At 47.2% G+C, this 143742-nt stretch overlaps 3 protein-coding genes across 5 annotated transcripts in view; 1 reads left to right on the top strand and 2 right to left on the bottom strand.

Annotated features, from left to right (window-relative positions):
* The window catches only part of C13H20orf204 (chromosome 13 C20orf204 homolog), a 9646-nt gene extending 8098 nt beyond the window's left edge, over window positions 1-1548 (bottom strand). Inside the window, exon 1 of the mRNA XM_074969604.1 lies at window positions 1429-1548. Within this exon, the coding sequence (XP_074825705.1) occupies window positions 1429-1431 (3 nt within the window). The 5' untranslated portion in view covers window positions 1432-1548. The remainder of the gene's footprint in view (window positions 1-1428) is intronic.
* Window positions 1549-3784: 2236 nt separating this feature from the next.
* On the bottom strand, window positions 3785-38861 carry PRPF6 (pre-mRNA processing factor 6). Of its 2 annotated transcripts, XR_012641686.1 has the most exons (22): window positions 38660-38861; window positions 36568-36733; window positions 35789-35907; window positions 34999-35077; window positions 33825-34001; window positions 32082-32237; window positions 29925-30019; window positions 29434-29590; window positions 29022-29184; window positions 25029-25147; window positions 24126-24344; window positions 22326-22448; window positions 21296-21417; window positions 19900-20038; window positions 18719-18838; window positions 17202-17378; window positions 15850-15983; window positions 15113-15204; window positions 10883-10997; window positions 8526-8652; window positions 4525-6712; window positions 3785-4456 (listed from the first exon to the last, which is right to left on the bottom strand). XR_012641686.1 is itself a non-coding variant. In XM_074969373.1 (21 exons), exons 1-21 carry the CDS (start codon window positions 38839-38841, stop codon window positions 6560-6562), a joined length of 2934 nt encoding a protein of 977 aa, XP_074825474.1. In that variant the 5' UTR covers window positions 38842-38861; the 3' UTR covers window positions 3785-6559. The 2 variants fall into 2 exon arrangements, 1 of the variants encoding a protein (XP_074825474.1); XM_074969373.1 differs by having other exon boundaries at window positions 3785-6712.
* A 43852-nt stretch (window positions 38862-82713) lies between these two features.
* SAMD10 (sterile alpha motif domain containing 10) lies at window positions 82714-124177 on the top strand. 2 transcript variants are annotated; one of them, XM_074969530.1, is made up of 6 exons: window positions 82714-84055; window positions 88310-88417; window positions 99576-99760; window positions 113398-113566; window positions 119423-119563; window positions 120685-124177. In XM_074969530.1, the coding sequence occupies exons 1-6, from the start codon at window positions 83965-83967 to the stop codon at window positions 120705-120707; spliced, it is 717 nt and encodes a 238-aa protein (XP_074825631.1). In that variant the 5' UTR covers window positions 82714-83964; the 3' UTR covers window positions 120708-124177. The 2 variants fall into 2 exon arrangements, with proteins under 2 accessions (XP_074825631.1, XP_074825632.1); XM_074969531.1 differs by lacking the exon at window positions 88310-88417 and having other exon boundaries at window positions 82716-84055; window positions 120685-124176.
* The last annotated feature ends 19565 nt before the right edge of the window (window positions 124178-143742 follow it).

Below are 143742 nucleotides of genomic sequence, written 5' to 3'. Positions count from 1 at the left end.
AATGCTCAAAGCCATTCATCAAAATACCAGCTTCGCTGCAAACGGACTATCCCTTTCCACACAGACACCGGCCAAAGTCTAAGGGTTGCTAGTCTGGAAGGCTTCCCCACAGAGGAAAGAAGGCCATGCCACTTCACTTGAACTATTAAGTAAAGGACTCTTTCCATAAATATCAAATTCCGGAACAGAGCAACACTTGCACCATTTCCAAGCAGCTGGGACGGGTACTACATTTTCAGTATTTAATATGTGAAGAAACACAATCTGCCATTAAAAAGACAGGCTGGCTACACTCTCAAAGGCCATGACCTGCGATTCTCACAACTCATGTGACCAGAGGGGCGCCCGTAAGAGATACGCCCTTGTGGAAGGAAGACTCTAATGAACAAATCATGAGAACTGTTTTCTCTTAGTAACTGGCACTCTTCAGAGGTGGGAAAAGTTGTTACAGTTAATTCACATGCCTGGGGATTACTAATTCTCTCTCCATGACCGTGTGAAGGCTTTGTCCCTGGCCCCCCTTACATACACCCCCCCCCCCCCAACATTTCAAAATCGGCCTCACTTAATGTTTGTCAGTAGCATCCAGGAAAAGTTCATGCTGTGTTTAGAAGTCACCTGGTTCCATGGACGGACCAGGGGTTATCTGTAAGGTTAAGAACAGGTCTGTGAAGGTCACAGGCAGCTAGGTAGAAAAATTCAGCCTGTTAAATTGTGCTCTGCATACGCCTGAAGGGGCTAGTTTCTTCTTTCCCGGCTTTAATCCTCTAGCAAACACTGACAGATAAGGGAAATCACCAGTATGGACAGCAGTTCCTGGTGGCTCATGCGCTAACCTCAGCGGCACAGAACCTGCTCCGGCAGAAATCACTTTGCCCCCCGCAGTGTCCTGACTTGCACCGCCCTGATCAGTCTGCCCGGGGGTGTGGGCCCTGTAGCTTTGGGTAGCTTGGAGGGCAGAAGGGGTCTGGTTGGCTCTGCCTGAAACCTCGCAGAGAAGCCCAAAGGAAATCGGTTTCAACCCAGGGCTCCCCGCAGTGTCTACGCCCGCCCACGCTCTCCGAGCCAGCCGGCTCCAGCCAGGAGCCAGCACCAGGACTGCAGGGAGGGGGGGATCCTGCCCTTTCCAGAAACAAGCAGCCGCTGCTGAAAAGAGGGAACATTTACAGGAAAGTCTGGCCCGCGGGACGCGGGGTTTCTCACTTGGACAGGGACCGTCCCCGGGGGCCGGTGCTGAGTGGGAATTTCCAGTTCCTTCTCCTGGATCTAGCTGGAATCGGTGCTTCTCCTATGCGGGGGCGGGGGGGACCCCCACATGGTCCCAAACGACCCTCTCAGCCCCCTCCCCCCAGCAAACTTCCAGGTATAAGCTACCGCGGGCTGGGATGAAGTCGCCCCCCTCCCTCTCCCCCCGACGGGGACACTCACCATTTATCGCTCGCGGTGCCGATCCCCACTTCTGCAAATGCCCGGGGAGGGAGGCGAGGCGCCCAGCTGCATGGTCCCTTCCCGTCCCTCCAAGCTCCAGGATGCCCGGCGCGGGGGGCCCGTCTCAACCTGTGCCCCTGCCTCCCCTCCGAGCCCCGGCCGCTCCCTCCCCTGCTCCAGCTGGGTCCCAGCATTTGAACTTGGCTCCAGGATCTAGGAGGAGGAGTGGGAGGGGATAAAGCACTGGCGGCTTTAGTCCCACCCTCCCCATCCCCAGATCCTGCCTGACCGAGTTATCCCAGGGGGAGACCGGCACCTGCCCTCCCAGAGCTGGAGGAAGGGAAAAGGGGGCGGGGAGGGGGGGGGAGGTGAATCAGCCTCTTAAAGCTTCGACAGGGGGGTAGGATCATGGCAGGAGATTATAACTTGTCTAGAGAGGAGATGGAGAAGCAAGCCTGGGCCTGGGAGTGGAGGGTCAGGTCAGATCGCTCTGTTTTACAGTGCAAACTGCTGGGAATCAAGTCCCAGTGGGTGGAGGGTCCGATTTTCAGTGTGCCCCAGAAGAAGAAAAAAGAAAAGGAGTACTTGTGGCACCTTAGAGACTAACCAGTTTATTTGAGCATGAGCTTTCGTGAGCTACAGCTCACTTCATCGGATGCATAGCATATCGTGGAAACTGCAGAAGATTATATAATGTCTTCTGCAGTTTCCACGATATGCTATGCATCCGATGAAGTGAGCTGTAGCTCACGAAAGCTCATGCTCAAATAAACTGGTTAGTCTCTAAGGTGCCACAAGTACTCCTTTTCTTTTTTCTTTTTACGAATACAGACTAACACGGCTGTTACTCTGGTTGAAGAAGGTGCTTCTTGACCTGTATATGGAGCAACCAGGGCAAGTCCCTTCTGGCTTTCAACTGAAATTTCAAACCTTGATTGTGAACTCTTTGGGGCAGGGACCTTGTTCCAGGTATGTACATTGCAGAGACTCTGAGTCCAGGACAGGGCTACCATACTACAGGTAATAAATAACTATCTCCCTTCCTAAATGCTTCAAACACCACAACCACCTCCAGAAAGGCTCCTGAAAGCCAATCTCAACCTGAAGTCCTTGGTGCCGGTTTCACCAAGCATGCACAGGCCAGGTAAGGCTTCCAAAACACTATGGAACTACTACTGCTGAAGACAGCCATGCCTAGGCCAAGCTGCCAGAGATCTGAAGATCCTGAAACAAAAGCAAGAGGAAACACTGGCGAGTTCTGCTTTAAAAACAAGGCGTTGGCTCCATCCTTGCTCCCCGAGAACCACCTTTCAGGGCTGAGAATTTTTGCTGTGGGGCTAACTGTGGTCAAAGACCCCGGATCATGGCAAGGCAGACCTTTCCCTTTCAGTTTCTACTAGCAACATGTTTTAATCATTAGCAATTTCTGAAAGTGGATCTAAAATGGAATTAATCTACTTTAGTGCTCATAACTGCACTTTGTCCTATAAAATCTTGCTACACGTTATCAATTTATAGACCTTAGTGGGAGTAGCCAGTGTGAAATGGTTAAGACACTTTAGAACTGTTTACACACAAATAGAGGTTAAAAAGGTACCTTTGTTGGCCTCAGACGAATGAGCCCAGAATCATATTTGGAGTGTGAAGTCAGCTAAACCTAATTTAAATTCTTTTCACCGTGATTTTTACAGAACAAATTGTGGATAACTAACCTAAAGATTTGACAGCAACCAAAAGCATGCTTGGCCCTTGGGTATTAATAAGACATGGCCCATGCCCCAACAAGTTTACAATCTAAGTTCACACATGATGCAACGAAGATTAATGGACCAACAAAGGAGAACTGGGTTAACAGCAATAAAGAGAGTTACTTGGCAAAGGAGAGGGCACAGAACCATGAAGCAAAAATGTGTGGCTTTTCGTAGGATACCTGAATAACCCAACTAAATTCTTATAGACGTCTTGGCAGAACTGAGCCTCCCAGAGGGGAATGGTCTACTGGATCATTGCTTGAAGCAGGAGGAACTATGTATACTCAAGGACACACCACTGAAGGCTGGATCCAGACATGTTTATTGTGCTCTATGTGCCCATAAATCAAATTTACAGGTTCAAAAATCCATTTTCAAAATTTTAAGACATCTAAAAACATTAAGCTGGTAAAGGGAAGGGTCCATTTTAAAAAAAATAAGCATCAACAATTAAGGGCCTTTTGAAAGATAAGGTGAAAGGTAGAAACACTGGGTGGCAAGAGGAATTTCATGCTCTCAAGGAAACAAATCCACGTGCTGGTACATCGCCCTCACATCGTGATGCTTTCAATACCCCATTCTGTGCCTCAGCACTGGGAGAGAGAGTACATTTACCCTGAACGGTGAATTTTTGCATTAGTATGTTGCTACATTTTATGCTCTTTAAATTAGGGAAAGTTCACTCCAATCTCACACAAAGCCTTAACGAATGGACTTTGTGTTGGGAACAAAGCAAGGGTAGGGGAGGATGGAATTCAGCCCTCAACCAATGGGCAGGGATGCACTGTGGAGGTCAGAGTCCCAACCCTACAACCGTATTTGGGAGTTTCCCAGACATTGGAGCCAACAGCCCTTCCCCAGCCCATTCCAAAGCAGAGTGTAAAAACCTCACTGTGTTCCCTCCAACACAGCCTCACTGCAGGACTTAAGTGCCATATAGGGCTTCACAGGTCCTCGGTACCTGGGTGACCGTGAAGCCCAAGCTTGCTGCCCTGATTACTATTGTATGTAGATTGTCTAGCACATTTCCAGTACTATGGCACTTTCCAACCAAGAGGAACAGTCCCCTCCCCTTATCACCTAAGATCTTACCACCTAAAGAGACAAAGGACAGATGAAAAGACAGGGAAGGGATACCACCAATAAGCAGAGGGGTCAGGATAGGCCCCACAGGTACTCAATATGTAAATGCCATTTGTTAATATATGCAGTAGCCATATTGGTCCCAGGATATTAGAGAGACAAGGTGGTCGAGGTAGTATCTTTTATTGGACCAACTTCTATTGCTTTAAGCTTGTCTCTCTCACCAACAGAAGTTGGTCCAATAAAGTATTACCTCTCCCACCTAGTCTAATTTGTTAAAAAAAATTTTCAAGCTGACCCCCTGCAGAACATTAGTTTGACCCAACTCTGGGAAATCCTACTTAAACTATCCCCTTATCTATACCCTCCCCATCCCAACCAACAAACGCTCCTGTCCTCTCTCAGTACGGTTAACCCAGACTCAGCCCCTGCATCCCCCATGCAGAGAACCTTCACTCTCCCTCTGCATCAGTCCCCATTCTCCAGCGACGGAAGGAAAGTCACTGTTGGTGTTGGAGAATCTCTTGGGATACTGGAGGTCTTCCCTCTCCATGCTGCTTGCCCTAACAGCTGCAGGCCTGAGCCTTTGAAAGCTTACAAGCCCACAGCACACCAATGCGGTATACTTTTCTTAATGAAGGTGCAATTGCACATGTTCTCACCAGATACCTGAGAGAGAACACATGGGTTTCATTTCGCATTTATAAATCTGGAAGAAAAACTTTCATCAAGAGTGGCCACTTCTTAAACAATGTGGCACTTAAAGCAAAAGAACATGAGAAAGCTTGGCAGACAGATACATTCCTCACATGGGCACCGTTGTAAGGAGTAGCTGGCCTTTTATAGGATACCCACCCACTAGTCAGATCCAACCACCCTGCATTTAGTCTTTGACACGCAACAGTCACTGCAATGGAGGAAATGGTGGTCAAATAGAATTCAAAGCGAAACACAAGACAGTTGTATTTTATAGCATCCCATTACATCTGTACAGTTTTCCAGGCAAGTGGTTTTCTTCAAGCAACATTCTATGATGATACATACTTAAAAAAAAAATCACTATATCCTAATATACAAATGCTATTAAATGAAGTTGGAGACATTTGTATCTTTCAGTTGGTGAAGAAAATAGACACAATCTCTCTGGAGGACATTTCTTTTCACTCAAAGGAGGATCAAGAGAACGAAAGTCACCCCTTTGGGTCAAAAAATGGCACTGCTCATAGGTTTAGAAAACCTTACTCATGAACATAAGACAACTTACAGGGGCTACAGACACAGAGATAATCTATGTGCTCCAAGATCATCCCAGCAACAGGCTAGTTTCTCCATTTGAGTTTGGAGAAGTTTTTCATATCCATCCATCCTGGAGGTCAGCTTCAGTTGCTAAAGCACATGGCTTCTTAATGGTTTTAAGAATAAGGATTTTTTCTTGAGAGAGCCTCAAGTTGTTTTAACACTACTGCTGTAGTATTACAGTGAAATTATTCTATTAAAATAATATGCGTACATTATACATTTAAAAATTAGAGAAAATATCACTAAAAATAGGTTCTGGTTACTGAATTTCACAAAATGCTCAATTATGAATAGTTTTCCACAAAAATCTGACCAGGATTCTACCCCAAAAGTTGAGGAGGCAGTTCCAGTCTAGCTTTGTCACACCAAACACACATTTTTTCCTTCCATTTCTGCCACCATGCCCTTCTTTCCACCCCAAAATTCCAGGCATGTCTTCCACCGATTATTGTTCTTTGGTTCCTCTATTTACTTTAAGCCTCAGTATGTTTAAATATCAAGGAGACAGCTTTGTTGACAATGAGTCATCATTAAATGGGCCAAACACCAAGAAACTGAAGGCCTGGTTGACAGGAAGAGAACTCGTGCCAGGGAAGACACCAGAGGAGTTGCAAGTCATCAGAAAGTGATCAAGTAATAATTAAGGTTTGAATTTACAGAATGGGTTCACACATCCGAATGAGAATGCCCATCAAACCTATGCAAAATTACTCAGCACCACCACCTGCCAGCAAATGTTCACAGAAGACACCATAACACAAATGCATCTGATTATGCCACGCCAACGACGTCAATGTGCAGTCTCAAGGGCTACCGCAGAAGTGGAAGGGACTGTCTCCTCATCTTAATATTTTTTTTGGAAAACCAGGGGTCCTCCTTTGTTCCACCAACTTCCTTTGTTTACTCTACGCAATTGTGTTGCTGGCAGGGTTGGAAACATGTATAGCAAAGGGGCCGTGTCCTCCAGGGGTGATTGACGCAGCTGAACACAGCATACTCTAGAAGGCATTTTTAATTTTGGCTGCCACAACGACTAGGATCTCTCCAATTTTCTTCTGCCAGTTCTCTATGTCCTTGGACACTTCACACCACAGCTCTCCATGGCGGGGCTCAGCATTCTCACAGCGCTTTTTCACCTCTTCCTGCTGCTCCTATGGAGGAAGGAAAACAACAGGCTGGGACTACCTTAATCCCCCAATTCTTTCCCCTAGCTGAGCAAGAAGGTCTTCAGATCCTACCATTCCTCCTAACGCACTGGTACATTGTGCTGGAAGTTAAGGGCCTATACAAACCATTAAAAAAAGAAAAAGCGGTGGAAATCAGGGTTAGGAATAACTGAAGGTTAAAGATTGGCAGCAATGGCAACTGTTCTGCTTTGCAAAGCGGCCCAATGGCTGCCAAACTATTTTTGGTTTTCCACTGTCTACCTTTCCCCACATTCTTTACATAGTTGCTCTTCACAGAATCTAAGATTTGTGGTGAGAGAACACACAAAAACGGATATTTTGCAGAGTTATGAATCTAATACGGTGCTCTATAGCCTAGTCTTAGTACATTCTAGGCTGCCAGACAATGAAACCGTTTCCCTATTCACAGTTCAGGCAGAATCAAAGCAATTGTGGTGGACGCTTTCCTTGTGTTGCCTAGACACATCACGCATATCGAGGGGGACTCATCTCCCTGAAGCTGAGAAGTCTCACATCAGCTCAGTACCACGTTTCTCATGACCATTACATAGGAACTGCCATACTGGATTAGAACAATGGTCCATCAGATCTGATATGCTACTTCCAACCGCAACCCATATAGATATTTCAGGGGATGGGATAAAAACCCTCATAAGGGGCAATTATCCAGCAACACCTATAGGGAAGCTTCTTACTAACCCCAAGCAGCTAGCGGATGGCTTACGCCTTGAAGAATGAAGGTTGATCTCATACATTTTTGTATCTGCTAATGTAACTGTGGATGGCCAAGACAGGCTGCCAACTGTGTCGCGTTCTTTGTGGTGGTGTTTTTTGTGATATTCACTCCTGGTGGACTGAGTGGAAATACTATCTTTGGAGGACCACACAGAAAAATTAGTGTGCGTGGGGTCAGTGCTCAACAATGCATATTTTACTGCAGCTATTATTGGGGTAGCAGTTTCTAATTTTTAAAATCTACATTCTTTTTCCATGCTGTGATATCTAGTGAAATTGGTAAAGGAACACCAGAGCGCGCATGTAGAGAGAAGTGCATATTTGGCCTAAACGTACAAGAGCTGTGGCATTGCTAACTGATCGTGAAGAATCCCCCATCCTCTGCTTCAAAAGCAGAAACTACACACTTCAGTTTAAGAGTAGATGTGCAATGGCAGTGAGCATTCAAGATGGCATTTGGCTTGACAATTACCATTTCCTGCAGAACCACACAGAGAACACAGATGGGGTACACTAGACTTACAGTTGCTCTGATCTATAATCAAACACTAGGCTTGCACACAATTGTTTCCCAGCCACATAAAGCTGTCTGTAAAGGTACATAACCTTTTTTGTTTAGAGCTTTGAGATAGCTGTTCTGGATTCATAAAATGATTAAGTCGTTTGTAGGTTTACATTTTTCTTTTGTAAAGGCAGTCAGTTGGCAATTTCTGAAGGTGAAATCTAAAAAGTAATTCCATCTATTAACAATGCTGGTTTTAAAAACCATCGTGTTTTAAGTCACACTGCTCATAATTGTCTAGTTAGCAAAAGCAGTCTCAGCCTCTCACTCCTCAGGCCAAGTGTAATGCAGAGCAACGCACTCTCTGCTAGGAACAGGGTGCCCTTAACGGCTGAGCAGTAATTCCTGTTGCTGATTAATCTGTAGTGACGATGGGCTGCAAAAACAGTCCTGTTAGCCAGCGGAAGATGGGATGGGCACGCCACACCACTCCCCAGGAGGTCACGGCTTCTATCTAGAGAGAGAGACACACTCTCTTACCTCAGTGCCATGCTGGAGCTCGAATTTGTAAAAGAAAGCCCAGGCATCCCCCAGGTCTGAATCTATCTTCACTGTCCGATGGAACCATTCTCGGGCCTTGGTTATTTTACGCTCGCTCCAGAACAACCTGTTGTGGGAAGGAAAGGGAGAAAAGCAGAAGTGGGCAGTTGGCAGGTCACTCTCTACTTGCAGAGACAACTGGTCATCTGACACGGTTTAAAAAGTTCAGCTCTTGGCTCTCCCAGAACAAAGGGGGCAGCTATGCAAAAGAGATCCTTCTGCTTGGGAAGATGGAAGAGGGACTACAGAGGTGAAATGGAACACCCACTGTTTCCTTGCTGATTGGTGAGTCTAAGGGTAAATTAGCCCCCAACCGAAAAAGGAAGCAGGTGGGAGAGTCAGATGTTCTGAAGAAAGAATATTACTTTCTTGAAACCCAGACAGAATCTTCCTCCCTCATTTGCTTATTGTCAGTCAATCATGCTGCACCAAAGTCAGAAAATGACAGGATTAGGCAGGCAATCTTATCTCCCACCCCCACGTTCTTAATGTTTTGAGATGATCTTGTAGCTATCTAACAAGCTATGTACAATCTTTAGATATTTGGAGCTTATTTAAGTCCTGTACCTACAGAAGTGTGTCCAGATTTACGAAGGCCAAGCTCTGAAGCAGAACCCATCGTACCGTGCATGTATATAGTGAAATACTAAAATCTACTGAAACAGATGTACACTGAAAATCTATTTCAATGCAAAAGGGTAGGAGTGGGATTTAGATGTTTAAACCCAACTTTTGCACTCACATTGCCTGTCACCATTTCTAAAATTTTCTCATGAATTTCAAAACTTCTCCCCCCAAGAACTACTCAACTGTGTCAATATTTTATGGGTTTGGTTTCTGTACATCAAATAGAGTTCAATTAAAACTAGCGAGGTCTTTATGAATAGGAGACTGTGTGATTGGCTAAGCTGCTAAGTTGTATAATTTTATGGTTTGATAACATGATTGATTTTTAAGCCTTATGATACTCTTGATTGTTCGGTGTTAGATAAACTGTGATTTAAAGAGCATGAACACTGATAGGAAACAGACAAAACACCTGCAAAGTAACAATTTGCAGTAACTTATTTACTTTTAACAAAAGCTCTTCACAATCATGTTACAGCCCTAGGTATCAGAGATACATACATAAGACTCATTATGGGAGGTGGAAGCAAGTTGTGCTGGGTTTAGTTTAGCTACTAAATAGTCTGAGGCTGTACCAGAAAGGGCCTGGAACCAGTTTCCCTAAAGCGAAAGTTAAAATTCTTCTCCTTTGCCGACAAATCTGAACAAGTCAGCTGTCATTGTCTGGCAGACCCCAGTGCCACAGTAACTGGAGTGAATCCTGTATGATTTGCTTTGGCTTACAAGAAAAGTTGTGAAAGAGTTGGGCACTGTTTTACACACTTCCTCTATTAAACTCTTCTGGTATTTACAAAAGAAAAAACAGCTGGTTTCAATCACAATTGCATTAAAATCAGCCCTGCACTTGAATGGAGGCCCTTAACATAAAAGAACAGGAAAAAAGCCATGAAGCACAGTGGATTAAAGTACTAGCCCTTCAACATTCGATAACTCAAAATTTGGTCTAGGCAACAAGAGAAAAATGATATTTTAGTCTTGTTTCAATTCCTAAATGGACATTTGCCTGCTTCACAGAAACAAATTCAGTACAATTGGCAGCTTATACTCAGGAAATGCCCAAAATGAAACAGCATGGGATGACGGAAGCAGAGCTGGAAAAGCAGAATACAGCAGGTCAAGATTATGGGCCACTGGCAGAATTTGGGGACTAAGAGGGCAGGCGGGGAAGAGATGGAGTTTAAATAACCTGTCCACATTAAACTGGCACAGTGCCAGCACAAACAGCCCATGCTTCCATGGGCATGAACAACATATCCTAAAAAGTAAAAGCAATGACAGCTTGTCTTCAAGTCTTTGTCAAAGTTATGTACCAAGGTATCTCCTGCTAGTGATGTTTTCAGTGTACATAAACCTAACACTAGAACAGATCTCAGCATGAATCCACTGTGTTCCCCACTGCACTCCTACACTTCCTAGCTGTCATTAGTACTCTGAGAAAAGGCAGACAGCTTGTGTTCAACCAAGCGAAAGAAGCTGATTTGCACTGATGCTCAGAGGCAGCTATACAGATGCATCAGTTGCTCCTGGATTTGAGGCATATCAATACTGTATTGAAGCAAGACCACGTGATACCGATCTGCAGCAGTGTTTTTGTTGTGTATGTGACCTCAACTTGTGTCCAGAGACAAAATGTCTATTTTTACTTAATTAAAATAGGAATAGCTACTCACTTGGCTACAGCCAACAGGACGTGAGGGTCGTGCTCACACTTCTTCAGGGCATCCACACTTTTGGTCTTTCGCTGTGGTCTTGCCTCAAGGAAAATTGCTTCTGACCACAGGATTCCTAAAAACCAAATAGGAAGATTCCAATTTTTGTTAAATCAGAGATTAAAAGGCCACATTACCAAGAATAACGAGTATGATAGATGCTTAAATCCAGAATGGAGTGTCTTTACTGTCTCAGACTTTCAGGCCAGAAGGGACCATCATGATGATCTAGTCTGACCTCCCGCATATGGCAGGCCACAGAACCTCACCCACCCACTCCTGTAGTAGGCCCATAACTTCTGGCTGAGTTACTGAAGTCCTCAAATCTTGATTTAAAGACTTCAAGATACAGAGAATCCACCACTTACTCTAGTTCAAAACAGCCAATGACCCATGCGCCTCACTCTGAAGAGGAAGGCAAACTCCCTCAGGGTCTCTGCTAATCTGACCTGGGGAAAAATTATTTCCCAACCCACATATGGCAATCAATGAAACACTGAGCATGTGGGCAAGAACCACCTGCCAGACACCTGGGAAAGAATTCTTTTAACTCGGAGCCCTCCCCCTCTAGTGTCCCATCTCTGGCCAGTGGAGATATTTGCTAATAGCAGTCAGGGATGGGCCATAGGCCATTGTAGGCAATCACACCATCCCCTCCATAAATTTAGCAAGCTCAGTCTTAAAATAAGTTAGTTTTTTTACCCCCACTACTCCCCTTGGAAGACTATTCCAAAACTTCACTCTTCTGATGGTTAGAAACCTTCATCTAATTTCAAGCCTAAACTTATTGATGGCCAGTTTATATTCATTTGTTCTAGTGCCAACGTTGTCCCTTAACTTAAATAATTCCTCTCCTTTCCTGGTGTTTATCCCTCTGATGTATTTATAGAGATCAATCATATCTCCCCCTCTACTTCGTTTTGTTAGGCTAAACAAGCCAAGCTCCTTAAGTCTCCTCTTGTAAGATAGGTTATCCATTCCTCTGATCATTTTAGTAGCCCTTCTCTGCACCTGTTCCAGTTTGAATTTGTCTTTCTTAAAGACAGGAGACCAGAACTGCACACAGTATTCCAGATGAGATCTCACCAGTGCCTTGTATAATGGTAACAACACTTCCCCATCTCTCCTAGAAATACCTTGCCGGATGCATCCTAGGATTGCATTAGCCTCTTTCACAGCCGCATCATATTGGTGCTTCATAGTCATCCTGTGATGAACCAACCTAATGCTCAAATAGCTATTACCAAAACTCACTAACTTTGTACTGAATGTTTCTTTATTTTGTGCTCTGCAGTATCAGCTGCTATTACCTGAGTACTGAGACTCCAGCTTTGAAGAGTTTCTACAATACACACTCTTAGCTTTCCATTTTTTTTGGTACTTCATACACTAGGTATGTGCCGGCCCCAAAGACTTTCAGCTGAGACCACCATGGGAACAGTGCAATATAGAACTATCCTCAAACCTCTTCTGGAGACCCTGCATCATGCAACACACATGACTGGTGTTATGCGGTGGCCATCGGCCATTTATGAATGCATCTGTAAGCAATGTTTGAACACGGTTATCCCACAAGTGCAGGTAAATGTTTTAATTGTACAGACAAATCACACGCATTTGCCTACATACTAATTCAGTTAATACATGAGTGCCAAAAGGTGGGATACACTCATCAGCTTTCCAGTGGTTAGCATGAAGGGATAAACGGTCTGGTGAAACTTTCCACAGCTCTCTTCATGCACCCAGTATATTTCCCAACAACACTGCCAACAAATTATTAGAAGCAAAGCTAAAATGCCTTGAAAATATATACATTTCTAGTAGTCTGCTATGAAGGGGGCACTTAGTATGAAAATAATAGACCACACAAGGTCATTATTGGCAGATTGGCAGTAGCTAAACTTGAGCCTGGTCTACACTACAAAGTTTTGCCAGCAGAGTTGTTGGCTAGGAGTCCGGGGGAGGGTGGAAATCACACCCCATAGCCAACACAGTTATGCCACCAAAACCCTGGTGTAGATGCAACGATGCTGACAGAAGAATGAGCTGGAGCAGCTATGCCTGCAGAAGAAGAACTTCTGCCAGCTTATACTGCATCTGCCCTAGAGAGCTCTGCATCTGCACTACAGAGACAAGCCCATAGTGAACAACCCGGACCAAAAAGGTAACCAAATCTCTCAAATAGGCAGGAGTGAAATTGTTGAGGGTATGTAATTTTAATTGTACGGGACACACTACATCTATCTCTTCAAAGCGAATATGACAGGTAATTACCCTCAGGAGGAAACACATTAAGAAGCTATAAAACATACCACCTGGAAGTAGTTGGAAGAGTTTGATGAAGAACGCTGAAGTCCTCCCAATGATCCTTACTGTACACTTCTGCCAAACAGGCCAGTCACAGGAGGCCCAGAAAAACTGCTCTAAATGCCCACAGAAGTTTAAGGTTACACATCCCCAGAGAATTTTTCTTTCATTGCCAAAAGCTGAAAAGGAAATCTGCTCAAAGGAGCATGAAATCTTCTGGTTCACATGTCAGCCAGCCACACTTGTGGAACACTCTCGATCTGTGAAAATCTTTAGAAGTCTTACATCTGTCAGGATTCCATCAGGTGGTTCAGAGCAGTAGCTTCCTGTAAGTGGTAGCCATGTATGCACCATAGGTAAGGATACGATTCTGTCACGGATATTTTTAGTAAAAGTCAGGGACAGGTCACGGGCAACAAACAAAAATTCATGGAAGCACTGACCTGTCCCTGACTTTTACTCAAAACATCCCTGACGAAATGGGGAGGGAGGAGGGTCCAGCACTCTGCCCCCCAGCCTGGGAGCTGCAGGGCTGTTGGGGGTTGGGGGGAGGGTTCAAGCGGTGGCAGTTGGGGAGCTGGGGGGGGGGGGCCGTCAGCAGTAGTGGCCAGGGAGCTTTGGGGTCCCCGTGGTGGCTGGGAGCTGCGGGGGGACCCACCGCCATCCACAGACGCTCGGCTGCTGAGGCAGTCCCCTGCTGCTTGCAGCGATTGGTCAACTGCAGGGCCCCCAATGTCACGGAGACTCTGGAAGTCATGGATTCTGTGTCTTCCACGACCGCTGTGACATAATCGTAGCCTTAACCATGGGGGGTGTGTGTACACGTACACGTACACGTTCTCTCTCTCTCTCCCTCCCTCCCTCCTGATTTCACTGATCGTTTAGAGCAAGAATTTTCCCTTTGTCTCTTTCAGGGCTTCCCTTTACTTGCAGGGTATATTTGTACCAGTGTAGAAAAGTCCATGACCTGACCATGTGTTTTATGACTATTGTGGTATTCCACAACAGGGGGAAAAAAAATATCCTTAAAATAAAAAGCTTTTCTTTCTCAAGATTATTTACCTATGTAGTTGCTACAGGGCTGTTATACAATTGTGACTAGGAAGAGAACTCAGCAATCATGAATGGCAGGGAAGGAGGTTCAGGACGAAATACTTCTATGTGGTTCATGCTACAAAAATGTTCAGAAACTCTTGACCTAGTGGGAGGATGGGAGTCAGAACACTTGCATTCTAGTCCTGGCTCCAACATCGATCTGCTGTGTTATCCTTAGCAAGTGCACACAATTAGTTTTCCCCATCTATAAAATGGGGATAGTATTTATCTATCCCATGGAAGTGTTGTGAAGGTGCCGACAAGCTACGATATAAGGAATTCTTATGAGTGCACATCTCGTAATGGAAGATGCAAAGAAATCTCATAATTTTTCCACTAAATCATACCCTGCTGAACAGTTCTACTGCACAAATGATCTCTGTTAACCCAGCGTGCTTTCATTCAATCCCAGAACTCATCACCTCTTTTAAACAGGAGCCATCAGTTTAGTTCTCAGAGGAAAACAAAGTTACCCATGTCCAAGATACTCTCTCAGGAAACCAAGAACCATAAACTGGACACAGGCCTGATATCACAATCCAAGCAACACTGCAGAAAAACTGAACCACCTGTGAACAATCCATGCCCTTTTCTTCAGGCAAGAGTCAAGACCTCTAACAGATCTGCAACACTTCTTCTGAAGAAGGAAATTACCACCTCCTACAGCATATCATAATCTGACCGGTACATAAGACGACATGGCTAGTAGAAACATCTTAGAGAGATGAGGAACCCTCTTATCCACCAAGCAAAAATAACTGCATTTCAGAAAAATCAGCTCCTCCTTACCCGAGTTGGGACATTCCTGCAATGCCTTGGCCATCAGCGTATTAGCAATGTTCTTTAGTCCAGCTCTGTATTCTAATCGCACGGACTCTAACCTGGTGTGGAAAAGATACCATTGTCAACATCTCAATTCAGTATCTAAGAAAGCAGGAGCCCACCAGTGAGACATTTCATTTGAAGGACATGGGACTTGTTAAGAACACATCTACCAGTGCTCTCTCCACAGCTCCCAGGAGACTAATTTTGCTCACTCTCATAAGCTCATTGGGCTAAATGTGTTCAGCAGGAAATCATGGAAGAATCAATGGCTATTATAATTTTTCCATCCCCTGGGTTAAGAGACAATTGTGACCTTTATTTTGTAACTGTCATCTTAGATAAAAGCATTTAGAGGAGACTGAATTAACATGGAAAAGGAAAGACCTGGTTTCAGAACGTTAGTTTAAATTAATCTACAGTTTCCATTAAAACAGCTGGCAACCAACTGCATTCCCCAAACAAGTAACATGATGGCAGCTGTGTCCTAGAAGAGCCCCCCAGAGGACTGCAGGTATTCAGAAGGGAATTGTTGTCCCCAAAGCAAAAGAGTGAAATACCCAGGATTTCCTTCTGGCTATATGCGATAATAGAGAATCCATGCTTGGATGGCAGGAAGTTGGGGAAGGGTGAAAGGTGGTCAGCATAAAAAATACATTGCCCTTATTGTTCATGTGTACTCAGTTCAGCTCTACACTACTCACCAGAGGTCTGGATTCTTTGGATTCTTCAAGCGAGACTTCTCCAAGATGGCTCTTGCTCTGGTCAGTTGCCCAACTTTCTCCTCCAGCCTGGACAGCAAGAGCCACAGGGGCGTGGAATGGGGGCACTTCTTCAACTGTTTAAAAGAAAGCAAACAAACCATGGTTTGGGGCAACAGGGAGAGATGACAATGGGGAGTTTATAGAATTGACTACATTTTATGCCAAAGCTGCAGAGCAACTTCCAGAGAAGTGAATCCCCAGTGAAACTCTGTGACGTATGGGGAGAAGGGGGAAATGGGAGTCACTGGTGTCACCTGATATTTTTCACACCCTTTCTGGTGAGTTTTATGATAGGAATCCCTGTGAAAAATAATTTTTTGTGTTGTCTCTTGAAGTTCCAGGGGAAAAAAAGGGCAATGCATTGTATATTACTGAGCTGCCTCAGTGTTATGAGGAAACACACCTTGACTAATGGGTGTATTTAAAATCTGTGCCGCCTTGAGAGGGAACATAAAGTGCTGCATCAGCAGAGGAGAACATGGTATCCAAATTTAGGTTTCCTTTGACTTTAAGGGACTTTAGGCCACTTTTAGCCTCCAATTACTAACACGTCTCCAAGTCAGTTTCATGGCTAATTTTAAGAGCATTCACTCTTATTCCACATCACTCCCAAGACGTGCCCCAAATATATTTGGGGTATATGGCAGCATGCACCTTTTTGGTGGCTAATGAATCTCTTTGGACTACATAAGCTCTCTCCTTGCACTTTGTTCCTCATAAAACCTACCAATGGGTACTTTTTTTGCTTTGGTAGCCATTAGAATATTAAATAGAAAAAGTAAATATTTTAAAGGGGAGCTTGAATTCCCCCTCCCCTCAATCAAGAACAAGCATATGGCCAGCTTCCTCTTAACATTGTCAATACAACTGAAAGAATAGGTAACTCGGTTATAGCATAACCATAGTCAATCTACTTGGATGTGTGGTTTGATGTTTATACTACAGAGCATGAATGTGTGGCGAAGAAGAGAATAGCCTCTCATTTTACACAGACAAATCTGAATGCACCAAATACATGTAACTTGGAAGGATCTTGGAATGAATATTACTCTAGTGGAGGACAAATTCTATCCAGAGACTCTGGTTTAGATGTTCATACTTTGCTCAACCTCTTCACCTAGCTATTCCTATGTGATCATTCTACCCTTTTAGCAAGATGTCAGCATCCAGCCTACCAGTTTGCCAGGGACAGATTCCTACAAGTTATGGCTTTTGCTTTGAGGAAGACAGTCAATACACAATTTCCTCATACTGGAGGCATGAAGCAGAGATGGAATCATATCCATTCTTACCCCTTGATTATAGGCTTCCCGAGCTTTTTCTATTAGCTCGTCTTGCTCCTCGATCTGCCCTTTCATCATCCACAGCTTGGGGAAGTCTTCATAGTGCTTAAGGGCTTCCTCACAGAGCTCCTGGGCAGCAGCAATGTTCCCAAGCACCCATTCCAATTTCACTGATTTCATAAAGACCTAACACCAGACAAGAAGGTGCTTTATCATTAGCAGTTATTGATCCAGTAACATATCAATGCAGTGGATTCCTTGTTCCACAAACATACAGCTATTACATTAGCAGACTAGGAACAGACTTCTGAAAACAGGAAAATTAAAGCTAAAAAAATTCTGGAAGTCAGCAACAGCTAGAGATCAACACAAAAGTTATCCAGGAGCTGGAACAACATGATCAAACTTAACCTTTGCCCCAACTATAAGCAGAGTGCATATAAGTGATATTAAAGAAGTATTCCAGACACAAATATTTAGGCAGTAGAAGAGCATATGAACATGAGTTTGCTCACCGGCTTTCCTACCACACCTCACTTTCCTTTACCAGGTCTCTACCACAGTTGTAAATGTGGCTCCCAGGACCTCTTTCCCTCCTTCCCCACACTCCAAAGCTCTGAACTAGAAGGCTAAGGACTGCCACATACTGCTTGCAATTCTTCGCTTTACCATTTAGAAGGGCCATTGTTGAGAGGTAATGTGCTTCTTGCTGGTCCAGATTGTGAAAGACTAAAACCAAAAATCAAATACAGACTGCAAGACATTTAGATACTATTAGCTTCCCACATCTTTGAACACCCCCAATAGCCCATGCAAGGAGCAACAGCATCGAATCTGACATACGAAAGTTTCACAACCCTGACTGCCAGGTAGAGAGGAATATTGAAAAGATCAAGGATGAGGGGTAAATTTTTTAAATTAAATTTTGCTTTATTTTCCCTATTACAAAGACTCAATCTATTTTGTTTGAGGGGTGGGGTGGGAGGCTGTTTTAAAATGGCCCAGTTGAAAATTGGCAAAATAACTTCTGCCTACACATAATATTGCTAGCTACATCCTACAGATTGACAACCAGTGTAGTTTTATATCACAAACCAGAAGAGTCTGGCCTTTTAGATAACATGCCTGTACTAGGAACTCAAAAAAATATGCATTAGAAAGTCTTCCCTACAAATAGGATAGTTTCATTTTTAAACGTGAGAAATGAAATGCAAGACATGCTTTATGTAACATGTCTATTACATAAACTGTCCGTTGTAACTGGGAATTTCTTGACCTTTGCCATCTGTGTAACATTCTAAAGTTTTATTTGATCGTAGTCTTTTTTCTCCATAATACGTTTACTTCATGTTGCAATGCGCTGGGGAAGCACTTTAACAAATCACTCATGTCCCTGCAAAGCACAAATAGCAGGATGCCATCTGCCAAGTCTCTGGGGCCAGGAAAGTGAAGGAACTTCCTCTTCTTCCCGCCCCTCTCCCCCACATCAGAAGAAGACTGTCGTTCCACCCATCACATGTTCTTACTCTGGCTGTGGGGGCACTGCTACGCGCTTTTGCCAGTAATCTCCTCGCTCTTTCATATTCGTTGTTTTCAGACTCCAGCTTCACAGCAGCCAGCCAGATCTCTTCACTGTTGGGGTTGGCCTACGAGAACAGAGTGAAATATATACTCTGATTCATCAGAAGATTTAATCCTTTGTTTGGTTCAGATTAAAACTGTAATCAGGCCCTTGTCAATCTGCACCAGAATTCTTTCAGCTCAAGCTCTTCCCAATCATCTATGGCCTTTTAAGGTTACGAAAAGTTCTCCCAAACAGACCCACAATCCAAGGATCTACGCCAGTTTAGGAATTGGACATTTAATTTCTACACTGCACAGAAGAGTTGGTCCTTGAACCTTCTTCTGAACCATCAATTACAGTGAAAAGATTATAACGCTGACGCAGGGACTTTTTTTATTACCCCTGAACACAGTGCCTGGCAAAATGAACCCTTGATCCCTGACTGGGGTCTGTAAGTACTCCTGCAATACAAATAACTTCAGGGCATCAATGTTGGGAAAGGTTCAGAGCTCTAAGAACAATTAAAAATTCCAAGAACCTAGCTGTGGAATCAAAAATCAGTCACCTCCAGTAAGAACAAGTCTCTGCTGTCATTCAGTTTTACTACCACTCTGCTCTGGAGGCCCCACTCTCCTCAGCATCAGCACTATGGAGCTCCTCACTCCTTTCAGTGTCTAGAAGATAACTTCCTTCATTATGCAGTAGGCTGATTATACTGGTCCAGGCTACAGACAATTACAGGGGGCAAATAGGAGGGCACTGCACTATCTGTGGGTGTGATCCTGGTTCTGGAACGCAAACCTGTACATTTCAATGAATGGAGGAAGTAGACTAATTCATCCAGAGGAACCTGCTGATAGTGGGGAGACTGCTAATCAGAGAAACTGGGCTGGGAGTGGCAATTTTGAAAGGGCTGCAGTCTATAGGGTTGCTTCCAGCCTGCTTCTCTTTTCTATCTGGGAAATACAGAAACAAAAAGGAATGTGAGTTTTGCCATTTTGAAAGGCTAACTTTGCTGCTGTGGGAGCTCAGAGCCCTCTCTGGAAAGGACCTACTCACTTGCTTTGCTCTGTCCCACCCTGGCAGTAATTAATTTATGCATCTGCCAAGTGCTCAAGTCTGTTAAATGAAGGCTACACCCACCTGGAAAGCCAGGGCCAAAATGCTTCTGGCTGCAGGCACATCTCCAGCCAGCCACTTTGATTTGGCTCCCATGAGCCACAGCACTTCTGCTTTAGGACAGTGAGCCACCGCTCTCTGCAAGAGAGCCTCCAGCGATTCCCTGAAACGAGAAAATGTGAGCTACGATAACTCGAAGGCACAGCTATAAAGCTGAAGTGCCAGACCCTACTTCAATTATTACTCGATGTTATAAATAGTTATTGTTGCAAAGTCCAATGCTGTAAACTCTGATAAATGATGTCATAAGGAGAAGGGGATGGGTTCTTTTTCCATGAAGTTTCTAAAATCAACTTCCGAAAAGGGCTCGACAAAAAGTAAATCGTTCTTAAGACACCATCATTTGAAGCAAGGGTTTATGGAGAGACCTCATATACAGCTTGTGTGTCTTGGAAAGTGCTGTTCAGCCCAACAGTAAACCGTACTACATATGGGGGCAACTGAGGAAGAAGTCTTTTCCAGCAGTATCAGCTGAAGTAGCCTGGATCACACTGATAAGAGGTTATGTTTTCAGTAGAGTAAAAGTTTATATTACAAGTGAAATGTGGGGGTAAAAGTCAGTCACCACCAGGAAACTTGAAAGGCAATTGACAGCAGTGGAGGAAAAAACAAACAAATGTGTTGAGAAAGCACTCAAACATTACAAGTTAAGTCTCAGATCCCGCAATCAGTTACATCTGAGTAGTCTCATTGGCTTTAATGGGATTACTTGCGAGTGTGTATGTGTTTGTAGGATTGTGGCCATAGGCCCTTACAAGTTTAGCCCCTCTTCCAAGCTTTCTAAGGAGAAAATATTAGATGCATGTGACACAGCACAAGCTTTACACTATCTGCAGTGGCTTTTCTTTTCTTTTTAAATTTAAGTTCAAGAGTGATCTTAATCAGAACAGTTATCTGATACAAATTAGCAAAATTTGTAATTAAAACCTGACTGAGGGCCTCCCTGCACATACACTGGCTCACTGACCACCCAGTGTACCTGGAGAAGTTTAAATGAAACACATGCTAGATTTCTAAGTGACTTACCATCCTACATTCCCACCATTTCTCAGATGTCCCATTCCCAAGCAGTTTAACACCACGTCCATATCATTCCCACATACCAGGTAGCCCCAATCACCAAGAGGATTTTTAATGACTTCACACCAGTATTAGGTGCTGTCTACCACCATAAGAAATTAAACTCATCTCTGCATACAATTCCAATGGGTTTTCATCAGCTCAGAGACTTTCTAAATCCTGTTATTCAATAGTTTGTGGTCAATTTATTAGCTTCTTTGCCTACAATAACCCCAACCCACACACTTTAGAACTGTAAGAACACCCTTTTGTTAGCGTGAGAAACATGCAGCATACGTACCTGGTTCCATGGTTCTTTTCAAAGTAGGCTGCTCGCAACCAAACACTTTTCTTGCTTGGGAAAACTTGTAAGGCATAAGCATAAATCGCCCGAGCACACTCTAGGGCATTGTGAGCAACACACTAGAGAAAAACGAAGGGAGGGGAGTAAAACAAAAGAGAGTCAGTAGAGGGCCTAGAGATATAAAGTGCAGGATAGAATGACGAACATATCAATGGTGACACAGAGCTCAAGGTTTTACAAGAATTCCGGTGACTGGTATTTACCAAGTCCATATATTAGCAACAGGACAAACATCTGAACAACAATCACTTAGTGGAAATTAAATATATACTGGATTCGGAATAATGTTTTATTCTAAATAAGGTGCAATGGTGGGATTCTCACAAGCACCTAGGAGTCTCAGGAACATGAATGCCATTGATTTTCAATTGGGCTTGTGCTCTTAAATCACTTAGGTGATTTTTAAAATCCAATGTTTTTAAAATTGGTCCTATATGCTTGCATATGCATTGCTTACCTACAGAACTCACTGGTGAGCATGATTACATGTGCACACATGGCTTTGTAGGCTCAATTCCAGGTTAACATATTGAAAATGTAGCTTTGGAAGTTTTATAAAAGTAATACTGGTAATTTAGTTGTCAGTGCATATTCAGTCTGTCCAGACTGACAAAGAAATCCAGTTAAATTATGTAAACATTTGAGCTAGAATTTTCAGAGGAGCCTAAGGAAGTCTGCCACCTAATTTCCTTAGGTTCCTTTGAAAATTGCCGCCTTGGCCTACAATATCTACTCCTATTACTGCAAAATTTCTGCGCAACTAGCAGTCTCTAGAACAGGAAGGTTGCTACAACTAAAATTGAGAAGTGCTGACAGAACTCAGAGACAAGCTTGCACAGAGTCTGTTCGCATCTGGCCAGTAATATCAGCCCTTCGGTTTCATAAAAAACAGATCTACCTTCCCAGTTGTCAGTCCCTTTCCCCTACTATAATTCAAAGAGAACAGAAAGGCCATAATCGGACATACACTATCTGCATCTTCCATCCAGGTATGTTTCCGATCTTCTTCTTCAATCCCAATCCCAATCACAGCTCGCATAATAGCCTGACACGTGGCCACACTCCCAGCTTTATCACACTCCTCAGCATCCTAGAGACAATGAGAGCAACACTAAGACAATCTGTTATTTCAGTCTGAAAAGCCAGCAAAGGAGACAGCACATTCTGTAGCATCCTTTGAGCAGGAGAAGACTGACAAAGCATGACCTCTCCAGCCTGGAAGGGTGCTCTCTCTATTTCACAGATTCCCTTTGGACTGACCCAACTGTGGATTTTTCCAAAATAAAATGCTGAAAACTATGAAGGGAAGTGAGGGGAGAGAGCATGAGAAGATAAGAAACGCTCCAAGACAGACTGAGCCGTGAAACCTAACAAAAATCCGGTGTGTGAAAACAAATACACAAATTGAGGATGGTGGCATCAGTGCTCATAACCTCAAAATTACTGAACTTCCTTTATATTTGGCTTGATTCTCAGATCTCAATGTTTAAATAAAACGCTGTCGGCCACCACCAAGTTAAGAAACATTTGGCACATTTATCAGAATACACAGGAGAAAAGGTTTGTTTTAATATACACAACTCAAAAAAGGCTAAGCAGATTTTCTTGAAACCTCAAAAATAAATTCTGCTTCTCACAGGACATCCAGCATGGAAAATTCCAGCACTACAGAAATCTGAGGAGGACGACAGCAGGTTTATAATGGAATTTTAATTTCAACCCTCATTAGATTGGTTCCTATTGCTATAAATGAAGTTGTATCTGGTTTAAATGATAATGGGAATGGTAGTTTTATAATTCAAAAATATAGTTTCCTTACTGAAATTCTTTTGAGTGGTGTGCCAATTGTGCAATGCACAGGTGAAGAAAAGCTCTGTGTAGCTCAAAAGCTTGTCTCTTTCACCAACAGAAGTTGATCCAATAAAATAGATTACCTCACCCACCTGGTCTTAGTGCATATATGAGATTAAAGTTAACAGGGTAGGCTCAGACACTGCCTTACTTGAATTTTAGTTTGCATTCAGAACAAGAGCGTAGCATATGAAAACACTTTGCTGCCTTCATGCACTCCACCAAGTGCTTTAGGCCAATAAAATAAGTTATTTTAAAATAATTTTCTGCCTTTCAAGTGCAATTTTTTAAACTGAAGGATTAGAACATTAGGCCAATTGAGAGGTACATTACAGAGGCTATTGCCAATCCAGGGGCTTTGCAGGCATCATTGTTACCCACAACATTCAGATATGGACACTGCACAAAATCGCTCCCCTACTTTTTGCTGTCCACATGCAATCAATTACACCCATTTCTTGTAATGTGTTGTTGGAAAAGGTCTCCTTTTGGTGAGTAGATGGCTCTTAAACCAATAAATCCAGGTGTAGGTAATACACAAAAGCACAGCTGGAGGCTTGTGCCCCCAACATCCCCATACAGCAGCTGCCTGAAGTAGCACAGTTTAAAAAATAAAAAATAAAAAAAAAAGATGTAAATCTGACTACAGTAAAGTACATTCTCCAGCTTGATTGCATGTTACTCCCAGACATACCACTTAATCATGGCACTAGCCTGGTTCCTTCCAGCTCAGATAGTTATTGATCAGAAGTGGCTCAGACATGGACACTGGTTTATATCAGAAATGTTAAGTTCCATGTTATTTAGCATCAGTAGACTTCAGAGCCGGAAGAGAATGAATAATCTGAAATGTGACTGTAGTTCAATACTAGGATGCACAGAAGGGTTTTTTAAAAAAGGGAACACACACAAGTACCTGGATCCACTGCTCCCTGTTGATTTCTACCCCATTTGCCCTGAGGGACGTGATAGCTCTGTCAATGATTTTCTCCACCATCTGAGTGTTTCCATTGGCTTCCTCCAGTTTGGCAGCAGTTATCCAAATGTGACGGTCTGTTGGAATGTTCTCACGGGCTTTGTTTAAGACTTTGCGAGCATTCTCGTATGTCTCCAGCCTTGCCAGAGCAAGCCAGAGCTGGACAGCAACAACAAATTATATATTAAAACAAGGAGACGACAACACTTTATACAGCAGTATCTGCCCAGTCAACAGGAGAGAGAGAGAGAAGGCTTTGGTAGATTCTCCCCATCCCACATTGTAGCTAGGCTGCAAGATACCAATATATAAGTAATAAAATAATCAGAGTTTACCACTGGCCTTGAAAATTCAATACCTCTTATTCCAAACGTGTGAATATGTTGTCTCTGTTGGACTTCTGCAGTAATATCTTCTGTTGTGCTGTCAGTTGGATTTATAGCTCAATATATGGTTCAATGTTTTTAAAGTGAATAAAACAGTGGCCTAAGTAATGTGTGTGTGTTTGTGCAATTATCATAAATGCATGTGCAAATTAGGTAACTGTGCAAGCAAATATGCCTAACTAGCCACTTATGGGTACAATTACCCAATTTACATGTACAATTACAGTAACAAGTACCCAACAAAATGCGGTGTAAAAACATGCTGAAAACCACCACCTGAGGCGTGCAAATTAACCCAGAAAGATACTGCCAGACCTGTCTTGCTGGTCAGTTAAAATGCCTGGTAAATCCGCACATTGCACTTTACTGTCAACTTTGTTTTTCAAACCTTGTAAACATCAGATCCTTTCTATACGAATATCCTTAACCTGTAGCAGAGAGAGATTTGTTGACTTACTTCCACACTGGTTGGGCAGCATTCCACTGCTCGGCTCAGCATTATCCTAGCATCTTCAGGTTCTTCTAACTCCACTGCTGCCTTCCACAAGCGTACTGAGTTCGGAACATGCTCAAGGGCTAGTAAGGTGAAATAATAATATGAATCTTGGTAAAGAAGACTTTTACAAGAGAGAGAATGCTGTACTGGCAATAATCACTTCTGCAAATATAGCTATCCCTTTTCTTTCATAGAAGAAGTCTTAAAAAAAAAAATCATTAAAAGTTTTGCTCACTGAAAAATAAAAGTGGAGTTGGAGAGGAAGAAAAAGTACTGTTTGTCCAAACCAGAAGGTCCTCTTGTTTCTTTTCAGCCAGTACAAGAGATGGAATTGGAGCAAAATCTAGCCTGAAATTCCACAGGCTGCAGAAGTCTTAACTGGTAACATCTGTGTTAATTCTTTCAGAAACTGCTTCAACAGTTGTCAGAACACAAAATCAGGAAAGCAAGGAAGCCATAAAGCACTGTTTCCCCAATTCAAGCCAAACAAAAGTGATTTTCAGACAACTGTTGTGCAAGTTAAAGGCTTTTCCACTTAATCTTGACTGTGCCCAGTTTGAGATTTTAGAGCTGTTAGATATTACAGGTCTAAACAGGGTTCAAATCAATTTTAGAACATTATGACAAATGTTTTAGCTCCTTAGGACAGGCATTTTGTTACTGCGTCTTTCACTCAGGTATAAAAAGAAGCACGCAGGGATTAATTCTGAGAAAGACAGATATGACAGAGGGTGTTCTATATTTTATTTACAATCTCTCGCTGCTGAAGTTGGATTAATGTACCAGACATATATTACTCCTCCTCCTCCTCCCAAACAAATCTTATCCACTACAGCATGAAACCCACAGCATCCTAAACCCTCCTTGTCTCTGCCATATAGACATCTTGGTGTGTGAACATATGCAAAACACCTTAACATTGAAAGTTCCTATAAAAGAGTCATGCATCCCAGAGAGTATAGATTTTATTCAATAGTAAATTTGTTCACCAGTACATCATGCATTAGACACCATCGTGTAGTAGGAAGAGAGCCTGAGATACAAGTCCTCGTATTAGAGGCCTGGTATGAGACTTGAGCGAAAGTAGTGGGCACCTAAACCTGGCCGGGCATCTTTGCACCTTCACGGATCTTGCGGTCATTGGGTGGTTTGCTCGAGGTCTGCTGCGCCGGCTGTCTGCGCAGAGCTGGGACAGCACACAGGGAGATCACACACACGCAGCCAAACATCTAACAATACATCCTAATTGTCAAAACCATCCCTCAACAATTAAGCTCTCTTTTAAGCATTTGCTGACAGTTTAATGGACAGTGGTTTAACTTCCCCCAAAGCGATCTATCAACATATTACCCAAAAATATATAAATTATGGTTTTGGAAAAGCTTTGAAAAAAATGTTCCAGGCCAACACTAAAAATATACAAGCCACTGAATTCTAAGTGTCCTTTCAGTAAAGATTCCATTTAACCAAGAGCTTTTCAGCTTATTTTAGTCTTGTCCAAGCGGTTTTTATCCTTGATAGAAATGCATTCCCAGCAGATTTTCCTGGATGTGCTGTCTGAAACATTAAACTTCAAAACAAAACTTTTCTCAGCTCACCTTTTGATACCTTGGAATTTAAAGTGACACCGTGAACTTAAGGAAAAAAAAATCAAACTTTTTTAAAAAATCTTTTCTTACTACAAGCAACACCAAAAGATTACAACAACAGAATATTTCTCTACTTTTCAGGTGTTTATTTGATGCACTTCGTGTACATTCAGTTTCATTGTTTTGCCTCTCTGGTTAGTCTTCTCCATGCTTATATGGGAATGTTATAGCAACGGGGAAGAGAAACAGTTTTAAAAACAGGAAAACGTGATTGTAAAACCACAAAAAAACTGAAAGCTGATTCCAAGGCAAGTGTAACATCTGAAATTACTTTTAAACTCAGTTTTTGAAGTTGAGCAGGTTTCAAGTTAATGGTGTCCCTTTAATTGTTCCAACAAAGGTCCAGAGAAGACAAAGATTGTTATCCCGAGCTTCTCTCAGACTCAAAACCAGTAGGAAATACATATAGAAAATTATTATGGTATTCTGACTAGCTGGACGTTAACTGTTCTTCATCAAGTTTATAGTGGCAGGAGCTTTTCTTAAAGCATTCTAAATGAGTAATGTCAGCCTCTGATAGCTTTAAGTGCTACTTGGCAGGAAAGAGCATGTCTTTACAGACAGAGCATTAATTTCTACACCTCAAAATGGATTCTAGCACTCAGCTTGCTGCCTCACTAGAGAGGATAAAAGCATTAGAAGCTCTAGAGTGTTTGCTGGGTGATAGGATCATACAACCCACAGAAACAAAAGAGAAGCACATTACAGGATCATATTTCAGTGCTGTTACTTGGCACTTAGCCCTGATTATTTTCTGGTAAATACTGGTTAAAATCACCAGTCCTCACATGATTCCTGATCCAAATACCTCCAGGCATCAATTTTGTGCTGCACCATAGGAAGCAGTAGCCTAGGAACACCATGAAGCTGATAGTAACGTGTGGAAATTAGAAGCAGCATGATAAACTTGTATTCTTTTCCACCTACATAAACAGCTATACACCAAACTTTTTACCAGATAATATTCTGAACTGAAAACTAAAAGCTTCTCAGAGAATATACAAACTCTAATAATTTAAACATCAGACGGAAAAAAATAACTTGTGTACTTAACATGCTGTAAATCATCGTTATAATCCAGCTCACAAGTCAGATCCAGAAATCTATCACTTTCTCATATGACTAACATCTGTTTTTCTATTTAATACTTATTGCAACTCTTATAGGCACACACACACAGTTTAATAGCAGCAGCTGTGCTTAGCAGCACATTGCAGAACAAATTCTTTTGCAGCATCTAACCCGTAATTAAAAAGGCACACACAAAATAAATATCTGAACTCTTGCAAGTTCCAGAACAACAGCTGCAACCCTGAAGTGCAAATCTTTTATTCAAATGTTGGCAAGTACAACACAAGTGTCATTTCATCACAGATAACTAACTAAGTTGCAACAGTTAGGAGGTAATTTACTTCCCTTGGTCCTAATCCTTGCAGCAATCATACTAGATGCTATGCAGTCATTTAATACTGTGGATTGATGCATATTGAAGATCTACAAAAACATTAAATCCTTAACCTTCTCCCTGGACACTTAGAACACTGCAGTAACTCTGAGTGTTTGTTACAGAATTTAAATGCTAGGATTCAGCAACTTGACAGGGAGGTAGTTTTAGTCTCTTCTGAAATGGGATTAGCAGATTGACTTCAAGCAGCCAAAGAATTAATGCTGTGGTGCCATGGGCAAGACCTCTAATTTCAGCACACCAGGATGAATCGGTCATGAGAGAGAAGTGCCAGCCATGCTGTTGTGTGCTAGTTAAGAAACAGGCATTATGAGTTTGAAGGAGGCAGTACACTTCAGATGGACAAGAGCTGTGATGGCAACAGCATAAAAGATGCAAGCGTTTGAGTAAATAATGTAGAGAAAAGCTATCTGTCATAGGAACATAGGAATGTCCATACTACAGATCTATCCAATCCAATCTCCTGGATCCTCTGACCAGATGCTTCAGAGAAAAGTATAATACCTCACCCCTTGTAAGCCTCTAATAGTTAGAGGCTGGCTTAAGTCCTGAAGCACAAGGTTTAATATCCCTTCCAAAGTTTTTTTTGTCAAAACTATAACTCTATATCCAATCCCATTTTGATCCTGTTAAGTTCTTAGCCTCAACAACTTCCTGTAGCAATGATTTCCACAGTTTAATCACACATAGTGTGAAAGAATATGTTCTTGCTGACGACAAGAACAACAACATTTAAACCCCCAGGCCATGCCCTAAAGAGTTTATGTTTTATTATATTTTTAGAAGAACGCTTGCAGGAAATTGAAGGGTTAGTTGTTATAACCCTGTAGAAGGTCTCACCTTTCCTAAGGACACGTTTCTTTGCTCGTATATCTGTCTCCAGTTCTGCTGCTCTGATATAAATCCGGACAGACTGTGGGAGGTGGCGGACTGCTTGGGCCACCACAGCCTTAGCCGTATCTCCAGGCTGCAGCCGGGCAGCTTCTAACCAAACATCTTCACTCTGTGGGTCAGCAAACAGTGAAACTGACACCCTTTCCATCAGCGCAAACAGTGGCAAAAGTTCCATAACAAGTTTAAACCACAGCTTTTGGATAAACACTGTTCCAGCTCCTCTGATAAGTTACAGGAGAGGTTATATTAATCTATACCAAGAAGCTTAATGGATGAAAATATGCTTTTAGTAAAGAGCTAGCCACACTCTTTTCACAATTTTTTGGAATAATCAACAGGGAGGCAAAACAACTCTTACCTTGGGGCACATTTCTGTCCCCTTCATGATGAGGTTTCGAGCTACTTGCAGTTTGCCAGTGACTTCTTCCAGGCGGGCTGAAGCTATCCAAGCTGGTGGATGATGAGGGTTGGTCTCCCGCACAGATTTCAGAAGTAAACGAGCTTTCTTGATGTCACTGGTAAAGGAGAAAATACAAACAAAGCTTTTAGTAAGCTAAGGAACAGCTTTCCTTCACCAATAAGCTCCCCACACCCAGTTCCTCACAATCACACTCAGATGCACATTAACTCAGACCTCAGACATTTTTGCACACAGATAACACATTGTATACTACCACTATACCTTTGTGGAGAATATATTTCAATGTAACTGAGGTCAATGTGAAGGTTGTGTATATTTAAGTGAGATTTAACCCATTTTGGCCAGATACATTAGAAATATAAACTTCCATTTACATGCAGAAGAGTCAACCATTAATAAATGCCAAACCAATTCACAACTAGACTTACTTGATATCTCCTCCATGTGTAGGTATCATAGAATTCAAGTCTGTCAGATATCCTTTTGGGTCTACCACAGTTTGGCCACTCACAGAGTCAGACACCTGGGAAAGTAAATCCAAAGCTGATGAAATTACCAGTCAGAGCACTACAGTTTGGGCAATGAAAAATACAGTAAGAGTGAAAACACACAAAAACTGTTCTCTTAATTTACATAGTCATCTGATATGAAAACCAAAATGGAGTAAACTGGAAAACTTTGCTTATACTCATGGTTTTTTGTTTTTCTAAAACAAATGACAATGCAGCTTTATCTTGCAGAGCATCTTTCCTACACAATGTATCTTTACACAATTAAGCCATATTATCAGAGTTTAAGCAAACAGAGAGGGGAATTAAGAGGCTTAATCAAAAGCAGAAAAATGTATGCAAATGAGATTAGAAATTAAAGGGAAAGTTACTGAGGTAAAAAGATCCAGAAAGGGTGTTCCAAATGGCAGCTGCAGAGAAGACTGCTCCTTTACAAAGTTACTAGTTTTGGTACAGAAGCTGAGACGGGAGGACTGAGTAGAGAAGAAAAACATCTGTGAAGCAGGATGGAGCCGTGCTTTTTAGCTAGACCCTGTTACAATCAGAAAATAGGAACTGAAACCAAGGCAATGCAATCAAACCTCTCTATATGTGAGAAATTAGGCAGAAATAGCCTGCACATGCTGTGTAGATACGTGTAACTATGACAGACTGAATTTCCATGTTCCCGCTGAATTCCGATCTTGAAATCTGGTGCACTTACTATGCAATGCCAATTACAGAAAAATATTTACATTTAATATTTGACACACATCACCAAAAGTTCAATGGTGTAGACTTACAAAAAAATCCCATTAATTTCTTCAGTGAGCTGATCACATTAGACATTAAGACCTTCAGTTTTGAGAAGTTAAGGGAATCTGATATCACCTGTCCTATTGACTGGGTTTCATTCAAGAGAATTGTCAAAGGCACGAGAACTTGCTGCAGGCACCAAAGCTGATAGTCACCCTAGCCATGAACTGTTATTTGTTATTATTACATACACTCTAGTTTTATGTTTTAAAAAGTTGGCAAACGCATGAGAACTGTTGATTTTACAAGAAATGGCACTGGTACCAGCTTGCAATTAAAGATAACATGAAGCTGGCTTGCTTAGTTAATCCTTTCCTGGGATTTCCTTAAGGAATTTAGCTGAAGAGTACAGTAACAATTAAATATTTGATTTTACTGGGGAGAAGGGACAATTAGAGAAAAAGTTTTTGTAATGTTGTCTACAGAAACATCCCCATGATTATGTCTCTAATAGGCATTTGCGTTTCATGCAGCTATTCATTCAACATTCTATGACTATGTAAAAACAAACATACTCTGTATATATATTCAATCATATCTGATGTTAATGATATGGTGCATTTTTTACTTCTGTGACAGCACTGCAGAACTAGCACAGATACAGGAAAGGAAGACCGATTCTGTTCTCTCACCTGAATCAACAGGACTGTTAGTTAAGTTCCAAACATCTGGCCAAATTTTGCCTTCAGTTATACTGCACAATCCCTCTCAGATAATAGGTTGGCCAAGCAGAACAAAAGGTGCAATTTAGCCTGACAAATCTTTAATATTTGCAAATATACACCACAGAGTCAAAAAGCACACAGCTTGACTCAGATCCCATGGGAGAGTGTAGTGCTGATAGTTAGAAATGCCATCTTTTCACTTCTGAACCAGAGGGAAATTTGCTCTTGAAATCACTGAAATAAATATAGAACTCCATGATACCATTTCAGAATAAGTGTTGTGTACTGAATGGTTCACTAATTAAGATAAGAGGAACAACCATCGCATCAAACTAAAAACTGACTCTGTAGGTCTGATGTTCATTTCTGCCATGACTGGCACGCTCAACTCCTCTGAGATGGTCCAGAATGCACTGACCCATCTCCCAGAGAATTCCTCTAGAACAGGCCTGTAGCTAAGGGCTGTAGGGTATTCTTTTAATTATTATTGTCCTGCTTTTCAATGGTTTTTTCACTATTTCATATCCCAAAGAGAATAAAACAATAGTTTTTCAAAACCAGGCTTCATTACAAAACAGGTACACCTTTCAGGGTTATGGTGTTCCTGTGCCCTTACCTGGCTCAGTCTCATATCCATCAAGGTATTCCTGGCCTGCCCAATCTTCCTCATATCTAGTTCACCTGTCCCAGGTGTCATTAGCCCAGGTGTCATTCCTCCTGGATATGGAGTGTTCAAACCCCCTGGATACGGAGTGTTCAGACCACCAAATTGCTGCCAAAAAATGAGACATCATGTTAAGGTTTGTGCTGGGATTTACAACAGAACTCAAGGGAGTTAGATGCTCAGCTCCTATGGAGTTTCAACAGGTGATAAATCAGGGGTGGGCAAACTACGGCCCATCAGACGTTTTAATCCGGCCCTCGAGCTCCCACCAGTGAGTGGGGTTGGGGACTTGCCTCGCTCCACCCACCTGGAACTCCCCAGCCCCTGAGTCCCAATTCCCCTGATGAGCACCATCTTCTGGCACGCAGAGCCACACTGTGCAGGCGTGACTTCACCGCGCTGTTTCCAGGATTGGAATCCTGCCCCTACGCGGCGACAGCCCTCCCCCCGACCCTGCATGCAGCAGCGTGCCCAATCCCCGCCCAATCCCCTCCCAGTTTCCTATGGCCCCACCCTCGAGACCCTCGAAACTACCCAAGGGCCGCACCCGTCCCAGCTAGGGTGCCTCTGCCCGTGACAGTGACTGGTACGACAGCCTTGGTGTCACTGCCGGCAGGGCCCCTAGGAGTCCCCGGTACCACCCTGTAGAGCCCCCCTCCCCAGTAACATCCCTTTTAGATCCCCCATGCTAGACCCCCATCGAGTTCCCCTCCCCCACAGGGCATTCATGGCCCGCTATACAATTTCCATACCCAGATGCGGCCCTCAGGCCAGAAAGTTTGACCACCCCATGCTAGATGTTTATGAGTTTGAAAATCTTGCCCATAGTATTGCCAGTACAAGTTGAACGATTGCCGCCAAGTCACAGTATGAACTGTGGTTCTTATACTGGGAGTTGAATAACTTCCTATAGACTATCAAGTGGTACTATTCAACAATAAAACATGAGAATAGGTATGTTCTCAGATTTTTTTCATTAAGTGTCAAAAGATGATCATGACAATATTAACTGAAAGAATATTAGCAATAAAGTCATGTAATCATTTGGTGTCAATTTAAGTCCAATAAGTTTTCTCTTCTATCAGCCGATCACAGTACTCTGCATCCATTTAAACAATTAATTATGATCCAAAAACTTCAACCACTGACCTGTCAACTGAAAGTGAAATGTCTTAATTCTAGAAGAAATTGAATACAGCAGCCACTAAGGGAAGTTTAGATTCCACTACGTGTTACGTATTTGGAAAAGTTTCGGTCAATAAGAAATACAATGTTGGTTTACTGACCAAAATTAATTCTGGACACCCCTTAGCCAAACGGAGCTAAAACAAAAGGATTTTTAGAAGCTTCCGATGTTAAAACAAAAGGCTGTCTGATTATTCTTGCTCAGATTCTGCTCAGCTCCAGAGTTTGCTGACTAAAATAGAAGTTTCCAATAAGCCTGGGACTGCAACACACAGCAACCTCTTCTAAAGGCTCTCATACTAAAGAGGTCTTTCCATATGCTATTCACTTAAGAAAGGGTTATAAACCTAGTGCCTTTGTCTTTATTTTAAATGGAACTGCAGGATCTGTTCTAGGCAAAGAATAAGGCACATTTCACAGCCAAGTACTTGTCTCTAGCTACTATTAATCATTTTCTCCAATTTACCATGAGTAAAGCAGTAACTTCTCCATGTTTGTTTTCATGCTCACCGTTTGCCGGGGGTCCACAGAAGTATGATTCTCCCCAGTCTGTAAGTGTTTAGCAAAGAAACTATCAGGAACAGGAGTCAGTTTCTCATAACGTGGGTTCCTCTGACGTTTGTTCCTAGCATCACCAACTTCTGGAATACTCAGCCACTCTTCCTCTGTGACTTCCGCTAGCTTCCTCTACGCAAACAAAAGCTGTCATTACTAATTTTAGAAAATTCTGCTTTTAAAATTTACAATTTTTCTATTGTTTAGTGGACTCTCAATCCATTGGTTTCAGAGAATTCAGGGTCAACTGAGTCCCATTTTGAAATAAAAAGTCAACACTAAAGAATTTCAGTGCACAGGGGAGTTGTATACTTTTAATAGGAACCCTCTTTGTACAGACTGGGCTCTTGACCTGATATTTTTATACTTTTGCCTTGTTAATTGGTAGAAATTGTTTTTAAATTTTAACAGGGTGTTATAAATATGTAGTTTAATCTGACTAACTGCAATGTCCATCTTGAAAGCGTTGAGAGTCAGGACTGAAATTTTTCTTCCTCCACATCAGTTATGTCAATCCTGGACATTTTAATAAAGCAGAATTGCAACATAGCTTCTCAGCTGGGTGACCGGACCAACCAACTCTCAGGGTGCAGGGCTTGTTTATACTTGTGGAGCCAAAAAGATTGGATACCAAAATTTGTGTATATTTTAAAACCCTAATATGCCCATTTGGAATGGCAATGATCACATACACCTACAACTAAATGGCTGGTAAGTATTTAATCCTACCAGTCTTGAGAGTACATACACACACAAACTACCAATAATACTGATTTACTGTTAACGGCATATACCAGCAGTACTCCGGTTTAAATCAATACTGACCAGTTAAAAAAAAAAAAACAACCTGTGTCCCCAATCCAAAACCATTTGCTGAAAATCATACAAGACTTAAGACATTATCGGCCCCAAATTGGTTTCTGCATCACTAGCTACTACCTTCATACCCATTCTTGTCTATTATTCAATGAAAATCAGTTCTAGTCTTAAGGCAGGGGACATGCATAACATTCTTAACAAAATACTATAGAATAGGAACTGTGCAAATAAATGCCCAAAGTCACGTCCATCTCTTCACTCTTAAAATGGGCTATTTTCTTCATAATGTGTAGGACAGTTATCTCCTTACTTTTAAATCTGAGAACTGCTGCTGAATTTTGGGACGTTCCATACGGTACTTTTCAATCTCCTCTTTCTCCCGTTGTTCTCTAGAAAATAAAGAGTGCTGAAGTCAAGCTCACAGAAACTCTAAATCTAGTACCATTATTATAGAAGAAACCTGTTTGGTCAGAGCTCTTAAGGCATAAGCCTGTATCAGAGAACTGTTAACATACTGCATATAGCAAGTTGAAGTTATTTATCTATTTACAGAAGAATATTAAATATCTAGTCAAATAAGGCATATTTCAGGATCCTCAAGCAATAATACTATAGAATAAAAACTGAACTTTGGATCCAGGTTTAGTCTTAATCCCCAGCTCCCTATGGATCTGATAAAATACTCTGTTTTTAGTAATGTTTGTTAATAAACATACAAAATATCCAGATTAGAAGACTTTTCTAACAATATCTCACTTGTTGTGCGATGCATTTAAGTTCAATTATATTAGTTTTGGATTAGCATATCTCTAAATCACCAAACCTCAGCCACTTCAACCATATGCAAGAAAAGCTAGTCAGTATTAACATCTGTTCAAGGTGTCATGCAAAAAGCCAAGCACTTCTGAAAATCAGACCCACCATCTCTCACATTGGCTACCCAAAATCAGTGGCTGCTTTTGAAAATTTTTCCTTTAGAGATTTGCCCAAGAACACAGATTGAGACAGTGGAAGAGCTGGAAACAGAAGTCACAAGTTCTGACTCCTAGACCCACTAAAATCAGCAAATAATGCCTCTCTTGACAGTGCAATAATTATACCTTCTCTCTTTACGCCGTTCATCCATTCTCTTATCCAAAGCTGCATAAATAGCATCAGCTTCCTCATCATCTTTTTCATATGGACCACTTGAGAACAGGCTCCCAGCATAGCCGTTAAACTGAGAATTTTAAAAACAATAACTTCAGTTTAAAGATGCTATTATATATCTAGCACAGTTAACATCATTCGGGATAAGGAAAAGACCTCAGCAAGCCACTTCTAACAAGAGCATCCATCTAACACAACCCTAAATAAAAGCAACCCTTCCCTTGCCCATACTGTATGAATTTCAACAGCAAAACCTTTTAGTAAATAAAAATTCCCATAAGGTAAAACCATTTCCTTCAATTTTGCCTGGTTCAACTCAAGAGACTATACAGTCCAAATAAAGACAATGACATGTCAAAGGGCAACAAAGCTCAGATTTCACTTCTGGAGGCAGATGAAAGATGTATCCCACAAAGTACCGAGACTAATGTTTTATTTATAGATCCCTCACAAGATACTCAGGGCATGATATGGACAATTAAACCACAACAGACAAACATCAAAACAAAAACCACAAACAACACTGTGGCATCTATACAAACAAAACGTAGTGTTAAGTGACTCTACAAGGAACTCTGCCCTGGTCTCCTCTACTGTAGATCTGCCACGATTAAGGGGGTTGGTTAGTGTGTGTGTGCACGCGCGCGTGCAGGGGTAAAGGGGAGCAGAATTATAGACACCTCCCTCAGCCAGGAGGAAAAAGCTAACAGGAATGTTACAGTTACATCACCTCATCATAATTGGTGTCATTCAGATCTTCATCATCATCATCAGCCTGGTTTTTCTTCATCTGGTCCCCAACAGTTCTCTTCCCTGGTGGAGCATGACGATCATCCACTGGGTCGTTGGCATCTCGAGCTGGGCCAATATCAGAACGGGTGGTAAAACCCGTGGCACTATATTGAGAGACCAGTAGCCAGCATTTAGCCTAGTAGAAATAGTGCTACAATATACAGATGTCTGTTTTAATCACTCTGAAAGTGAGCCATTACAAACCTTAGAATCATAGGACTGGAAGGGCCTCGAGAGGTCATCTAGTCCAGGCTCCTGCACTCATGGCAGGACTAAGTATTATCTAGACCATTCCTGACGGGTGCTTGTCTAACCTGCTCTTAAAAATTTCCAATGATGAAGATTCCACAATCTCCCTAGGCAATTTATTCCAGTGCTCAACCACTCTGACAGTTAGGAAGTTTTTCCTAATGTCAAACCTAAACCTCTCTCGCTGCAATTTAAGCCCATTACTTCTTGTTCTAGCCTCAGAGATTAAGAAGAAAAATTTTTCTCCCTACTCCTTGTAACAACCTTTTATGTACTTGAAAACTATCATCATGTCCCCTCTCAGTCTTCTCTTTTCCAGACTAAACAAATCCAATTTTTTCAATCTTCCTTCATAGCTCATGTTTTCTAGACCTTTAATCATTTTTGCTGCTCTTCTCTGGACTTTCTCCAATTTGTCCACATCTTTCCTGAACTGTGGCACCCAGAACTGGACACAATATTCCAGCTGAGGCCTAATCAGCATGGAGTAGAGCGGAAGAATTACTTCTCGTGTCTTGCTTACAACACTCCTGCTAATACATCCCAGAAGGATGTTTGCTTTTTTTTGCAACAGCATTACACTGAAGACTCATATTTAGCTTGTGGTCCACTATGACCCCCAGATCCCTTTCCGCAGTACTCCTTCCTAAGCAGTTGTTTCCCATTTTGTATCTGTGCAACTGATTGTTCCTTCCTAACTGGAGCACTTGCATTTGTCCTTATTGAATTTCATCCTTTTTGCTTCAGATCATTTCTCCAGAATATTTTGAACAAACTTGTAATTCACAGGTATGTTACCTGGCCCCCATAGCTAAATGATGTGATAGTTGTTCATGCAGGAACAACTGTCCTCTTAAAGAGACAGTTTTATGCAGGATGGACCCAGGTTTTATACAGCCCTGTTCCCCCACCAGCTATTATCCCAACACTGCCACTCCTCCAGGTCCACCTCCTTTTTAAAAATATGTGAAGACCGAGGGCAGGCTGTTGGCTGCTCAGAAGCCCTAAGTCCCCTGTCCCTAGCCTTTCCCCACTCTCCCAATGCTCTTTAACTGCATTTGAGTTTCTCACACTGAGCTCCTAAGGCCTTGCCCACATGGGAAAGTTGCACCAGTTTAACCGACGATGTGAATTTAAACTGATTTAGGGCTTGTCTACACTTAAAACACCGCCACGAAGAGGCTAGCTGCACTGATTCAGGTAACCCACCTCCCCGAGAGGCGGGAGCTACGTTGACAGAGGCGCAGTCTACTGTCAGCTTAGCTGGGTTGCTCAGGAGTGTGGATTTTTCAACCCCTGCGAGCAAGGTAGTCTAGCAACCACAGTGTAGACACTTCCGACGCAAATCCACCCCTGAGCGAGGCAGTTACCCCAACCCAACCCAACCCCCCAGTTTAAAGCGGGAGGACTTCTACCGCCGCTCCTGGAAGTGGAGTAGGTACACCATTTAAATCGGTTTAAATTCACCCCAGGGCTACAACTGTCTCATGTGGACGAGACTTAAGGGGCCAGGAGAGGGGCTGTCTCTGGCCTCACTGGGACCCACGCCGGGCGGCCCCAGCGCCCCCCACCCACACGGGGAGGGGGGGGGGCCGCATTTGCACGCCCACACAGCATGGCCGGCGGGGGGGGGGGCACACACCCACATGAGTTGGGGGCGGGAAATAGGGACGCTGAGCCCGGAGCGTCCCGGCTCTCCCGGGCCCGCAGTGCTGGGGAGGGACTGGCGGGGGGGGGGGGTCCCCAGCGACGGCGGGGGGCCCAGGCCGCCTCTCGCTCACCCGCGGCCCAGGCCCGGCACGTAGCCCAGCGGCGCCGGCATGCCCAGGAACGGCTTCTTCTTCTTGTTCATGGTGCCGGTGATGGAGGCGGTGAGGCCCGAGGCCCCGCCGGGCCCGGCCGGGTTGGAGCCCCCGGGGGGCGCCGCGGCGGAAGCCGAGGTCGAGGCGCTGCTGGCCGCCATGTTGGGGAGCCGCGCGAGGGGGCGGCGCTACCCAGGCGGGCCGCGCGGCCGGAAGGGCCCGGCGGGCTCCGTGTCGCTCCTCAGGCCGGGCGTGTGTCACACACACACCACACCCACCCCGTGTGACACATACACACACAGAGTGTGTCACATTCATAGACATACACCCGCAGTGTCACACTCACCCCGTGTGCTACATACACACAGAGTGTGTGTCACATTCATAGACATACACACACATACACCCTGTGTTACATACACACACACACACACACAAAGTGTGTGTCACATTCATAGACATACACACACATACACCCTGTGTTACATACACACACACACACACACAAAGTGTGTGTCACATTCATAGACATACACCCACGGTGTTACACACACACATACACCGTGTGTTACATACACACACAATGTTACACACACACTGTGTCACATTCAAAGACATACAACCACAGTGTTACACACACACACACACCCCATATGTTACATATACACACACAGAATGTTTGTCACATTCATAGACATACACCGACAGTGTTACACACACCCCCGTGTGTTACACACACAATGTTACACACACAGTGTGTCACATTCATAGACGTACACCCATAGTGTTACACACACACCCCGTGTGTTACATACACACAGTGTTACATTCATAGACGTAAACCCACAGTGTCACACACACACTGTGTGTTACACACACACAGTGTGTGTCACATTCATAGACATACACCCACAGTGTTATACACACACATACACACACACCGTGTGTTACATACACACACAATTTTACACACACACAGTGTCACATTTATAGACATACATCCACAGTGTTACACACACACACACCATATGTTACATACACACACACAGAGTGCTTGTCACATTCATAGACATACACTCACAGTGTTACACATGCACACACCCCCATGTGTTACATACACACACACAATGTTACATACACAGTGTGTTACATTCATAGACATACACCCACAGTGTTACACATACACAGTGTGTTACACAACACACACAGTGTGTTACATTCATAGATATACACCCACATTACACATACACAGTGTGTGTTACATACCCAGACACATGCAATGTGTGTTACATACACACGTGCGATGTATGTCACATACATAGATATACACCCACAGAGCGTGTTACACACAGACACACACAGAGTGTGCTATATAGACATACACCCATATGGTGTGTTACACAATTTTACATGCACACAGACATACGCAGTGTTACATACAGTATTACAGACATGCTACAGACACAGACACAATATTATGTACATAGACATACAGAGTATGTTGCATACACACAGTGTTACATTGACATACACACACATACACAGTGTTACGTACACAGACATATGTTACATATGCACATACACGTGGAGTGTGTTACATATGCACACAGAGTGTTAGATACATACACATATATACAGCGTGTTATGCACATGCACACACAATAATTACCCATGCATTCACACAGTGATATGCACGTGAACACCCAGCATTATATACACACAGGCACACATAGTGCATTATATACATACACACACAAAATGCATTATTTATATACTGTTACCCTATTTTGACCTGAATGGCTAGTCAGGACTTTGTAGGTTATTCCAGTTGGGAGCAGAAATTGACAATGGAGTTTGGCATTTTCTTGATGCAATCTTGTTTATTTACAAGGTATGTACAAGGTTCTACTTCTTACCAGGAGGAACTAAAACCAGGGGATAGCTTTTTTGCGTACTAGCCCAAACTTCATTCATCCATCATGTGTGACCCAAAGCCTCTTTCTGGACTATTTCCAGGGCCACATCATGCTTCGAGGCTGCTCCGTGGCTTTCTTGCTCTGCCTTTAAGTCTCTCTCAGTTTCATGTCTGCACTCCATCTTCAGCTTGTTTTTTACACACACACATGCTGGCCCAGTGGCACCCTCTGCCCATGTGGTGTTAATTTCTGAGCAGACTCCATTATAGATTGTTTTAGGTAGGGCCCCTTAACTGTCTCTGACAGGTATTTTACATGAAGGGCATGTTCACACCCATCAGTTTCAACAAGGATTTAACCCAGCTCATTACAACAGTACACTCTCTCACACACAGCGCCTGTTACACACATACACATCCCCTCAGTATGTTACAGAAGGGGGCAGCAGCCTTCCTAAGCCCAAGCCTGCGAAGATCCCTATTGCACATGCAGAACCTTTCATCCCCAAAGGCCCCAGGATATTTGGCAAACTGTGCAGATGCTGCATCCGCCACGACGACGGGATCTTTTGACTGAGGAAGCCAGGACCTTGTCTACACTAGGTCTAATCTTTTTTCTTAAATTTCCCACTGTTGCTACTGCTCTTTTGGGCCGGCAAGTGGGAGCGCGAGCGCAAACAAAGCTCCAAGTGTCCATTAGTGTTTCAAGCAGTGTGGGTTTCTCTACACTAGAAACTTGCATCGGCGCAGCTGCACCTTATATACGTAGTTACACCAAAGTAACCCTGTAGTGTAGACCAGAGCTGTATTGCATAGACCTGTGCTGAGTATGTTGGGTGGGGCATTATGAACAGATTTGTTTTTCAAGGGGGCTGTCTTGGAGGCCATTCATTGGTAGCACAGAGTTCAGGGAGTACTTGAGAGGCAGGGGTCTTTGGGCCCAAATCCCCATGGGGATATGGGAGAAAGTAATCTGTTAAGGAAGCGGAGTTGCAGCTGCATAGTTTTCTTTCTGGATCTGGCCCTCTGTTCATAAAGTACCTCTGAAGCACAGCTGAGGTTTCCCACTTCATCAATGTGGAGAAGGCGGGTAGTCCGGAGAGAGAAAAATGGTACATTGTAAAGTTAGGGCATTTACTTCCCGTTGGTGCCTCGGCACATCATGATGCAGCGTGATAATGGGATGTCTGTACGTCAGCATGTCCTTCGCATCATCAGAACATCACTGCTACTTTGCTTTGCCTGGTTTCCATTCACCCAGTAAAGCTACCCAGGTTTGCTGGAATGAATCTCAGCCCTACTTCATAAAAATGTCCTTGGCAGAACTTTCAACATATTCTGGCCTGAGTGACAGATTTATAGCAAGTATCAGAGGGGTAGCCGTGTTAGTCTGGATCTGTAAAAGCGGCAAAGAGCCCTGTGGCACCTTATAGACTAACAGACGTATAAGCTTTCATGGGTGAATACCCACTTCGTCGGATGCATGATGAAGCAAAACCAGGCAGATTTGCTTTAAAGCTGCATTAGAAATATTACAGAGCTCTACAAAACTCCACTGCATTGACTCAGCTCTCAAGTGGCTACTCTTCCACTGTGAGAGACTTTTAAGAATTTGTTGAGGAGTAAAGACTTTTCTCTGTGAAATCTTGATGGTTCCTGATGGCCTTTGCTTTTTTGTTTACCACCAGATGGAGCACTTTACACATGAATTTGTCCATCAGAAATAATCATCTTGCAGATGCATAGTTGAAGAGGAAAAGAAAGAAGCTAAAGGTTCTTTCTACATGTCCACACTTAACATTCAAACCCACCTTTCTGAATGAAAGCATATAAAATCTTCACACTGTACTTCTTTCCAGAATTCATTCAAAACTCAAGGGAAAAAAGGTCTTCATAGTTTTAGTAAATTTCTATCTACTCTTCAGCCTAATGATTACAGCCTAGTTTTGTACATCAAGTGAACTGGTGTCTCATGTAACAGATCTTTATGAGAAAATTATTTCCATATCTTAGCTCTCTGTATGAAGTTAAATTTAATCTGTGTGGGTATTTTGCTATATTGCTTATTTAAGGGATAATATCCATGGCACTGATATATGCAAAGCAAATAATTGAGCTTGTTGTTGATTAAATGCTGAAGTGGAGCTGTGGCATTTAATCAACGGCAAGTGCCATTTATTGCAAACATCGTTCAGTACCATGACAATTACTGCCATTGTACTACTAGAGAGCACTTTTAGGAATCTATTCTTATTTCAAAAGGGTTTTCAACTGGTGTGTTGCTATCACCATCTTTGTAGGACTTTACAGTGATGTTTATATCTGGGATAGGTGGGTGGAATTAACTATTGCTGCTGGCTTTTAGGACCCTCAAAATAAGTGTAGCCCTCTGTCCCACTCCATTCCTAGTAAGCCTCAAATTGCAAAACAGTAGGATATTTTACATGGGGTGTGTTGCTGTGTCAGTGCGTTGATTACAGGGGGAGGGGGAAAGGAGATTGAGAGGGGTGCAAAGAAAGATGGATTGAGGGGATTTATGGGGCATGTGGAGGGAAGACATTATGAAGGCCCTGATCCTCCTAAAAAGTCATGCTGATGTCCCCCAGAATCGTAAACTGGTTCCATTAACTACTGATGAAGTGCAGGACAGAAAGTGCATAGCTGATCAAGGGTGGGTCTTTAATGTGAATAATTGATCCAGGGTGGAAGGCATGTGTGGAGAAAGGAGTGAAACCACTGGAGATAGGGTCTGAATGTCAATAGTGGTTTCACTGTCGTGAATAATGATTGTGCTCTCTCTTTAGGACTCCATTTGGCTGAGAGTGTTCTTTTCTTCTAGACTGTGCTCAGTGTCATTGTTATGAGTTATTATTTGCTTGGCACTGGCAGCGTGCTCAGTCTTTTATCCCATGTGCATGCAGCAACCTGGGGCAGCAGGAAACAACAGCAGTGGAAAGAGAAATTGGATACATATATACTTTAGCCCAGAGCCACAAAATTACTTTGATGCCTAAACCCCTGACTTAGGCACATGAGTCCCAGTTTTAGGCCCCACTACAATTCACAAAACCACTGCTTCAGCGTTGCCTAACCCTGGAGGTGCCTAAACTTCCACAGGTGCCTATGTTCCTGCCTCTGTGCATGCGCACAGCTGCCTTCCTCGCCACATCTAGATACCTATATCCTACCGAATCCCTAGCCTGAGCCACAAACCAGAAGGAAGCTAGGTGGAGGAACACCTCTCACCCATGGGGCACGATCTGATAGGTGTGCTCATAGCCTGCCCACTAGATTGGGTCCCATTCAAAATCTGGCAGGTGATGGTTTTATAATTTATAAACCCAGTGGTTAAGGCACTCACCTGGGATGTGGAGACCCAGGTTCAATTCCCATTTCAGGCAGAGGGGGGAGAAAGGATTTGAATAGGGGAGTCCAACACCTCTTGGGAGAGGAGGGTGCTAACCACTGAGCTATTCTGGTGTAGGTCTCCCTCACTCTTTCCTATGGAAGATGTTGCATTGTGGATTAATAATTAAAGAATCACTGGAGCAATGGGACAGGAACATGGGTCTTTCACCTCCTAGGTGGGTGCTCTAACTAGCAAGCTATAGAATCATTCTTCTGCTGGCTTGCCCAACAACTATGATTATTGCAACACATAACGCCCTTTGTAACTCTGGACCCTTCTAAAATGTTTCCAAAGCTGTTTGACCAGACTCCATGGTACGTTTTGCTATTACTGGATGTTCTGTGAACTGGATGTCCTGTACTTAATGCATCCTTGCATATACTTACTTGATGTTTTGCTTCTTTGCCAAAATTAGGACAAGTACCCAGAGACAGGACAAGGCTTTATGGTTTTTCTATTTCTTCCCCTTGGCACAGAGCAACATTTTCAGTTTTGGCTCAGGGCAGCAGAAAGAGCTTATCCTCTGGCAATTGTAATTCATTTTGTACATGCCTCTTAAAATATTTTTATTGTGCAGTTATTTCACTTTTACAACATGTGTGTATGATACTGTAAAAGCGAAAGTGAAGTATTGCACAGGACTAGCATAGCTGAACTTAATCAAAAGCAACCCAAATAAGTCCTTTGACAAGGGCTTTAATATCTCTTCTGCACTATTGCTTTGCGGCACCGCAGTTCTGCTTAGAAGATAGAAGGAGATCGTAATCCTGGTCAGAGTGTTGCATGGACAATCCCTAATGGTATAAGTCCACCCTCCCCATCAATATTGGCCCAAGGCCAATCATGGATGGTACAAATTGCCCAACTACTTCACAAATTATTCCTCTTGAGGCAAGCCCTGCAATAGAGACTGAAGCAAGATCAGTGGCATAAGACACCCCGTGGAAACTGTCCCTGGACAATAGCTGGAGCATTTCCAGACGGTTCCGGAGAGTGCTTACGAAGGACAAATTTTAGCATCCCCAGCCATGCAATGAAGACGGCTTGATGGATGGACCTCTTTATATGTGGTAACTATGAGTTAGGCCATCCAGGTCTAAATAATAGCTCTTGTCCTCCATTTCATCCCCAAACATTCATCCCTTTGGTATATTCCAAATTTTAAGCTTTTCAGGAGCTTTCGTAAACATAAAGAAGGAGAGTCTGCATTGCCTAAATCTGATTTAAAAAAACCCCTCTCAGTGCCACTCGCTTTGCTACATAAAAGGCACAATAACTGAAAATAAGTATATAAGACTAGATCCTTACCAGGTGTAAATCGGGATATTTTCAGTGAAAAAAAATGGAGCTGTACCAATTTACAACAGCTGAGGATCTGGCCCATAAGAAAGAGCAAAGCAATTTTCCTCCTAATTTGTGTCTAATAATGAGAAAATCCTAACAGATTCATGCCATACTGAAGAAAAGACGTGCACATGCATTTAAATAACTTGGATCTTTTTGCTGATTAATTACAAATTGGGTTCTTCTTCTTTTGCATTTCCAATTAAGAGTTGAAACAGATGGTGAAAGCTTAATTTAAACTTATATATCCCTTGAAATAATCAGAATCTCTGTGTGCTGGGGTTTCTGCTACATCAAGAGGCTTTGAAAAGAATCAGGACTACAGGAGAAGTCATCTTTTATTAGAAATTTATGATTGGGTAAGCTAGATGAGCCAGAGGTATGCTAATGCTTTGTGTTGCCTTTTGCCTGTGTGTCACCAGTTCAGATCCACTCCAGGGCCGTAGACTGAAAGTTGTTGACATCAGATGGATGGTTGTGTGGTAATGACTTCATCTAGTTTCTAAGGGACAAAACCCATATGATAAAAATCATCATCAAGCTTATGCTCAAATAAATTGGTTAGTCTCTAAGGTGCCACAAGTACTCCTTTTCTTTTTGCGAATACAGACTAACACGGCTGCTACTCTGAAACCTATCATCAAGATTGGCACCCTTGCAACCAGTTTTCATCTTAGCATATGCACAATGTGCCTCAGGTGGCATGTGACCAGGATTCATCACCGAATTTGGTCCACTGGTTGGATGCTTAGCTTCCCTGGTCCGGGCCAGGTACTGACAAGAAGCACAACAGGAACATTGATCCATGCCCTGCCTTGCAACCAGTGTTGGGCCATAGTTGCTGAGTTACCCTCTCACTGCCACTAGGGCCTGAGCAGGCAAGTTGCTGAGCTTCCTGACTTCAGAGCATATCAAAAATAATGGAAGAAGAAACTGCTTTTAAAAGAGTAAGGTCCAGAATTTCAAAAATATTAGGCTTGCAAAATGGGTGTGCAACTGCATGTCATATTCACGCATGCAGATACCACAAATGAGTGTGCAAATGGGGTAATTGCACATGTAAATATGCTTAATTACTGTTTGCATGTGCAATCTACCCAATTTGCAGAAACTGTTGTAATAACTACTGTACTTGCACAAAGTGGGAGTGCAATTGCACCTATTGTGCTTTAATAAATCTGCCTGTGAGAGTGCGCTAGCTGTAGCTCGCTGGTCACAGGTAATTGTGTAACAGAAAAGATCACAAGTTTAACTGGAAGCAATTAAACTTTTATGGTGGAGATTGTTGACACTTGGGGGCAATGGTTGGGTAGTGAGGTAATTAGCCCTATAAGGGGACGGCATACAATTGTCAGGAATAGGAAGTAAGGGGGGGAGCCATGTTCTGCCCTGCTTGGAATCTAGTGATTAAAGGTACATACGGGGAAAAGAAATGGACTGTATGTTGTGGGCTTTGCAATTAAAAACAAAAATCATACTTCTCCATTTCACTGAAGGGAGTAGAGCTACTGGCAAGAAGTCAGTAGTGAAGTGCAGTGGGAGGAACAGAAGGCTTCACCCTGAGGAAACTATTGGGATGTGTTACAGTCCTTCCACACAGGAAACTAAAAGAAGGCTGTGGAATTCTGAGCTAGAATAGTCTCTCTCGGGTCAACAACTTGGTAAATCTTATCAGAGACCAGTAGCCAGAGAAGAGCTTTAAATACATAAATAGATAGAAAATTGCAGGTTAATGGTAAGCCTGCATTTTTTTTTACTAAACTACAGTTTCCCAGTGTTTTAAATAAACTGTTTTAATGAGGTCTCTGAGAAAGGATTACTTTTTTTCTCAACTATTACCAAACTCCTCAGCATCCTTCTTCACTGTCCTTTAATCATCGCATTATAGTCCAAAGAATATTAGATACGTGAAAGGACGCTTCCTTTATGCGACATTATAGCTGGCATAATGCCATTATTGCTGAATTCCTCTGTGCAAATGTGTTTATGTTTAGGGGATATTTGAAAGGTTTAAAAACAATATTCTCCTGGGAGCCATATTAATCATAGTCAGCCCCTTGGGCTTGATCTCCTTTCTTAACCATGAACTTTAATACAGGAACATTTTCTAGCACAGCACTTTCTGAACAGACTAATTAAGCCCCAAAGTAATTTTCTGTCCAGCACCAGAAGCAGCAGCAGGTTGTCATCAGGTGCAAGTGGCTTTAATTTTCAGCTTTGTCTTCCCAGAGATGCAGAGGTGTCTGTAGAACGGATGGCCTGTTGAATGTGACCAGAAATGGAAAATCAGCTTGTTGCAGGTAGAGCTCTGCTCCTGCTTTCCAGCCCCACAGAAACAGTTCAGCCTCCACCACTTAGATGTCCACATTGTGCAGTTTATTTCAGATCCCTCCACCAACACCTTTACAGATCCATGGGGCAATACTATTTAGAGCAGCGATTCTCAAACTGTGGGTCGGAACCCCAAAGTGGGTCACGACCCCATTTTAATGGGGTCACCAGGGCTGGCTCAGACCTGCTGGGGCCCAGGGCCGAAGCCTGCGGGTTTCAGCCCTGCATGTTGGGACTCAGGTTACAGGTCCCCCGCCTGGGGCTGAAGCCCTTGGGCTTCAACTCCCCCCCGGTCAGTGGGGCTCGGGGCTTCATTCCCCTGTCCTGGGGTCGTGTAGTAATTTTTATTGTCAGAAGGGGTCGCGGTGCAATGAAGTTTTAGAACCTCTGATTTAGAGCATCTCCAGGACCCAAGAGGTCTACCTCCCTTCCTTGAGAACTCTCTGAGGCTATGTCTTCACTAGCACTTTTGTCAGTAACACTTTTATCAGTCAGGGATGTGACTGATTGGAAGCGGGCCCAGATTGGATAACCAAAAATTCAGATAATCAGGAGAATTGAAAAAGAGCTTTCTATCCCTTACTTTAAGATGGGCAGGGGAGGGCTTGGGCACTCAGCCCTGCGTGGTGGGGGCTCAGGCAGCTGGTGATTTGGTTAAAACAGAGAGCCGGATAACGGAGGCTTGGATAAACAGGGTTCTACTGTATATCAGTAAAACATCGAGTTCAACGGATACCTATATATAGTGTGGCTAGGGAAACTAAAGTTCAGCATTTCATTTTAATTATGGAAAAACATGGATTTTTATGTTTTTTTATCAGAGAAGTTTGGGTTTTTTATCACAGAAAACGAGGATCCCTGCCCATTAGATAATTACACTCTATTCCTCAATCAAACCTCCCTGTGGGAGCCAGTGAACACAGTTCTGGATCCCTTGCTAGCTCCCAGCACTCTGTCACACTGTCTCTGAAAACAGACACAGTTCAAATGTATTATTCTCAGGGTGACCAAATAGCAAGTGTGAAAAATCAGGACACTTTGTTTGTTTTTTTTTTTGGGGGGGGGGGGGAGAGATAGTTGCCTATATAAGACAAAGCCCCTAATGTCAGGACATCTGGTCACCCTACTCTCAGCTGAGTAGACAATATCAAATGTGGCTGCATTCTCTTTGGTTTACTTAGACATTTCATGATACCTTTGCAGTGGCAAAACTTTTCTCAGGTTTGCTGCCCCTTCTTTTCACTGTTGCAAAAGGCCTTTTGGTTACAGTGACAATCTTGTGAAACTACACGGGCGAAAAGCGATTTGTGTTTTGCCATTTTGCAAAATTGACAAGAAGCCAAAATAAATCATTTTTTAAAATGACTTGAAGTGGGTCATTTCTCATCTGAAATAGGGGCTTGTGCCACCCAGAAGTGTGTGTTTTGTAATGTATATATTGGTTGAAGAAAAGGGCTCACCTTACCCATTTTGTGTTTCTGTTCTTTTGGGGACCTGTACAGCTCTTGCTATTTGTTGTAGCTATGATTGGCTGATTTCAAAAATTGCAGAGCACCAATGGTGAAATTCACCCTGTTCACAGGGTCCACGTTAGACCTGCTTCAATCCCATTTAAGATTAATAGGTTTTATATGGCACATTAGCCTTATGCTGGCCTTCTGCATGGGGTGAATTTCAACCCTAATGATCAAGACAGTTCGGAAGGCCAGTCTCTGATGTTGAGGACCAGTCTCTTGATGTGAAGGTCCGTATTGCCTATTGAAAAACAGTCTCCAGTGCTGAAGACCTTTCCCTGATGATCGGTGGACCAGCACAGGGGTGGAAACGGCTTATACATTTTCCCAGTATTGCTGCACCTCTGCTGTCTCTTGGCCTGACTCAAAGCCCATTGAGATCAATGGAAGCCCTTTCCATTGGCTTCAGTGGACTTGGGATCAGGCCCTCTGGGAAAGGGAAAAGGAAACAAATTGACCAGACTAAAGTTCTTTGGAATTTACATTTTATGGGGATTTGACATTCTACCGAGATCACTGAAAGCTTTCGCACAAGCAATTATAGAGTTCATTTCTAATCATGCTGGAGAGAGAAAGACCTACTGTGCCCTTGTCTTTTTGATAGATGGGTTTCCTCTCCTGAGCTATCCGTCTTTTCTAAGAGGATTTTGTCCATAAATGTAATCTCGTTGGGTAGAGAAAGCGAACTTTGCTTCTGCTGTGCAGATGGAGTGACTGTAGGGAGTAGCCTGATTCTTTCCTCCAAAGCATTGGAGAATGCTTCAGAATAATATCTGGAAACATAATGAATTGGGAATGGGCTGCTGGGCTGCCAAAGCACATGGCAATAATCTGGGGAGCACTCAGTGATTTAAAGATCCAAGTTAAATATTTTGCATTCATCTTCCAACCAGCAGCCTTGAGATTTGTTCAGCTGGAGTTCACGTCTCCTGGATAAGCCGTTAAAATTGTCAATAAAGGACTGAAAATAGAGAAGGTTTTCAGTGCGCTGAAGGGCAGTACATAATCTTGCCCAGTGAGGACGAAAAGGGACATTGATACAGGAGCGATTTACATTAACTGGCGAGAAAGGGCTCTGCAAGGCTCCTAGGTATATTAGAAGCTCCATCTCCTTTCATAGCCTCTTGCTGCAGCAGCAATGAGTGTGGTGTCACAAAACTTGAAATTATTACTTTGCTTTAGCATCAAAAATGTAGCTGAAGAAGAATTTGGGGGGGGGGAGCTCTATTTACAAGCAAAGTGCAAAGTAAATAGTAACACCCTCTTCCCTGGGACAAGTGGAATGAGCTAGGCAGTCTCAATCCAGTGACCAGAAGATGGCTGTACACATCACAAAATTTAACGAGCCCTCTGCTGGCTGTCTCATTAGAGCTCCAGGACTGAATGGGCATGAAGACTTTTACTCCAAGACTGAGGCAAATTGGTGGGTCCAGGTGTGGACGTTTACCGTCATACATGGTTTACCTGCTTTCTAAGTGTCCAAAGCTGTCAGGCCAGCATCTTTCACCAGCACAAAATTCACACGAAAAAGGTCTTTAAGAATTTGTTTTAAATTATTGGATTTAAAGGAAGGGAAAGCTACTAGAAGAGAAGTGATTAATACACAGGTGGTAGGTCAATGTAAGAGTGCCTAAGCCCCAGTGAGGTCAATTCTATTAACATGGAATTTAGACCACTTAGGGCCTGACCTAGCTTGCATGACTCATACCTAGGGTGCCCAGATGTCCCGTTTTTAAAGGGACAGTCCCATATTTAAGCCCTCCTGCAGGTATCCTGAATTTTTCTTAAAAATGGGCAAATTGTCCCATATTTTCTGTCTCTGCACCATCAGTGCTGGCAGTCCTGCTGCTGGCCAGATCCCTGCTCGCCAGCCACCCGCCCGCTAGCAGAGGGGAAGGGCTCCAGTGGCCAACGATGGGGGTGGATGTGCAAGGCTGGTGCGGGGCGAAGATGCAGCGCGCGGGGCCGGCCTCTCCCCCTGCTGGTCCGTCAGCGCAGTCCCCACTGCCTGCCGGCTTTCGGCCGGCGGGGCCCCACCCCCCATCCCGTTTGCAGCCAGCGCTGGCTGTGAGCTGCGGTGGCTGGTGAGTGCAGGCAGGTGCCAGGCAGCAGCCGGTTACATGTCGCCTCTGCTGCCCAACCATCAGCCTTTTACGTGCTCCCCCTCTCGCTGTCCTCTCCCTGCTTTGCCCCCCCCCAGCCTCACTGCTCCTCCATATCCCCCCCAGTGGGGCGCGTCCTACTCCCAGCACTGGCCAGCAGGCTCCTTCCTTGCCCCACTGCCTCTGGCTGGGCCGGTGCCCTGGGAAAGCCCAAGACCCTCCGGCCAGGGGTGCTGGCCAGGAGGAACTGAGCCCTGCATGTGCCAACCCTCCCCCCCACACACACACACAGCGCTGGCACAGGGAAACCTTTCCACCCCTCTACTAAGCTCTGGAGTGGTTGGGGGAGGGAGGAAGTGATTTCCAGCCTGTTCACACCCCGAACCTCCAGGCTCCACAGCAGCCCCCTGGGCAGGGGCTTAGCACCCTCTTCAGCCACACCCCCTACCCCGCCCTGGATCCTGCCCCCAGGGAGCATGGGCTACTCTATCCCCTAAGCACCCTCCCCTACTGAGCCACCTCTCTGGCCCAGTTCGCTGAAGCCCCTGCATCCTTAGGGCTTAACCCCTTCCAGCCCACGCTGAAGCCAGAGGTGGATGGGTTATGTCGCAAAAAGAAAAGGGGTACTTGCGGCACCTTAGAGACTAACCAATTTATTTGAGCATAAGCTTTCGTGAGCTACAGCTCACTTCATCGGATGCATAAAGTGGAAAATGCAGTGAGGATTTTTTATACACACAGACCATGAAAAAATGGGTGTTTATCACTTCAAAAGGTTTTCTCTCCCCCCACCCCACTCTCCTGCTGGTAATAGCTTATCTAAGGTGATCACTCTCCTTACAATGTGTATGATAATCAAGGTGGGCCATTTCCAGCACAAATCCAGGGTTTAACAAGAACGTTATGTCGGTGGCCAGCAGCAGCCTGGAGGTGTTAGCTGCCTTTCGACACTGTGGGGGCAGGAAGGGACAAGCTGTTTCTAGCCACACAGGGGTGGGGGAGAAGAGATGAGCTCTGCAAAGACATGGGCCAGGTCATCCCCCCCACAGCTGGAAGCAGCTCCCATCCCTTCCCTCCCGGGCCACATTCTGGAGCAAACCCTGGCAGAAATCTAGGGAGGGGGGGCATGTGGCCCTGCGTTCCCCCCCCCCCCGACATGTTGCCTCAGGGATATGTGGTGCCAGGTATCAGCAGAGGCAGGTCCGTCCTGGGGGCCCAGCCAGGCATGGAGGGCAGAGAGCATGGGCTGGGAGGGTCAGGTTGGTCGGTCACACACACCTATGTGAGAGAGGTGTAGTGAGTGTGTGTGTGTCACTTCTCCCCAGGTGTGTATGTGGGGGGTAGGGATGCGTGTCACCCCACCCCGTGTGAAACCTAAGGCCTTAAAGATAAGAAGGTAAATAAAAAGACTCCAACTACGCAGTATTTCTTTTTAACAGGGGCTCAGTCCCCTTGATGTTAATCTGAACGTTTGTCCTGCCTCGTTCTGATCGATTGCTATTGAACTCGCTTGAATACGAGTAATTTCACCAGGTGTCCCATATTCAGCACAGGGAAATATGGTCACCCTACTCATGCCATTACTCCTACAGGACTCAGTGAGATTACACAAGCCACTAAGATAAGCAGGATTTAGATCTTAGTTTTCAGCATTCACTTTGAAACATCCAGAGGAAGTAAGTGAAATGACAGCTGATGCCAGATTGTATATTTGAAATAATGTTAGGTCTTGTTTCATATTTTATATAAAAATGCAGTAAATTATTCCAGACATAATGAATCTATAGCTACTCTGTGTCTCTGGGAATATGGTGTAGTGGTTAGCTTGGGCACTGTGAGTTGGGTCTTCTGAGTTCTAGGCCTGTCTCTGCCAGTGGCCTGCTGTGTGACCTTTGCTGAGTCCCTTAACTGCTCTCCATTTCCCCATCTGTAAAAAGAGAGCAATAATACTTATCCACCTCATGGGCAGTTGTGAATCTTAATCAATGTCTCTAAAGTGCTTTGCGATCCCTACATGAAAAGTATGGTGGCCAAGTTGATCAAAGTGACTGGTGGTTTTGGGTGCCACTTGGGTGCTTTCTGAAAATCAATCTCTTTTAGGTGTCTCAAGTTGGGCCCTCAAAAGCAGAGGCACCCAGAATTACTAGTCACTTTTGAAAATCTTGGCCATTAGTATTATTACTATTATTAATTACATATAAGAGGCAGCCTGGCACTAAAACCCTCGATCTGAACATTCCCGCTGTCAGCTAGGGTGTTGTTCAGAATCCAGAGGTAATTCTGGATTTTGCAAACATTCCCTATATTTCTAAGGTGATGAACCAAAACCCAACCAAAATCTGGGGTATTTCAAATCTGGAACTAAAGCTTGCAGATCAGGCGGAATTTCTGTTTTTTATTTTTCTGCATATTGGCGGCAGAAACTCCCTGGATTTTAGAGGATGGGGAAAAGAGCATATGGTGCATTCAGCTGTAGTCCAAGTCAGTTTGCAAACAGTCCATGGCTAGTGCTGGCTGGCCTGGATCCTACATCTGACAGTCTCAGTTGGAGGACAGAGAGAGAATTATGTGCTGATGTACAGCTCTGGGAAGTACCTGGGTCTCTCATCTTCCATGTGAGAACACTCATTTATCTCCAGGGGAAAGGGAAATGACTCCACGGAGGCTCAGAGGCAAGATTTTATTACAGAATTCGACCACTACCATGTCCTGTGACCTTTACATCACATCACATCTGTTAAAACAGCTGTGTCATCAAAGGGTGGAAGAAGTGGCCAGGCCTCCAGGGGAGGAAAACAAAGGCCTATGGAAGACTAAAGGCAAAGAGAAAAAAAAAACTATTCTGACTCTTTTGTCTCTTTCAGTGGCCTTCTCCTGCTGTTCACCTTAGCCTGTCCCAGGGCAGCTCACCTCCTGGAGGCTTCCGCCCAGCTCCACTAATCTGCCCAGTCCTCTAATTACACATTTCATGGTTTAATGAGTTAACACGTATAACTCAGGGCCTCCGAAGGAGACTGCAGCAGAGGGTGCCTAAAGCAGGATTATTGTTTGTGTAAATCTCTTTAAACCACTGGCAAATGTGGCGTCCTTCATTCGGCTCAATATTTGATTATAAAGTTATTCCCTCAATGCAATTGGAAAGATCCCAGGTCCTAAATAAATGAGGGCATTGGTGAATTCTCAGTGGCACACAGCAATCTTGCACATGGAATAATTTCTATTGTTTCTTTTAAAAATTGTTTTTAAAAAAAATGTATATTTAGGGCATCGCGTCCATTTCCCTCTAGATGTCGCAAAGGTAACACAAATGGAGCGCAGCTATGGCCCAGCTCCTCAAAGGTATTTAGGCACCTAACTCCCATAGAAATCAATGAGAGTTAGGTGGTTCAATCCCTTTGAGGTTCTGGGCCAGTGTGACAGTGGCTAATAAAGACACAACACAGATTTAGGCCCCAATCCTGCCGGCAACAACCTGCAATGACACAGAGCCCTGGAGAAGTCACTCATGTTCCATGGGCAGAATCGGGGCCCGAGTCCTTAGAATACACTGGCAATGCTTCTATAAAATAAAAGGCACGCCCCTCTGTGGGTGTATAAAGCGTGCCGTTTTGTGCATCCTAGAGGAGTTGGAAGCACTCGGCTTTGTTGCAGTTCTCACACCATAAATTCTCTCACTCATCTCTGGTGAGCCCGGAAATGCATGAGCTGGTGTCAGGCACATTCTTAACAATATTTTTCCCTTCTGCTGTGCTTTTCATCCCCACACCTTAACGTGCTTTGCAAATGCTAATGAATTTAACTTCTGACACCCCCAGTAAGATAGCTCTGTATTATCCCACTTTGCAGAGGAAGAAACTGGCACACAGCGGTGAAGTGACATGCCCAAGTCTTAATAGCAAGTCAGTGGCGGTGCAGCGAATAGAACTCCCAAGCCCCGACTATCCATGCAAACTCCTGCATCACTAGATCACACTCCCTCCTTTCCGTATCCCTTTAGCTTTTGTTTTCTACTTGCTTTCCTTTCCAAAGCCCATCTCAGAAGCTGGAAATAGACCGTTTTTAACCCCGTACCAATTGGTTCTTTTTCATTTGGCAGACATTGATTTCCTCCCCTCGCCCCACATTGTTTCTAACAGTGCTTGAAATGAACTTGCTTCTATTTTGCTTCCTGTTTGTGCCACAGTGAGGAGGACAAAAAGCAAGGCCTGCCGCCGGGTGGCTAATTGTTTTAATTTTGGGGGGGTGGGAGCTTGTTGGGGGGAGGTTTTCCATTTGAGGATTGATTTTTTTTTTGTTCGTGTGCTGGATATTCCTTTTTCCCTGTGGCAGGAATGTGCTAGCAAATGTGAGTGTGAATGGTGGCAAGTTCTAAATTGCTGAAGACTTTCCATCTCTAGTCTGTTCCATTCTAGTCTCTGTAGATTCCGTGTTCATCACCATAGTATCTGTGTCCTCCAGTAGCATATTAACATGACTAACACATCTGTCTTGGATTGTTTGTTTTCTCGTCCGTTTCTCCAGGGGCACAAGCATGTGCAGTCAAGTCCTTGTTTTTGTTGGGATTTAAGGATTTGGTCTGGGTTTAAATGTGCGTATTGCTCTATATTTACGTTAGAGAAGGCAAGGCCAAAGAAATGCACCTTGGAGTAGCAGGTAGTGAGGTTTTAGTGCTGGTCCTTAAGTTTCTGTGTTTCAGATCCTCAAAGATAGTTAGGTTCCTAACTGCCACTGAAATCAACCCGAGTTAGGTGCCTAAATATCTTTGAGGATCTGAGCCTAGTTTCCAATCCTGCAACTGCATCCATGGATAGGCCTTTAGATGGGCTTGTGCCCACCAGTGCCGTGGGAACTCAATAGGTACATCCATGGATACAGGCCTGCATGCCCTTTGAAGTCAACAGGGCTCTATGCAGGAGGTCCCTTGAGCTTATGGAGAGCCCATTGACTTCGGTGGGGCTCCACACGGGTCCAAGGGTCCACCAACATGGATGCCATTGCAGGATCAGGGCCCTAATGTATAAATCTTACCTTGCTGCATAAGGAACTGCCATGGGGATGGCCTGGCTGCTGCTGTCTCATACAGTCAGATTAGCCTTGTTTAGGTCTCAGGTGCAGTGAATTGGCAAACTCTTGGAACCTGAGTTTCAGGAAGTGCAGGAATATAAAGAGAAAACTTAGCAGCAGGGTAGATAAGGAAGCTATGAAGAGAGAGTCTAATGCTGGAGCTGGCTAGAAAACCTCATTCTACTTTTGGTCTAAAGATTTTACTTATAGTAAGTTTGTTGATATTCTTGTGCCTTTGGCTCCTTTCTCTCCACTAAAGGAGGTTAATATATTTTATTTTACCTTGCTTGGTCTGGTGCACCCTTTCCTTCTGTGTCAAGCCCACCTTCCACTCCCCAAGCTATCATTATTGGTACAAGGGCTGCTTGTTCTCCTATTTATCAGGAACTGAGCTAACTTCTGTTTTCTGAAACCAATTTAGATATTTAGGAGCAGTCTTGGGTTACTTGAATTATCACCTTGGGTCAGGAACTCTGCTCTGTTTTTACAATGTCTAGCATGCTGGGGTCCTGTGTCCGTAACTGGTGTTTGTATTAACTCCATATAGTTCATCATTCTGGTTGACTACCTAGTTTTGCTAACACTAAGGATTCAAAAAATCATGTCACGCCTCCCAAAATTGAGATCTTATTTAAAACTGAGGGTTTTTTTTTAAACTTGCTTGCTTGTTTATTAATTTTTTAGGGTTCATATTTTCAAACTCTTCAGGACTGGAACCTGGCTTTAAAATAACCAAATGCAGAGCTTGAGGTGTACTAGGATTTAAGAAAAACACCAGATTGTGTAAGACTTAGGAGAGTTGGCAACACAGGATGGAAAAATGCCTGCAATTCTACCTAAGTGATGTGTAATTATCTAGTTGGATTTAAAAAATAATAAAGAAGCCTCTCTGAGGCTTTAGGCACCTTAATGTAATTAATTGCCCAATAAATGCAATTACATTAAAACTCAGCAGCAATGAAATCGATTCCACAGGAAGTTGGCTGGTTGGCCACCTAGCCTTCCATCATCCAGGAAGCATATCCTCAGCCTTCTCCAAAGACCCTATCAAACAGGTGACTTTCAGGGTATGCTGCCAGACACCAGATTTAGGGTATTTTGGACCCCGGGGGGGAGGTGGGAGGATCAAACTCTAAAGTCTTGGAACCCTCACAGAGAACGTCCTGCCGGCCACCTTCTTGCTTTGACAACCACAGCTAACGTTGGCTTTATGTGCCAGTAGTCATGGCATGGAACTGGCCTGTGCATGCTGGATTATGTAGAGGATTCAATTCACCTTGGATTTTTTTTTCCTCGTATAAAATATACTAATCATTTCAAAGGCAAATTATCCTTGTGACTATGAAGAGGTTTTTGTGCTGATTGGTTTTGGTGTATTGAATAATTTCATCAGCCCCTTGTCCGTGGCTGCTGGTCTGTCTGGATTTCTTTCACTTTTAGGCTGTGGTGGATTCTAGATCCAATTCTACAGCAGGTTTAGGGGCTAAAATTCCATAGCGTGTAGAGTCCAGCTAAACAAAATAAGGGGTGGAGTGAAATCTTTCCAAGGCTTGGATTATACAACCACCAAGTCAACCATTGAAAACACCAACTTCTCACCTCTCTTTAGACAAAACCTGAGTCCTTTACTTAACCGAGATGGAGTCAGAGTCTGCCCCCCTTACTCTGCAAGTAGGAAGGAACCACTCAACATAAGTAAGGGTGGTGGAACTTTGCCCTTATGACCTGCCCATCGATGGGGTTTCTGCCCACACTGCTTACTATAAAAAAAACTACTACTCCCACTACTATACACAACAGGCAGCCATAACCACGCCTTCCTTTCCCCACCCATGTTCTAGTCAACTGGGCCAACCCACCAATTAGAAAAGTCTCCAGAGTCTAAGCCCAAGGACAAGCAAACACACGGTGTCTCATTTCTGGTGCAGCTTATTGCTCATGCAACTGGTTTCTGAACTCTCTTCATGCTTCCTCACTGCTCAGCTCTCGGCAGCTGCCAGGGAGATAGCCCTGCCAATCAGCCTTTGCCAGTGAGTGAATCCACAAAGAAATGCAAGAGCTTATAAAAGGATTCCACACAGGGGGCTCTCTAAATAGATCAAAAGAGGCCACATGCAATGGTGTCACTTTATACAGTAGGGATAAACAGTGCGGGGGGGTGGGGGGTTGCACTCTCTTTGTGACCTTGTCTGCACTGATGATTTTCCCCAATTTCACCCATCAGTTGCCCAGCCATTGGCACGACCCTTAGTGTGGACAGGTTACATTTGCACTAAAGCAATTTGTGGTCAATAGCATCTTCACCTTCCTACGTTAGGTTGAAGTAGGGGCAATTCATCAGCGTAGACCAGCTCTGTCAGTCTCTCTCTCTTTCTTTTGTGCAGAAAAGCAAAATTCCAGACTTTGTGAAAATGATTCATTTGGTGCAGCCTGCAAAAGCGATCCGGGAGTGATCAATGCATGTTACACCTAGATACAAGGGGAGAAGCCACAGTTCAGACCATTTATCTTCCTTCAAGCTGGAGCCTGCAGTGCGAGCATGGACACCTGGAACCATTTCTGGGTTATGGGGAGGTGGATGAGCGAACGTTTGGCACAGCATCCCCCAGAGTCAAAATGATCCCCATGCTGACTCCATCTCTGCCATACTGGCAATGCATGTACTGGGGAGCTGTCTAATGGGGCTGGAGTTTGAAACAATCTCTACCACTTAGCAGCCCATTCAGAGTAGAGGAAGTTCACCCCCTCTTGCTTTGCTGGGTCCATCTGTCTGAAGACAGACTCAGAGAGGCCCTGTTACCCTGAAGATTTGCTGCAGCTAGGATGGGTAAATGGGGCCTAAAACATCAAATTGTAGATTCACATGAAGGCTCTTCACAACCACAAAGAGAAAAGGGTTCTTTATTTTAATGAAAGCTCAGACTCTGAAGAATTGTGTGTGTGTGTGTGTGTGTGTGTGTGTATGAGCTCAGACTCTGAAGAATTGTGTGTGTGTGTGTGTGTGTGTGTGTGTGTGTGTACACAAGGGAAGACATTAGTTACACAACTCAGTAGCATAAGCAAAGGCTGGGATTCAGGGACCTCTCCGTTCTAATTCTGTTTCTGACACTAATTCCCTCTGTGGTCTTGAGTAAGTCACCTAACGTATCTGCCTCAGTTTCCCCAGCTGTAAACATGAGGCTATTATTAATTTGCCTTTCCCATACAGCTGGTATCAGGATTAATTCGTTAAGATGTGCAAACTGGTTTTGAAGATGACAAGCGCTAAGTATTAATATCTCTCTACACAGATTTAACGGGCCCGTGGAGCTGAACGGCCGTCATCCTAGAACACAGTGCGCTCAGCTGCTATCTGCAGCTCTTCACGAAAGGTTAGGGCCTTGGCTGGGGCCACGTCAGCAGTGCTCATTAGGGCTCTGCAGAATTTGAGGCTGGCATCTGTTTGCAGTAGAGAGGCAGTAGTAGCACGTACAATTGAATCTGAGCAGGGGAAGGGGGAGAAATAAAAGACTGTCTGAAAGAGAGAGCCCAGGGAGATTTTTCTTCCATCAGGCAAGTCAAGGAGCTTGTACTGACTCCCTACTCGGCGAGGGCAGGGAAAAGAGAGAGCCCTGTGGCTCTGGAGGAAAAGATGTCAGCATGTGAACCCGGCAAGCACAGAAAACCTCACTGCTCCTCTGGCCAATGGCTCCCCCTCTCTTTTGAAGTCCCTGCCAGGTTGCTGAGCTCTGGATTTTGAAGTGTAAAGCAGCTGTAGCTAGGACACACAGCTAGGTTTCACATACGCGTTTCACATTGAGCTCTCTGGTTTTAGTTTTGAAATCGTTCACCTAAGGCGAAAGGTTGGGGTTGCATGAGGATCATGAATGCTGGGCATGGAACGGCAGGCTTCTGTCCGAGAGGCTGGATCTCAGAGTTCAGATGCAGCATAGGGAACAAATTGACCCAGTATCAGAGGGGTAGCCATGTTAGTTTGGATCTGTAAAAGCAGCATAGAGTCCTGTGGCACCTTATAGACTAACAGACGTATTGGAGCATAAGCTTTTGTGGGTGAATACCCACTTCGTCAGATGCATGTAGTGGAAATTTCCAAAGGCAGGTATAAATATGGAAGCAAGAATCAGACTAGGGATAACGAGGTTAGTTCAATCAGGGAGGATGAGGCCCTCTTCTAGCAGTTGTGGTGTGAACGCCAAGGAAGGAGAAACTGCTTTTGTCATTGTCGAGCCAGTCACAGTCTGTGTTTAATCCTGAGCTGATGGTGTCAAATTTGCAAATGAACTGAAGCTCAGCAGTTTCTCTTTGAAGTCTGGTCCTGAAGGTTTTTTGCTGCAGGATGGCTACCCTTAAATCTGCTAGTGTGTGTCCAGGGAGGCTGAAGTGTTCTCCTACAGGTTTTTGTATATTGCCATTCCTAATATCTGATTTGTGTCCATTTATCCTTTTACGTAGGGACTGTCCAGTTTGGCTGATGTACATAGCAGAGGGGCATTGCTGGCACATGATGGCGTATATTACATTGGTGGACGTGCAGGTGAATGAACCGGTGATGGTGTGGCTGATCTGGTTAGGTCCTGTGATGGTGTCGCTGGTGTAGATATGTGGGCAGAGTTGGCATCGAGGTTTGTTGCATAGATTGGTTCCTGAGTTAGAGTTACTATGGTGCGGTGTGTAGTTGCTGGTGAGAACATGCTTCACGTTGGCAGTTTGTCTGTGGGTGAGGACTGGCCTGCCTCCCAAGGCCTGTGAAAGTGAGGGATCGTTGTCCAGGATGGGTTGTAGATCACTGATGATGCGTTGGAGAGGTTTTAGCTGAGGACTGTATGTGATGGCCAGTGGAGTTCTGTTGGTTTCTTTCTTGGGCTTGTCTTGCAGCAGGAGGCTTCTGGGTACACGTTCATTCACCTGCACGTCCACCAATGTAATATACGCCATCATGTGCCAGCAATGCCCCTCTCCTATGTACATCAGCCAAACTGGACAGTCCCTACGTAAAAGGATAAATGGATACAAATCAGATATTAGGAATGGCAATATACAAAAACCTGTAGGAGAACACTTCAACCTCCCTGGACACACACTAGCAGACTTAAAGGTAGCCATCCTGCAGCAAAAAACCTTCAGGACCAGACTTCAAAGAGAAACTGCTGAGCTTCAGTTCATTTGCAAATTTGACACCATCAGCTCAGGATTAAACAAAGACTGTGAATGGCTCGCCAACGACAAAAGCAGTTTCTCCTCCCTTGGTGTTCCCAGGGTTCCAGGTTGAGGGTTCCCAAGCAAGAGCAACAGGGCTCCACACTGCTGTAGGGAGCCAAGTGCCATGCGTTAGCTGCTGCTCCAGGCTGGTGGGGAGGAGATCAAGTCATGAGTTGCCCGTGTTCTGATTCCATCAGCGAGCCCAGAGCTGGCATCAGTTGCCTCCCATTCCATTCCTGCTGCTGGAAGGAGAGAGGGCACCAAGAATTGCTAAGTGGTTGCAGGATCTTCCAAAGTTCTAGCTCCCCAGGAGGTCACTTGCTTGTGCTCTCAAGACCAGCCCTGGAAATGCCCATAGAGATCTGAGGCTGGTCCTCAGAAGATGACTTATTTGGCAGCTTCTCCCGAGGAAATCCCCAAGACCGGAGCAATCAGGAGAAAGCCGTGCATGGGGCAGCCTTCCCTGTGTGCACCAGGCCTGGCTCCAGCCAAGGCAATTAGCCAGTTGCTTTTAGGAATACAAACTTCACCTAGTTTAGGAAGAAAACAAAGCAACTCTGGTTCCCAGAGACAAACTTGCCCCGGCTCTGTGGTTCTTCCTGCCATTAGCATAGTTGCAATAACTGTGCAGTGGATTGGGTGCTGCTAATATTTCTTTATCCTATACCATCTTGTGCACTCGCCAATTTGCTAAAATTAGATCTTCAGAGAACAACACTGTCAATGCAAGCAGCAGAGAAGAAAGCAGCCCAGCTGCCCCACCCTAGCTTTGAAGTGTCAGTTTGCTTAGCTTAATGTTTTCTAGCTGCTCAGCTGCCATTTTCTAGGCAAATATGGCAGGCCAGGCTGTAACCCCTTCGCTGCTGCCGGAATTCGCAGTGTTGTAATAAATGGAGAGCACGGCAAACCGGAACTATGCACATAAAAGGCCGGGGCTTGCTTTCACCATGGTTCTAGAGGGAAATCTGGTGTTGGGCTAGGCAGACAGACATGTAAGTTCCGAAACAGCCATTTTCATGCTCCATTACTTGCTCTGTGCACACAAATGTAAGGGTGCAGTTGTAGGCTTGGGCCTGCAATTTTAATGTTTGACCCAAAGAAGGGAGGTTGGCCACGCGTGAGACGGAAAAGGATTGTCTTGAGGTTAACTCACAGCAGTGGGAGACATTTGTGGCTTTGCCACAGACTGCCCTTCGTGACCTTGGACAAGTCACCTAACTTCTCCTTGCCTCTGTTTCTCCCTCCATAAAAGAGGGCTAATGACACTGAGCTGCCTCCCAGATGGAGCGTGAGACTTGGTTTGCTAATCGTTGAATTCTGAGAACCTGGGAGGGGAGGGGCCAGCCAAGGGCAAAGTGTCATTGTTACAGCTGGGCTTTTGTAAGGGTGCTCTGGCTGGATTGTTGGGGTGCGAGATGAATCATCTCTTCTCCATACGGTGTGAGCTGGGGGGCATTAGAAAGTTCACTCTGCGTGTTTTGCAATCATTGCCTCAACAGCTGGGAGCCAGTGTTTAGGTCTGGCTTGTCCCACTGGGAGCAGACGAGGGTAAGGGATGGGGGGCAGGGGGACGACTTTGTCAATGGTTCTCTCTGTGACCGTACTCATACTGTGTCAGGTGGGTGGACTTATCCTGTTGGGACCCCAAGCAAGGACTTGGGGCCAAGAGGAGGAGGGCTCAGTAGTGAAGTGCTGCCCCTCCAGCCTTGCTGCTGTTGCAGAAGATCAGGTGGTGGGTTGCCTGCCTCCTGGGAAATCTGGCTGGCCCTGGCCTGTGAGCTAGGATGGTGTCTCCAGATGTACAGTGATCACTTGCAGTGCTTGTGCAAGGCTGAGGAGGCACCGCAGTGCTGCCACCTATCTACCTTTTACCTACACGAGGGACAGGTCACTCTCTGATTGGTTTCTGGGTTTTAACCTGGGCAGGGAACGCCTGGCTTTCTTGGGAAGGTTGGTTGGTTCCTGGTTTTGCAGACCAAGGGCGTCATTCCTCACAGGCCTCCAGCTGAGCTGAATTACAGCGGGTGGGAGCTGTTACTTGCTGTTGGTCACGGAGCCGGGGCCTGGCAACACGATGATGGACCATTGGGTACCTGGACTGGTTAAAAATCAAGTCAGGAAAAGCAAATGGGTCAGCGAAGAGGGTGCAGAGAAAGGAGAGAGGAGAGGATGGATGGGCTCAGAGGAAGGGAAGAAACGGGGGCGGGGGGGAAGTGGAGAGGCAAAAAGAAGGGGGAGAAGACAGCAGAGAAAGTGGGGAGGGGAGAGAACAGAGGTAAGAGATTCAGGGAGGAAAAAGAATGAAAGGAAGGGGGTGAGAAGAGAAGGTAAGGAACAAATTCATGTCTCCTCTCTCTTCCTTCCCCACAGCCAGCATTCCTTCCCCGCTCTCTGGCGCTGGAGGAGGAGAGCTTGCTGCAGCACAGCTGAAGGAGTAATGGCATAAGGGGCCTTTCAGGCCAGGGCCTGGCACTCACTAGAGAGGAAAGGCCAGGCCAAGAGTTGCATTTGTCGAGGCAGCAGAGGCCTTGAAGGAGCTGGCTTTGCAGCTTCCCTGGTTAGTAACGTCACAGAGGAGGAAGGGAAGCTGAGAAAGATTGATGGGAGGAGTAAGACAGTGTCCTACCCTTGTACCAGTTCCTTTCCAAAGAGGGGTTGAGCAGCAGGTTGAGGGCAGCGTAAATCTGTTTTCACAGGCAGCCTGGGTGCCAGGTTAATACTGTCAGCCAATGTCCCTTCAGAAAGTACATCAAACAGTGAGTCATCAGAGGAACCCTTTGCATAAGGCAGACAGGTACAGGCTGTGATGGGAATTGCAAAGGTGACCTTACCTGTCTTTCAGCTGGCTGTGAAGGTTGGAGGCACATTAAATCAACAGAAGGAAGAGGTGCCACTGCACATAAGTCTCTGGGTGAAATCTTAAAAGCCTTATTAAATTTCACTGATAAAATTACCTAGCCAGACCTCTCTCTCTCTCTCTCTCTCAGCTTCTTCCCTCTGCCTCCCCGCTGGCTACAAACACAAAGTGCTGGGCCATAGATTCAGCTGGGAGATGAGAAGATTGATCTGTTTCTCCAGACAAATGTGACAATATCTTCTTCATCACTGGGTGCAGCAAGTGAACTGTGGACCCTTCCCAGTCACTGCATCTGTCTGCAAGCAGATCGTGTGTGTGTGTGTGTGTGTGTGCGTGTGTGTGTGGTGTTGCTTTTGTTTTTTTAATTTAGAGACATGGCTCTGAAAAGACCCTGTTGTTCTAAAATACAAAAGGTGGATTCATGTGCTAGGGGAGCTAGGCTAGAATCACCCAGGGCTCGCCTCTGCACCCATGAGGAGAAGGGGGCAAATCATTTCCTGATCGCTCGGTAGGCCCAGACTTTCCACAGTAGACTAAGAAGAGTTTAAACACTTCACAAAACTACTTGATTTCCATGATGTCTAATACCTGGTGTGGCAACGTTGCGTGTCCTTTTCAAAGGCAAGTAAAAGGGCAGAGCCTGCAAAAAATACACATCTCTTGCACTCATAAAATTCACATTGGTACATACAGCCATCCACTGGTGTTAGAGTCACAGGTGGAGGAAAAACAGGCTGACAGAAGTGTTTTGCGGTGAAGACACACAGATGGGAGATTGGGAGTCTATCCCCAGCAGTGCTAGCAACCGCCTGTGTGACACTGAACAAGTCACATTACCTCTTTGTGGCTCAGTGTCCCCATCTGTAAAATGGGGATGATAGTACCTACCACACAGGGTGACTGAGGATACATTGCACCTTGAAGGGTTTAACCCTTTGTTACTTGCCAGCTGGCCTCTTAATATTATTTTCAGGCACCCTTTTACTGCCATTATGGAACTGCTCGCTTTTGATCCTGACTTACAATCAGAGTGACAAGGTGGCTGAGATAATATCTTTCATTAGACCTCACCCACCTTATCTCTCTAATATCCTGGGACCAACACGGCTACAACAACACTGCCTGTTACCATCCCAGTGGCAGGCAGATGTAGTCCATGCCCTTTAATATCTTTTTCCTTACGAAATCTGCCCAAGCACTGATTCTGTCTTAGGCCTCAACGTTTTGGCCCCTTGTCGTGACAGTGTAATTCATCTGGCTTTGCTTTCACTGGGTTGATACTTAAGTTCTGGGGTTTTGGAACGTAGACAAAATGATTTCTTTATTTGTATTGTACTGGTGCTTTGGGGGCCCAGTCGCGGATCAGAACCTGCTGTGCTGGGCATTGTACGAATACGGAACAAAAAGATGGTCTCTGCCTCAAAGAGCTTACAGAGCATAAAGACTTCCTAAGAATAGAGTGTGAATGACAGTGATCTGGATTCTGATCTCAGTCACCGTTATGTAAATCCAAAGTGACATGAGAATCTGACTCAAGCCACTGAAGGTTTTTTTCCCCCTTGTTTCACTTGACCCAGGAACCGCCCCCATAGATGATCAGCTTCCCACCCCCGTTTTAGGAGTGACTTCTCCCTCTCAGCATCAAAGCAGATGGATGGGGCAGGGAGGGGGAAGGCTGCACTACCACTGCCCAGACTGCACCTGTTCTGTGGGTCAGTTAAGGATGTCACTCTCCGAGGCTGTCAGTCTGGCACATGTTACTAGCCCTATACTTGATATTGCTTCTCCAGTCCAGAATATTTATTCTGCCCTTTCAGTTTTCCTTATGAACCTGGCCACTTTGGCCCCCACCCATAGTGCATCAGTGAGGCTTTGGGTGTGGTGTCACAGACCCTAACAGAACTTAAGCTTCTGTACCCTTTTGGTGCTTATTCTGTGCTGCTCATCGTTATGGTATTTGAACCTCTCCATAACGTCCTCAGAGAATGAGACTGAGGCATGGCCTTGCCTGAAAGCACCAAGCACTTGTCCTGGTCGCTGTACTCTGCAGCAATTGTCAGGGGAGTGCTTGGGGGAAAGATCTCAGCTCATGAACAAGAGTTGGTACACGTCCACTTTCCTTTGTAGAAGTGGCAAACTGGGTAATAACTCATATATGCTGGTCAGGCTTTTGACCAGGTCAGGACGGTACCGCTCCTGGGTCCTAGGCTTCGGAGCTGGGGGTATTTTGGCTGAAGCCTCTCTATTGTTGCTTCATGCAGTGGCTGGCAGAGCATTCATGAACACAGCTGGGTGTGGCCCCTGCCTGTGGATGTTCGTGTGAGTGCAAACTTGGAGGGCTTTGCAGCTCGTCACAACATCACAGTGTGATAGGGAATCCAGATTGGTGAGACAGAGGGCTCAGCTGTATCCCAGTTCCTGGTGGCCCCCGGGAGGGAATTGTCACACATGTGTTTTTCAATTCCTAGCTTCCCAAGAGTTTCCCCCATTCCCCTTTAGGGTCTGTTTGTATGTACCTTGAGTCTTCTCATTTTGCCAGTCCCTCACGCGTACAGCCCTGCAGTCCTAACGCTGAAGATGCCATCCTGAAAAACCCATAGGAGGACAAATCCGGAGAAATATCATGTGAATTTCACCAGCAGAAGAGTGGGGTTTGTGTCTCTGTAGTGCAGGAGCCAAACCCTGCAGATCTACATGGCTCTCAAGGGGCCCGCCTGAGGCATAGAGCCATCTGCACCCGAGGCTGTATGCCTCTCCTCCGGCTTTCAGGGCACGCTCCATCTCTCCCATCCCACTGCTGCTTCTGGAACATCGTTCTCTGTCCCCTACCATGCCAGGTGCACATCAGAACCATGCTTCCAGACTGTCACAGTAACTCCCTTACAGACGTACAACGGGTGTGTACAGCACAAATGCAGCCAACAGCTGAACCCACCAATTGCATAGGGAACTCCCAGACAGTCAGGGTGTCCAAACTTGGCCTTACCAAGGAGCCATGCTGATTTCTTGCCAGGAGCACAAGGGACAGTTGAAAATGGGACAGACTGTAAACTCTTTGCTACAGAGGGCACCGTCCACGGAGATTGAAGGCCCTACTTTACAATACTCCCCTCTTGAAAAAAGCATCTGTCCTCTTTAACAAAGAGGCCATAGGGAGAGCAGATCCCAGCGTCCAAAGCAGCCGCCTGCTTGGCTGGAGATGGGGCACCGCTTGTGTGTTGGGATCCCCAGTCTCCATGGACCGCTGTTAACACTGAAAGCAGCTGGGAGCCAAGCTGTCGAACTTCAGGCATGTGACCATGAGTCATACTCTGGCTGCTCCCACCAGACTGAAATTAACATGATGACATTTCCAATGCCCCTTTTATCACTCAAGCCCTCCTCTGAGCCTCTGAAAAATCAAATGCCACAGAGGACAGGACCAGACTGGCACAGGCCTTTCCTTTTCCATTGAGCGGGGCTATTTTCAGCATTAACAACAGGGAAGGGACCACCAAGTTGCCCTCTTCTCCCCCGACAACAGAAATACAAGACGAGGGAGCTGGGGTGGGCTTAGCGGGGTTGCATTCATCTGGCCTCTGCCCACGCTATTCTGTTCCAGTGTGTTGGGAGCCAGGGCCGGTCGGCTATTCCGTCACTCCTCTGGACAATGCATGGTCTGTTTCCATCTCCGATTAAGTTCTTGTTTTTTACAAATCCTCCAGTGTCGCAGGCTTGTCAGCGGGGCGAGCAGCCTGATGAGTAGCCCAGTGTCTCCGTGGAGACGGCTAGTGAGGACACCTTTCCAGGCAAAGCCAGCCTGTCCCCTAGGACCTCTGTTGCCCTCGGTGCTGCGTATGGTATTTTCTTAACATCTTTTGCAAGATCTGTTGTAAACAGTGGAGGGATTATAACCAGGTTCTGGGAACCCCTGGTCCTTTCCTCCGGGCTTCCAAACCCGGCTAGCGCTTTATCTGACAAAGAAACTCAGAATTCTACATGTGTATAGAAAGTAATGTAACTAGAGTACCATGCACTGCAAAGCAAATGGATAATGAGTGATTATCTCTCTCCCCCAAATCTGGGGTTGGTCCCAGGGTGGTTAGTTTAGGATCTCCTGAGTATAGTTCCAAGGGTATGTCTGCACACGAGCTAGCCTAGAGAGGGTAACTATAGCAGTGAGGACAGCGTAGGTAGAACAAGTCCAATGTGGACCCTGGGTATGTACTCAGAGCAGAGCGCACTGGCGAGCCATCTTCACTGCTGTTGTTACTCCTGCTAACTGAATCAAGCTAGCTCGGGTCAGCTAGCCCCTACCCAGCTTTTGGTGTGTAGACATACAGACTCCTGGAGCTTGGGGGTAATTACTAAGGTCTAAATCCTGCTGTTTTCTTTACATGGGCAAACCTCCAATGGCCAAGCCTTGCAGATGCTGAGCACCTCCCCAATGATTTCAATGGGAGTATAGAAGTCAGTGGCAAGTAGCCCTGGGCTCCAAGGAGAAGGTTCTCGAAGAGTGTGGCAATTACATGCTTAATTTATATGTGTTGTTACCAAGGTTGTTCATGCAAATAACCAACCTTGGTCAATTGCGAGTGCAATTAACTAATGTGTCTACACAAAGTGACTTTATGGAGTAATTAGGCCCATAAATATATGGGGAAAGGTCTTAAACCCAGGCTGGGCTGGTCAACACTACAGCCCTATACAGGTATAACTATGTTGCTCAGGGGTGTGAAGAATCCACACCCTGAGGTCACGTCTACACTGTGAAAGTACTCCGATTTTACAGAAGTCGATTTTTGGGAACAGATTGTGTAAAGTCGAGTGCATGCGTCCACACTAAGCACATTAATTCGGCGATGTGCATCCACAGTACCATGGCAAGGGTCGACATTCCGAGCGGTGCACTGTGGGTAGCTATCCCACAGTTCCCGCACTCCCCGCTGCCCATTGGACTTCTGGGCTGAGCTCCCAATGCCTGATGGGGCCAAAAATTTGTCGCGGATGGTTATGGGTAAATGTCATCAGGCAACCCTCCCTCCCTCCCTCCGTGAAAGCAACAGCAGACAATCATTTCATGCTCTTTTCCCTGGATTGCCCGAGCAGACGCCATAGCACAGCAATCGTGGAGCCCGTTCAGCTCACCGCAGCAGTTGTGACCATTGTAAACACCTCGCGCATTATCATGCAGTTTATGCAGAACCAGCACCTAAAAAACCGGGCGAGGAGGCAACAGCAGCGCAGTGATGAGGACATGAACACAGATTTCTCTAAAACCACAGTCCCCAGCAATTTGGAGATCATGGTATTACTGGGGCAGGCTCATGCCGTGGAACGCTGATTCTGGGCACAGGAAACAAGCACAGAGTGGTGGGACTGCATAGTGTTGCAGGTTTGGGATGATTCCCAGTGGCTCCGAAACTTTCACATGCGTAAGGGCACTTTCGTGGAACTTTGTGACTTGCTTTCCCCTGCCCTGAAGCGCAAGAATACCAAGATGAGAGCAGCCCTCGCAGTTCACAAGCAATTGGCAATAGCCCTGTGGAAGCTTGCAATAGCAGACAGCTACCGGTCAGTTGGTAATCAATTTGAAGTGGGAAAATTTACTGTGGGGGTTGCTGTGATGCAAGTAGCCAATGCAATCGCTGAGCTGCTGCTATCAAAGGTAGTGATTCTGGGAAATGTGCAGGTCATCCTAGATGGCTTTGCTGCAATGGGATTCCCTAACTGTGAACGGAACCCATATCCCTATCTTGGGGACCGGACCACCAGGGCAGCCAGTACATAAACCGCAAGCGGTACTTTTCAATGGTGCTGCAAGCACTGGTGGATCACAAGGGACGTTTAACATACATCAACATGGGATGGCTGGAAACGGTTCATGACACTCGCGTCTTCAGGAACTCTGGTCTGTTTAAATGGCTGCAGGAAGGGATTTCCTTCTCAGACCAGAAAATAAATGTTGGGAATGTTGAAATGCCTATAGTTATCCTTGGGGACCCAGCCTACCCCTTAATGCCCTGGCTCATGAAGCCGTACACAGGCACTCTGGACAGTAGTAAGGAGCTGTTCAACTATAGGCTGAGCAAGTGCAGAATGGTGGTAGAGTGTGCATTTGGATGTTTAAAGGGTCGCTGGTGCAGTTTACTGACTCGCTCAGACCTCAGCGAAACCAATATTCCCATTGTTATTGCTGCTTGCTGTGTGCTCCATAATCTCTGTGAGAGTAAGGGGGAGACGTTTATGGCGGGGTGGGAGGTTGAGGCAAATTGCCTGACCGCTGAATACGTGCAACCAGACACCAGGGAGGTTAGAAGAGCACAGAAGGAAGCGCTGCGCATCAGAGAAGCTTTGAAAACCAGTTTCATGACTGGCCAGGGTACTGTGTGACACTTCTGTTTGTTTCTCCTTGATGAAAACCCACCCCCTTGGTTGCCTCTAAATTCCCTGTAAGCCACCTGCCCTCCCGCCTTCGATCACAGCTTGCTTGCAAAGTAAATAACATCACTATCCTTTAAAAAACATGTATTCTTTATTAATTGATTATAAAAATAGGGAGATAACTCACAATGTAGCCCAGATGGGGTGTGGGAGGAGGGTAGGAGGGAAGGAAAAGGCTACTTTAAAACTTCTTGTGGAGTGGTTGGGTGCCCGGAGCCTCCTCCCCACCCGCGTTCTTGGGCACCTGGGTGAGGAGGTTATGGAACTTGGGGAGGAGGGAGGGCGGTTAAACGGGCTGCAGAGGCAGTCTGTGATCCTGCTGCCATTCATGAACCTCCACCAGATGCCGGAGCATGTCCCTTTGATCCTGCAGTTGCCCCAGCATTGCCTCATGCCTCCTCTGATCTTCCTGCCACCACTTCTCCTCACGTCCATCAGCCACTTTCCTATACCCTGCTACTGTGTCCCTCCACACATTCTGCTAAGCTGTGTCAGTGCCAGGCGACTGCATGAGCTCAGAGAACATTTATCGCTTGTGCGTTTTTTTCTCCGCCTTATCTGAGATAGCCTTTGGGACAGAGGAGGAGGCTTGAAACATTTGAAGCTGCTGGAGGAAAATAAGGGAGTGAAGTATTTAAAAAGATACATTTTACAGAACAATGGCTATACTCTTTCACGGTGAACAACACTATTCACATTACATGGCACATGTGATTTTGGTACAAGGTTGCATTTTGCATCTTATATTGAGTGCCTGCGGCTTTGGTGTTAGAGATCACACACGCAGTGCCGGGCAACAGAATTAGGCTTGCAGGCACCATGGTAAGCCATAGTCTTTTGGCTTCTGCAACCTTCATAACAGCAGCACCCTCCTCTCTCATACCAAGCAAAGCACGTTAAGTTGGCCATTTAGTGCTGCGGTTTTCCTGTTAACGTGCAGCAGCAGAAATCAAACTAATCCCTCCCCCCCCATCCAATTCTCTGGGATGATTGCTTTACCCCTCACCCCACCGCGTGGCTGGTATCAGGGAAGATCCCTGCTCGCCAAACGCGAACAGCTCAGTGCCAATATCCCCCCCACAACCGCGTGGCTAACTGCGGGGAGGATTTCTTTTCAGCCACAGGCAAACAGCCCAGTAGGAACAGCCACCTTTGAATGTCCCCTTAATTAAATTCCTGTATTTCAACCAGGTTACCATGAACAATATCACTCTCCTGAGGATAACACAGAGAGATAAAGAACGGATGTTGCTTGAACGTCAGCAAACACCGGGACCATACGCTGCCAGGCTTTGTCATGCAATGATATCAGATTACTTGCTACTAGCATGGCATGGTAAAGTGTCCTACCATGGAGGACGGAATAAGGCTGCTCTCCCCATAAACCTTCTGCAAAGGCTTTTAGAGTACTTCCAGGAGAGCTTCATGGAGATGTCCCTGGAGGATTTCTACTCCATCCCCAGACACATTAACAGACTTTTCCAGTAGCTGTACTGGCCACAAATGCATCCCAAGTCCTCAGGGCTACTTAATCATTAAAAAACGCTTGCTTTTATAACGTATTATATTTAAAAAGGTACACTCACCAGAGGTCCCTTCTCCGGCTTCATTGGGTTGGGAGGGTATTTCAGTCAGGGTGATAAAAAGATCCTGGCTGTCGGGGAGAACGGTGTGCTGTGTGCTCTCCTCAAGCTCGTCCTCCTCCTCCTCATATTCCCCATCCGCAAAATCCTCAGGCATGGTGGAGAGTACCCCATCATCAGAGTCCACGGACAGGGGTGGGGTAGTAGTGGCGGCCCCCCCTAGAATTGCATGCAGCTTAGTGTAGAAGCGGCACGTCTGGGGCTCTGTCCTGGAGGGTCCATTTGATTCTTTTTGTTTTCTGGTACACTTGTCTGAGCTCCTCAAGTTTCACGCGGCACTGTGTTGTGTCCCTGATGTAGCCTCTGTCCCTCGTGGCCTCGGAGATTTTTTGAAATGTTTTGGCGTTTTCTCTTTTGGAATGTAGTTCTGATAGGACGGATTCCTCTCCCTATACAGCGATCAGATCCAGTACCTACCGTTCGGTCCATGCTGGAGCTCTTTTTCGATTCTGGGACTGCATGGTCACCTGTGCTGATGAGCTCACCTGGCCAAACAGGAAATGAGATTCAAAAATTCCCAAGGCTTTTCCTTTACACCTGGCCAGTGCATCCGAGTTCAGAGTGCTGTCCAGAGCGGTCACAATGGTGCACTGTGGGATAGCTCCCGAAGGCCAATACCTTCTAATTGTGTCCACACTAACCCTAATTTGAAACAGCGATGTCGATTTCTGTGCTAATCCCCTCGTTGGGGAGGAGTACAGAAATTGGTTTTAAGAGCCCTTTATGTTGAAAAAAATGGCTTCATTGTGTGGACGGGTGCAGGGTTAATTCGATTTAATGCTGCTAAATCCGACATAAACTCGTAGTGTAGACCAAGTGACAGTTACACCAACCTAACCCCCTGTGTAGACAGTGCTGTCAGTGGGAGAGCTTTTCCTGCCAACTTAGCTACCATCTCTCTCCTGGCGGCGTAGAGCGGTTTCACTAAAGCGCTCCAGCCGCACAGCTCCGAGGCAGTGTTTCAAGTGTAGACCAGCCCTCTGTTTCTCTTGCACACACACTATGACTTGTGCACAACATTAAAGCCGCATCTATGCTATTCGCTGCGGGGGAGTGACTCCCAGCTCGTGTACTAATTCTCCCGGCGAGAACTAGCGTATTTATAAATAGCAGTCTAGCTACAAACCCACCCATTCGGCCCAGCTCAGCCAAGCCACCACTTCCCATGCTACCATGGCTTTGCTATGTATACTCATGCTAGCTCTCCTCGAGCTACCAGAGTCTGTGCACACAAGCAGGGAATCACACCCCTAGTTCAGAGCACAGATGTAGCCTGCAGGTGGCTCCTTGGAGGTGTAAGGTAGGGCTGCAACTCAGGAGGGGGAAAAATTACAGTGAGGTGTCTCATGCTAACAGAGATGTCAAGCCCAGAGCCCGGAATGTAATGCAAAGCCACATCCGGGGAAATTGGCCCCTGCACTTTGCAAATAACTAGCTCTGTTTGGGTGTTGCTGCGTATTAAGCCTCAGTGTGATGATGACTTAGATTTCAGCTATGAAAGTGAGAGAAAGGGCTATAAAAACGGACTTGTTTTTAATCCTGTGTCTGCCTCATCAACTATTAAATTAACACGTCTGGAAACTATTCTCACTTGATCAGTGCTGCCGAATCCTCAGCAGACAGGATGTCCTACTTAGCGAAATCAACTCTGCATTAGGTAAATATACTTCCTGAAATATTAAGTAGTCCCATGCAGCAATCCTGAGGGGCTCCCTCAGGATACAACTACCACATCTGCTTGCTTCAGGATGGGAAACAGATGCTCAAAACTTGCCGATCATAGGGGAGACTTTCAAAGGCACAAATGGTAACTGGCTGCCTAATTCCTATCAATGTTCAGGGAGAATTTGGAGCCTTTGAAAATCTCCCCCTCTGCCCAGTGGCAGAGCTAATAAGAGAGCCATGGATGATGTCCGCCACCCGCAGTGGCCTTCACATGTACGTGTGGCAGCTTTTCAAGCATATTTTGCAATTGACAAAAGGAATTGTCCGGCGCAAAGACTGGAAGGTGAACCTGCCCCATGCTCCCCTGGCCTGAGCATTGCAAGATAGTACAGAGGGTCATGTGGCGCTGGGACCCCATGTGCCAGGTCCAAAGCCACTCACTCATAGTTGGCCCAGCCATCCCTCCCCTCCGTCATAGCCAGGCCAAACCTCAATGGCATTACAACCCCGTGCACCAGGTCACAATGCCTGGAGTGAGGCACTGACAGAAGCCACCGCTGCTGGGCGCGCGCAGGGAAGACTCGCTGTCCAGCCCACCACCAGTGACCCATCACCACCCCTGGCTGCAAAACCTGATTCTGCCTAAGTCTGCCCATATCCCAGAGACAATTAGCAGGGCCTGTCTCATAAATCCTGTCTAAGCTGCGCGGCCACTCAGCGGGCTATAAAGGGCTGCCCCGGTGGGGAGAGGTGCCTCTCCCCTGGCCACAACCCCGGAGCTGCCCCAGCCGGGAGAGGCGCTCTCCCCCAGCCCTGAACTGCTGCAGCAAGAGAGGGCTGTGGGGAATCCTTTCTCCCTGCTGCAGCCCCTGGGCAGCCTGCACCCCAAACCCCTCATCCCAGCCCCACCCCAGAGCCCGCACCCGCAGCTGGAGCCCTCACCCGCCCCGCACCCCAACCCTCTGCCCCAGCGCTGAGCCCCCTTCCATACTCTGAACCCATCATCCATGGCCCCACCCCAGAGGCTGCACCCCCAGCCAGAGCCCTCACCCCCCCACACACCCCAACCCTCTGCCCTAGCCCTGAGCCCCTTCCCACACCCCAAACCCTTCAGCCCCACCCCTGCTACAAATCACCTCCATATTGGTGCACGTAACAAAATTCATTCCGTACACGGATGTAAAAAATTAGAGGGAACATTGCCTGTCTCTAAAGCTTCCTCTGTGAAGAGTTTGCATCCTTTGAAATGGTGCAAACTGGGTGAATGTCAGCTAACAGCTTCCTGGGAATAATCCCCATTTTAGGGACAGCCCAGAGAAAGCTAAAGGGCAGTAGTTTCTTGCCAGCAGCCAGCTAATGATAATACTTAGCATGGCTACAGCACCATTCCTCCGGAGATCTCCAAGGACTTTACCAAATAAAGCCAAGATTTATCACAAAAGAGACCCATGATTTTGGAACTTGAGATACCTTAAAGATTTTCAGAAAGCACTGAGTTCCTGCCCTCTGGAAGACCCTTTAAGGTGTCTCTAGTTGGATACCCAACATCACTAATCACTTCTGAAATTCTTGGCTTACCCCTCATAGCATCCCTGTGAAAAAGGAGACTTCTTAAAGCCATTTTAGAGATGGGGAAACTGAGGCACAGAGCAGTTAGGTGATTTCTCAAATCTTCCCAGCCGGGGGTAATAATACTTAGCTCCTTCACATTAATTATTTGTAAAGCACATGGAGCTGACAGTTGGTGTGGAATATTATTAATAGACTCAAAATAATCACTGATTGGGAATATAGAATGTATAAGGGACCGCTGGTTGTTGCATATAGAATTACATGTGGGTCTGCAACAACTGAGCAAGCTCTCCAGACAATGCTCTCCTTTACTCTGCAGCCTTGATTCATCCCCAGAGAAAGTCCAACCTGTGCACTGAATGAAGCAGGGGTCCTGTGGTTAAAAATAGATGCGACCACATAATAAAAGACGGCATCATAATGCATATGCCCAAGGGGGCTGAATTAAGGTTGCACAGGCAACCTTAATTCTGGCATTTCTTAAATTTTGAGGGCTGGACTTTGCAGCCTCACTAATGTTCTTTCAATGTGAGTTTTTTTGGGGTGTAATATAACTGTATCGCAGGCTGATGGTTTGCGGTTCACAAGTACGTACCTATCACTTATCAGATCACGTAACACCATGCAGTTATAATCAGAGCACAGCAAATCAATTCAAGCTGTCCTCTATCTTTTATAATCAAGCAGTGTAAATAATAAATCAAATGCCATACGCAATTAAAGACAGCAAGCACTCAAATCACAGTCCTGCAAAGGAGTGAGAACTTCAGGTGACACATACGTCTATAACTACTATACTTTTCATGCAGGTTAGCAGCTAGGGGCTTAGAAACCCTTCTTGGGTAACTTTGTAGGGCCTTATCTTAATAGGCACATAGCCACATTGATCTCAGTGGGGCAGCTTGCAGAGTAAAGAACTAGTCATTGAGAGTAAGGCTGTCGGCTTCTGGCCTCCTGTGTGTCACAGGGTTACATACTGCCATTTCAAGGGCAAACTGTGGAGCATGTACTCACGTGAGTAGACCCATTGCCTTCAGTGGGACTCACTTGCGTAAGTGCTCGCTAAAGTGAGCGAGTTCACCAGTACTTTCAATGGACCAGCTGGCCCTTAGCTCACCCTTCCATTGAGGTTTCCATTGTTGGACTCTTTACTGGGTTTATGGAGTTCGCTCGCATCCTGGTGCCGATTCTCAGGGTCTCATCCATGATGTGCGGTGGTTTGCGGCAAGATTCTATAATACCCCTGGGGGAGTAGGAGGTAGTAAAAGTGGCGAGGCAGGAGGTTCAAGGCCAGATTCTTCAGCCATCCAAGAGGGTCGGGTTTTCCGGTACTGCTTCCCTTCTTGGCTGGCAAACCCCTGCAGAGTGCTGAGCATCCTCTACAAGCTGATAAGCTCTCTCCACTCACAATGAAGACAACAGGAGTTGAGGGCACTTAAACTGAGAGCTCTTTTGGGCAGGGACTGTCTTTGTGGGGGGTGTGTGTGTGTGTGTGTGTGTGTACAAAGCCTAGCACAGGAGGGTCCTGACTAGGCCTCCTAGGTACTACAATAATACAAATAATAACACAAGCCCTCCCGCGAATGGGATCAGAACCTCCAGGAGCAGGTGGAACACTCAGTAATGAATGAAGACATGGATAGATGCATTTGGAGCTCCCAAAGGAACAGACAGCATGGATATATTATCAAGGGAGCACACATTACAAAGTCCTTCCATTAAGCCACTAGGATTGTGTCACCTCTGTCTTTGCATTGCAGCTGACAATGGTGCCTGAGGATGATGAAAGCGAGGAGAACAAAGCCAACAGTATAATTTAACGGGACTGAGATAGGATGCTGGGGAGGAGAATGAAGAAGCACGAATATTGCAAGACTATAGCCCCAATAAAACTAGCCTCTCTGCACATTTGTATTTGACAAAAATACCTTTTCCCCCTTTGCTAAAGCCATGGCTGACGGGGGTCACCCTTCTGTAGCCTGCAGTGACACCTGAAAACGGATAAAATCCCTATACTGAGACCAGTAGTCATTTATACTCAATTGGATTTTTTACTAGTGTTTGTTTTTGCTGCCTTGACATAATCCTGATTAGCTTTTCATAGCCCTGTAGACTGCTACCACTACAGTTATAAGCTGGAGTTAAAGGTGAACTTTCCTCCTCCTTTAAGCGTGCTGAGTATAGATTACTGTTTTTAAATACAATTTTCTGACTTTTTCCATGCAACATTCTCACTGTTGAGAATATTTGTAAAGCTAAGAGAATATTTTGGCAAGGACTAAAATCTCCAGTGAATTTAACTCCCTTTTATGCTCATAAAATATCCATACCTACCTACCCACCTCCCTGGTCATCCAGCCTTGGAATCATTCCCAATTCTATGTCCTCTACACCTCTGGCACCAGCAGCTGAAATCACCAGTTGCCCGCCTGGAAAATAGCTCTCCAACACCACCTTCTGGCTTTCTGGTCCCTATAGGACAATCACCAGAGGCTGTGCAACCTTCCACAGAGGTGAGGGAGGGGATCACAAGTTAGGCAGGAGGGCACCCCAAGAGGGATATGGGACCTGATCGTAAGCTGAGACAGAGGACGATTTGTTGCTTTTCAGGGGACCCCTCCCCAACCACAATTCAGGGCCTACCCTGTTTAAGTACAACGGAATAAAAAGGAGAGACATCAAATGCGGCTGATTCATTAGCACTGATGGGCCTTGGCATAGTATTGAATTGAATGCTGATGGCGAAGGTTAATAATGTCCTCTAGATTCTAGATATACTTAATGGCCTCTTTGATTTATTCCCATCGTGTGCTATGATTTTTCCGGCTGATGAGAGGTTTCCATTAATGAATGTGTGAGTGAAGTAACGGTGAAATTATCCACTTCTGTTCCTGCATTTTTCTCCTTATACAAATAACTTCCGGCAGAAATCTTTTTATCTCGTCTTCCTCCTTTAAGATTGCATCCGAGGGCTTAGGCTGGAGGGAGGAAAGCTTGTGCTTAATTACTGTCACTTAGCACTGGTCTGGCAGGTTTCCTCAGAAAATGCAGGTTTGTTGAAACCGAAACATTTTGTGGGAACATGTCAATTTCAACGAAACGTTTGATGGAAAAGGCTTGAAATAAAAATGGAGTCTTTCCTTTCGATGCATATACTGTTCTATTAACATACATGTCAATGGTCTCTGTTGTAATGGTTTGCCATTACTGAAACAAAATCGAAATCGAATCGAAATAGTCCAAGATTTCATCCCAGTTCTGGACAAAACAAATTGCAAAGGGGAATTGACAGCAGAATGGAAATTCCATTTTCTGACCAGCTCCATTGACCCCATTCACTTCCCACTCCTGTCCTGGGAGCCACTGCTATCATCTGATAGCTCAGCTGGGGTGGCATCTGTCTGGGACATCAGGGGACACACCCGTGCTGTGCCTGGAGAGGGAATTAGCAGTACTGGTCTCAAGTATGAAGATGCATAGGTACCATACTGACCCCATCCCTGCTAGTCTCTGGGTGGCTCCTTCCCCCAGGGCTGTTCTTAATTACACTATAATGTCAACTCTGTGTAGCTGATTTTGGGGGGCTCTCAATAAAACACAGGAATTCTGCTTGTGCCACCTGCCGTTTCTCCTGCTAGAAGCCACTGCGCTGCCTTGCAGTGCCAAGGCAGAGCTTCAGAAATGGCCCCTCTCTCCAAGCTTGGTAGCACTCACCCTCCACTGCAGGCTGGGAAGGGATAGCTCACGGGAGTAAGGGCCCAGAGGAAGTCCCCTCCCTTGCAGACTGGAGACAGGGGCAGCTGCTGGAGCCCACCAGGGAAGTGGGGAGACTGGGATCATGGGGGGCTCTTGGAACCTGCCAGGGGATTTGGGCTCTGGGTGATTGGGTGCAGGAATGGGGATCTCTGGGAGCCTGCCAGAGGGAGTGGGGGTTACAGGAACCTAGTGGGGTCAGACCCAAACCCAGGATTTATTCTTTGGCCTAAATATCAGGAGTGGTTTTTTTTTCTTAATTTCATGATCTTGGAGGTTCTGACTCATGACTGTGGAAATGCTGGGATTGGCAGTGCTGATTACCTTGCCCGAATAGAAGTGGCTTGGAGCTGAGACTCCGGAGGAGGAAGAAGAAAATATGAAAGCAATCATCCAAAATATCTTGATCAGCTCACTGCTTCCTTTTTAAGATGGAGGAGGGGATTTACCTAGAAACTGAGCCCTGACTGCCTGCGACATTTCACTGGAGCAAACAGAGCCATTTGCTTTACTGGAGTGCGAGAATGGACTGAAAATAGCAAACTTCCATTGAAAAAAATCACCTAACTTTACAATGTCCAGAATTATTATTATTATTATTATTATTTTATTTATTTGTTATTATCTGATTCTGAATTGGCACCTGTGAGAAATGTATTTTTAGGGTCAGACTTCCTCTGATCGCTCTCCTCTCAGAGCAAATGCTTACAGTTGAGTTACTCGGTTTTATATAGGAAGTGTATAAGAGACACTTCACCGCTGGCAGGCACCTGGCTACCCCAGGGTTATAAACCCCAGGGTTAAAATGGGGTTAGGTTTATAATACAAGAGCCCAGAGCGTGTGCACGCAGAGCTCTTGTTCCGACAACTGTTTGCTTCTCGGCACTGCACACTGGCCCTTCGTTTCAGCAGCTTCCTAGATAAGGAATGTTGCGGAGAAATAAAATGAAATTACAGGTTAGTGAAATGCTGCTCTACAGAGACAGTCCTGGACTGCAGCTGAACCTCCCACTGACGTCAAGGAATTCAAGAAAGGACCCTAGGTTTGCATTGCACAGAATGGGGTTCCAAGCCCTGTGCCCACAAACTTGTTAGAACTTCCCCCGAGACCCCTGATTGCTGCTAGAACAGTGTGAACCGTATGAATTCAGAACAGGGAAGCACTTATTTCATAATAAACACAGTTGGGCTTGGTCTGCAAACGTTTTTCCAATGGCGTTAGCTTCTTTCTCCCCAGATCCATTTTTTAAGCACAGTTCTCTTGGAAGATTGTGGACATGGTGTACAGACAGAGCCTTAAACTACTGGGATTTAAAAAGTAATAGATAACAGGGTCTCTAAACAGAGGGAGAGATGTTTACAGAAAGCTTTCTTTACCTATATTCCCCAACAGCGTTACTCGCAGTGGGAAAGGAATGCTGGTAGCAACTGTGCTAGTGTAGATGGGATGTCAAGCAGCTATTGGGACCTCATCTAACCTGGCAGGTGGTTAGAATGGCCTTTGCTACTGCTCCCAACATTGCAATCTCCAGTTCAGCTCTGTGTGTAGGAATGATGATAGGAAATTCGGGGCAACCCCTCCCTGCCCAAATCCTAGGCCCTGATCGTGCAAAGACTTACACTCATGTTTAACTTGACATTCGCAAATAGCCCCACTGACTTCAGTGACATTACACATGAAGCTAAGCACGTGCGTCGGTGGTTGTAGGCTCAGAGCCCGCATGTAGATAACAGTTTCATGGTTTCTGAAAAACAAAAAAAGTTCCGTTTCTGAAAACCAGAACATTTCCGCTTGGCAAAGCTGCCGCGGTGTCTCATGGAAATTGCCTTGTGCCTCCATTTTTCTCTGTAAGATGGGCTCCCTAGTTGGACAATGTCCGAGGTGAAGGGTGGGGCCAGTAGAGGTCCCCAAGCCAAAGTCAGGGTTGGTGCTGGTTGAGGTTCTTTGGGTAGGGTTGGGTCCCCCAGGGCTCACTGGACAAGGGTTAAAGCTGGGGCCGGTACGGGTCCTTGGGATGGGGCCAGTAGGGGACCCTAGGTTATGGACCGGACCGGAGGGTTAGTAGGGCTCTCTGGGTTAGGGACAGTGGTTGGGCTCTCTGGGTTAGGGACAGTGGTTGGCTGGCAGGGGGCCTGTACTCAGATTAGGTTGGGTGTGGAGTATGATTAGGGTTGGGCTCTGTTGTGGTCCCTGGCTATGTTTAGGGTAGGGGCCCCTGGGGCTATTTGGCCAAGGTAGTGGTGGAGGTGCTGTTGATACTGGTGTTGTTCCTCATGCTGGGGCTGGGGCTCCCCAGTCGAGAGTTACATTTGAGGTCAATCAGTGGCTCCAAGCTAAGGTTATGGTATGGCTGAATACGTGGCTCCAGGCAAGGGTTTGAGATGGCTGGTGGTTCCAGGCTACTGACAGGCTGAGGTCTGATTGTTGCCCTGGTCATGTGGCATCAGTCGCTGGCCTCAGTCTAGGGTTGTAGTTTGGAACAGTTGGTCAGCCTTTGTCAGGGTTTTGGTTGGGTCCCCTTGGTAGCCTCAGCCTAGTATCAGGGTTGGGGTCGGCAGGTTTCCTCACACTACACTTAGCGTAGGGGCTGGTTGGTGGCCCCTTCGGGTGCGATTTGGAGCTGGTGGCTGATCCTGGTCTAGCATTACTGTTGGGAGTGGTGCGGTTAGGGGTTGGGGTTGGGCAGGTTTGACATCTCTGGCTAATGTTAAGACGATGTCATATTTATTCATCTCCGTGTAAAAATTTGGAAAGTGCTGAGGGGTCTAATCGCGTTTTAAAAAGTGCCTTAGACACTTATGGGCATAAGTCCCATTGATCTGGATGGATCTTATGCCATCATGAGATTGGTTTATAACCAATATTAATAAAAGCAGTGGGATGCAGGTTTTCACAGTATCCCGGTGCTTTAGCAGTGCCAGTGTCACTGATTCGCAGCTGAATTCAGAGTACTCAGGAAAACACAGTACAAGCTAGAAACCTACATGCCAGAAATACTCAGTTCTTGCTTTTATTATAGAGGCATTTGTGAAATATTTCCCCCCTTCCAGCCGCCTGCAGGATTCCTTTGTTGCATAGATCAGAAGAAACTATTCACTCCTCATTTCACTTCATAGCACCTTGTCAAGGAACTGCGGAAACTTCCAAGTCTGTAAATCCTGTACATCTTTCTAGATCTGGAGGGAGAGAATAGAGGCTTTGTGCCGTGAAGAGAATGGGCTTTCTGATAGGGAAGGGGGTTTAGTTTCCAGCACATTTGAGGATTAACTGCCAATGTTTTGCACGGCCATGCTATTTTGTACCAGGCGGCTGGATGATTGGTTTTCACACACACACACCCCCAGGCTCGATGGGGAAGAAATATTTTGTTTCGATCTTCCTATCTGCCTCCCTCGCATGGTGCACCGCCCCGCTTGCCGAGCACTCATTGATGGTTAACTGACCGGGCTTCCCTAATCATATGCAAATTAGCGGATGACCTGTCCGACCGTCCCCTCGCACGGCGCTACCACAAAGGTCCTGTCCTTCCGACCGGCGCCTCCCCGCCCAGGTGGAACCGTGGGCGGAAGGGAAGTGGGTGTATCTCTTCCCTGCTGCAGGGGAATAATGCCTGGGAGCCCGGAGAATACCTGGGGCTCGGCTTTGCAGCTGTTGCCCTGAGGGGGTCAATCGGGGGCAGCGGCGCGCGAGAGAGGCGAGAGGGGGCTGCTCAGCTGGAAACGGAGCAGCTTTCCCTTGTCCGCCCGGATGAAGCTCAGAGCCAGGATTAAACCAGCCGCGGCGGCGGCACATGTGGCCGAGTGAAACCTACCAGCGCCCTGCAGAGCGCGCCAGGGAAGGGAGCGCACAGCCGCAAAGGAGACCCGCCAGACGCAGCGGGCCTGGGGGTGACCATTGCACCGCTCCCCCGATCCCCTCCAGCCCGGGGGGACCCCGGAGCAGAGAACCCCGGCGCCCGAGGGGAAGAGACCCGGCCGGGCGGCCCCCTGACCTCTCCGGATCCTGCGACCAGCTGTTGACGGACTTGCAAGCGCAGGGGGAGGGCGGCTGCCTGCGGACCCGGCGCCGCCGGCCGAAAGGGGCGAGCGGGCGCTGAAGGACGGACTGGCTCCCTTCGCCCAGGCTCCTCCCTGAGCCGGATCGGCCGAGGAGCCGGGGCCAGGAGGCGGCTGGGACATCGCCCCGGCGGGGCTGGGCTGGTGACCTTGCTGGGATGCCGGCGCCCGTGCCCCCTCCCTCCAGCCAGCCGCGTAGCGGGGCTCTCACGCCGGGGACACAAAGGCGAGGCGGCCGGGCAGCGACCGGGGCCGGGCAGGCGGATTCTTAGTGCCCGAAGTGGGATCCCCCTGGGGCGGGCGGGAGAGAAGCCGGCGCCCGGCTGGATGCCCACACGCCCAGAGGGAGGCGGCCGCGGCTGGACGCGGGGCAGCGGGCTAGGTCCTCCTCCTCCCCCAGCACGGTTCTCCTTCTCCCGCTGGGAGCCGGGCGCCTGATGTTCACCGACCTTCGAGCCAAGCTCAGCCCCCCGAGAGGCCGAGACGGGGCTCTGAAAAGGAGCTACGGCGACCCGAACGAGATGGACGGTAAAGAGCAATGGGGCGGGCGCTGGCTGGCGGCACGTTGGGTCGAGCTGGGGATGCTCTTCCCAAGCCACACGCGCCGCTTGCGAGGGGCAGGGGGGCCGGCGGGGGGCAGAGCCCGGGCTGGCGCTGGCGCTGGCGCTGGCCCTCCGCGGGATGCACCAGGTGGAAGGAGGTTCGCAAGCTTTCGACCCGGGGTGTTTTTCCCCCTCCCCTCCTTTATCTGGGCCTCCAGACCTTGCAGGGGTCGGTCCCCTGTGCAGCAGGAGCCCCAGCAGAGCAGGCTGGGGGTGGGGGGGGTGTCTTGAGCTCCTTCCGGGCGCTCCTGGGTTTGCAAGACTGAACGAGGAGGAGTAAAGGCAGGATGAGACGGGGCGGGAGCTGGAAGCGCGGGCTGCGGCGGGCAGGGGCGTGAGTGCCAGGGAGGGACGGAGGGGCCGGGGCTTAGCTCAGGTGTTAGGGTGCTTTGGTTGTGGGCGGGACCCCTCGGGGCGAGGGGGGGTCAGATAGAGAAGAGCGTGTCCGCTGGAGCGATACGAACCCGGGGGGAGAAAGACTTCAATCGCCTTGGGGTAGAAGGACAATGAGCGAAGCAATTGTCTAGGCTCGGTGCGCTGGGCTGGAAGGGCTCGCAGAGGACATCCCCGGGGACCGGTTTCCATGCACAGTGGTCTCTGGCTCCCCCCGGCTGTGCTTTCACCAGACTCTGGCATCCATCACATCCAGGCGGTGCAATTTCCAGGAGGTGCCCTACGCCCTAAGTGCTAAAAGTTCGCCTCCCCTTTACAGCCCCGAGGGGGATGTGGCAGCTTTATCTAACCATCCGCGCTCCTTTGTCTGGGCCCGTCTTGCTGCTCGGAGTCAGGCTTGTCCAGGGCATCTTCCACCTGCTGTCCCCATCTCTGCATCTCACCCTGGCTGACCATCCTTAAGACAAGTCACCCCTCTGTAATAATACTTCCCTCCCTCTCAGCGTGTTGAGAAGCTAAAGGAATGTTTGTAAAGTGCTTTGAAATCCTCAGATGAAAGGTCCCTGTAAGTGCCCAGGAAGTGAGCTGTAGCTCACGAAAGCTTATGCTCAAATAAATTGGTTAGTCTCTAAGGTGCCACAAGTCCTCCTGTTCTTTTTGAGCATTATTTAGGACTCCACACAAACCCAGGGGGCAAACACTGTTCTTTCAAAAGACTTTGATCCAGAGTCTAGATCAGACCTCCCTAATGCAGCAGCCTAATCATTGACTTCAGGCAAGGAAGGAACAAGACCTCCGGGCTAAATCCTGACACATACTGAGCACTAGCAAATCCCATGGTCCTGAGCGCCTGCCCGCATGTGACCCTCCATGCCTAGATTTTCTGTAGTCTTGCTCTGGGTGGAATGAAACACCAATTTTCCTGTCTGATTGTCAGGGCCTTTGAAATATTGTACATACAGATACATTAAACAAAGGGCCTGTCACTCAAACCCAGCACAGGCAACTCATCCTGGTAGTGCCTGTCTCCACTTGGCGTGCTCGCGTACTCGCTGAGTGCCTTCTAGTTCTGGCCTGGTGGGAAATCTTCCAAAATTTGCAGCTAAATCAACCTTTGGGCCGGATTGCGCTCATGTCAGCGAGCACTCACTTACAAGCACAGTCCCATTCTCTTTTGTCGTCATTCCTTGCACTTCACCTGGCTCCTAGCTTTAATTTTCAAACCAAAACCGGGAATTCAGTGCAGGAAACAGAATAAAGCAGGTGCAGTTTGTTTTCTTTCCTCTCTTCTTTCTTCCCCCTCAGATGAAATAGCAGGAAAAGGCATCGACCTGATGCCTCTTAATGTAAATTAATTTTAAAAGAACAAAATAATATTTACAATGTAAATATTCAATGAGAGAGCTTTAAAGGAATGGAAGCTTTAATGGAATATTGGGATTAGCATAAACCAAGGCTCTGATATACACTTAATGGGCCAAATGTGTCCATGGTGTAACTTCACTGACAATAGAAATGAATTGGTTCATTGGTGTCAAGCCTTCCCTTTAACGGCGTGTAATTTCACTGAAGCCAATGGGGATCTCTGGATACAGCGGAGGGTAGAATATGGGCCATATGTTGCACTGAAGCTTGGGCTGGGGGTGGGAAGGCCATGTCATAATTTGGAGGCTTAGTGATCCAATGTGCTATGAACCACTCTTCTCAGGGGAACCACGTCACTCACGCCCTAGTGCCCAGGAATTTTTCCCAGAGAGTCAAGTAGAATTCTCCATCCTTTACAGCATTTTAAGATCAGCTAAAGGGGAAAAGTAAAATAACATGAAGGCCAATTTATTTTGTGGTTCACATGGTGAAGGTGTCGAAGGCCAGGCACGACCTCTGGGGACCCATTCCATGAGTGAATAATGTGATTTATTCACCCAGTCCTCAGAAGCCCCAGAAGAACCTTGATTGTGTTTTCTTTCCCCACTGCAAGCAATGAAGGAAATGCAACGGGCCTCTAGTTAATCAGAACCACAAATCCATCTTCTTGATTGCAGGCCAGTTTCTTGCACCATTAGGTGCTAAATGTCTCTTTCCCATGGGGAAGTTGGAAATGCAGCAAAATGACAAACTGTTTTTATTCGTCATAAAGCACACTTCTCTAAGGCATTGTATGAAGCTTAGCATTTCTGTTACTGGGTATAATCTATTGTAGGTACTTATGTGACCCCCATCTCCATAGTATCTGTGCACATCACAATCTTTACTCCTCACAGCACCCAGGGAGATGAAAGTGCTATTATCGCCATCTTACAGATGGGGAACTGAGGCCCCAAGAGACTAAGTGATTTGCTCAGAGTCCTAGAGGATGTTGTGGCTAAGTAGGAACTGATCCCAGGTTTCCCACAGCCTAGCCTAGCACGCTGACCACTGGCCCATCCTTCTTCTCTGAGGAAGTTCAAGATTTTGGGGCCAAGATTTCCCAGAATGGTGTGTGAAAGAAACATTTGTGCACTCCTAACTTGCACACGCACGTATCACTTCACACAGCTGCAGTAACAGAGCACATAAAGTAGATGCAAAAGCTGTGCCCTTGTGTTTTGTATGAGTTTGAATGATTTGCTTTGGGCTTTTTTTTTTTAAATAAGAGACTCTGAAATAAATTTATGGCCCCATATTTAGGCCTCCTATTGACATTTGTCCCAGGCTGTAAACCCCCGTGAAGTCTGGCACGGTTCAGAAGGACTGGCAATTGAGAGGGGGAAAAGGTGCATCAAAGGGCCTCTCTCTGGAGGTGAAGGGAAGATTGGAATAGCAGGAGTGTCACAGGTCAAGACTGAGGTGCACTGGGTATGGAATAGCAGGGCTGCAGTACGTGTAAGACTTATCTGCCTTTCCCCGGGTATGAGCTCTTCCTTTTCATGAACAGCAAAATCACTCACAAATTTTAAAGGGAGCTTATTTCCCTGAGGCAAAATTCACCTCTCTGACTTGTGTGCTGATGTTCTGCTTTTCTAGATCTGCATAGGGAGAGCTGATCCCTACAGAGATCTGCCATTTTTATTTTGCACTTAACAGGCCCCTATTCCCATAGTATCTGAGCGCCTCTAATCTTTCAAGTATTTATCCTCACAACAGCCCTGTGAGGTCAGGCAGATAAGGCCACTTTATAGCTGGGGACCTGAGGCTAAATGATTTGACCGAGGTCACATAGGAAATCTGTGGCATAGCAGGGAACTGAACCTGGGACTCTCCGAATATGTCTACACTGCAATAAAACACCTGTAGCTGGCCTGTGTCAGCTGACTGGGCGTCAGCTGTGGGGCTATAAAATTGCTGTGCAGACATTGAGGCCCCAGCTGGATCTTGGGCTCTGGGACCCTCTCCCTTCGCAGGCCTCCAGAGGCTGGGTGCTAGCCCACACCTGGATGTCTACATGCAATTTTATAGCCGAGCTCTGCAAGCCTGAGTCCCCTGACATGGGCCAGCCACAGGTGTTTTATTGCACTGTGGACATATCCTTAGGTCCTAGGCTAGTGGTCTTACCACTGGGCAATCCTTCCTCTTTGCCAGGTGATGGGAATCTTGCTCCTAATTTGTATGCTTTTGATATGAATTTGGCTGCTTGAAATTTCTCTCGCAAGGGGTGGTTGGTAACATCTGCAAGTGGGTTGGCAAAACTGTCATATCAAGTCTGTTCCAAGCAAATTTACAGCAGCAGGTAGCGATCAAACTGCATCGACTCAAAACACGAGGCACTCCCTTCCCTGAGACACTGCCACTGTCTGTCTGTCTCATTCAGTGCTTTCAGGTCCTGGACTGAACAGTGGGATCTATTGTGGAGGACTCAGAAATCATACATTTCCCTCTCCTTTCCTACGCAGTGGTAACTGGTGTTGCATGAGCTCAGGTAACATCCATTTTTCATCAACATGTAGCTAGTGTTAAAAGTGACTTGGGGGGGGGGCGGGAATTGAAGCTGCTGTATATTTTGAGTGAGTCGAGTGAACTCCATCTTCGTGTGCTGTTCCAAATGGCAGCTCCCAACCTTCTCCTAGCCAGACTCTCGCCCATTCTGAACCCAACCAAGATGCATGCACAGTGAAGAAGCTCCCTAGGTTGTGAATGTATATGCAATGCCTATGTTCCTGTCACCTGTCACAGAAAGCAACAGCTGCTATAGGTTTCCATGCAGCAGGTTAGCCTTGTTCAGTCTCTCTGGCCTTTCCAGCATTAGGGGAGAGGCACTGAAATAAATCAAAGGGCAACGAGAGAAAACTAGGAGGCAGTGGGAGATCAGCCAGTGTTTTTCTGTTCAGAGCACACATGCTAACCTGTTAGTTCTTTGTCCCCAGACTTCACCTATCTCCTAGGAAGATTTAGGACAGGCTCATCTCCAGTCACTGCTGGTGGAGGCTGAAATGCTAGAGGGATGGAATGAACCAGGTTAATAAAAAATAACCCTTTTTCTTCCTGGTTCAACGCTGCTGTTAAGCACATCAGCTTGGCCTGGTAAGGAAAACGCAGCAAGAGGGTACAAGAACCAGTGCTGTCTAGAAATTCAGTGAAACCTACTCTAAAGGAGGGAGTGTTGTCTAGTGATTAGATTGGGGGGGCCAGGTCAGGACTGGAATTCAGGACGCCTGGATAGAGCTGGATGAATTTTTTTTGGAGAAATGTAAATTTTCTGAAAAAGGCATTTTTCAGGTCACCAAAATTATTCATGAATTTGGATCAAATTTGACAAATAGTTTCATGCAGGAAAAAAAATGTGAAGTGTTTTTTTTTTTAATTTGTCAAAAGTTCATTTTGAAATGAAACCTTTTGACTTTTCTTTTCAAAATGTTTCATTTTGACTTTTTTGTTTCAAAACAGCATCTTGATTCAAAACATAGCGAAAGAAAGAAAGAAAGAAAGAAAGAAAGAAAGAAAGAAAGAAAGAAAGAAACACTCAGAAATGATCTGAAACCAAAACTTCACTTTGGGTTAAACGAAACATTTTGTTCAACCTGAAATGAATTTTTTCAGATTTTTTGGTTCAGCCCCAAACTGAGACATCAGTTATTTGCTCACTGCTGCTGCTGCGGTTTGCTCCTAGCGGGTTAAGAGGGGTGAGTTCTATCCCCTAGAGCAGAAGACTGAAAGTCAGGAGTCCGGGGTTCTAGTCCCACCTCTGCTCCTGAAGTGCTGTGAGGCCCGAGGAAAATTATATAATCTTCCTGCTTCAGCTTCCCTCTTTGTATTTAGCTCCCAAAGGTGTTGCAATATTTAATTAATGTGAGTCAAGTGTTTTGCAGTCTTGGGCTGGAAGTCGCTCTAGAAGTGCTAAGTATTATTATGATTACAAAAAGACAATAAATCAAAGAGAATAATTTACAAGGTTTTTTACTGCTGAGTTTCATTGTAGGCAAATAATTGGTTGACGGACCCCAGCAGAGATGTTTTGAAATGGCAAGACCCCCATAAAGCGAGGAGAGATCCCCTGCTCCAAGGCGAGTGGCAGCAAAGGAACAGATCAGGAGTATGATTTTTTTAGGAAAGGACGCATGGTGGGAAACAGGTAGGCTTGGAAGAAGCATCAACTTTCCATAGCTGAAGCCAGATAGCATTTTAAGATGAGGAAGGCAGGATAGTGAGATTGTATAGGAAGAATAGACCAGGTGAGGTAAGTGTAAACTACGCGTGGGTAAGTGGAGATGCATAGGAGGCAGGAACTCCTGAGCTGTCACTCCATCTCTGACATGAACTCCCTCTGTCTATGGCCTTGGAAACCATTTTATCTGTGAAGTGAAGCTAATGATATTTGCCTGCCTTACCAGGGTGAGGGGTCTGGGGGAGGATCCTGGGTATGTAGGAGGCCCCCAAAGCAGGGAGTGTGGCCAGGCTGCAGGAGGTCCGTACAGGGCAGCCGCCCCCCATATGTGAGTGAAGAACTTGGGCTCTCTGACTGCTGTGGAGACTGCTGCGGGCAGAGGGATTTGGGGTAAGAATGGGAGCAGCACAGGTGCAGCAAGTGATCTGGCCTGGATGTGCAGGAGCACAGGGGACATGGGTGTCCCATGGCACTGGGTTGGTGGAGGAGAAAGGTTACATCCCTCTGAACCCAGCTGAAGTCCCCTGGCTGAGGCTCCCTGGCTGTGTCTACACTACCGACTTCTGCTGGCATAGCTGTGTCGCTCAGGGATGTGAAGAGACATGACACGTTCCCCCCCGCCGCCCCCGCAGACCGGCAGAAACCCCTCATGTAGACGCAGTTATACTGGCAAAGCTCTGCTTCCAAGCTTGTTTCACTTGGGGATAGGAGGATGGAATTAGCTATACCAGTAAAAGCATAGCTTGGCCAGCACCACTGGGTCCACACTAGGAGCACTTTGCCGGTGCAGTATGCCAGTCACCCCATCCCGGCAAAGCGCACCAAGTGTAGACACAGCCGCAGGCTCTGCCCACGGGTCCAAGACTTGACCTGGTGCTTTGGGGATGAGAAAGAGATGTGCTGGGTCATCAGGGAGACGGGATAAGCTCCGTTAATACAGGCGAGGGAGGCAGAAAGCTGAGAAGATTAAAGTCTCCTACCTTTTTCTCTCTCTGTGTTTCATACATGCCTGCTAAGTAAAGAAGCCAAAGTCTTGCAAGCAGTGAGTAAAAATGATGATTAATACTTCCCGTTTCTGTAACGCCTTCCATCCCAGCATCTCACACTGCCCAATTCGGAAGAGCCCCTGCTCAGAGCTAGGAGGAGGAAATGCCCCTTTGCTCTTTGCACACCTGGACACTCCTAGTATTCCCCTGAGTGCAAGGACTGCTCCAGTTTAGTGGCGGGACTGAGGGTGCATTGCCACAGTGCTCGGCTCCTGGAGGCATTGTGTTGCACTGACAAGGTCTCCCTCTGGGATGGTGAAGCTCTACGCTGATCCCCACCATAGATGCTGGAACTAAGGGTGCTGGGGGGGCTGCTGCACCCCCTGGCTTGAAGTGGCTTCTGTCATATACAGGGTTTACAGTTTGGTTCAGTGGCTCCAAGCACCCCCACTGTACAAACTGTTCCAACCCCCCTGCTTTCCGCCCACCCCGGGCTCCATGGTGTCAGCACGCGGCAGCCCAAACCAGTGAGGCCCCACCACTAGAGCTGGGCAGAGCACAGAGATTCCGTCTCCGGGAGGATTTTGCAATTTCAGAATTCTATGTCATTCCGATTTGGAATGAAACCTACACATGTTTAAATTCTCCATGGAAGCCAAATTGCCCAAAGAGCTGTTTGTGTGTGGATCTCTTTAGAAACTGGAAATTATGAGGCATTTTGAAAGGAAAAATTGAAATGTGAATTATGTCAAAATGGGACATAATCAAACTCACCTCCTCCCCTTTTGTTTTCCTCTGAATTAAATGTTGGTGAAATCCACATGATTGAGCAAAGCCTTCCATTCGGGGGGGGGTGCGTTTTTCTCATGGAAAACTGTTCCGGCCCAGCGTTCCTGATTCAGCTCTACACAACACCCCAGGGGAGTCAAATGAAGAGCGGAACATGGGGAAATGGAGGCCCGGAGATGATAAGTGACTTCCCCAGGAGCATTCAGCAAGTCTGGGATCGAGCCAGGAACAGAACTTGGGTCTCCTGTAGATTAGCCGAGGCTTTCCTAATTCTCAGATGAGTTCTGCTTTGCACGGGCAGTTGATGACCACTGAACTGTGACATGCAGGATTGCCACAGGCCCTTACCCTAAATTTTATTTGTTGATTTGGGTTTCCACTGGCAGCTTTGTCTCCAGTGGGGAGCTGCTGAATAGTGCACCGAACAAGGCTCCTTCCCCTCTTGGAGAATACTTTCACCTCCAGGTATTCAAGCCCGTTGAAATCTCCACTTGACATAGGATTAGAAGGGGCGAGCGGAGGAAATGACAGGCAGATACTTAGGTCTAGTGCTAGCGGGTTAAGCCCTTTCAAAGTAGTTTACATTCTGCCCTTCTGTGTCACTCCTGGCCATGTAAATGAAGGAGTTTAGCGAGGGGGCTGGAGGTTGTGGGATAGAAGAGGGGATTATCTAAGGACAATGACGTGGGGGGAGGGGAGCTTTGGCTGGGCTGTCAGCAGGAGAGTGTTGGGTATAAAGAATGCCAGGGTCTTAATCCTCCTCTCTGCATTGCTGATTGCCTGGGCCGCTGCCCAGCACGCAGAACAAGAAGAGGGTACCGAGTGCTGCATATTGGCAGGAGGGCTGAAGCGCCGATCAGCAGGAGTCGGTCAGGTATGGCAGAGGGCTGAGGGCAGAAGGGACGCAGCTGCACTCAGGACAGCTCGTCCTGAGCACTCGCCCAGCGCTGGCTCGCTCCCATTCATCCAGCCTCTTCTGAGGCTGCAGCCAGGGCGACCATCCCTCTCCCACGGCGCCGACATACAGAGCCGTTGTGGTGCACCCCGGGAAGGCTGGGTCTGGTGAACCTGAGGTGCAAGGACCCAGTTCCCTGTTGGTGTAAATGGCTGGTGCTCCATTGAAGTCAGTGGAGCTCTGCTGACTTGCACCGGCAGGGAGATGTGTCTGAGAACAGGAAGGGATGGGGTCATATCTCTTTGTGTTTGCAAAGATGCCTCTGCCCACCTCCGTACAAACACTGGCTCTGGAGAGGTGGGCCCAGGGGCAGCCAAAGCAAAGGGAGTTATAGTCAGTGCAGAAGGAGACAAAGGCCTGGCTGATTTTTGAATTCGTTCCTTTAGGGTCATTGTAGGAGGAAACCAGCTGATGCTTTTGGTTTTGTGGCTCTGCTAGCGAGCATTCATCTGTGCGTATTTATTACTGTATTTACTGTAGTGTATGAGAGGCATGGATCAGGGCGACACTGGGCTTGGCCTCGGTACTTGACTATGCAAAGACAGGAAATCTCTTCCATCGCCACCACTGTGTCCCGGTACAGTCAGGGGCTCAAAGGAAAAGCTAGGGATGGCTTAGCTGCTGGACCCTTCTATGGCTTGCTGATCTGCTTGTACCTTGAACCCTCTTGCTCAAGAAAGAATGGACTCCGGCCCTTGCTAAGCGATACCTTGACTTCTGCTTCTGTGCTGCAGAACTAAGTGCTGTTGAGTAACCAGAGAGTTGAAACCTGAGGGCTGGGTGGGAGAAGGGAGCAGAAGGTTTCTAAAGAACTGCCTCCGAGCTCTGGGATAATACAACTGCTGCCTCTCTCCATCGGAGCATAAACCCATCGGAGCGCTCGGTATGCTGCCTTTATTTGGAGCTCTTTCATTTTTTGCCTTTCTCCCATATGCTCCCTGCTCTCTGACACCGTTGACTCGTCTCAGACCAAGTTTGAATACAGCTACCTGAGCTCCTGTGAGAGCCTCAGATACTGGGAGGACGGATGCAGAATAATGACCTTTGGAAACAGGCCCCTGTCTTTCAGCTTCTGGCCAGGACCAGGAGTTCTTTAACATAGCAGGACCCCTGCTCCCCTGTGTACTCCTTCTGTACTACATGCCGCATAGATGCAAGTATTTGGGAAAGGATGCTAGTCCTTCTGCGGTGAATCTGAAGCCAGCTTCTCCTTACACACCCAATTTTATGTATGTAAATAACACACACATTGTGGGTATGTATGTGAATGGCATTACACGCTCCATGAACTAAACTGGAGGGTTCCTGCAGTAGAGCTGTCTATCTTCAACAGCCTCAGGGTAACAGCAGGACCAGCTGCTAGCTAATAATGGGCTCTTCAATTTAGCAGGGAAAGGTCTAACACAATCCAATGCCTGGAAGTTGAAGCTAGACAAATTCAGACTGGAAATGAGGCGTACATTTTTAATGGTGAGAGTAATTAACCACGAGAACAATATACCGAGGGTCCTGGTGGATTCTCCATCACTGACAGTTTTTAAATCGAGATTGGATGTTTATCTAGGAATTATTTGGGGGAAGTTCTCTGGCCTGTGTTATACAGGAGGTCAGACCAGATGGTCAGCATGATCCCTTCTGCCCTTGGAATCTATGAATTACGGTCCCATCGGCAAAGGAAGTAAACAGCCAAACATGGCAGGGTATGGAAATAGAATCTACTATCCCCCTAATGAGGGCGCATAAAGACAAATGATACTAGACCGAGCATTCCATCTGTGGGTGCATCACGTCTATTATATAATACTTTTGCTTTTAAAAGGGGAAAACCCCCAAACTCTTGTCAATTGGCTCTTGGGTTTCTGAGTGCAGCTGGTAACCTCTATCACCCTGGCTTGGAATGTTCAGCCACAGCGGGGCTTTAACTTCTGTGACAGCCATCTTATAATGCTTAATAACCTGTGGATGAGGTCAGCATTTACATTTCAGCTCTTCTTTAAGAAAAGGTCCCCTCCCGTCTGTGATGTCAAAGTCACATTACACGGCACTGGCATCAGAATGGTGAAATAGCCCTTTACGTCTGAACCTCTGCACTTCTTCAGAACAGCCCTGTGGGCTTCTCATTGTTCCCAGTTACTGATTCCTTTTGGTATTTACCTGTGACTGGCTTCTCCAGCAGACCCCTCTTTGCAGTGGGGTGGCCTCTGTTGCTAGGCCCTTGCACGGATTTGACTTAGCTCTCTCTAAGTACCGACATGGCCTCCGAGCCCCAGGTTTCGCTATGCAGTTGCATTTCCATGGAAGACTCAGCTCCATTTGTTATATTCAGAGAAGAAGTAATCACAAGAGAATTGCTGCAGTGGTTTACCAAGCAATAATCTCATATCAAGGGTTCTGGTGCCAGGTGCTCTCATGACCCTGGGCGTCATCAGAACCTTCATGGCATATAGAGAGCAGATATATTTAGCAAGCCCATTCTTAGATCAGGCCAGTTTCCCATTCCGTTTTCCCTTATTCCCTTAGCTGGTTTATGTCGTAATTAATTGACGAGGGCTTTTCTCTATTTCTGAAAATTAATGAAAGGAGGACATTCCCTTTCAGAGACCCATGGTCCTTTTGAGCTGTTGGGTCATTTAGTTCCTCCCTTGGGGACCAGTGTAAGACTGCTTTCCACAGTGTGTTCCCTAAAGGTTCCTTAAGTCAGATTAAAATGTCTCAGGCGATGGCATTTCCACCTCGTCCCTTGGGACACCGTTCCACAGCCTAATCGCTCTCACTCTTAGGAAATGTGTGATATTTCTCTCTCAAATTTCCATTGCTGAATGTGATCCCATTGGTCCCAGTACTACTCCTTGGATAGGTTTAGTTCTGTACAATGTATCATTTGAGTGAGGGGCATTTTCTTAGATTTCAGTTTCCTGTTGCACAAAGGTTGATTTTTCTTTTCAAGTGAGGGATCTCCCCTAGAGATCCCAACAATAGATATTAGCGCCCAATAGCGATGGTTTTTCTTTAAACCTTTAATTCCTACAGTGCATCAGGTATCCTTAGAAAGAGGCTTCTCTGTGTGTGGCTTCAGATTGTTCGTTGTAGTCTAAACAGCGAGATCTTAGTCCCTGCTTTGTGGGATCCACGTGGCTTATGCCAAGCCTCCCACCTTTCATCTAGAATAGATGAGCATGTGTCTCTTGTACTGATACTTTATTCTTACAGAAGGATTCATTTTCTTTCCCCCCAAAGGAAAATGTTACATTTTAATTGGAACAAACGGAATAGCCCAAGCTTCTGAGCAACCAAACGGTCAATATCGAATGAGCACAATTACTTTTCTTTCTCACCATGGTCGTGCATGTGCAGATTTGGGCAAGCTCATACATACATGTGGTTATTCACCCACACATGCAAATACACCCTTGTGTGCATGTACTCGGGTTCCCAGTGCATGCACACACACGCACACACATATGCTGGATGTGAATTCACACTTGTGTGTATCTGTTCAAAGTTCACATGTGTGCATGTACTCAGAGCTGTGTAAGTGATCACACATTCACAGACACACGGGCATTTCTGTAAACGCTCTGATTGGTGTCTCATAAGGATTTGGAAGAGGAAATGGGCAGGATCTGCTGGGCTTCATTATAATCTCAAGAAATCTCCTTTACCCCTGAATTGTCTGGGGATAGGAGGGCGTGGATGGAATTTTATCAAAGATCTCCAGGGGATGGATTGACCACTCCATAACACCACTCTGACTCTATTGAGGCAATGGGCCAGATACTCAGCTCTCATAAACTGGCAAACTGTAGCGTTGTTGAAGTCAGTGGAACTACCCCAATTTACAGCATTTGAGGACCGGCCCAGTGGATTCACACTGGCATAAAACTGGTGTAGCAAATTGGTGAATCAGACCCTGTGTGTCTCGCTGGCTGGAATATTGGTGTCAAAGCAAGATTCGCCGGTGCTAGCACTGTGTGGGCAAATGTCTCGGGCAGCTCTGTTCATTTCATCAGAGCAAGCTGGCATAAGAAATTGTCGTTGCGGGCTGTTCGCGTCTCTTTGAAAAGAAAACAGGAGAATGGTGAGGGCAGGAAGACATTTAAACAGCATTCAGGGTATGACCCAGCCTGGGAATGGGTCATTGCTATCCCCAGAGTCTCCTGGTGTTGTTAACAAGAGCACGGGTTAGGGGCTGAGCCAAGAAGAAGAGTAATGTTTGTCACTTCTCTAGCGCCATCGGCCAAGAATTTCAAAGTGCCTCAGTTGAGGAATCACCTCACTGACTGCTGAAATGCAGCCACCTCAGAGGTCGCACGGACGCTGAAATGTTGCACAACAGCTTAGGGCAGGGAGTACAAAAGGATCCTGTAGTCACTTGAAATTGCAGTCGGGGGAGGTGTTTCAGGGAAGTAGAATATAAAAATCCGTGTTGGCATTTGGCCAAAGGATCGTGCTTTATGTCCCTACTCCTAACAACCAGTGCCAAGGGATCACGAGAGGCCATGCGGAGTCACTCAGGCCCATGGCTTTAACCTCATCCTGAAGGCTGTGCCTTTGCAGTTTGTATTGCGATCTTCGGCTATGATCATCTCTATGCTTCAGGCAAATCCACCATGGACCCAGAGTCGGGGTACGTACAGCCCCATGCATGAGCACCCTCAGACGATACATCCCTAAAGCCTGTGCCCAGGTACCCAGAGCCAGCGCACTCTCAGACCACACCTGCCATTCCTTCAGGTCAAGGGGCTTCAGCCTGCTGCTCACAGCCTTTTGCTGGCTCACCAGTGATGAGAAGCTTGAGGCCTCCCATTGTAGCCAAAATCTCTGCACAGGTTCCTCCATCAGGTGTTTTCCTTTGAAGGAAAACTGGACTGGGCTGTGGGAAGGGAGGGGCTGCGGGGACTGGCATCAAGTGGTTGGGGTCCGGGGGGGGAGCGGGGGTTCGCAGCAGGACTGGGGTAGAGCCGGGAATGCCCACAGCGCAGACCCACTGTTACTCAGGTCGCAGAATCTGTTGCCATGGTAACAGCAGCCATCTGAGCAGACAGGATGGTTTCACAGGCGCGAGGTGGCAAGAGGCAGCTCCCCCGTCACTCGCGAGCCTCCATCGAGCCAGACAACACAGGCTCGTCCTGCTCTACCCACCAGGCCCCCAGCCCTCCTCAAGTCTGGCTCGGGGAACGGTCATAGCACTGAGCATGGGATCCTGGGTTACACAGACCCTGTTTGGCAGTTTCGGGAGCAGAGGTGTACGGCTGTTGGACACCCCCCCCCCCGACACCCCCCTCTTCCCATCCTCTTATTTTTACTTTCTGCCCCTCTGAACTGGAGCGTGGTTTCCACGGCTCACGATCCCAGCACGCAGCCCCGGGATGTTGCCTCCTCAGCATTTTTGGTGCTGAAATGCCCCTGGAAAAGGCACCAGGATTGCCCAGCAATGGTCCGAGACACTGCGCCTGCCCCGCTCCGAGCCCTGGCATGTGGGCTTCTCACTCCAGAGCTCTCGGGCATTTCTTCATGGTAAGGTACGTCTTTGCTGGCAGTGCCCGGACTGGAGAAGTGATCGGGGAGCCATACGGCAAAAAGGCACTCGGTCCCCTCCCCCCACACAGGAGAGGGGCAGGCCTGGCCAGCCTAAAGCTCAAGCCACAGCCGGAGGGTCCTGTGCACACTCAGAGCTCCCCACTGCACCTCCCCCAGGACTGGCAAGGGAAGCAGCTCTTTGTTCAACCTCCTCTTTGCACCTCCCATCACAGTATGGAGCCCCACGGACCAGAAGGCCAGTGCCAGGAGTTTAAGACACTGTCGCCTCTAAAGGGTTAACGGGTCCTAGCGGGTCACGTGGCTGCTTGAGGCAAACTCCCCTCCAATAAGCCTTCATTTGCTGGGACACTAAATGTAATAGTTTTGCCTGTGTGTGGCGGTTTCAGGCCCAGGGGACCCAGTTAGCCAGCCCTAGGCTGCGGGGGGAGGGGGGCTCTACGTCAAAGCCTCCAGAATCAGCGCCAATGCAGCACCTGTGTCCACACCAAGCGCAGCTGAGTGAGGGGCTTAGCATCCCACATGCCAGTGGGAGACGGGCTCCAGAGCCAGCCCATTTCCTAACAGCACTGGGATTTGCGGTCAGAGCTCCTGCAGCCTGGGTGCGTGGGTCCTCGTCAGCGGCTGTGGCCCCATAGGGTGTCATTGTGCGTTTAAGTGCCTGCAACCAGCCAAAGCTGGTCACTGAGAACTGGGGCTTATTTCCTGCTCCTTCAGAAGACATGGGATTGCTGACATGCTGCAGCTGCTCCCTGGGCAGCCCACAGACAAGCTTCCTTCCTTTAGAATGGCCTCACCTGCTTCTTATTGGAAAATACCCCCTGTCCTCCCAGCAAGCCCTTCTCCTGGCTGCAAGCGCTGCCATAGCAACAGCCCTCTCCTGCATGGCTGCTCAATGGAGTTTTGCATCTGTGATGTGTAGAACAGACTTCTGCCACGTCAGCTAAGAGCAGGCAGCAGTAGTAGGCTGTTGTCCTCTAGTGGACCAGCCACCAGAAGGGAAAGCAACACAGGCTTTGCCAATGTGGTGCACTTCCCCGTCCTTCCCAGATCCTTCGGCCTCAGGGGCAGAGAAGAAGACTGGAGGACGTGGACTCAGTCCTGTCTCTTGAGCAGCAGCGCATAGTGCAATCTGGGCAGCTGTGGGAGGACGCTGGTGCATGGGGTATGTTTGTTGTCTTTCTGATATAATCGTTCTCCTCCCCAGCCGCAGCCGCGCACTTCAGCTTCTGCCGGAACCTCCTGGAGCACACGGTGTCGGCCGAAAACCTCAATTACCGTCTGCAGCGGAACACGGGCAGCAGCCTCACCTGGCACGACGGGCGGAGTCAGAGGTCAGCAGGAGGCAGGACCGTCAAGCTCCTACAGCAGCCGGGAACCGAAGGCTCACAGGTACCAGCCTGTCGCGAGTGTACGTTCCTCGCCTCTTATGGGACGCTAGCCATGTCTATGCGCGCTGCTGAATGGCCCTTTGGGTTAGAGGGGGCCATTCCAGCATATTTCCAGCATGCTGTCCCTCTAACCCCCACCCCCTGGCAGTGCATGAGGTGTCAGAGTCATAGGCTCTGGCTTGCTCCGATCTTCGAGCTCATGCTCCCTTCGCCTGCCTAGCAGGTAAAGAGAAGGCCTGTTCTCCCAGACTCGTCCTGTAATGTGCTGAGCACCCTCCAAACTGACTGATTTTAAGGGGAGTGTCTCTCCCACGGAGCTCAGAACCTCGCAAGAGCAGGCTCTTGGTTTTGCTTTACGTTCTCATGATGACTTCATAACCTGCAGAATTTAAGAGATGATTATTGAAAGGAGATTTTAAAAAAACCCACCTTGTGGAAGGAGTAGGGGTGGGGAGTGGAGCTTGCCTCCCCTTTCCCTCGCAAGCATTGTTAATTCTCTTTTTTTGCAGGGCTCTGAAGCTGAAAAGAGAAGAGGTACTTTGATTAGTCAGGCTGCACCTGCCACTGGGGTTCAGTGGCATGTGGGGGCACCAGCAGAGTGCATGCTGCTGTCCTGCACTGAGCAGGCGTGGTGACCTGGAGTGGGCATGGGCTCTCTGTTGTACAGACCATGCTGCAGCGTCCCCTTTGGGTATGTCGATAGTGCAATTGGAGGTGTGATTGCCGCTCAGGTAGACATACCCGCCCTAGCTTCAGTCTAAGTGGGATGGATACAATAGCCGTGAAGACACAGCCACCCAAGCTAGGAATGCAAGTATGTCCCCAGGCTTCCAGGCCGGCTTGGACGGCCTGAGCTGCCATGTCTTCGCTGCTATTAGTACCCGTGCTAACTAGATTAAAAGTAGTGCAGGAGAGAGCTGCAATCACACACCTCCAGCTGCAGTGTAGCCTGGCCCTAAAGCCTGCTTTGTGCATGGCATTCAGTACCTGCCACTGAAGCCGAGGGGGTGTAATGCTAGATCTCTGCAGCAGAGATGAGCCTGAGCTACAGAGTCTGGACCAAACTCCCCCAAAGTCCGGGGGTTTGGTTCTGGCCCCATCTCTGCAGTGACTGCCCCGGCGTTCTTTCTCCATAAAGCTGCCATGGGACAGCTCACTGCATTTTGCTCCAGCCAGGACTGGGGGCACCTGCTGTTCTCTCATCGTCAAAGGTCTCACTACAGTCCTGATTGGCCTGTTGTGGCAGGAAGTCGGCAGGTGAACCCACAGGGACATTGTATTTGTTATTACAAACTATTAACGATAAGGCACTAGTCAGTGCTGCCTCGTCACTGGAGTATTTCCAAGGAGGGAGGCAAAAGGTGCTGACATCAGCAATTCTGCATCATCGGTTCTTTCATTTCCAGTGCAAACTCCTGTCCATCAGAGGCTGAGTTAAGGGTGCCAGAAGCATTTCACTTTGTGTCTCCAGCGCAGCGTCTCTCTGTGCAGAGAGACGAGGACCGTGTCTCTCTGTGCTGAATGTCTCGGCCTCTGATTTAATTCTGCAGCATTAGAAACCAACCCCACCAACTACAACCGGGCTGTAACTTCCTTTGGTGCTTGAGGACCACTGAAGACCTGGGGAGCCTTGCCATTGACTTTGAATCACAACCTAAGAGAATATGCAGTGCACGCGTCTGGCTTTAAACTTGCAATATCTCATTCCAGCTGCGTGTTCATCCTGCCTCCTCCTGGCCAGGGTGCCGCTGAAGTTTAATTTCCTTTCCCCGGTGTTCAATACGCACTGTGAGTGCAGGAGGGACAGTTCAGTGGCCCCCTCCCCTTTGTGACATGAGTTTGGTGGGTTTCAGTCAAGTGCCCACAATCCAGTTTGTACTAACAGGGCCCACTTCCACTTGGCAGTGTTGGCAGAGAAGTCAAGGGCTAAAGGCTTGTCCATAAGGTGGCTTAGTGCCTGGGAAGCAGGGGTGTGGATCTGCAGCACGCTAACTGGCTGCGCGGACCCTACTGCCATGCACTGAAAGGTCCCTAGGGCACTTTGACCCGCTGCTGCTTGACGTGGGAGTTGGTGAATGTGCGCTAGGGGACTTTTAGTGCCCAAGAGCAGGGACCACCTGGCCGGTCAGTGCGCAGCAAATTCACACAGCCTCAGCTTGCCACGCACTAAGTCTCTGTGTCCATAAACCCTAGATGACCCATGGAGATTAAACTCCCGTTTCAGCCTCCCAGGCAGCAGGGCTGAGTCTCCACGGACGGGCAGGCCAGCCTGAGGAAGCTGCCCTGCTGCAGTCTGTGCTGAGCCCATTCTGTGAACAAAGAGAATCCACGCAGGTAGCTGACCCATCCTGCCCAACAGTGACCACTCTGCTCAGGACCCACGGCTGCACCCATGGACTGGCAGGCTCCTTTCCCCTGATGGAAATGTAATTTGCTCATAGGGGACAGTCAAAGGTCTCAAGCATTGGGTGAGATTAACAGGGTCTTGATGAGAAAATCTCCAGCCCTTCCAGCTGGAACTCTGCAGTGACCGAGCTAGAGATGGGTCTGATGGCTGCAGCATGGGTGGTTTTATTTTAGTCCCTGCAGTGAACCCAGGGTGGCCGCCGGAGATGCTCCCTGGAGGGCATTTTTCTCTGGGATTAGAAAAACAAAGTAGATCTCACCCTCTCCCTGTGGTGATCCACCTCTGGGTCCCTGAGTAGTGGTGACCCACAGACTGTCAGCTGGGGCAGTGGCTCAGTGGAGAAATGCAGCTGTGGTCAGCAAGGTCTCTTGCTAGGAGAGAGGAAAATTTAAGTGACTTACCATCAGAAAAGGACCAGGCAGCAGCTAGGGCTGCAGCCCTGCCCTATGAGCCCTGGGTGCATCCCCTGACTTTCCCAACTCTGTCCCAAGCAGCCATCCTTGTACCCCTTTCCTTGAGCACCTGTGCAAAGTGATGGGGAAGTGGAGCTGGGGTTGAGTCCTGGTTCACTGGGGACTAGGAAGCAAAGCTGCTGCCCCCTGTCACACAGTCCCATCAGAAATGGGCCAGGGCATCCATTTGGTTTTTAATACTAACTGCTTTGAAGCTTGTCTTCTCTCCCTGCTGTCTGACTCCAAGTCCCCAAAGCAGGGATTCAAGGTGAGAGAGGTTTCAACTTTTGCTGTCCCTGCGAGCAAGAGAAGCTAATGAAGAAAAGCCTGGTGAATTAATGCAAAGCGATTTCACTGTATTCAAAACCCTTGCCTCGTAGCCCTTTCACATGTGATCCATAGAAGGAGGACATTAAAAGGCATCATACCTTGCAGATGGTTCCTTGGTCTCTTCCCAGTAGAACAGCCTTTAAGGCAGCCTCTACCTCGGTCCCTGAAACACTAGTGTTTGATATTCATGGCTGTGAGTTTATCAGAGAGACAGTTTAGTTCAGCCAGCTGGAAGAGGAGCCATTGATTCATTACACTTCCCCATTTACCACCTTCAGGAGCCCAGGGACTCATGCTGAGCTTCCAGCTGAGCAGGAATAACAAGAGAGAGAACCTGCAGATGAGTAGGGTTCAGGGTCTGCTGTTCCCACCCTTAGAGCCTGGTTCTCTGGACCCCAGCTATAGCTTGAGGAAGTCCCACTGTGACTTTACTGCTCCGAACTGCAGCTGCCCAGGCCAGCAGAGAGAGTCTGAAGATCACTGGGGTGGGGAAAGGAGATTTGAAAGATTCTGATCTGGAGCGAGCAAAGGAAATATTTTATTATATGCTCTGAAAGAGTTTCCAGGTGCAAGGCTGCATCTGTTTGGCTTAGCGGTCACGTTCAAGGCAACGAGGTGTAATCTCAGCCAATTAGGGGGAGAGGCGATTTCAGACAGCTTGCCAATTTGTGAAAACGTGCTCAACCACCAAGAGTTCTGCATGGCTCACTCCTGTCTGGGGAAATTACGGGTTCCTAAGTGCCTATTACCCCATGGGTGGGTTATTTGGATAAGTGGTGCTGTAGTCTCAGCATTGTTTCTTTGTTTGGTTTTAAAGAGCCATTGTTATGCTCGGGCACTTTGTTTTCCTTTTCCCATCATTGCTTGTCACTTGGATATCTGTGGGCAAATAGTGGTGTTCTGCATTAGAACCAGCCCCTGGTGTTCCATGGTGCATGAATGGGAATGAACTGTGGGGACTCAGGCCGATTTTGGCCATAATGAGGAAAGGCTCCATACAGGGATGTAACAATCTCCTTCCTGCCCATGGTGCCATTGAGCTCACTGGAAGATTTGCCCATGTAAGATCATAATCTTGTGAGTCCTCCACGATGGGGAAGAGACATGCAAAGATGTGTGTGGCACTTAAATGAGCAACTTGCTTAACACATGGAACCGAATCCTGGGTGTTTTAAATAGCATTTTGCATCTTTGCTAATTCCTACCCCCAGTGAATTCATTCTCCCAACACCCCTTTGAGGGAGTAAGGGTTGTGACCATTGTTGTCACCAAGACACAGAGAAGTTAAGTGATTTGCTCAAGGCCACAGCAGGAATCCAAATCAGATTCGGGATTAGGACTCTGAATTCTCTGGCTCCCACTCCTGTGCTCAAACCACTAGGTCAGGCCTTCATCAGAAAACATGTCGGGTGTTGGAGAGAAAATGTTAAAGCTCAAAGTCCTTCCCCTCCTTACTCACCTCCCCGGAATATGAACCTTTTGAATATGTCTTGTTGCATTAGTTTCCGTGAGTCATGGGATATCCAACAGAAACTCTTTGTGACTCCTGGGCCAGATTTCTGAAGGGTCTCAAAGCGTACCTCTACGTTATGCGTGCCGTTAATGTAACCTCATGCAAAGTGGGTAACTGCATGTGCAAATGCCAGTTCTGGTAACTAGTGTGTGCAGTTCCCCAATTTGCGCTCACAAAAATCATGGTAACAGTGCACACAAATGGAGTGTGTATTTAGGCTATTCAGTTGCTATTGAGATTCTTTGAAAATCTTTCCCTCCTGCACACACAGCGCCAACACTCATGCATGTGCCCACACACACCTGAGCTATTTTCCCAAAATTCCCCCAAAAGATCTCGGGAGGGATTCTCCCGCCCCTTATAGCCCCTGTATGATGTAGTGGTGTACTGAGGCCTTAAACACTTCTAAGATGGCCGGGGGGAAATTCTCCTGGTACAGGCACTGTTGGCAGCTGATGGCTGCTCTACACAGACCCCCCTGAAGTGCTGATGGGCACGGCTCAGGATAGGAAGGGTCATGTCGGACCCACGGCCATAATGCTGGGGGGATTCTGGAGCAGCACTGTGTTGCAGAGCTGTAACTTAGCCCAGCCCTCTCCGGGGTCATTTTTGCCTTTGACTAATCCAAAATCAGGAGGAAGGAAAGGTGGCTTCCCCCACCTGCCCCTGGGCTGTACCAGTGTGTGTTATGCCACCTGGAGGCACAACACATGATCCTGCCCCCCAGGGCAAAGCTGCCGTTCAGCCTCATCCATCCTTGGATGCAAAATTTGCTCGAGAAAAAGCTCCACCCATCTGAGCACTCCTTGTGCATCCAATTGCCAATGTGTGAAGGGGGTGGATTTGGGGCATTCCTACCCTTGTTATCTCCAAGACGAAAAGTTGGCCACACTCCGACACCTGCGGCTGCATGGAGGGGAGTCACAAAGGAGAACATTTAAGGTCCATGGCTGATAAAAGGCACCAGATTGTCAGCAGGGATGGGGCAGCAAGTTCGTGTCACAGCTGCCCGTGGCTGGCTGGTGTTTGCCATTGCAGGGACATGGGACTAGTTTTAGTAATCCTGGAATGCCCAACTTCCTGGTGCACTAATTGTCTCTCTTTGCCTGCTTAATTAGTCAGTGTTCACACAAGGAAGTTGACACTGCAGTACAAACACAGCTGACTTTCTGAATCCTGGCATATTGCTACTAGCCACTTCCAAACACCACCCCCTACTTCTTGCTTGCCTCGAATATGCCCCAGCCATATTCAGCATGTATTGGCCCTTTCCTGAGCCGCAGCGGGCGTTGGGGAATTCAGCTTCCTTCTGTCTCAGAAAAGCTGAATCTCAACAAAGACTCGGAAAAGAAAGCTCTTCCTTTCGAGGAGATGAGGACACGCAAAGGAGGAGGTTCCCTGTATAGAATCCAAACCAACTGGAAGAAGGGTGTGGGGTGGATAAGATCCTGCTTATCTAGAAGCAGGAGAGCAGTTCTATGGTCCTTCTCCCAGCTGCCCCCCCGACCTGCATGTCATCCAATGTGCTGTGACACATGGAGGGGCCGAGAAGTTAAATAACTCGTCCAAGGGCAGGTGGTAAGTGTGTGGCAGAGTCGAAAGCACAATCTTGATGCCCAATTCCCTGCTCTAACTACTGGCCCACGCTTCCTCCCTAACACAGTGGCTAATAAGAAACATTTAAAAAATTCAGCCCTGGGCCATATGGGCAGTGACTGGGACCTGTGATCATTGGTGGAAGCTGTTTCTGAGCACGGTTTGACTCAGTGCTTCTGTGCAGAAAAGGGTCTTCTTATGGCCCCCAGCCCAGGTAGTTCCTGCAATGAGCTCTCCCAGAGCCCCATTGCTGTACTTGTGGGCTGTGCCAGCCTCCAGCCAAGGCTATTATTACCTTTCTTTTCAGGAGCACTAAAAAGTAACTGTGGACTTTGGTCTCCCAGGCCTATTTCCCCACCTAATTCGGCTGACTCTGACAGGACGAGAACTCCTGCTGGCCAGAAACATTCTCCGTGAAGGATTGGAATAGTCAGCTCCCTGATACTGCTGCTTGTGACATGTTATTTGCTTTGTACTGAGCTTAATCCAGGTTGCAATGGCCTTGCAACGCTAAAGTGTCTGTAAAAATCAAATGGGAAGAAGAAAACTTTACCACAACTCCAGAGCCACCTGCAGGCTTCAGAACTTGGCCAGGGCAACGAAGACACATAATGTGCACCCAGGACCAATGCTCCAGTCCCTGATGGGACATTCTGGTCTGCATGACATAGCGCTGTTCAGAATCAGAGTGCATGGGCCAGCTGCAGGAGGCAGCTTCTTCGGTGGGAGAGGGGAGACCATTTCCCAGGTGGGTGAAGGCGAAGGCAGGAATTCGGTGCCACAGGAACCCCAGTGAGGAACATATTTCTGACACAGGCTGGGAGGCAAGTTTAACCTTATCACATTGCCACCAGGATGAGTTTGAATCTTGGACTTTGTTTGCTGTCGAGAGCCCGCTAGAGTCAATGAAAGCGGGGATGCGCCACATTCCTCTGGCTGCACTGAAGCCATTGACAAGCCAGGTTCTATTGAATGTTGGCTGGAACACCGTGAGAGTAAGGCCCAAAACTGCTTGGGATTCTGGGTAAGGGAAGGGATGTGCCTTTCTGTCCCCCCACGGGGCTCTACAGTCTGACTGCTTTTCAACGAGGCCTCTTCCCATATTGACCACTAAGAGAAAAGCTTCGAGCAAGGTTGACAATGACTAAGGCTGGCAGGTAGGCCTTTGCTCTGGCGTGGCACCGAGGGTCACCGAGTGCTGAGCCCCGTGTTTCTCCATAAGGAATCCCATTTAACAGCTGAGGAAAGCAAGGCACACAGAGGATGAGAGACAAACACCTGTCAGGGATTGTCTAGACAATACTTAGTCCTGCTATGAGTGCAGGGGACTGGACTAGATGACCTCTCGAGGTCCTTCCACTCCTATGATTCTGTGACTTGCCCAGGGTGGCATGGCCGTGCCAAGATTCCAATCCAGGATCCTGGCCTCATGCTCTTAACCACTAGACATGCAGCCTCTAAAGGGGGGGAGAGAAAGTGGATGCTCTATGGTTCTCTGCCTCCTAATGCAGGGAGTTTATTGATAAAGGGTTTCTGTGGGGATATTTAGGGGATCCACAACTGGGGTGGGGCAGAGGGTGAGTGGTCCCCTGGAGTCCCTGTTTTGGTGGGTTTCCAGTTGTTAGCAGCCTGACTACAGAAAAACTCTTCTCACCAGCAAGCCGGCAGGTCCACCAGGACCAGAGGAGCCTTTGCTGAATCTCAAGCTGTTCTTGTACTCTTTCCATCCTCTTTAGAACAACAGGGTCCAGGTGTAAGCGATGCCATTGCACCAGCCCAGGCCATGTGCTCCTAGCGCCATCAACAAGGTTTTTGCTTTTTGCTGGTGGTAACTTGCTGGTGCCTGGTTGACTACCATGGACCCTAGACAGGTCTATTAGCCCACTCATTTGCAGGAGCTGTGAGCTGCAGATGCATTTCCGGCCCCTTTCTTTCTGTTGCATAATGTGCAATGCATCCGTCCCTTCACCTCCCATTATTGGCGGCTGCTTCTTTCCACACTGAGCAGTTTAAATCAGACCAGTCCCTGCAATCTGTGAGGGTGGCCCCCTTGCTCTGGAGAAACTAGCAAGGAACTAGTCACATGTTCCCTCACTCTGACTCTTTGTGAGTGTCCGAAGCCCGGGATGACTTCACTCCTAGTGCAAGCGGGATAAAGAATTTGGGGATGAGATGGAGACCGAGAGATTCTTGAAGCCAAAGGGAGACAGCAAGGGCCGGATGGCAAAGGACGGTGGGCTGCAGCTTCCGTACCCATCTCATGAGCATTGCAAAGCACAAGGCGGTTTTATGTGGCGGCTTAATGTTGGGCTTAAATGTTGGGCTTAAATTCTGGGAGGACCATCCATGGAGCAGGCTGTGAAATGTCGCTCGAACTCCCCATTTGAATCCCTTGGCAGTATTTGGACCTCCCAGTCCGGTGCTGGGTATGTGCACTGAAACCGCGGGACTGAGCACCGGGTGGGGAGGGATGAGTCCCAGACTATTGTTATTGTTTCCAGGTCACACGTGGTGCCGCACACTCAGCCCTGCTGCTTTAGGACAGCACTGGGGAGTCTTGCGCCCTGGCTTTGGAAGCCAGACCCTCTCTCAGAGAAGGAGTGAGTGAGAGGGCTCCTGGAGGTCTTGCTACCTGCTGGGTGGAGCTGCGCTCTGCTGAAAAGTTTATGGAAAATACATAAGAGAGACTCTTTCCTGCATCAGGGGATGAGCCAACCTCTAATTGCCAGGGCAGGGAAGTGACTTCCCCATGAGCAAGCAGCCCCCATGGATGGGGTTTGCACCTTCCTCTGATTCATCTGGCACTGGCAGCTCTCAGAGATGGGATGTGAAACTCGGTGCATGACTGCTCTGCTCTGGCAATTGCTACGGGGACAGCAAGGCACCAGGCACTGCTGGGAAATGCCCTGGCTTGCTCAGTGGGGCATGTAAGCATTCAGGTCCCCTTTGGTCAGGGCTAACGTCTTTTGATTTGGAGATTAACCCTGTCCCCTAAATGATCCTGCCACTACAGTGACCCTGCACCATTGCTCTTCCTCCCCACTGGACCTAGGGAACACACTGGAGAGGGCGGCTGATTTTGCAGCTGATCCCCTGGGTGGGTGCAGAAGGTCCTGGATGAGCCCTGTAACAGCTAGACCTGGGAGCTCATTGCTACTTGCCTTTGGGTGCAACCCCCCCGGGAAGGGAGCTGAGGAAGGAGCTATCATCTCCTAGTACTATGTGTGACTGAGGCTTCCCGAGCAGGTGGAGGCAGGGGGAAGGAATAAACAAGTGCTTTCTGGCCTGTGCATTAGTGCATAACGGCTCTGAGCATTCGTTGTAATTGGATTCCTAACTAGCAAAGTCACGGCTGGCTGGGGCATCTTCACAGAACGGTTCCCGGGAACGTCACATACACTCTTCTGCGAAAGGGAAGGAAATAGCCCGTGACAGGCCCCCCTTCCATCCCCCGCACCCCTATCAAGCCCCCGTCACAGTGGTGAAATGGGAATTCAAAAAGGTGGAGCTCTCCTGTTTATCCAGGGGAAGATGCAGCAGCCATGCCGGCATTAAATCACAAACAGCGGGGGAGTGGGTGGTGTGACATCCTGGCACCCCCTTATTCACCATTGTCAGCTAATTAGGATACGTTTTGTATGAAGTATGCCTTGTGAGGTATCATTCTCAAAGTCTTGTCTGCTGGACAGTAATATCTCATTGGATTGTATGTGTTATCGTCATATGTGAAGTTATGGAGTTTGGCTATGTGTATGTTACCAAAATATGTTGGAGGTTGAAAACACCCACAAGCAGCCTTTCACATACAACAATAAAAAGGCCAAACAATGGTTAATGGCTTATTGAGGAAATGCACACAAGCACAAGGATTATCCCAGAAACTGGGCACAACAGAAACCTCTCAGAGATAGCACCAATGGGAACTGTCTGACCCAGGTCACAGCAAAAAAGCTTTCCAGCAAGGGGAAGAAGATATAAAAAGGGGGAAATGACATTGTGATGGTACCTCACTCTCCCTACAACAACACACCTGGAAACACCTGAGGAACAAAGACTGAACTGGGGGAAGTGAGGTCCCAGGCTAAAGGGATTTCTAGCCTATGTATGAAAACCTGGGAAACCCAGCTGTCAAAGCCAAGGCAGCTTGTGCCTTAAGAATCTGCCAACCTGTTTATCACTGTTAGCCGATGGCCAGGGATGTTTGGTGAGGTGCCAGCTATGCCCGTTTATACCATCCGTGACTTTAACCGCTAGGACGCACTGTCCCTTCGCGGCGGGCAGCCCGGGCTAGGCTGACGGATGCCCCAAGGTCCTAACCACCCGTGACTTTAACTGCTAGAGCTCAGAGCTCCTTCGCAGCGGGCAGTCAACACTGACTGACAGGTGCCCCAATGGCAGCACTAAGAGCCTCTCCACACCCGTGACTTTAACTGCTAGAGCTCAGAGCTCCTTCGCAGCGGGCAGTCAGGATTGACTGACAGGTGCCCCAAGAGTTTGCCCCGTGGAGGCGGCACAACTCAACGCTAGGCTCTTAGTACTCTCACCTAATGGCCAGGCTTTATAGCCAAAACGGCTGAGGTTCTTTAATTGTGTTGGCTGCTTCACAGTAAACCAGAGAAACAAGTCAGGCTTATGCATAAATGGTTACCAAAATTTATTAAACTAGATTCTAATCATGTGGTTACAAAATTGCTAGTGCCTACTTATTTAAGTGTAGAGATGTTACACACACAAACAAGTTACGAAACTGAAGCTACAATCCCAAAGAAAGAAAACAAAGTATAGAGCTCTATTTCAAAATATGTGTACACTAAAGATAGGAGATCAGGTGTGGGTGCTTCTTACCCTCCTTGCATCTCTCGATTCCAGCAGTGCCAAGCCAGGATCGGTCACTCAATTCCGCGGAAAGACGAATAAGGGACAAGGCTCAGGGACCCTCTTAGCTGCAGAAACCTTGGGAGGCTGTCACTTATCTGACCAGCAGATAGATAGTGAAAAGCACTCAAAAATCATGGTGCTGTAGGTCCCCTACTTATACCTCTGTACTCCTTTATTCTCTTTCTCCTTTCTATGCCAAATTGGGGCTGGTCTGTCGGGGTGACGCCAGCTCTCGCAAGAGTAGTTCACACTTGCAAGGGAGAAACAATAAGTGTCGACTACTGGACACTTCTTTTATCAGGGTAAATATTTTCCCACCTAGGATGTTGGGGTGTGTGCATCATGCTGTTTTAGTAGGGGCTAAGAGCCATGTCTGTCACAGCGCCTCTGCCTGCTGTGAGCCCAATCGTTGTATACGTTCCCAGAGGCACATTGTCGCAGCACACCTGTGCTTCTCTCAGCTTCAAAGGCTGTGCTGGAGTGCCCTGGTGTTTTGGCTCCCGTGTGTTTCCAGCAATGCTGGTCTGAGGGGAGGGGGGGGGGGGGCTGGCTGTCTGGCTACAATCACTCAGGGTGAAAATTTGCTAATTCATATCCTACCTATCTAGTATGTTAAACCCAGTTTGTGGTTTTGTTTATTTACTAGGTAATCTGCTTTGATCTGTTGGCTATCACTTAAAATCTATCCTTTTGTAGTTAATAAACTTATTTTGTGGTTTAATCCAAACCAGTTTGCATTTGACTAAGGTATCTGGGAAAAATCTCCCTTTGGTTACCAAAAGTGTGCATGGTCTTCTTCACATTGAGGACGAGGCAGACCAGGTATTAAACCAGATTTGGCCAGGTTTGACCAGGGCAGGACGGTACTGCTCTGGGGTCCTAGGCGGGGAAGCTGGTAGTTAGAGAGCCTGCATGTGACTGCAGCTGGGCGTGTCCCTACCTGTGTAAATGCTGGTGAAAGTGCAAAGCTTGGAGGGCTTTGCAATTTGTCACAGCAGCACAGTGTGAGAGGGAGCCCAGGCTGGTGGGTCAGAGGGCTCAGTAGTACTCCAGTTCCAGGTAGCATCCCAGGGGAAACCCGTCACAGGTGGCTCAAGGACCGGCAATTGGAGGGATCGCCTTTAGGCCCTGGGTTGCTGGTTCTCATCCACCAGAGGTCGATGCTGATGATAAACTGTCTGCAGCCTGTGTCAGGAGTTGGGCGGGTCTCAGCCCCATCCTCTCTGGACAGGTGCCTCCCGCAAACAATCCTTACCACTGATAGTGATTGGCAGCCTGCAGGGGAAGGTGCTGGGACTGGTGGATATGGAGGGAAGAGAGATGACAGAGTTATTTGTTTGGGGGAGGTCAGAGTATTGGCTTGATAGGCTTTGTGGGGCCCAGGTTGCAGTTATTCTTGGGAGCCTGCCTGCGCTGTTCTCTCCTGTCAGAGGCTCTTGTTCAAGAAATGCTCTGGCGAAAGAGCCTCCGTGATTATGGGTGCAAATCGGACGAGTGCACCTCCGCGGGCGAATGAGGCTGGGTCACGCCTCACTCGCCGCGTGCAGGCGCATTTACCCCGTTTGCCCATGCAGCTCCGAGCACGTTGCTGGAGTGCTCTTGCAAAGACTTTTTTTTAAATATAGGTGCAGCTGGGCCTTGACTGTTTGAAAAGCAGCGGTAAGTTGTGAAGGTGCTTACCGGCGAGCAGCTGAGCACAGGTGCTATCTGCCTGGGCACTGACCGAAGACACGCAGTGTTTGCATTGCTCCTGGCAGCTCCTCTCAATCAGGGCAGTACCATGAGCGACAATGCTTCTGAGACAAATGTCGCTAGTCTGTATGTAGGCAACCTAGGAGCCCTGCTCTGCACCCCGTTGTGCTAGCCACTGTGCATACAAAGAGGGACAGATGGTCCCTGTCCCACACAGCTTACAATCTAAACACAGGATGAGGTAATGGGTGGAGAGAGCAGATGTGGGGAGGACAGACTGACAGGGAAATTATCCTGATTAGTACAGTAAGCAGCAGTCATAGCATGCCCATGCAATGCAGCATCCTTCCTGAATGCCTGCTTTCTGGGAAAGACAGGACAATGCAGGAGTAGAATACGCAGCTGGGGTGTGGTCAACAGGCTTGCCATGGATCTGAGTTCTCCTCTCTCCCTTCTGCAGTTGGTTTGTTAGCTTCCGTCCGTGCATGGTTTCCTACAACTCGGCTGTGGCTGCTTCTGGACACGCCAATAAGAAAAAGACCATTAGGAGGGTTAGGATGATCTTACAAAGTATCTTGGGCAATGTTATGCAGGCATTCCTGCTACCGACTGTGGGGTTCTCCCTTCCAGAGTATCCAAGCACCTCTCTTCTCCAGAGATGTTTCAGCCTGGCCTCTGTTCATCCCATGGCTGAGTTTTTTCTTCCTGGTGGTACTGAAGTCCATTAACACCCTCCCCTTTCTCTGTTTCCTGCTTCCAAACCTCTGTAGAGTCGTCCCTGTGATCACTATGGCATTTACCATACCAGCCCCACGCTAGGCAGCCTTACCAAGCCGGTGGTGTTATGGACCCAACAGGATGTGTGCAGATGGCTAAAGAAACACTGTCCCCATAACTATCTCATCTATGTGGAGGCCTTTTCCCATCACGCTATCACAGGTACAGTAGATGCTCCCTCTCTAGCTGGTACTAATTGAAAAATGCTGATGATGAGTAAAGACTTTCGGTGGTTGTTGCGTACAGGTGGTTTGGTTTATTAACAGAACTAGCCGAATGTGATTCACGTTTCCCCAACACCTCTCCCTCAAGACAGCTCAGTCCTCACCTGTAGCTAACACCACACTCAGAGCTAAAGGGGAGCCTTCAGCCAAACCCCTAGATTCAAATACCATCTCAGGGCCCAGGGGTTTGGAATCAACCCCCAGATCCGAACTCTGCACGAGACCCCTACCTCTATGAATCAAGCCAGAGTCATGCCTCTGTAGGGTAGGGTGCTGGGCCCAGCTCTGATCTGTCTGCACCCAGAGCCCAGGCCATTTAAAACCCTAGCTTACACTGCAGGGGGAATGTCTTGTGACAGGCAAAGTTGGTCTTTGGGTCCCATAAGGGCTTTGACATCCCTGATTTAAAGGGAAATTTCAGCTACTTTTCTTTCTTTAAGTAAGTTTCTCTCGCATTTCCCTGCTCAGGCAGCCATGGGGAGCATGAGGAGAGGCAGCAGCAAAAACTGCTTCACACTCCCACCCCAGAATGCTAAGACCGGCTCTAATCAGCCGACTTTCTTCCTGGCCCTCTGCTAACCAACACCTGGGAGGAGCTCCTTAGCCACAATCTCTTTAAGCTGACGGGTTCTGAGAAGGGCTAGGGGCTTTGTCAGGATGTCACAGCAGTCTTTTAAAATAAACTGTAAGGTGAGATCTTATGTTCAAGTATCTGTCTAGGCACCTGAAGGTGACGTCGTGAAAGATGGATCTTCCATTGTTGTTTGCAGTGTAGCTGTAGCCATGTTGGTCCCAGGATATCAGAGAGACAAGGCGGGTGAGGGAATATCTTTTATTGGACCAACTTCTGTTGGAGAAAGAGACAAGCTTTCAAGCTCCACAGAGCTTTTCTTCAGGTCTGGGAAAGGTGCACACTCCATATCTGATCTCCGTCCTCATCCTCAAAGGAAACCTGCACAACACCTTCAAAAGACGAGCCTGGGAGCTTACATTCATAACTGTGCTAGACATTAAAAATCATGGACTCAGTAACAGACACTGGATTTATGGCTCATTATAACAATCTGTATAACACACTAACCCTCTTTGTCCTGCAGCTGCAGAGGTGTTAGCTGCCCACTTCACCTTGAATGGTCTCTTGCAACATGTGTTAACTCCTTAAGTTTAACAATCTGTTCCACTGTGACCCTCTGAGTACCTTTCCCAGACCTGAAGAATTGCTCTGTGTAAGATCAAAAGCTTGCCTTTTCAATCAACGGAAGTCAGTCCAATCAAACCTATCACCTCCCCCACCTTATTTCTTTAATAAACAAGAGTCAGGGCTTACTATTTTAACAGCACAATTTAACCATTTCCAGTTTCTTTCCCAGTTCAGAATTTAGGCGGCTGTGGGTTTTGTGTGAAAAGAGGAAACGGGTGAACAGAAGGCTGTCCTCTTTAGAATCCCGTCACTCCAGAGTCTGAGTAGCTAGGTTCTCCACTGTTGTATCTGAGCACCTGGTAATGAGTCAGAGACTTTTATCCCCCACACCACCTCTGAAAGGTAGGAAAATATTAATCCCAGTCTACAGAAGTGGGACTGAGGCTAGGTTCAATTAAATGACTGGCCCAAGAGTCAGGCATTGAACCCAGGTCCTCTGAGTCCTTATCTTGTTCCCTAGTTACTAAGCCATTCTTCCTATCTGCCTTGCTGTTTATTGCTCTGCTCAATGCAGCAAGTAGACTCATCATCTCATATAATATTAATAAGGAGCTTGATGTGACCAAAAAAAATGGAAGTGACTGGAAAAGTCAGTAGAAATGCAGAGATGATTGAGGATTAAATATTAAACAAATTTCCTGTTCCTCATAATATCAATTTCCTACCTCATCATTTGTTGCTGATTGCATTGCATGCCAAAAGCTGCAGGGTTAGACATGGGAACTTGTTCACCTTTTCATTCTGCAGCAGCCAAGGAAGAGGCTGAAAATGCCATCAAAAGTCTTTAACCCAATGATACACCGGAAAGTGGGCCCTCTGCACCTCAAATATGAGCCAAACGTGGAACTAAAGCTAAGGAACATTTTTCAGAATGTACATAATGTGTGAATGGGACAGTTTGCTCTGTTCTGTATATTCAGATTCAGTTTACTTAGGTTTAGGTTGAGTTCAGATGCATCTACAAGGCAAATCATACCTAGGTGGTGTATTAGAAATCAACAGTTGCCAAATCTCATAAGCTGTTCTTGCAAGAACGTTGACCCAAACTATCGACTATGATAATATCAGCTGGATAAAAATCTTAACAAATTGTTTTTTGCAAACAATTTCAAAATGTCTAAGTTGTTTCTGTTTTGCAGCATTCAAAACAGACCTATTTTTTTCATTGTCTGGGATTTTTAAAATGTATTTTGTTTTGTTTTTGCAAAACATTTTAATCTATTTTCATCAAAACCAGTTTTCAATACATAAAAATATTTGGATAATGCTTTTGATAAAGTGTTGTGAAAAATTTTGCAAAAGAAGACAAGCTTATAAAAGTCACCAGCTTTTTGTGAATTTCTTTGTTTTCTAAAAAGGGCCATTTTTTGTTTTAAGAAAAATAAATGAAGCCAGCTCTGCTGATACCCTGATATTTTGCCCATCTCGGAAGATGTAAATCTAGTGAGATCAGCAGCTGTAGTAAGACTTCCACCATCTTCAGCAAAAATCTCATCAGCGACTGTTCTCGCAAGATTTTGCTACATCCAAACAGAAACCAGAAAATACCAGAGACCTCTCCCAGTTCTGGATCCAACCTAGAACCAAAGCCCTAGGCAGTGGGTTAATATGTGAGGATCCACCCACTTCTCCCTCAAACTCTCAAAGGCTTCAGATCTGAGATTCTGCTGCTGTCCTATGTCCCACACACACATACTATAGACAAAGTTCTGCCCTGGAATGCGTACACATGAATCCCTTTCATTTCAATGGATGGCTACATTAGCATTACCAAAGGAGGACTCTAATCAGCTGATGAAGGTTCTAGCCAAGCTGTCACTGGGAATAACCACAAAGGCCAGGGCTCATTAGTTTGTTACAGAAAGGTAGTCAACACCAGCTCTTTCCCTGCTCCAGAAATAAGAACAAAGCAAAGCAATAACCTAGTTCAAGAAGTTTCATTATAGTAAATACCTGCCGTTCTCAAGCGGTTAAAGGGTCTTTGATCTTCAGCCTCATATTGCACAATCTACCCACATTATGCAGGTATTGGTAACACTGCACATCTGGCCAGGTGTTATTGCTTACATATGTATTTAATATCGAGGTACCTGATATGGTCACATAAATTACACTTTTTTCAGGTGTTAGACTGCAGCAGAGTATCCTAAAATAGTAAATCAGGGGCTGTTTGATCTGAAGAACAAAGGGATGTTTGTAGAAGAACATCAAGAAAGACAGTAAGCGAAGCTGCAGAATTAATATTTTAAAGTTTTCAGTTAGCCAGCTGGGTGTTGGTAGTCAAAGTAGTGTCCGCTCCACGGGTGTGTCTCTCTGAGAGGACACCCAAAAAATGAATCAAGTCCCCACAAAGCAAACATAATTGACTCAGTCCCGGCCTTTTTTTCCTCCCTCTCTACCTCGCACAGAACCACTAGTCTGCAGCCTGCTTTGTGAGGCAGAGATGGATAATACAATGCTTTGCCAGGAGAAGGCAGCGGGGAAGGGAGCGAGTGAGATGGGAAGCTGTATGCCTTTGTCTCATGCCCTAGAGGAATGATACAGCTCTAATGTAACAGCTCACCCAAGTCCTTGCATCGGAAATAAAGGAAGAATTAGCGAATGTACTCTGGGAGGCAGGGACAAAAGCTGGCTGTAAAACCCCTCTTCTGATAGCTCCTGGACTGGAGGAGAATGGCTGTGACTAAAAGCACTGATGGGAACGTTAATGTGTTCTGATGGGTACTTCTAATTTAACTCCTCACATTGCCAGTATACCAGAGAAGAGCGGAGCCGGGGCATTCCAAACAATATGTCCTGATGCAGGAGATGGAGCTGACAAATAGAAAGCTCCTGCCTTTAGGGATTACGTGATCTGAGGGGCAAGCCCTTGACCCAAACTTTAGGATTAGGACTCCCACCATGCCACTGTCTGATTGGCATTGCTGGAGAGTTGTCCTTTTCAGGAATGCCAAAGGATGGTGAAGGATGCCCAGTGACTGTTAGGTTCTGTTTGATTTAGCCCAGCCCTTAACAAGCAGGGTGAGTGACTAGATCTTTTGCTGAGACAGAAGATGGTCCTAGACTTGTGTGAGTACTCGCACAGCCCTTGCAGCTGTGTCGTGGGAGAGCCCCGCGGGTTATCCTCTAGGGCAGGCTCACTGAACCCACAAATGGAATGTTTACACTGAGTGGCAGTACACACTGGCAGTTGTGCATTCAACAGTAAACCCCCTGCTGGGAACAAGCGTGCCAACATGGCTTTATTTGCAGAAAAACACCTCCCCCCCGTTCCTGATTTTACTTTCCATGACCACCTGGAATAGGCCCCAGGTACAGCCCAGGCTCCTGTACTCCTTGCACGGGGCTCTGAGCAATAGAGCACTTACTGCCGGCCACAGAAGTCATTTTGACAGAGACATAAATCTTGTCAGTGCCGGACTGAGACTCTCCCCATGAAGGGAGCTGGGGAGAGTCATCAATATACAATTCAATTTCCGAACAGTCTTACTGGAGGTGCATTACGATTCAGCCTAAGAACATGATAAGGCAGCAGCTAACGCTACATGTGTGCATCTCTGGTATGATTCTTTTGTATTGTAGGGTTGCTGCTGAGGCTGTTGCATAGCTGTGTTAGGTGATCACTGCTGGAGGGGGCTGCATTTGTCACCATTTCTTCCCCTCCGCCCTTCCCTTCTTGCCTTTCTGATGATTGGAATTCAGGTTCTTATTTGTTCTGCAATTGGGGGATGAATTTTCAACATGCCCCTCCCCATTAGCAGATACAAATGCCAGGTTATGTGTGTGGATGTTTGATGTTTGCAGCTTGATCCTGTGGCCGTTACTCATGGGGCACTTTTGAAGCCTGTTTGGGTACCTGGCCTCACTGTGCTAGGACTCTTCCTGATGGCTGCCTGTTGGAAGCATGCACCTTTTGACCCAAGCGGTTAGCCAAAAATTCAAGGTCTTGTGGGCTGTTCCAGTTAGGAGGAGAAATTGGTGATGGAATCAGGAGATTCTCTGATGCAGTCCTGTTGATTTGCATAGAATGTACAAAGTCCTGTTTCCCTAAACCAGCAGGAATCAAATAACAAGAGATGGTGTCTTTGTTCTGAGCCCCTTTTCCAGCCACCGCTTAGCCCAAAAGCTCTCTCTTAGCTTTTCTCAGGGCCATGTTGCCAGTGCTTTTTTTGACAGCGTCCTTGGCTTTCTGCTGCTTCTCACCCTGCTTCTCTGAGACACCCAGATACCCACAGCTCCACCAATCAATGCTCCAGCCCCTGTGTTTGCCATGACAGTTCCCAGGGAAACCCCTTGGGCCTCACACTTCAATTTTTACTCAAGCCTTGCCAGATGCCTGTTTTGGGTGGTGGCTCCTATTGTTTCAGCTATCTGGTTATAGGAAGGAGTTTAGTGTCTTTTTTATATCCATCCTGGCAGCTGCTACACCCACCAACTCCAACAGTGGTTAACCCAGCGCCTGCCTATGGAATCTGGCCGGTGTTCCCAGCGCCTGGTTTTCCTAAGCACTCACCATTTCACCGCTGACGCAAGTCAGAGCTGCCTTGCTCCGTCACTCTGAATGAGCGCTGTCTCTTCGCTTGCGTTTGGCAGGTCGGGCACTGTTGCGGCTGAACGCAGAGAAGCTGCAGCGTATGGGCATTATTCACGAGTCTCAGCGGCAGGAGGTCCTCCAGCAAGTCCTGCAACTCCAGGTGCGGGAGGAGGTCCGGAACCTACAGCTGCTCAGCCAAGGTACATGGGAGGGCGAGGAGGGGCTGTGAAGCAGCAGCCATGAATCCTTTGGTGACTGCAGTGGTACATGCCTTGCTCTGCCATCATTGGGTAAATGCCAACATTCTTGGGGCTTGACAGGGGAAAAGGGTCAGATGGCTTGGGCTAGGTAATGGATTGTGGCACGTTTCGTCTGTAGGTCACCGGTTCGAATCCAGCCTGAGTCGGTTCTGACTGACAGTTGTTGTGGCCAATGGCTATGTGGTGGCCTGCATGCAATCGGTTTGATGATGTCAGTTCCCTGGGGATAGGTGACCTCCTCCCAAAAGCAACCCCCATTAAGTACTACCTAGGATCCCATGCATGAGAACCGTTCTTCTGCCCTTGGCAGTGTCACTACAGAACAGGGCTCAGCTACACTGTGGAGCTTCTGCTTTCTTGGAGATTAGCAGAGAGCATCAGTCAGCTCCTTCCGCTGACACAGGCAATGCCATTGTTCCTTTTGCAACACTGTCTTAGACCCAAGCCACAGCCGGGGACCCTCCATGGTGCCTTAGCCTGCTGTCCCAGGATTTCTCAAGGCTCAAGCCCAAAATGAGGACTGCAAGGGAATAGAGGAGGAAACTTGGAACAATACAGGACTGAATTCTCTGACGCTGCTTCCTTTAGGGCCATATTCCCGACGTAAGTCATAGCAAAGCTGAGTCTTAAGCCAAGGGCCCCTTCCATTAGCACTGAGGGACAGCTGGCTCTCTGGGGTGCAGCACGGCATTTGTGGCAGCTATAAAGGTGCAGCGAAGTTCTCTGTGCTTTGCAGTGGGCACGCTCTCTAAGGCCTGGTCTGCACTCAAAAATTAGGTCAGCCCAGCAACATCGCTCAGGGGTGCGAAAAATCATAGGTAAGCCGACCTAGCCTATGGTGTAGATGGGGTAGAAGAATTCTTCCGTTGATCTAGCTACTGCCTCTCAGGGGGTGGATTACCTACTCCGACGGGCTCTTGGCATAGGTAGTGTCTACACTGGAGCGCGATAGTGGTGCTGCTGTAGCCATTCCGCAGTAGAGTTTCAGGTGTAGACAAGCCCTAAGCTATTGCACGGCAGGCTTGGCATTCATCCTCTTCTCTCTTTCCTCCTTATTCCAGCTTCTTTTGGAAACGTCTCCTAGCCGAGCCGTCTGTTCGGCAGATTGTTCCAACACTGTGAACCGAGCACCTCTGGGATGGACTGTGGACCACAGATATGAAAACCTGAATCGCATGCTTGGAATATAAAGAGACAGTTTTCAAACCACTCATGGGTCTTCTCTCCCTCCCTTCTCTCTCTCTCTCGCTCTCTCTTTTATTAATATTTTCCTGTGCAGAGATCAGACATTTTCTCCAGCAGACATGGCTGACAATTAGAGGCAAACTAGGAAAATGGTCACCAGGACATGTGACATGCTCCCCTCTGGGATCCAGTCAATCACAGGGGGAAAGACCTCAAGATGAATGTGGTAGCTGGAGACAGTTCATTTTAAGGTCATCTTAGGACTAATGACATGGTCATTCTTGGGACTAATCAAAACCATGCACCGTGAAACCACATGTGCCCAATGACATGCTTTAACCAGGAGGGCCTCTGGGCCCAGTGGAGGCTGCAGATGTCCCCAGACTCCGCTAGTGTCAATGCCTCGGAGCTTACTGGGGAAGCTTTAGTTCTCTCTTCAGAGTGGGCTGTCTTCCAGTGTCCTAGGAGATAACGTTAGCAGCAGCAAATAAGATGACTGGACAAGCCAGAAAAACTAACGGCAGAGCCAAGCCCCCGGAGATTGGCTTCACTTTGTGAATTAAAGAGCTGAGTCACTGAAGCCAGAATGCTTACCCATAAAAGAGAAAATGCAGGATCCACACACTCGACGAGGTCACTGTGACCTCTGGGAAGCAGCACCAGGAAACGTTCATTGGGCTGGCCTTGTCCTCATTTATGGGAATATGGAGGAACCATGATTAGTTGGTCTGCTTTGGCACCACCCACTTCTGTGACTGGTTTCTGCACTGCCAATGCAGTCAGAGCTGAGGGAGAACAGGCAGTCCTCTTTGTAAAGCTCAGAAATGCTGGCTGAGGGAAACTATGCCGTGGCCAAAGGCCTTGCCTGACTGTCAGCCTACAAAACGGCAAGCTCCTAACAGTTCATGAAGCTCACACTGGCTGTATTTATAATGCGGTGGAGCCTCCAGGGTAGTTTGGTTCAACAGGATGTGGTGGCAGGACTGGGCAGGAGACTGGCTTAAGGGCTGAGAATCAAGGGTTCTTTGATGCAATATTCCATTGCTTTTGTGTCCTCTCATACCCTTCATCTAGAGAACTCCTTATAAAACCTCCATGTTTGTTTATATTTTTTTCCCCTGGTTCATTTGCATTTCGAGCTTTCACCCAGGGTTCTGTTCTGAATTCTGATTCTCCACCGCACACAATAATCCAGGTCTGAAGCCTGAACTGCTATCCAGGAGTATCCTGGCGTTGCTGCTGCTTGCCCTGGCTCATGAAATGCAGGCGCCTTTCTGGCCTCCGTGACATGATTAGTACCAGCAGCACTCCTTTACCATCACATCTGGCCCCCTCCTTGCACACCCCACCCTGGTAAGGCAGGCATTGCTTCTGCAACAGTTGGCTGATATATCACATTTCACAAACTAGCAGGCAGGTAAGAAACTGTGAAACAAACCCTGGAATTTTCATCTGCGGGGTCTCTCTCTGGTATGTCTCAGACTTTCCATTCTTTTGTAACTTTCGGTGAATAGGGCAAACCTATGCACCCAAAAAGCAGTCAGAAGTGTCATCAGCCCTAAGTATCTGGGCCCAGGGCTTCTCCACCCACATTTGCTGTGCACCCTCAAATTTCTCAGGCCAGAAACAATAACCAAACAAGGCTCGTCTTATCTGCCCATTGTCTTATCTAGAGCTGGGCACACTATTTGCAGTGAACAATTTATCCTATGAATCTAGCTGTTTTTTCTGTTAACAAAGGAATAGGCTTTGCTTTTTTGTATGGATTTGCCCATTATTTGATATTACTCAGCAGGTGGTTTTGTAAACATTTCAGGTTATGCAGAGCAAGAACCAATAGTTGGAAGCAGAAGGTAGATAAAATTAAAACTGGAAACAAGATGAAAAATGTTAATAGCAAGGGTAATTGACTTCTGAAACGGCTTACCAAGGGCTGTGGTAAGTTCTCTGTCTTTTGAAGTATTTAAATCAGAATTGGATGCCTTTCTAAACAAGATGCTCTAGTTTAACCACAAGTTATTAAACTAGATGGGTGAAATATTGTGGTCTGTGTTATGCAAGAGGGCAGACTGGATGACTGTAGTATAATAGCCTCTTCTAGTCTTCAAACATAGGAATCAGTCAGAAACAATTACTTTGAGTATTCACATAGCAATATCTGTGTGATTGGTCACTTAAGTCACATGGTATTCTTGCTGCATCCTGATTGGATGACTCATGAGCAGGTATCCTAGTTTTTGGTGCTTGAAAAACAAAACAAAATTCTCTGATGAAGAAAACCATAAAAATCCACATTTTTCTGCGATTAAAATGAAAAGTTGAACTTTAGTTTCCCTAGCCACAATATTTAGAGCTTTCAGTTAAACACAATATTTTATTGATATATTTACAATTTTTAAGCCGACAGGGCTGGGCCCTGCCCATTCTCCTGATTATCTGAATTTTTGATTATCCGATCTGGCTCCTGTTCCAATTAGATGAGATAATCGGGGTTCCACTGTTTATGTTTTTATTTGTTCACAAAATATAAAAACTAAAGATTCTCTGTAAAAATCCAAATTCCACATTTTTCCATGGCAGATGGGTTTCTAGGATCCCTGCTCATGCGTAGCTTTCAAGCTGGTTGCGTGAACGCTCCTGATCCAAATGCTACGGAAAGTACTCCTTCATAGAATCATAGAATCATAGAATATCAGGGTTGGAAGGGACCTCAGGAGGTCATCTAGTCCAACCCCCTGCTCAAAGCAGGACCAATCCCCAATCAAATCATCCCAGCCAGGGCTTTGTCAAGCCTGACCTTAAAAACTTCCAAGGAAGGAGATTCTACCACCTCCCTAAGTAACGTATTCCAGTGTTTCACCACCCTCCTAGTGAAAAAGTTTTTCCTAATATCCAACCTAAACCTCCCCCACTGCAACTTGAGACCATTACTCCTTGTCCTGTCCTCTTCTACCACTGAGAATAGTCTAGAACCATCCTCTCTGGAACCACCTCTCAGGTAGTTGAAAGCAGCTATCAAATCCCCCCTCATTCTTTTCTTCTACAGACTAAACAATCCCAGTTCCCTCAGCCTCTCCTCATAAGTCATGTGTTCCAGACCCCTAATCATTTTTGTTGCCCTTCGCTGGACTCTCTCCAATTTCTCCACGTCCTTCTTGTAGTGTGGGGCCCAAAACTGGACACAGTACTCCAGATGAGGCCTCACCAATGTCGAATAGAGGGGAACGATCACGTCCCTCGATCTGCTCGCTATGCCCCTACTTATACATCCCAAAATGCCATTGGCCTTCTTGGCAACAAGGGCACACTGCTGACTCATATCCAGCTTCTCGTCCACTGTAACCCCTAGGTCCTTTTCCGCAGAACTGCTGCCTAGCCATTCGGTCCCTAGTCTGTAGCTGTGCATTGGGTTCTTCCGTCCTAAGTGCAGGACCCTGCACTTATCCTTATTGAACCTCATCAGGTTTCTTTTGGCCCAATCCTCCAATTTGTCTAGGTCCCTCTGTATCCTATCCCTGCCCTCCAGCGTATCTACCACTCCTCCCAGTTTAGTATCATCCGCAAATTTGCTGAGAGTGCAATCCACACCATCCTCCAGATCATTTATGAAGATATTGAACAAAACCGGCCCCAGGACCGACCCCTGGGGCACTCCACTTGACACCAGCTGCCAACTAGACGTGGAGCCATTGATCACTACTCGTTGAGCCCGACAATCTAGCCAACTTTCTACCCACCTTATAGTGCATTCATCCAGCCCATACTTCTTTAACTTTCTTTAACTTCATAGGTGTATCCACAATTACTCTTTCCATGAACATCCTTGGGAATGAAATAGGCTTGCACACATCATCCCACAAAGGGCTAAAATAAGGTGTGAGTACCTTCAAAGGCAATTTGTGGGATTTATACCTAGATAACGCTTATGCCTCATTCACTCAGCTCTGGCCCTGTCTCTGTGCAAAGCAAACGGACTTGCACTTGAGCCCTGTTGACTCAATGCAATCAGAGTTTGCTAAGAGGCTATTTTTTCTTTTAAACAGCCCAGCACAAAATACTCAGAACGTCTGCAGCTTAAAAATAGACTGGACCAGCCTGTTGACTCTGTAGTGATGCAGAGGGCACCTGTATAGATGACATCCAGAAAAGCAGCACACTTCAGAAGTGTCACGCGGGGGGAGATGCAGGCGGGAGGGACTTACAACAGTCTCAGAGTGCCCCGTGTGATGGGCAGGGGTGGCTGTGGGCATCTCAAAAGAAAGACTTGGCCTTTTAATTTTTGACTGTTTAAAATCCAAAACAATTCCACAGAAATGCTACAGAAAGGAGAATCAAGGAGCCTGTAATCTTTGCCCCTGTGGGAGTGAGGGGTTTATGTTTGCTCATAGTTTAAAAGTTCAGTACAGCTAACAACACATGGGAAATGAAAGGCCGCCAACTTGAGTGGAAGCTGCATTTCCAAAGTTAATGTGTTGTGGTAAGCAGAGTAGGAGCACCCAGTACTGTACCCACTGATTAACACATCCGACAGTGCAGGCTGCTAGTTGGCAAGGAGCTGTCAGGGACATGATCCCCTGAGTGTCACTAAAGAGGAGAATGTGATGCATTGAAAACTGTGTTAAAATTATAAACAATCACTCTAAATTCTCAGGGGGCTTCTTGGTCCTGCTAGCAGGCTAGGGGGCTCTGTAGGGAAGCGTGTGATCTGGATCTTCACTCTTCAGAGTCAGTCTGCAAAGAGCCAGGCTAGAGCAAGATGGGTTGAGTTTTGCCTTTCCATAGGGAGCAGCCTGCTTTGTCTCTTTCTGTTTTTGGTTCTTAGAATATCATAGAATATCAGAGTTGGAAGGGACCTCAGGAGGTCATCTAGTCCAATCCTCTGCTCAAAGCCAATCAAAACCAATCCCATAAGAACATAAGAATGGCCTTACTGGGTCAGACCAAAGGTCCATCCAGCCCAGTAACCTGTCTGCCGACAGTGGCCAATGCCAGGTGCCCCAGAGGGAGTGAACCTAACAGGTAATGATCAAGTGATATCTCTCCTGCCATCCATCTCCACCCTCTGATAAACAGAGGCTAGGGACACCATTCCTTACCCATCCTGGCTAATAGCCATTAATGGACTTAACCTCCATGAATCCCCATCTAAATTATCCCAGCCAGGGCTTTGTCAAGCCTGATCTTAAAAACCTCTAAGGAAGGAGATTCCACCACCTCCCTAGGTAACCCATTCCAGTGCTTCACCACCCTCCTAGTGAAAAAGTTTTTCCTAATATCCACCCTAAACATCCCCCACTGCAACTTGAGACCATTAATCTTGTGTGTTAGGTTCTGAAGTCTAAGAAATAAGTAGTGTTCCAGCAAGAGTATATTATGTTTTTTATCTAATTTCTCTCTATGTATGTTATGAACAGAACAGAGACCATTTAAGTGTCACTGGAAGGGAGCTGGAGATTCTCATGCGTAAGGAATTGGAAAAATTAAACCAGGTTTTGATGTTTTAGCCCAATATGGTGCCTACACCGCAGAGGTGCACCCTGGAAGCCATCACAGCACTGCAACTGGCAATATCAGGGGTATCACAGAGGTGCAGCTAGCAGCTGAGAATGTGTGCAAATACCCAACACCCATCTGCCACTCCTGCACTCTCCCCAGAGCAGAAAGATCACTGCAGACTATAGCATTGCAACAGCTGGGCAAATACTGCAATTTTAACTTCCGCTTGTTAAACTGTTTAAATGAATTTGCTTTGGCTGCATGTGCGCCTTTTGTGTTTGCTCCCCATGGATAGTCTAGCAAATGAGTTTACTGGCAAGAATGTTTGGGAATTTCAGCAAATGTTGTTGATTATTCAGAGATCATGAGTTTCAGACTCCTATTTACACCAGAAACTTGACCTTTCATTTATCCAGTCAGGGACCAGAAACATACCATGTGACCTGTGCCCAATCAAAACCACTCGATCACTAGTACTCTCTGTTAACTGCTCAGGGGGCGCTAGAGACAAAGAATTATTAGTGGAAATTCAGTGACTAATTCTGATTAACAAATAAGCTTGGGAAAATCACAATCTGTTTGTGGACAATTTGCAATGAGAAAAAGATGTGGAATTAATTATTTGTTATGAATTATTTGCCCAGCCCTAGTAACGACTGTGATCACTTACAGAGCTAGTGCTTTGCACTCACTGAAGTCAATGATAAAGCTCCCATTGAGTCACTCTGGTTTCTCTTCAGATCGTATAAATCTTTAGAGGTGCAGTATCAGGGCCTGTGAACGTGGAGGTCTAGCAGTGTGGTGTTAAAATACCATATGAAGTTGTCCCCAGTCAATGATGATGACACTCCGTGAAGCTATATGGCCCATCAAAGTTGGCCAAGAGAGCTGTCTTATTTGCTAAAGTAATAGCAACAGCTCACAGAAATCAAAAGAGTCGGACAGCCTTTGAAGTCCCCATTACTCCATACCCACTAGCCATCGGTCAGAAAGGGGACTAACCCAGTGATGGGTCCGGTAGGAGTGAGGCACATTAATGTCCCCAGAATCCCAGCCAATTTTCAGCTTTACATCTATTTGCCATAGAATCCACTCTTTCCCCCCTGCGTCTGGGGGAAAATCCATTCCTCACAATGCAATGAAGCCATGAAAAGTGGACTGCTTTGTATGCTCATAGTCATTCTATGAATGTTCACCAAACCTCTTGCAATATGCAGCAAGGAGCAATCCTGTGTTGGCCAGCAGATGGATTAGACGATCCGACAGCTCCTTTACAACCTCTAATTTCTGTGATGCTCTGCAGGGCTGTTAAAGAGGAACGCCAGTCAAAGGGCCTGATTCTCTTCTCACACTGGTGTAAATCAGGAATAGCTCCATTGCAGCCCAATGGAAAGTGCTCAGATACCATGGTGATGGGCAGCAATATAAAACCTTCAGATAAGTTCCATGAGAGGAAAATTGGGCCCTGACCCTACCCTACTGAACAGGTGAGCTCCCTCCAAAAAGACATGGAAGATCTCCAAGCCCTGCATCTTCCCTGAGGCCTTCAGCATGTGAACAGTCAGATCTGTCTGTGCTTCTGCGTCTCTTTGCGTCAGTCACAGCACTGCTGCCCTGCGCAAGGCCAAGCGGAGGACGAAGGGTCTCGTGGAGGGAAAGGGCTTGAAAGCTGTAAGCTCTTTGGGGATATTGTCCATGCAATTTTAATCAAAATGTAATATTTTTATGTTAATTTGTTAATTCTGTTCTACTCTTGGCTAACCCCAGCTCAAGTACATTGGCCGGCCTGCCTGGCAGGAAATGGACTGAGGCTTGGGACTTGGGATTTTGACAGGAACTCATCTATGTGTGTGGGTGGGGAGAGGGCTGCAGGGGTTGATTAGGATCAAGAAGGGAAGCTGTGTGGGGCCGGGATGTGTGTCTCTAGTCGGAAGTACTGCAGGCCCCAGGCTCTTATTAATAATGCACAGAGTAGGACGGCTGGAGCTTCTTGCAGGTCCCAGGCTGATTTACTTCAATTGCCTGGTTTACTTAGTCACATTAATATTAGCAGCTTCAACAGAATCTTTGTGGGGGGCTTGGCCCCCTCTCGGCCCCCCACAGCCACCTGCTGCTGTCTCAGGTCATCCTCGGGGGATGGCAGCCCCCCCGGAGCAGCTGATGACTGCCATGGCTTAGAGATCCAGTACAGGGCATTTTGGTCTCCGCAGTGGACTCCGTACCCCTGCAGCTCAGGACGGAAAATCTGAGCATGGAAGCTGGGTGCCACTGCTGAGTCACAGCGCCCAGGCATTCAAAGCCCAGAACGGGGAGCCGGGCTCCAGCAAGGACTCGGGGTGCTGGGGGTGCTCAGTGACCACAGTAAGGGCTCTCCTGGGTCAGCTGGCTGAGAGCCCACATTCGTGGTGTCAGCTGAAATCTAGCAATGCTCCTCAGCACAGTGCAGGTAAAATGGCCAATGAGCTGTTGGGCCAGAGGGGCTCCCCAGCTGCATGCATGGCCGGTCTCCTCCGCAGGCAGGTCTCTCTCTCCCTGCCTGTATGGAAAAGATGGAGTGACCCTTCTGGAGCACTATAATCCCTCCCTTGCATGCCCCCCTTGAACCCCCGTCTGCCGGAGTTGGGGGATGGGTGCACTCCTGGGTTCTATTCCTGAGGCTGCCACCAGCTCGCTGTGTGGCTGTGAGCCAGTCCCATTAACTTCTCTGCACCCTTTTGTCCGGATGGGCACTGGACGGGTGCGTGGTGCCACTTTGGGGTTTTAGGAGAGGTGTGCCCCATGCAGAGCATTGGTGGTGGGGTATGACCATGTTCGGTACTAAGCGAAAACCAGAAATTTCAACATACTGTACCAACAACTGCTCCAAATGTTGGGCCCAATCCTGCCCTCCACGTGCAGCTCCATTAACTGCATGAGGCGTGTGCATGGCTGGCTGAGAACCCATCTGGCTCACGGGTCTTACAGTGCTGCCAACCATTGCAGTTTTATCACAAGTATCATGATAGTTTGTGGGCAGGGACGGTGTCCCTAGCCCCAGTTTGCCAGAAGCTGGGAATGGGCGACAGGGGATGGGTCACGTGATGATGACCTGTTCTGTTCATTCCCTCTGGGGCACCTGGCACTGGCCACTGTCGGAAGACAGGATCCTGCGCTAGATAGACCTTTGGTCTGACCCACTATGGCCGTTCTTATGCATTTATTTAAGTCCCTGCTCCTAGAGGCAAGTGACGGAGTGAGAATTCCCCTGAGTTTCTAGCCTTCAGGGTTGCCTTGAAAATGTTAAAAAGATGACCGGAGTGTCCCCTAAAGGTTAAAAAAGCAGAAGGCAAATAGAAAGATCCCAAATTTATGATTTAAACAAAATCTCATGACTTTTAAGTTGATCTCATGATGTTAGAGGGGGACAGGTTCATGGATGTTAATGTCTGAGTTTGGCAAGGCTGGTATTAGTCGTTCAGCCTCCATCCATGTGAAACCTCTCCTCTCCCCTCCAACTCCATGGGAGAATCCGAGAGCTCAGCTCCCAAGCCCTGCAGATCACTCCATCTGCATGGGGGCCTGGTGCCATCCCACCTGCTCTGGGGACCCCTACGGGTTTTCCCCCGGCTCCCGGGTGGCCCTTCGTCACTGGAGCTGAGCCCTTGTGTCAGGCGGCCCAGGGAACCCCTCGGGGTGGGGTGCACAGAGCAAGCTGTGCTGCTCAGGCCCAACTCTAGCATTCTGCTTTAGGGTGGGAGGAGGCAAGACCCTGCCCAAGTCTAATCCCCTAATCGCTAATGGCTGGACCATGGGTGCACGCGGCGCAGAGACTAGGGTGTTCCAGACTGCAGGGATCTTTTCTCCAGGTGGATCTGGCTCTCCCCAGCTCCCACCCTTTTATGCTCTTACCCACATTGTCCTCAAGGCCTGGCACATAACCACATCCTGTCCAAATAAGACAGGGTCCTTCCAGGGTATGTCTGCACCGCAGACATCTCTGGAACCAGCGCTTGTGGACTCAGTGTTTCCAAGCCCATGCTTGAGCGTCCTCACTGCATGGTAAACTTGGGCTTACAATTACTGGACCTGCGGGTCACAGCCGTGCCAATGCATCCGTACGGCGCTACGCAGACCTCGGACTCAGGTCTTGGGCTTGTGCTGCATCCACACTGCAAAATGATTGGACCTGGACTTGAGTCACGATGGGACTCAAGCTCTGACCCACCCCCTGAGCAGGGTGGTAGGCTCCGGGTCCTGGGTTATTGCTGACCCAAGTCGGACTCAGGAGGCCTGGGCTTGGCACTGGGTCACAGCCCAGGGGTCGTGTGCAGTGTAGACATACGGTTCCCTCATGCTTCCCAGCCCCTCACTCTTCTGCAGAGGCCACTAAGCGCATCCCTCTCAGAAAGGGGTTCGGCAGAGCTCCCAGCCCCAGCACCCAGTGACTGGATGGTACGCTGGGCTTGCTCACCTCTCGGTGAGGTGCAGCACCCTGGGAACACCATCCTGGCTAGCCAGCCGTGAAGAAACGCTTCCGATTAGCTCTCCGGCAATCCTTGTACAGCAGCTTCGTCTTCCACAATAACTATCCATTTCAAGTGTCCACAGTGGTTTCCCTAAGTAGTCTCCCCTAAATCTCCCTAGGATTCCATATCAGCAGTAGGGCCGCTTAAGAGAGGACAGCAGAGCCCCCTGGGAGGCTAGCCACCTTCATTAATCGGCCTTAGAATCATAGAATCATAGAATATCAGGGTTGGAAGGGACCCCTGAAGGTCATCTAGTCCAACCCCCTGCTCGAAGCAGGACCAATTCCCAGTTAAATCATCCCAGCCAGGGCTTTGTCAAGCCTGACCTTAAAAACTTCCAAGGAAGGAGATTCCACCACCTCCCTAGGTAACGCATTCCAGTGTTTCACCACCCTCTTAGTGAAAAAGTTTTTCCTAATATCCAATCTAAACCTCCCCCACTGCAATTTGAGGCCATTACTCCTCGTTCTGTCATCTGCTACCATTGAGAACAGTCTAGAGCCATCCTCTTTGGAACCCCCTTTCAGGTAGTTGAAAGCAGCTATCAAATCCCCCCTCATTCTTCTCTTCTGCAGGCTAAACAATCCCAGCTCCCTCAGCCTCTCCTCATAAGTCATGTGTTCTAGACCCCTAATCATTTTTGTTGCCCTTCGCTGGACTCTCTCCAATTTATCCACATCCTTCTTGTAGTGTGGGGCCCAAAACTGGACACAGTACTCCAGATGAGGCCTCACCAATGTCGAATAGAGGGGGACGATCACGTCCCTCGATCTGCTCGCTATGCCCCTACATATACATCCCAAAATGCCATTGGCCTTCTTGGCAACAAGGGCACACTGCTGACTCATATCCAGCTTCTCGTCCACTGTCACCCCTAGGTCCTTTTCCGCAGAACTGCTGCCTAGCCATTCGGTCCCTAGTCTGTAGCGGTGCATTGGATTCTTCCGTCCTAAGTGCAGGACCCTGCACTTATCCTTATTGAACCTCATCAGATTTCTTTTGGCCCAATCCTCCAATTTGTCTAGGTCCTTCTGTATCCTATCCCTCCCCTCCAGCGTATCTACCACTCCTCCCAGTTTAGTATCGTCCGCAAATTTGCTAAGAGTGCAATCCACACCATCCTCCAGATCATTTATGAAGATATTGAACAAAACCGGCCCCAGGACCGACCCCTGGGGCACTCCACTTGACACCAGCTGCCAACTAGACGTGGAGCCATTGATCACTACTCGTTGAGCCCGACAATCTAGCCAGCTTTCTACCCACCCTATAGTGCATTCATCCAGCCCATACTTCCTTAACTTGCTGACAAGAATACTGTGGGAGACCGTGTCAAAAGCTTTGCTAAAGTCAAGAAACAATACATCCACTGCTTTCCCTTCATCCACAGAACCAGTAATCTCATCATAAAAGGCGATTAGATTAGTCAGGCATGACCTTTCCTTGGTGAATCCATGCTGGCTGTTCCTGATCACTTTCCTCTCATGCAAGTACTTCAAGATTGATTCTTTGAGGACCTGCTCCATGATTTTTCCAGGGACTGAGGTGAGGCTGACTGGCCTGTAGTTCCCTGACTGGCCTTGTCGCGCATGCCACCAAGAAGGGGGATTAGATCTGCACAGCGGGGCTCTCCCAGGCACCCAGATCCTGTTACGCTCGCCAACAGCTTTGCTACATACTTTTCTGGCGTGGGCCTGTTTGGTTCTTCCAACGTGGTGTTTTAATGAGGACACCGGTTTTGCAAGAGTCACTGAGTCCTGCAGGACTTTTGAAGGAATGCTGTGCCCTTTGGTGTGATTGGCCAGCAAAAGGCTTTTACCCAAGTCTATCCGCATTTTCCTCTTCCTCATCAGCATCTGGTCTATCAGGAGGAAGAGGCAGAAATACTAGGAGTCAAGGGCACTGGCAGGAACCCCAGTGCTTCTGCAGTAAGTTGTGCTAAGTGTGGCACCTCCCAGCCTGCTACGGTATTTCAAACTCGACAAGGGAACTAACTGCCCATCCCTGCGCCCATGGAAGTCACTGGGGAGTTCTGCCATTGACTTCCGAGGGAGATGGGGCGTATCCTAAAAGAATAAAAGTTACGGGGAGACCTCTTGGGCTTTCCTATTTGAATGCCATTTCCCACTCTGTAAGTGAATGGAGGAGGCCTCCTGCTGCAGTTTGAGTCCAACATCACAGGGACAAGAGAGGTTCACACTGAGAGAGCCAGATGTAGGGAGTGCATCTCTCATGTGACCTTTGTCCTGCCCCATGGCCCTACTCTTGCTGTCTCCTAAGCAATGCTGCACGTGATGTAATGGCAATCATGGTCTCGGCTGAATGTACTTAAGAGAACGTGGTGAGAAGCAAGGTGTCTGCGAGTTTTCTCTCTTGCTTTGTGGTACCCGATCCTTTTCCTGGGCTTTGAATGTTGTGTGTAGGGTTTGTTAATTTGGTTTTGGTTTCAGCAGGGTGTTGGATTAAGAGATGGACAATAGCTGGAATGCTTCTTTTTATACCTGACACAGAGATCAGGAATAAAAACTGGTTCTTACATTGAACAGCTTTGGTTTGGTTAATTGCTTTGCCAGATGATGCTTCGATCTCAGAGGCCAAATTCTGCTCTCAGTTCCCCCAGGGTGACTCCAGTGATTTCTGTGTTACTCTGCTGTCACCAAGAGGCATTTATCATCCTTCAGCTTGGAGTCGAAGGTCTGATGCTGCTCTGGAGGCAACTCAAGGCTCAGATCAAACACTGCTCTGCCAATGCGGGGAAATTTGGATGCTGGTCCAAACCAAAACACCACATCCAGGCTCCCCTCTTTCTCAAACGTTGGTTGGGTCCTGATCCCACCCCAGGGGCTCAGTTAATTTCTATTTGTGTCCGATCACCTGCAGCGGGTTGATTGGAAGAAAACCACCAGCCTCCATTTGTAGAGAGTGGCTTTTCTGCTTAGTTGCTGGCAAAAACAATCTGCAATCTGAATTTCCTTCTCTGCTTACTTTTGACCTTTTCAGAAATGCAGCTGATATTGGCTCCTGCCACCTCTCTAGCACTCCCCAAGGCAACAAGGCTGACTGGGTTGTATTTATTTATTTATTTATGTATTGGTATTCAGCTTCACTTTGCGCAGCCTGAAGATCTCAGCAGGACTTCTCACAGCTGCGGAAACTGAGTTTATTAACAAGCTGCTGGGCAGACACCACCTGAACAGCCCACATGTTGCTCCGAGGTGCGTCAGGACCTAGCAGTCAGCAGCCAGCAACGTGCTCTTAGTCATCCCAAGAGACGTCAGTATTTCCTCACCGTGATCCTCGTTTTACAGAGATGAAATTGAGGTGCCTTGGTTCATGCAGGGAGTCAGTTCCCTGTTGCCTCTCTTTCTTCCCACACTGTAATTTATAAAAACCCAATGAAGCTTTTAAACTGAAGATCAAAGCTAAATAAAAACCAAAGCACTGAAATTCTGTGGACAAATGCCCCGGCTCCATTCCCTGTCCACTGGCTTTTTCTCATTCTAAATTTAGCTTTCAGCCCCCCAGAAAGCCTCTGGCGGAGGGGGCAGTTCTTTCCTCAAAGCACAGGCTCAGAGAGAGTGGGTTTCTAAGCTGCTCCAATACAGACCGTGGCCAAGCCAGCATCTGAAAGAGAGAAGCATAAAATTGCAGCTTCAGTGTGTGGATAAAGAGCTAACAAAACAAGCTAGAGCTCTGTGAAGTTAGAAAAACACCTCTGAGCTGGGTGCAATAAGCTGCAATGGAAGGTGTGGAGAGGAAGAGTGTGAAAACGTTTCAGCTAAAGGAGTGCAGGGTGGGTGGTGGCAGCCCAGGGAGAGTTCAGAATGCAATTCCTTCTTGAGAACAGAATGGTTTTCCAGACAGAGAGCGTGAGTGATGGAGTTCATGGAGGAGATAAGTGCATAAAAGATTTCAAGTACGTAAAAGGGTGTTACAAGGAGGAGGGAGAAGAATTGTTCTTCTTAACCTCTGAGGACAGGACAAGAAGCAATGGGCTTAAATTGCAGCAAGGGAGGTTTAGGCTGGACATTAGGAAAAACTTCCTAACTGTCAGAGTGGTTAAGCACTGGAATAAATTGCCTAGAGAGGTTGTGGAATCTCCATCATTGGAGATTTTTAAGAGCAGGGTAGACAAACACCTATAAGGGATGGTCTAGATCAGGGGCAGGCAAACTTTTGGCCTGAGGGCCACATCAGGTTTCAGAAATTGTATGGAGGGCCGGTTAGGGGAGGCTGTGCCTCCCCAAACAGCCAGGCGTGGCCTGGCCCCTGGCCCCTATCTCCTCCCCCCAGTTCTCGACCCCTGACCCCCCCCCCAGACTATTGCCCCATCCAACCCCCCTGTTCCCTGACGGCCCCACCGGGACCCCTACCCCATCCACACACCCTGTCCCCCGACTGCCCCCAATCAACCCCCCTGTTCCCCGCCCTCTGACTGCTGACCCCTATCCACACTCCCACCCCCGACCACCACCCCAAACTCCCCTGCCCTCTATTCAACGCTCCCTGCCCCCTTACCGCGCTGCCTGGAGCACTGGCGGCTGGCGGCGCAGACAGGCCGGGCTCTGCAGCTGCACTGCCCAGGAGCTCGCCGCCCAGAGCATTGCGTGCACTGGCGGTGCAGTGAGCTGCGGCTGCGGGGGAGGGGGAACAGCAGGGGAGGGGCCGGGGGCTAGCCTCCTGGGCCAGGAGCTCAGGGGCCGGGCAGGAGGGTCCCGCAAGCCATAGTTTGCCCACCTCTGGTCTAGATAATACTTGGTCCTGCCATGAGTGCAGGGGACTGGACGAGATGACCTCTCGAGGTCCCGTCCAGTCCTCTGATTCTGTGATAACTGCCGTTCTTGGGCGTGCAAGTAGATTTGCTGGACGATGGCCCGCATTCTGGAAGAGAGGCCGCCGGGGTCAATGTCGGGTGCTGTGTCTGTGCATCTCTGCATGTTTGCATGCACGCGCCTGGCCAGCAATCAGCAAAAGCAAAGCAAGCAGCTTCCTGGGCTCCTAATCTTTGGGAAAACCTGCCCCCATGTGAAAGCTCCGCAACACACAGGTAGTCTTATTTCTGTGCCTGGTTGCCACGGTGATGGGCAACTTTATATCAATACCTAAAATAGATGGATTGATCAGATCTCCCTCTCCAGCAGCGGAAGCAGCTAAAAGGAAGCAACTTGCCAGCAGAGCACAAACACATACATACACAGAGCAAAGGAGTGGAAGCAGGAAACAATTCATGGGCTGAGTTTTCAATCCTGCTGGTATTTAAGGAACTTTGAACATTGTAAGGCTGACTGTATACACATGGGCACACGGGTATGTATTCTCACAGTCCAGGCACCCTGAACTCCACGCAGATCCATGTTTTCCCCATGGTATTTAGCAGAAAATTTCCCTGGGAAAACAATCACATTCCCCAACTGCAAAGTGAATTAAATATACACGTTGAATAAAGAAACAGGCCTGCTCTGTCAGGGGTCCGAGTGATTTCTGATCCCTTCCACAGCATCTCACTCTTTCATTTTGAACTCTCTTGCACCCACGTGTGCGCATGCACACCCATACCCAGCCAGCCTACTGTCATCTAGCCCCGCACCCCCCTCTGGGTATTGCAGACAGACATTGGGAGCCTGGATTTGTCTTAGACACAGTAAACTCAGACACTTCTACACAAGCACCATTTTCTAAGTCACATCACTTGAGCAATGTGACCATTATCCTTGTTTGTTTGATCGCTAACGCTACGCTCAGTGCTGTATGAGACAAAAATAAAAAGAATGTCTGCCCCAAAGAGGCTACGCCAGGAAATCCAGAGCGTAAATGACTTCAGGTTCTTTTCTTTTTGTGACTGTTACTGTTATTATGACCATGCAACTGGTGGGCGTGGCAGAAGAAATGAGTTATTTACAGGGACCTGAATGAGAAGAGGGTGGCATTTTTGTGAACCAGGCCTGGGAGGTCATTCTCTACCTTGGGGACAACATGGAGAGGGGAATGGAAGAGGGAAGTCCAGGCTGGCATCGTTGGAAGAGCGTGGTGGGAAGGCAAATTGAAAAAACCATACAGCAGGAGGATAGCATGAGTGGATAGAATCATAAGACTGGAAGGGACCTCGAGAGGTCATCTAGTCCGGTCCCCTGCACTCATGGCAGGACTAAGTATCATCACAGCTGGAGCTGTGAACATCAGACGTGGCTCAGTACTTCCAGCAGCCCAAGGTTTGGAGGGACGTAGATCTAGGGGTTTGGGCTCATTACAGAGGTAGCTGGCCTATCAGAACACCGCTCCATTCCCCAAATGGAGTAGGGCTGCTCGGCGGGCTGGGGGCTGGGATCTTGTACTGAGAGAACAACCAAACATTCCGGCAGAGGAAATGGCCAAGGTAGCCTCATGGGGCCTTCCCACACCCACCTGGGGAGCCCCGGGTTCTGCAGACAGAAACAGCGGTTGCGACCAGGTAGTTGCAGTACTCCGGTCAGCCTGCACTGTTTCCGTGATCTCTTGTATCTCTGGCTCAGACTCTTCCTACCCTCCTCCCCAGGGTAACTCCGCTCTGTTTTAACGCTCTGGGTCTCCCCCGACCGCTGCCCTGGGTTTGTGGCCAGTGACATTACCGCTGCGTCTGGCCCGTCTCTCGCTGTCGGTGAGCATTGTATCATTAGAGGGAGATGCTGCGCCTTGATTTGAGAGCCCCTCAGACAGAAAGAGGAGTGACTGCATCGTTGCTGGGTTTGGCTTCAGGCCGCGCTACCAGCTAATCTCAGTCGGTTCCCCTCCAAACACAACCTGGGCAGGTGGCTGCTTGTTTCAAAATGATGCTTTCCCCGTGCGGCCTCTGTGCCTGCGTTGTTTCAGTTTGTGACCCTGGGACAAAGAGCCCGTGGTCAGCACCAGCCAGCTGGAAACTGGTAGGAAGCAGCTGGGAGACCAGCATGCCCTCCGCTTCATGGCACATTGAAAGCTAAGGGCCCACCCCCACTAGGGGTCATTTAGAGACCAGCGTGTCTGTTCTATCCCCTAGGTGGCAGCAGTGCGCTTCTACTCCAGCCATCAGCCTCCGCACCCGCTGCCCTGTGCCGCGTATTGCCCCGTGGCAAAGTAGGGTGACCAGATAGCAAGTGTGAAAAACAGGGATTGGGGGGTAATAGGGTCCTATATAAGACAAAGCCCCTAATGTCGGGACTCACCCTATGGCAAAGGGCCCGGGGCTTTAACTTCCCCAATCGGTGAGCACAGGGGGGTGTGAGGGAGTTCGTTTTATCTGCTCTTCTCTTGCCTGCAGTTTCTTCCCATCCCGCACCTGGCTGGGTGCATGGTGAGCGCTGTCTGCGTGTGCGGGGGGTGGGCCAGGAGCGCGACCCTGGAAGCCACTCTGGGGCGGGTAGATGCTCACCACGCCCTTAACACGTTCAGCCCTGCTGCACCTGGCGGAAAGGTCCCAGCACTGAGGATCCAGGAGGAGCGCGCGGGAGCTAGTGTCTGGGACAGGGCAACTCTTCCCTGGGGCCAGGGGAAGCCAGGCTGCCTCCAAACAAACATTGAATCCACTCTGCTGTCCAGGCAGATCGCAGCTGGATCAGCCTGGCTGGGGATGTGGGGACAGCTGGCTGGGTTATTGTGGGTCCATGCTGGCGTATAGTGGCCTGGGTCACCCCGGGTCACAGATCCAGCCAAAAACCAGAGAGATGCAAGGTGGACCTAACATGACCCAGTCACCGCTGAGGGGCAGGCATGTGGCCTTGCAGGATGCAGCACTTCCTGACAGGCAGAGAGCCTGACACCAGCGATTTCCCTGCCCTTTCTGGCCTTGATCTTCTAGCGCTGGTGCCCTTAGGGCTGGGGCCCCCCACAGTGGAAATAAATCCCAGGGGTTTATGCTGGGTCAGCTTCCAAGCTGGCAAACGGTGGCCCTGAGGGAGTGCGGGCGTAGCAGGCCCTGCAGGCTCTGCCTCCCGCCATGGCCAGCCTGCAAAGGGGCTGATGCCCTTCCCCAGCTGGCCAGCTCAGGCCATTGCCCAGGGACCCGCTCTGCTGAAATGCCTTTGCAGGTAAAGCACGGGCCAAGCCTCTACCTGAGCCCTCGTCGGGCTCTCTCTGCTCCTAAGGAAGAGTCTCAATACCGGCCCGCCCCAAAGGAGTAGCTGGCAGGTCCCCAGTGAGGAAATCCTGCCTCAGTGCTGGGGGCAGGCACCCCCATTAACAGCCAGGCTCCTTCCTTTTCTGGAGAAGGTGACTGTGGTTGGAACAGCTCTGGCGCCATCTAGAGTCCCCTGGTTTCTATGGCCCCTTGCCGGCTGCTTTCAGGCGTGGATACGGTGAAGGGCTCCTCTGGTCCCTCTGGTGGACCATCTTCTAGCAACTGCCAGAGGTCGGGGGCCCATCATGACCCCATAGCACTACCAGCCACCTTTGAAACTGCTGACCACGAGGTGTGGGTCAGTCGACAGCAGATGCTGGCAGGGTGCCACCCAGTGGCTTCATTCTTGGCTCTCTGGGGACCTCAGTGGGTGATGCTGGGCGATTGCCTGGCCACCGCATGAGGTCGGCGCATGGAGCCCTGGTCTGTCCCACTCCCCATGCCCCCCAGGCACCGTGTGTGCGTGGCCATGCAGGGAAACTGCCAGGTATTCTGCCAGGCCCAACGGTATGTCTTCTCTTCGGGCACAGTCTGTGCCACCTTGCTTCTGCCCCAGTGCCTGACTGAGAAGTGGAGATGAGCCTCTGGAGGATTTGATGGGGGCTGTGTCTGTCTGTCCTCTCTACTGAGGGTATTTGTCCATCCTTATTAAAGAAGGTCTCCAGTTAGGGCCCCTCTGCGTCCACACTTGTGGCTGGATTCCCAGGTGGAATCCACACCCAGACGTCTTTTTCTCTGTCTGTCTGGCCCAGAGCTTGTGACCTTCCCTCTCAGACGTGGATTGAAGCAGTTACTCATGGCTGTCACCTCAACATTGAAGCACTGCTCTGCCCTGTGCCTGATGCTACTAGAGATCCTGCATCAGGACTGCTCAGCCCACACCCTAGATCCTCCCAGAAAACCTCTCCCCCTCTCTCATCTCCTGAGGGGGTAACAAGTCAGCAGAGCCCTCCAAACCCTCTCCCAGTAGGATCAATGCCTGATAACACAGTGGGCTGTATCAGGCAAACACTGCCCACCTTGATGCCTGTTTCAAAGCTTCAGAGATACCACCAGAGGGTCCTGAGGAGCAATTAGAAATCTAACCCCTCACCAGCTATGGCAACTGCTGTAACAGCATCATGAACTCACATTTGTAGAGACACATTCTGCCCTGTTGAGTGGCAAGTATATCAGCACAGCCCCAGGCATAGACATGTATTCCCAAGGTCATGAATCCCCTCTGTGCAAATACTATGTGAATGGAGAGCATGTGTGCACTCACACACCCTCCTTCCTCCCACCCCCAACTCCTCAAACCCTTCTATATTCTTTTATTTTATATTTTTGGCATGATGCCTCTGCCATTGCTCAGCTTTCCCAGAGCAATAATAATGACTTATATTTATCGAGCGCTTATCTGCCAATAGCATTCCAGGCCCTGCACCAAAACCAACACACAAGCCAATGAAAGGCAGATTAATAGGATTCAAATTCATGCAAGATTAAAAACAGACAACAATTAAAATAAACATAAAGCACCAAAATCAAATCAAATCAATGCCGTGCGAAGAAAGACTTTGGCAACAGAAAGGCTTTTTTGAAAACAGAACATTTAAAGCTCAGCCTAAAGCAAACAGAACTGGAAATGGTAGATATTGGGGGCTATTTGACTTTGCATTATATCTGATTGACTTTTTCTGCTTTCGGCTATTTTTTGTAATAAGCTGGAAAATGCACCATTGCATCAAATATAACGGCTATCATTTTCTTTTCCCTAAACAATAAGAGTCTCGGTGACAACGCTCAGTTATAAATTGTAAAGCTATCATGCTGGGTTTTTGAGCAAGTAAAGCAATGCAATTACATGTGCAAAATAAATGCCTAATTTGCACACATAGTTACCAAGATTGCCTGGGCAAATTGGGTATCTGCATGCCTTACTTGCCTGCAGATCTGGTTGATTATGTCTCAAATTCAGCAAACACTCACTAGCCAGCAAAACACTTAAGTACCTGCTTAACTTTAGGCACGTACTTCGGTTCCAGTCACTTCAGTGGAGTTTAAGCATGCTGAACGATTTGCTGAATAGGGATGGACATAAGTGTGTACTTAAGGGCTTTGCTGGATCAAGGTCTGTTGGTACCTGGAAGACATTCCCCAGGAGATTAGACACCAGATCAAATTTAAGGTTTGAATACCTAGACTTAAATTAAACAGGTCTCCACAGGAAATGACAATCCCATACTTTACCTAAACAAAACCACTTTCTTTTCATCTGTATTATCTTTCTTGTAAAGGAATTTGTACACATGCAAAAGCAGTGCGGAATGCGAGACAGCAGGAAATAATATAACAAACTGACAGGTAAGAAACAATAAAGTCAATATTACAGTATCACATGACAGAACAGGAGAGCCCTCCAATCCCCGCAATGCATAGCATGCATCTGTACCAGACAGGTAATTCTCTTTGGTGGTAAACATTTATATATAAGGAGAATCTCCTCTGGGGAAAAAGCCAATCCCTACTCGCAAACATTTTAAGGTATTTCTTATCAGATGGTGCACACACTGGAAAACCCAAAAGGCAGAAGCACGCATGAAGCATGTGCAAATCCACCGTCACCAACAAAAATACTAAATGCAGATACTAAATGCAGATATTGATTTTCTTTAGAGTTCTTGAATACAAGGACAGCTGCAGTTGTGTATCTAAATAACCAGAGCGTGGGGCAGGCTTTAATGCTTTTCACCCATAAGCAGATCTCAAAGCCCTTTACAAAGTGAGTGAGCAACATTCTCACCATCTCATAGATGGGGGAACTGACAGGCCAGAGCTAGAGTTTGTGTGGAAAAGCTCCAGCTGTACTAATGATCCGATCCAAGTTACACAGTGAAGCACTCATTCCCCTGAAAGACAAAATGTATTCACAGAAGATACAGCGCGGGCAGCAGAAGGGCTGGCTTTCCCCACATCACTTGCCAACGGATCTGAAACATAGGAGTATCCTCTACGCTGATGACTGAAAATGAACATGTGCAGGGTCAAACAAATTCACCAGCCATCGTAGCAGAGCGTAGTCAAGTGGAGAGTCGAACACACTTTGCTACCATACAGCCAAACCTCAGTGGCCCCAGCCATAACAATGACAGAACCGTATTAAAACATGAGCTTGGAGACAGTCCCCTGAGAACCCTGGGCTCAGGTCTTCAGAATTGCTCATGCCCCTTTCACGCACACCACATCTGAGACATGTGAGCAACTGTGGGGGTTGTGCTCCAATAACCACCCACGCATGAACTGTCAGCAAGGTCGGAATGTGGAATTTACTGCTTGAGCTAAAGGAATAATTCTGTTACCCAGTAGCAGTAGTAGGCTGTCATCCTCCAGTACTGTAGCCACTGGAGAGAGAAGTAGCACACATTTTGCTAATGCAATACACTCACTCTTAGGCATGTGCTTGCAGAAACTTTGGCTTTGATGTGCCTGGCATCCAGTGCTCCTGGGCATGTCGGGTGCACACAGAATTGCCTATTCATGCTTTCATGCACATTATTTTTATTTTATTTATTTATTTATTTGCATCATGGTAGCACTGAGTGGCCTCAGTCCGGGAGTGGGTCCCACTGTGTGAGGTCTCCACATACAGATACCAAGAGGGCTTGCAGTCACTTTCTGATGGCCAACACAGCCATTTCTGTAATGCAGCCACAGCCTGACAGTGAATCCACTGAATGCATCCGATGAAGTGAGCTGTAGCTCACAAAAGCTTATGCTCAAATAAATTTGTTAGTCTCTAAGGTGCCACAAGTCCTCCTGTTCTTTTTAGTGAGTTCTCAGTCTCTCTTTTCTCTTCTTTCAGGGCTGTGACTCTGGTGGTTCCATCCTAGTCCCGAGTAGGCATTTCTCCACATCACAGAACTGCCACCCGATTCTGCATACCCGGGGCCCTTCACCTAGATCCAGATTGGAGCGTTACAACACTGGAGCAAGGGCATTGCTGCTGGAACTGCGGCAGGGCACCTCGCGTGGCTGCAGCTCACGCTGTGCTGGGATCCTGTCAGTCGCATCTCTTCATCAGCAACAACCGTCCGAAGGATCAAGCTGCACCATCCTCCACCTCAGCAATGGGAGCAGTCATGCCAGTTCAGTGCTGATAGGATGGCTCCATTCTCCTTTACTCACAGCACAATGGGAAGAGGCTTGATAGACATCCATAATGGAGACTAGCCTCCCGAGGGGATTTTACTGGCCTATCTGTCTTAGGGACATGAAACTCCTTGGAATGGATTTCACCGGAAGCCTTACAAGTTATAATGTCCTTGCTGGTATTTCCAGGCCTAATCAATCTCGATTCCTTGCTAATGAACTCAGAATGGTGCCGGGATGGATCAGATGCCATTCAGGACGAGATTGATAATATCATTAAGACTTCCTCAAAGGTCCTTTCTTTTTTACCTTGTTAATGAAGCTGGTGCAGGGGAGTCCACCACGCAGAATGCATAATGAGGCTTGGCCTGCTGAAGGGGGACCCTGCTGTTAATGGGACACAGAGTGGTTTCAAACTCATCAACCTGTCTGCGTGGCAGGGATAACAGGCAAGCCTCGCCCGGGTGGCTGAACAGAATAGTTTTTTCACAGGGGTGGAGCGGAGCAGGATCTGAGAGGGGAAGTGGCTGAATCTTTTGCTCTGTACACAATACAGCAACATGAAGCAGCCACATGACACAGAACTGCATTTACTAAACAGATACAAACCTGGAAGGCCAGGTTAGGTACGCACTGTTCTCTGGCTGCTTTCTGGAGGCCTCTAAAACCACAAA

The sequence above is a fragment of the Natator depressus genome, chromosome 13 (assembly GCF_965152275.1).
Source record: "Natator depressus isolate rNatDep1 chromosome 13, rNatDep2.hap1, whole genome shotgun sequence".
Taxonomy (NCBI): Eukaryota; Metazoa; Chordata; order Testudines; family Cheloniidae; genus Natator; species Natator depressus.
This window is presented reverse-complemented; position numbering and strand designations above follow the sequence as displayed.

Bases quoted from the DNA above. Each gene is read 5' to 3' on its own strand.
- PRPF6 (XM_074969373.1), bottom strand. From the start codon at position 38,841: ATGGCGGCCAGCAGCGCCTCGACCTCGGCTTCCGCCGCGGCGCCCCCC. The intron at 25,148-29,021 runs GTGAGACCTTCT...TCACCTTACTAG, and splicing joins GAAACGTGTCCTTAGGAAAG to CCCTTGAGCATGTTCCGAAC. The intron at 21,418-22,325 runs GTATGTCCGATT...GTTTTTCTCTAG, and splicing joins GGATGGAAGATGCAGATAGT to TGTGTTGCTCACAATGCCCT.
- SAMD10 (XM_074969530.1), top strand. From the start codon at position 83,965: ATGTTCACCGACCTTCGAGCCAAGCTCAGCCCCCCGAGAGGCCGAGAC. The intron at 99,761-113,397 runs GTACCAGCCTGT...AAACCTCTGTAG, and splicing joins CGGGAACCGAAGGCTCACAG to AGTCGTCCCTGTGATCACTA. The intron at 113,567-119,422 runs GTACAGTAGATG...TGCGTTTGGCAG, and splicing joins TTCCCATCACGCTATCACAG to GTCGGGCACTGTTGCGGCTG.